The sequence below is a fragment of the Mobula hypostoma genome, chromosome 11, assembly GCF_963921235.1.
Source record: "Mobula hypostoma chromosome 11, sMobHyp1.1, whole genome shotgun sequence".
NCBI lineage: Eukaryota > Metazoa > Chordata > Chondrichthyes > Myliobatiformes > Myliobatidae > Mobula > Mobula hypostoma.
The window spans coordinates 8,650,742-8,794,920 of record NC_086107.1 but is presented as its reverse complement, the minus strand read 5'-3'; the positions used below and the strand labels follow the sequence as shown (position 1 = coordinate 8,794,920).

At 42.2% G+C, this 144,179-nt stretch overlaps 1 long non-coding RNA gene across 1 annotated transcript; it reads right to left on the bottom strand.

Moving 5' to 3' along the window:
* Positions 1-41,891: 41,891 nt before the first annotated feature.
* On the bottom strand, positions 41,892-142,705 carry LOC134354225 (uncharacterized). Its single transcript, XR_010019734.1, has 4 exons — positions 142,673-142,705; positions 85,049-85,128; positions 81,279-81,398; positions 41,892-41,902 (listed from the first exon to the last, which is right to left on the bottom strand). It is a non-coding gene; the product is annotated as an uncharacterized LOC134354225 (long non-coding RNA).
* Positions 142,706-144,179: the final 1,474 nt, after the last annotated feature.

Here is a 144,179-nt window from a genome sequence, read left to right as displayed (position 1 = left end):
GAGAGAGAGCGACTCGTTGAGTACACAGCCTCCGACAGCTGATCTGCTGTTTCCGATGTTCCGTTCTCTCCCATGATGCTTCAGTCAGTAGCGCCAGATTAGAACCAGCCTGTCCACGGGGATGTGAAACCTTGGAACCCCAAAGGCATCTTCCAAGCTGCATCCTTGGGATATCGAAAAGTGGCCAGCCATGAGCCCCGGGAGCAGGTCCCACCACCGCAAAGAACCGAAGTCTGAGTTTAACTCCATGTCAGGGTCTTCAACAGAATCCAATCCACCCTGAAAAGGGAGAAGGTGAGACGTTAAAGTAGAAATTGAGCTGTTTTCATAGATGAACACGAAGGAGTCGCTATTTAGCACCACCGCCGCCTCCGCCTAACCAATTTGCCCATCTACACTAATGCCCCAGAATCAACAATTCAGCAACAGGAGAGCTACCAGCAAAGTTTGCTTTCAAGCTTCTCCTCAGATTATCACTCCACATTCCTCAGGAGTATCCTTCTTTCCTAAAGCATCTACTACAATAAAATTTCCAGGAAAACTTCCCACAAGTTATCCCTTCAACCTTGCCTTATAAGATACATTGTTTAGTGGTATCTGACAGCAGCAGTACATCTTCATTTCTTTTCAAATCTTTTTATTATTATTAACCAAAATTAACAACAGTACATCGAAGTAGGCAACACTTACAATGTCTCAAGAAAGAAGAACATGGTTTGAAAGATTGAAAAAATTTTGGTGACAAAAAAAAGAGAAAGAAAACCCTACTAAAGCAAAGAAAAGTGAAAAAAAAACCATTAAGTGTTCAACCCCGGAGCCATGAGTCATACAAAAAGCTTCTAAAGGTAAACATCAAACTGCCAGCAAGAAAAAAAAATGTACCAAAAATTTTACAATTAGATTGTGGAGGAAATCTATCAATTAATTCAAATGACAGTAATAGCAGTACATCTTTGAGGTGACCTGCAGCCCTTCAAGGTCAACCAGTCACCTTTTCTATGCTGCTGTCTGAAAGTTATTGTTACAAGGATTTACCCTTGGTAGTAATGATCAGTTATGCACAGACAGAATCTGTATTTACTGATAGGTACCATTATTGTCTCAACTAAAAAGCACGTGAACTTACAGAACTGAATACACCTACTATGTTTCCCTGACCCTCCATGAACAGTTAAAGAATAGAAAAGGTAATACCCAGGAAAGGAATCTATGCTCCAGTCTGCCGTCCTCCACGATGGTTGGCCTCTGGAATTAGTGCAGATGGGCAAAAAGGGTTAGCATTAACAAGAGGGGCTGAAGGGCCTGTTTCTGGCTGTTCAATTCTATTATCAGAACAACCAACTTCACATCTGCTTTAACTTTGTCTGGATCTATCCGGAATCCTAAGCCTACAGCACTAAGTCCAGTGAAAGGAACTTCTTGCCTGTAAAGCTTCATTACACCATTCTCACTGAGCACCAAAGAACGCATTTAGAAAAGAAAGAAAGATTAGCTTTATTTGTCACATGTACATTGAAACATCAAACATAGAGTACAGTAAAATGCATCATTTGCATCAATGGCCAATGCAGTCTGAGAACATGCAGAGTGTATCCCACACGTATCACCATCAGAATCAGGTTTATAATAGACAATAGACAACAGGTGCAGGAGTAGGCCATTCGGCCCTTCGAGCTTGTGATCATGGCTGATCATCCACAATCAGGACCCATTAATTGCTACTCTTTGTTTTCTGTCAGCCGATCCATGTCAGTACTCTGCCCCCAATACCATGTGCCCTAATTTTGCCCACTAATCTCCTATGTGGGACTTTATCAAAGGCTTTCTGAAAGTCCAGGTACATTACATCCACTGGCTCTCCCTTGTCCATTTTCATAGTTACATCCTCAAAAAATTCCAGAAGATTAGTCAAGCACGATTTCCCCTTCGTAAATCCATGCTGACTCGGACCGATCCTGTTACTTCTATCCAGATGTGTCGTAATTTCATCTTTTATAATTGACTCCAGTGTCTTTCCCACCACCGACGGCAGGTTAATATTGTGAAATTTGTTGTTTTGTGGCAGCAGTACATTGCAATACATAATTAAAAACTATAAATTGCATTAAGTATTTATAAAAAAGAAAATTAAGTAAGTCGTGCAAAAGGAAAGGAAATAAAAAGTAGTGAGATAGTGTACATGGATTCATTGTCCATTCAGAAATCTGATGGCAGAGGGGAAGAAACAGTTCCTGAATCATTGAGTGTGTGTCTTCAGGCTCCTGTACCTCCTCCCTGATGGTAGCGATGAGAAGAGGGCACGTCCTGGTGACGGGGGTGCTCAACGACGGATGCTGCCTGTTGCAGCATCGCATTTTGAAGGTGTCCTGGATGCTGGACACACTAGTTCCATGATGGAGCTGGCTGAGTTTATAACTGTCTGCAGCTTTTTCTGGTCCTGTGCAGTGGCCCTTCCGTAACAGATGGTGATGTCACCAGTTAGGATGCTCTCCATGGTACATCTGTAGAAATTTGCCAGAGTCTGTGGTGACATATCAATTCTCCTTCAACTCTATTGAAATTCATGCTTCCAGCCCCAACATAGCATGGCCACAACTGTCTAAGGTGCATGCCTTTGGAAAGTAGGAGGAAACCAATATTCAGGCCTTACCACTCAGGGACTTGTGTTAATATTATTTTGTGACTGTAGGTGCTGGATTGTAACTATCTGTGCTGTGTGTGACTATATGTACCATGTTTTTCACCTTGGCCCCAGAGGAAAGATGTTTCATTCAGCTGTACATAGACGTATGGTTAAATGACAATAAACTTGAACTTGAATTTGAAACCAGAACTCCCGGAGGAAATCCACGCGGTCAGGGGGCGTACATTAGGTTAGATTAGATTATGAGGACACACAGTCCTCTTTTATTGTCATTTAGTGATGCATGCATTAAGAAATGATACAATGTTTTTCCAGAATGATATCACAGAAACACATGACAAACCGACTTAAAAACTGACAAAAACCACATAATTATAACATATAGTTACAACAGTACAAAGCAATACCGTAATTTGATAAAGAACAGACCATGACACGGTAAAAGTCTCAAAGTCTCTCGAAAGTCCCATCATCTCACGCAGACGGTGAACCTCCAGTGCCGCAAACTTGCCGATGCAGCATCCCGGAAGCATCCGACCACAGTCCGACTCCGAGTCCGTCCGAAAACTCCGAGCCACCGACCAGCTCTCTGACACCGAGCACCGAGCACCATCTCTGCTGAGCGCTTCGACCCCGGCCCCGGCAACAGGTGGTACGCAAAGCCGAGGATTTGGGACCTTCCCCTCCAGAGATTCTCCATCGCACAGTAGCAGCGGCAGCGAAGCGGGCATTTCAGAAGTTTCTCCAGGTGTTCCTCTGCACTTCTCACGGCTGCCTCCATCAAATCAGGATTATGCACGGCCCCCTAGTTAACACATATCGATATCAATTCGGAACGGCCGCGTGCGCTGCATCGCGCCGCCATCTTCTCCTCCCTCCCAACATAAGAAGCTCCTAACATGAGAGCAGCAGGAGTTGAACCCCGATCACTGAAACTGTACAGCATTACGTTCGCCACTATGCTACTGCTCCGTATTAAGATGTTCATCACAGTCTTCAGTTGTTTCTTCCAATATTTCCGTGAAAACTACCTAATCATCTTCTACGTGCTGTATTTCTTCCACCAACTCTTATATTTTCTTTTGGAAAACTTCTAGTGAAGGGCAAATCCCAAATAGTACTCACTTCCAAGCTCCTGAAAGATTTGTGTGAGAAGGTGAAATACACTCAGTGGCCACTTTATTAGGTATCTCCTGCACCTAATAAAGTGACTACTGAGTGTGTTTTCATGGTCTTCTGCTGCTGTAGCCCTTCCACTTCGAGGTTCTACATGGTGAGCATTCAGAGATGCTCTTCTGCACACCACTGTTGTAACACCTGGTTATTTGAGTTACTTTCACCTTCCTGTCTGCTTGAACCAGTCTGGCCATTCTCCTCTGACCTCTCTCATCAACAGCCACCCACAAAACTGCCACACCATTCTCTGTAAACTCTAGAGACTGTTGTGTGTGAAAATCCCAGGAGATCAGCAGTTCCTGAGATAGTCAAACCATCCTGTTTGGCACCAACAATCATTTCATGGTCAAAGTCACTTAGATCACTTCTCTTCACCATTTTGATGTTTGGTTCGATCAAGGACTGAATCCCTTGACCACGTCTGCATGCTTTTATGCATTGAGTTGCTGCCACGTGAATGACTGATTAGATATTTGCATTAAGAATCAGGTGTATAGGTGTAACTGATAAAGTTACCACTGAGTGTATGATGACCCCTTCACCATACTCAAGTTCCAAAGCATTAATTCACGATAGATACTTAGAGGGGTAAACATTCTCACATATTAACCAATATCATTCCAGGGTCAGCAGAAAATCCTCAGAATGTACCAGAGATTATCCTAGGGGCAGAATGATTAGGCACCAGTGACTGAGCAGGCCACAGCAGATGGTCAACAGCTTTCTCCCAAAGCCACTATTTACACACAGCATCCAGTGTCATTGCCAAGTGTAGTGAGAAATGACATTTTGACATTGAACGTCTTTGGAAGAAAAATTATTAACTGATGGCTGAGGACTGTGGTGAAAATGTGAAAGAATGAAACTTTTGGTTAGCTAGAGTCAAATAGATAAAAGTTTAAGTAATCTTGTAAACCTTTATTGTTAATTTGACTACTTCATAATCTTGTGCAGCTAGCCATACCAAGCACTAGTAATTTAATCTGTTTAAATATAATCTTTTTAACTTAATTAACCCTCAACTATCAGGCTCCTGAACCAGAGGGGATAACTTCATGCAACTTCACTCTCCCCAATACTGATCTGTTCCCACAATCTATGGACACACTCTGAAGGATTCATCATCTGATGTTCTTGATATTAATTGTTTATTTGTTTTTATTGTTATTATTATCATTTTGTGTTTTTTTGTATTTGAACAGTTAGCTGTCTCTTGCACATTAGTTGTTTGTCCATCTTGTGTCTGGTTTTTCACGGATTCTATTGTGTTTCTTTGTATTTACTGTGAATGCCTGCAGGAAAATGAATTGCAGGGTAGTATATGTACTTTAATAATAAATTTGCTTAATTTAAAAATAAATGAAAATATCAGTTTTATTTGTCATAAGTACATCGAAACATCAAAACATACAGTGGAATGTGTTATTTGCATCAGATGTACTGGGAGACAGCCTACAAATGCCATCATGTTTCCGGTGCCAATGTAGCGTGCCCGTATCCCATAACCCATATGTCTTTGGAATGTGGGCAACGAAACAGCTTCTTCCCCCAGGTCGTGAGACTACTGAACTTCCTGCCACCACCCAGGTCTCATCACATATGAAGTGCCAGTAGGGTTATAAATGCTCCTCATCATTCGTTGATTTATTTGTGGTAATATTATTTTATGTGTCGTGTGTGTGTGTGTGTGTGTGTGTGTGTGTGTGTGTGTGTGTGTGTGTGAATTATGTGTACTCTGTTGTGCACCTTGGTCTGGACGAACGTAGTTTCATTTGGTGGTGTACCTGTGTACAGTTGAATGGCAATAACCTGAACTTGAACTTGAAATTCTCCACTGCCGGTGAAGCTCCCTGTGACAACCCGTAAACATGAATGGTGCTATAAAAATGCAGTCTTTTCTTCACAGCTGCTGATAAAGTGGGTAAAGGATGATCCACTGCTTGTCAGTTTATCCTTCAAACAACCTTCAAGTCTTACTTCTTCAGCACAGTAATTATCCAAAGCAGTACACACAAAATGTTGAAGGAACTAGGAAGGTCAGGCAGAATCTGTGGAGATGAATAAATAGTTAACATTTTGGGTTGAGACCTTTCTTCAGGAGATCCTCCAGCATTTCATGTGTGTTGCTTTGGATTTCCGGCATCTGCAGACCTTCTCGTGCTTACAAATATTCATATTGTTGTCTACACTTGTAGTCATTCCTAAGGATTTAGTAAACTGACTGAAATACTAGTCATGGTCATACTTTATTGATCCCAGGGGAAATTGGTTTTCATTACAGTTGCACCATAAATAATTAAATAGTAATATGTAAATTATGCCAGGAAATAAGTCCAGGACCAGCCTATTGGCTCAGGGTGTCTGACCCTCCAAGGGAGGAGTTGTAAAGTTTGATGGCCACAGGCAGGAATGACTTCCTATGACGCTTTGTGTTGCATCTCGGTGGAATGAGTCTCTGGCTGAATGTAATCCTGTGCCCACCCAGTACATTATGTAGTGGATGGGAGACATTGTCCAAGATGGCATGCAACTTGGACAGCATCCTCTTTTCAGACATCACCGTCAGAGAGTCCAGTTCCATCCCCACAACATCACTGGCCTTACGAGTGAGCTTGTTGATTCTGTTGGTGTCTGCTACCCTCAAAGGTAAAGGAATGTTAAATAGCAAACAAAAATGCATATATGGTAGACAATCTTTGTTTTAGTTAACTGTTAAAATTAAAATTTTGACTTCCAAAAATCTATCCTGTTGACTTGTCACGAAGCACTTGGAACTTGGCGTTCTTTCCATCTGCTGAAATTAACATTAATTTACATGAGTCAACGGAGATGAAAAACTGCAACGTCAGTTTCTGTGGGGGGGGGAGAAATATTACCTGACATCGGAGCAGACAACAGCTCCCTCCCCCCCAATCACCTGGTCAAACAGGTGAGCAAAGAAACACAGTACATCTAGTGAATCTTGTGATTGAAGAGAAGCTTTTGGCACTGTCCTAATTAAGCTCACCAAACTTGACCACACAGTACAGCACGGTTGTGCTGACCTTAAATAAATATGCTTGGCACAGGAATCTTCGCAAATTCCTGAACCACCCCAGTGGAGCTTGTTTTGGCAAGCGTACACTGCTCTATAATGAACCTAATGAATCTTCCAGCAGTCAAAAATTGTACACAGGATATATATTTTTTTTATCACAGAAAGGAGTAAAATATGCTTGATAATGTTGCCGTTTTGCAGAACCAACAGGTGACAGAATGGGAAAGATATATTTGTCCCTGTCTTTTGATGACATCCAATGATTCATTCAAGTTGGCAACAGATCATTGATATTTTATCATCCATTATTTCCAATCCATTACCAGCCTTTGGCACTTGGTTAGAAACAACAATGTTTTCTCCCCCTTGCTCGTGTGGCTCGTGTGTCATTCCTCTTGGCCCCCCTTTCCCCTCAATTCTCTGTCTACTCTAGCACTTTGTCCAGGCACTGCGATCTGCTGTATAAACTACATACACACACAATTACAAATTTTGAGCAAATGCCCTGCAAAGATCAGAACAACCCTCAAGGTCCCTTGATTAGGCTTCCATACCCCTGCCTTTGATCTGACTTTCATCACTGCTGGATGGCAATCGATTCCCTATTCACTAGTATTGATCGCTGGAGAAATTCATTGTGTAACCAGGCAATATGTTCAGCATATCCCACAATCAAAACCACACGGACCTTGATTTCTCCTTGGCTGAAGATTTTTAATGTTAGAAGGGAAATACCTGATGAATTTGGACTGTCTCTGTCCTTAGAGAGAATAAAAGGATGATGTTGTAAAATGAGCGAGGAAACTTGCACAGAAAAATCATGTTGTGGCAGTTTAGACCGATGGAAGCTGTTCAGACCTATTTGCCAAATCTTAGCGGTCAGTCTGCACTACAGAAGTGCTTTGCCATTGCCTTCTGCTGGTCAGAGTCTTTACAAGATGGGTGACCCCCAGCCATTATCAATACTCTTCAGAGATTCCAGCATCAGCAGATTCTCTTGTGTCAAAGATTGTCCGCCTGGCGTCAGTGGTCGTATAACCAGGACTTGTGCTTTGTACCAGCTGCTCCTATGGCTTCACGTGACCCTGACTGGGGGGCTAAGCAGATGCTGCACCCTGCCCAAATGTGACCTGCAGGCTAGAGGAGGGAAGGAGCACCTTACACCTCCTTTGGCAGAGGCATAGCTCCACTCTGCTACCCAGCTCTCTATGGCACTGAACCCAAGTCAGAGAACCCATCCACCCCAGATGTTCTCTCTTTTGATCCCTCCCATAGGGAAAAAGGCACAGAAACCTAAAAACTATTACCAACAGGCTCAAGGGCAGCTTCTATCCTGCTGTTATACGACTATTAAATGGCCCCCTAGTACGATAAAATAGACTCACGACCTCACAGTCAACCTTGCTATGGCCTCACATTTTATTGCACTTCCTCTGTAGCTCAAACACTTCACTTTGCATTCTGCCATTGTTTGTGCTACCTCATTGCACTGTTGTGATGAACTGATCAGCTTGGACAGTAGGCAAGGCAAGTTCTTCACTGTGGCTCAGTAGAAGTGACAATAATAAAGATCGTAAGATATAGGAGCAGAATTAGGCCATTTGGCCCATCGAGTCTGCTCTGCCATTTCATCATGGCTGATCCATTTTCCCTCTCGGCCCCAATCTCCTGCCTTCTCCCCGTATCCCTTCCTGCCCTGGCCAATCAGAAATCTATCAACCTGCACTTTAAGTATACCCAAAGACTTGGCCTCCACAGCCGCCTGTGGCAATCAATTCCACAGATTCACCACCTGCTAGCTAAAGAAATTCCTCCTCATCTCCATCCCCTCTATTCTGAGGCTGTGCCCTCTTGTCTTTTTTTTAGATAATGAGGACACACAGTCCTCTTTTATTGTCATTTAGTAATGCATGCATTAAGAAATGATACAATGTTTCTCCAGAATGATATCACAGAAACACATGACAAACCGACTGAAAAACTGACAAAAACCACATAATTATAACATATAGTTACAACAGTGCAAAGCAATACCGTAATTTGATAAAGAACAGACCATGGGCACGGTAAAAAGTCTCAAAGTCTCTCGAAGGTCCCATCATCTCACGCAGACGGTGAACCTCCAGCGCCGCAAACTTGCCGATGCAGCACCCTGGAAGCATCCAACCACAGTCCGACTCCAAGTCCGTCCGAAAACTCCGAGCCTCCGACCAGCTCTCCGACACCGAGCACCGAGCACCATCTCTGCCAAGCACTTCAACCCTGGCCCCGGCAACAGGCAATAAGTAAAGCCGAGGATTTGGGGCCTTCCCCTCCAGAGATTCTCAATCGCACAGTAGCAGCGGCAGCGAAGCGGGCATTTCAGAAGTTTCTCCAAGTGTTCCTCTGTGCTTCTCACGGCAGTCTCCATCAAATCAGGATTGTGCACGGCCCCTAGTTAACACATACGATATCATTCGGAACGGCCGCGTGCGCTACGTCACACCACCATCTTCTCCTCCCTCCTCAGAAATGTCTTAGACTCCCCCACCCTAGGAAACGTCCTCTCCACAGCCAGTGTATCACAGCCTTTCAACATTCGATAGGTTTCAATGAGGTTACCCCTCATCCTTCTGAATTCCAGTGAGTAGAGGCCGAGAGCCATCAGACGCTCTTTATGTGAAACAATTTACCAATTTAATTCACCAACTTAACTGTCAGGGGAGGCTGGCGTAGCCATGCCACTCATTACATCATGACAATTGATGTCAGACTGTGTCGGAGGAGGATACTTGAGCCTTGATGTGGTGCTCTAGAAACACACAATAGGTTCTTCTAGATACTATAGAATGGTAGACTTCCGGAAGGTGATGTCGAGAATATGATCCTCATCAAGGGATTGGAAGTGAGCAATTTCAAGGTGCTGGGTGTCAACATTTCTGATGTCAATATATCATATTGGTGCAATTACTAATAAGACAGGACAGTAGCTATATTTCGTTAGGAGTTTGAGGAGAATTGATATGTCACCAAAGACACTCGCAAATTTCTACAGATTTACAGTGGAGAGCATTCTAACGGGTTGCATCACCCTCTGGTACGGAGGGGTCACTGCTCAGGATTGGAAAGTGGCATGAAGTTGTAAACTCAGCCAGCTCCGTCATGTGTACTGACCTACCCAGCATCCACGGCATCTTCAAAAGGTGAGGCCTCAAAAAGGCCCCATCCATCATCCCACTCCATCACCCAGGACATGCCCTCTTCTCATTACTACCATCAAGGAGCAAATACAGGAGCCTGAAAGCACACACTCAACATTTTAGGAACTGCTTCTTCCTCAATGCCATCAGATTTCTGAATGGACAATGAAACCATGAACGCTATCTCAATATTTTTTCCTCTCCTTTTACACAACTTATTTAATTCTTTTTCATACAATATGTACTTATTGTAATTTATAGTTTTTATTACTATGCATTGCAATTTACCGCTGCCACAAAACAGCAAATTTCATGACCTACGCCAGTGACGATGAATGATCTAGTGTCTGTAAACAAGTTGGGAGGGCAGAAACCTGATTGGATGAGGACTAACCAATCAGGAGGGACGGACTACAGGTGTCTAAATACCACTGGACTAGACATGCCCAGGCATCATCCCTGATGAAGAAGGCAGAGTTTCTCATAGAAACGTTGGTTATAATCAATACCTGTACCCGGCTAGAAGCCTGAGAAGAGTTTTTTCAATATGCCGGTGATATTTATTCTGATTCTGACACCCTCTACCCATAATGTGCAATAGATTAACCAGTGTACCTTCAAAGCTTGCAATGTAGTCTTAACCAGCTGAGAAGATAGGCTGAAAGTGTTCAGATGGAATTTAATGCAGACAAGTGTGAATTTGGAAGGACAAACCAGGGTAAGACTTACACAATGAATGGAAAGGCTCTGAGGTGTGTGGTAGAACAGAGGGATCTGGGAATACAGACCAATAATGCATTGAAAGTGGCGTCACAGGTAGATAGGATCATAAAGAGATCTTTTGGCACATAGGCCTTCATAAATTAGTAAATTGAGACCTGCAGTTGGATTATGAATTATGTGCCTTTCTGGTCACCTACCTACAGGGAAGATATCTTTAACCTTGAAAGGGTGCAGAGAAAATTTATATGTTGCTGGGACTTGAGGACCTGAGTTCTAGGGAAAGACTGAATAGGTGCAGGCTTTATTCACTGGAGTGTAGGAAAACGAGGGGAGATCTTACAGAGGTATACAGAATTATGGGGGATATAGATAAGGGTGAATGCATGCAGGTTGAGTTAGTCCAGAATTAGAGGTCATAGATTTAGGGTGAAAGGTGAAATATTTAAGGGGATTCTGAGGGGATCTTCTTCACTCAAAGGGTGGTGTGAGTGGGGAATGAGCTGCCAGAATATAGAACATAGAACAGTGCAGTCCATTTGTCCCACAAAGTCTGTGCCAAAAACAATGTTGAATTAAACTAAATCTCTTCCGCCTGTTCATGATCGACAGTATACCCCTCCATTCACTGAGTATTCGTGCGTCTGTCTAAAAGCCTCCTTAAAACCCTCTATCGTATCTGTTTCCACCACTACCCCGGGCAACCTGTTCCAGGCACCTACCAGCAAACTGTACGAAACACAACTTGCCCTGTAAAGTTTCTCTCCTCTTCCCCCCTGTCCCATCGGAAATGTGTGTCCCCAAATATATTGCTGCAGTTGCTGTACAGGTGGACAAGTAGACTGCAAGGCTGACGTATGTTGATTGAGATATCTAGAGTTCGTCTTATGCAAAGAAATAAACAATTGGCCTCTTTATCCATTTTGCAGTAGGCAAAATATAAAAGTGGTGTCTCTCCTGACACTGGAAGCGTGCCCTGCTCATTAAAGTTCAAAAGGTCAAAGTACATTTAATTTCAAAGTATGTATGCAATATACAACCCTGAGATTCATGTTCCCACAGACAGCCACAAAACAAAGAGACACCATCGAACCCATTCAAAGAAAACATCAAACACCCAACGTGTAAAAAAAAGAACAAATCACACAAATGGCAAAAAAGTGAAAAAGACAGAATATACACCATTAAACCACAGAGTCATTGAAATAGTCTAGGAGTGTTCAGTTCAGTTGAATTCAATTTAGCTCTGTATCGTTCATTGGCCGCAGAGCCAGTCCACCCCGCACAAAATAGCAATTTAAAAAAGGCGTAACCAGAAACATATATAACACAATTATAGAGTCCAGTCTACAAATTGCATCGATTAAACCTTGCCCAATACCCCAGACTCCGGCAGCATGGGGAGTGAGGGAGAACGAGACCGTTCAAACGCAGGCACCGTTCTCCACTAGCAGCGACCAAGAGGGGGAGAGACTGGTCAAACACAGGCAGATGGCCCTGAATACCCGCTCGCCTTCCACTCTTAGAACCATAGAACATTACAGCACAGAAACAGGCCTTTTGGCCCTTCTTGGCTGTGCCAAACAATTTTCCTGCCTAGTCCCACTGACCTGCACCTGGACCATATCCTTCCATACACCTCCCATCCATGTATCTGTCCAAGTTTCTCTTAAATGCTAAACGTGAGCCTGCATTTACCACTTCATCTGGCAGCTCATTCCACACCCTTGTCCTCATTGATCTCAATCTGGCTTGACACCTTAATCATCAAGATCAGCGAGAAATGGAGCCAATCGCGGGCTCCGAATCAGAATTGGATTTAATATCATCAGCGTATGTCATGAAATTTGTTATCTTTACGGCAGCAGTACAATGAAATAAATGATAAATATACAGAGAGAAAAACTGAATTATATTAAGTATATATAGGTCTATTAAATAGTTAAGTTAAAATAATTAGTACAAAATAACAGAAATGAAAATGTAGTGAGGTAGTGTTCATGGGTTCAGTGTCCATTCAGAAATCAGATGGCAGAGGGGAAGACGCTGTTTCTGAATCACTGAGTGTGTGTCTTCAGGTTTCCCTTCCTCCTTCCCAATGGTAACAGAGTGAAGAGGGCATGTCTTGGGTGGTGGGGGATCCTTAATGAAGGCACCACTCTCCAGGCTCCTGGTCTCCAGGCTACCACACCCTCTGCTCGGAAGCTCACCAAACCCTCTCGGAGACCATAAAGCAGGTTCACATTTGAAAGAAGAAGAAGAAGTGAAAGAAATTGCTTCGTCAACAGTCTGAAGGACATCATCTTTGGCTGCGTCACCTGAGGATGGAGGGATTTTGTCAGGTGAAGTGAGAAAATAAACCTCCAGACAGGTTGAGCGAGCATGGGCTTTTCTCTTTAGAGCAAAGGAGGATGAGAGGAGACTTGATAGAGGCGTAAAAGATGATCAGAGGCATAGATTGAGTGGACAGCCGGAGACTTTTTCCTCAGGGTGGAAATGGCTAATACGAGAGGGCATAATTTTAAGGTGACTGGAGGAAAGCATAGAGGGGATGTCAAGTATTTTTTTACACCGAGAGTGGAGGGCATGTGTAACCCCCTGACCGGGGGAGGGGGGGGGTGGTGGGAGAAGCAGATATATTAGAGATATTTAGATGGGCACATGGATGACAGAAAAATAGAGGGCTATGTAAGAGGAAAGGGTTAGATTGATCTTAAATTTAAAAGATCAGCACAGCATTGTGGGCCAAAGAGCCCGTACTGTGTTGTAATGTTCTATTTTCCATGCTCCATATTGCATGCTCTACGTTCTGTATTCAATGTTAACTCTCCTCTCCTTTCATTTGTAAGTAAGCAGGTTTTACACAGCAGACTGTCGTAGCTACATGTCATCTGAGCACGCTGAGAAGAAACGAGAGAAGGAACTTAAAGGAATAAAGCATGAACGCTGGGTCCGCCCGGGAGATCTCCAGAGGGCTGCTGCTCACAAAGTGGTCAATACACCTCTAAATACCGTGAGGGAGAGAGTGCACACAAAAACACGCCAGGTGAGCAAGGTTGAAGTGTTGTCACTCACCTGAGGGGTTTATTCCTGGGGGATAACATGTCATTTCTTGTACATTTTATACAGTACTTTGAACGGCTTTGATAATGAGAACAACAGCGAGGAAATAGCATCTGCTGTCTAACCAGCAAAGGCACTTAGCAGGCACAGAGGAAATAACAGCATCCTGAATTACAGTTACATTGGTTTCAGGTTGCTTTTGATCATTTTGTACCAGCAGTAATAATGACTGGTTTTAAGTACGTCCTTGCTGCAGGATTGACTCTACCCGTCAAAGCCAAGCAGCAGCCTTTTCTGAATGCTGAACAAATCCCAGGTGAGAATTCCCTCCACCGACCTTGCTGAAACAGATTCAGAATCGTTTAATATCACCAGCATATCTAGTGAAATTCGTTGTCTTTGCAGCCCCAGTACAATGCAATACATAATAATAGAAAAAAACATGAATTACTGTAAGTATATGTATATTAAATAGTTAAATTAAATGAGTAGTGCAAAAATAGAAATTTTTAAGAAGTAGTGAGATAGTGTACAAGGGCTTGATGTTCGTTCAGAAATCAGATGGCAAAGGGGAAGAAGCTGTTCCTGAATCGTTGAGTGTGTGCCTTCAGGCTTCTGTACCTCCTTCCTGATGGTAACAGTGAGAACAAGACATGACCTGGGTGATGGGGGTCCTCAGTGATGGATGCCACCTTTTTGAAACATGGCTCCTTAAAATGTCCTGGACACTACGGAGGCTAATGCCCCAAGTTTACACATCTCTGCAGCTTATTTCGATCCTGTGCCATAGCCCTCACCCCATACCAGATGGTGATGCAGCCGGTTAGAATGCTCTCCATTGTACATCTGTAGAAACTTGTGAGTGTCTTTGGTGATATACTAAATCTCCTCAAAACTCCAAACGAAACATAGCCACTGTCTTGCCTTCTTTATAGCTGCATCAATACGTTGGGTCCACGATAGCTACTCAGAGATATTGACACCCAAGAACTTGAAATTGCTCACTGTTTCCACTCCTCATCCCTCTGTGAAAACTGATGTGCGCTTCTTCATCTTATCCTTTCTGAAGTCCACAGTCAGTTCTTTGGTCTTGCTGACATTGAATGCAAGGTTGTTGCTGTGACTCCACTCAATGAGCTGATACCCTTTCTGAAATCGTACCAACAATAGCTGTGTCATCAGCACATTTATAGATGGTATTTGAGCTGCATTTCGCTAAACACAGTCATGGGTATAGAGAGAGTAGGGCAGTGGGTTAAGCTCACATCCCTGAGGTGCACTACTGTTGATTGTTAGCAATGTGGAGATGTTATTTCTGATCCACACAGATCGTTTTCTTCTGGTTAGGATATCAAGGATCCAGTTGCAGAGAGAAGCACAGAGACCCAGGTTCTGGAACTATTCAATTAGAACTGTAGGAATGATTGTGTTAAATGCTGAGTTGTTGTCAATAAACAGCATCTTGACCTAGGTGTTTGTATTTCCAGGTGAGCCAAAGTGTGTGAAGAACCAATGAGATCCCATCCGCCGTAGACCTATTGTGATCTATTTTCACAATGGGTTTTACTTTCCTTGGGAAACACCTCAGAGAAAGAGTCAGAATTAGAATCAGGTTTATTATCACTGATACGTGGCATGGAATTTGTTGTTTTGTGGCAGCAGTACAGAGCAACACATAAAAATTACTAAAAATTATAATTTTTTAATTTCTTACGTACCATGTCGTATGACATGGGTGATCATGGTCTTTCCAGATTTTTCTTGGCAATTTTTTCCTGCAGAAGCAGTTTGCCACTGCCTTCTCCTGGGCAGCGTCTTTACAAAACGGGTGACCCCAGCCATTATCAATGCTCTTCAGAGATTGTCAGTGGTCATATATCCAGGACCTCTGATCTGCACCAGCTGCTCACACAACCAGCCACCACCTGCTCCCATGGCTCCACGTGACCCTGATTCGGGGAGGGGGAGGGGGGGGGAGGGGGAGGGGGGTAAGAAAGTGCAACACCTTGTCCAAGGGTGACTACAGGCTAGCAGAGGGAAGGGAAAGAGCACCTTACACCTCCTTTGGTAGAGACATAATTCCACCCCGCCCTCCAAAAAAATTACAATAAGAAACCTGTATAAAAGAATTAAATAAGTAGTGCTAAAAGAGAGCAAAACTAGGGAGATAGTGATCATGGATCCATTGACCATTGGGAAATATGAAGATGAAAGGAAGAAGCTGTTCCTAAAATGCTAAATGTGCGTCTTCAGGCTCCTTGTCCTCCTCCTTGATGATAACAATGAGAAGACAGTGATGTCTTATGACGGTAGGTTGAGCGATTTAGGACTTTTCTCTTTGGATTGAAGGATGAGAGGTGATGAGATAGAAGATTATAGGATGATAGTAAGATAATTTGTACAAGATGACAAGAGGCATAGGTCAATCAGATAGCCAGAAACTATCACCTAGGGTGGAAATTGCAAAAATCAGGGGGTTAAGTGATTGGAGTATAGGGGATGACGTCAGATGCAAGTAAGTTTTAGTGGTGAGTGCTTAAAGTCCAGCCAGCAATGATGGTAGAGGCAGAAAAATTAGGGACATGAAAGAATCTGTTAGATAGGCACATGATTGGAAAAAAATGGAGGGCTCTGTAAGGAGAAAGGGTTCAATTGATCTTGGAGTAGGTTAAAAGGTTGCCACATCCTGGGCCAAGGGATCTGTAATGTGGTATCATGTCCTATGGTGTTCAAATTGGAAAATTCGATCAGCAAGTTTGCTGATGACACTATGATTGGAGGCATTGTGGACGGTGAGGAAGGCTTTCAAAGCTTGCAGAGGAATCTGGACCAACTGGAAAAATGGGCTAAAAAATGGCAGATGGAATTTAATGCAGACAAGTGTGAGGTGTTGCATTTTGGAAGGAAAAATCAAGGTAGGACATACACAGTAAATGGTAGGACATTGAGGAGTGTGGAGGAACAAAGGGATCTGGGAGTTCAAATACATAATTCCCTGAAAGTGGTGTCACAGGTGGACAGGGTGGTAAAGGAGGCTTTTGGCATCCTGGCATTCATAAATCAAAGTATTGAGCATAGGAGTTGGGATGTTATGGTGAGGTTGTATAAGACATTAGTGAGGCCAAATTTGGAATATTGTGTGCAGTTCTGGTCACCTAACTATAGGAAGGATATCAGCAAGATTGGAAGTATGCAGAGAAGATTTACTAGGATGTTGCCGGGTCTTCATGAGTTGAGTTACAGGGAAAGATTGAACAGGTTAGGACTTTATTCCTTGGAGCGTAGAAGAATGAGGGGAGATTTGATAGAGGTTTACAAAATAATGAGGGGTATAGACAAAGTAAATGTGAGTAGGCTCTTTCCACTTAGATTAGGAAAGATAAACATGAGAAGACATGGCTTTAGGGTGAAAGGTGAAAGGTTTAGGGGGAACATTAGGTTGAACTTCTTCACTCAGAGAGTGGTGGGAGTGTGGAACGAGCTGCCATCCGATGTGGTAAATGTGGGCTCACTCTTAAGTTTTAAGAACAAATTGGATAGATACATGGATGGGAGAGGTCTGGAGGGTTATGGACTGGGTGCGGGTCAATGGGACTAGCGGAATAAAGTTTCGGCACAGACTAGAAGGGCCGAATGGTCTGTTTTCTGTGCTGTAGTGTTCTATAGTTCAATGGTTCTAAATCCTTCTTTGGTCTCATTCTTGTTGTTTTGTTTTGGAACCTCCTCCAGAACAACCAAATCTCGGATCACTATTGCACTAGCTCTGCCATTTCAAACGTAACAGAGTGAAATAACACAGGGGTTACATCACGAGTCCAGTACTCTGAGACTTGGATTGCTGATCCGCAAATAATTCCCACCAGTGGCAGCTGGAGAATTAAAATTTCCGTAATTAAATTGAAATCTGTTGTAAGAGGTTAGTCTCAGTAATAGTGACCAGGAAGCTATCAGACTGTCATAAAAATATATCTGCTTACTAATATCCCGCAGAGCAAGAAATCTGCCATCCATAACCAGGAAGACCTACTCTCAGTGGCCACTTTATTAGGTACACCAGTACACCTGCTTGTTAATCCAAATATCTAATCAGCCAATCATGTGACGGTAACTCAATGCATAAAGGCATACAGACATGGTCAAGAGGTTCAGTTGCTGTTCAGACAAAACATCAGAATGTGTAAAAAATGTAATCTAAGTGACTTTGACCACAGAATGATTGTTGGTGCCAGACAGAGCGGTTTGAGTATTTCAGAAACTGCTGATCATCTGGGATTTTCACGTGCAACCGTTTCTAGAGTTTTTAGAGAAAGGCATGAAAAACAAAAAAACATCCAGAGAGCAGCAGTTCTGTGGGTGAAAATGCCTTGTTAATGAGAGGTCAGAGGAGAATAACCAGTCTGGTTCAAGCTGACAGGAAGGCAACAGTAACCCAAATAACCGTGCGTTATGACAGTGGCATGCAGAAGAGCTTCTCTGAACACAGAAAACGTAATAACTTGAGGTGGATGGGCTACAGCAGCAGAAGACCACAAACATACAGTCAGTGACCACTTTATTAGGTACCGCCTGTAGATAATACTGAATTGTCCTCTGAAATTGCTCTAATCAGCAGTAGTCCAAGGACCAATTAGAGACTCTTGCTCACCTCTTTGTGGACTGTAGGTCTGCAAAGAAGGTGTGGGAAAAGATGCAAGAGACTGTGTCATGGTTCATCCCATCATCAGTAACCGCCATCAACTAGGCCATGCTCTCTGCTCGCTACCATCCTCAGGAAGGAGGTACAGGACTCTCAGCTTCCACACCACCAGGTTCAGGACTATGTATATAAGACTGAAAATGTATTGTATTGTTTATTCCTGTAAATAAATCTTATCCTGAATAAAGTTTTATTTTGTTCATTTAAAAAATTATAGATGAGCAAGAGTTTGCTTGCTGGTTGTGAGATGGGCTCTCCTTGTCAGAGCCCTAAGACGCAACCAGAGGTCTCCTCTGCCGCACAGTGCCCCCAAGGTTCCTGCAGTGGATAGGAGACCAGCACCCATTTACCAAGATGTTCTCAAACGTGGTGGCACGGCAGCATAACGGTTAGCATAACGTTTTACAGCGCCAGATGAAATTTGGGGTTCAATCCCTGTCACTGTCTGTAAAATGTTTGTACGTTCTCCCGACGACCATGTGGGTTTCCCCAGGTACTCTGGTTTCCTCCCACATTCCTGTAGTTCAATCCCTAACACTGTCTGTAAAATGTTTGTACGTTCTCCCCACGGCTGCGTGGGTTTCCCCGGGTACTCTGGTTTCCTCCCACATTCCTGTAGTTCAATCCCTAACACTGTCTGTAAAATGTTTGTACGTTCTCCCCACGAATGCATGGGTTTCCCCGGGTACTCTGGTTTCCTCCCACATTCCTGTGGTCTGCTGTAATGTTCCATGATCTGTTTTCAGGGAAATGGATGATTATTTTCACCATCATTTGACATTTACACTAGAAATGTATTACCAATGTAGTCATCTTCAAAGAATTCTATACAGAATATTACATTCAAGTATATTTATTATCAAAGAATGCATAAATTATACAACCTCGAGATTTTTACGGGTAGCCAAAAGGCAAGAAATCCAAAAGAACCCAATTAAGTAAAGGAAAGATCAACACCCGATGCGAGGGTCATCCTTTACTATATATATTTTGCAGATCCCTCTTCTAAAGCACTCCCAACATTAATTTCTATTGCTAGCTATAAGCTACTTCACACATATCTAGAAACACTGGTTCTTCCAAGAGGCCCACAACCTCGTCGTGGTTGGGAGACTTGCGTGCCTCAACGACCCCGAGAGCTATGCTGGCTGGAGTCAGGGCTTTAGGCTTTGGCTCTTGGGAGGGTCACCCATGCCAAACAGGTCAAAGGGCAGAGGCCTGACTAAAAGTGGTCCGCCATTCTTCCAGGTTCTGGGGTTCAGCTCAAGTCTAACAGCCCTGACTGGTCAAGCAAATTTGATATGGAAACAACAATAAAGAATGAGGGTGTAAGGGTATTCCTGAGTCCCCACCCAGGACGTACATGACTGACAGTAGTGAAAACCGAGAGAAATCTACTGACACAATGAAAGAAACCCTGAACACTGCCAGAGAGATGGAAGACCTTCATTGCTGCTCTAAACACCAGCGGCATAATGGGCAAAAGAGAAAAGAGAGAGAAATACTCATTGGTCTACATCATTCCAGTGTTCACTAAAGGTTTTTATTCTCCTTTTACAACGTATTCTCAAAAGCATAATCAGCTAAACATTGTCTGGTAGTTAAAAATACACTCAGTGGCCACTTCATTAGGTACACATGTACACCTGCTTGATAATGAAAATATCTGATCAGCCAATCACGTGGTAGCAACTCAATGCATAAGAGCATGCAGACACGGTCAAGAGGTTCAGTTGTTGTTCAGACCGAACATCAGAATGGGGGAAGAACTTTGACTGTGGAATGATTGTTGGTGTCAGATGGGGTGGTTTCAGTATCTCAGAAACTACAGGTCCCCTGGGATTTTCACACACAACAGTCTCTAGAGTTTAGTGTGATAAAAAAAAACCCAGAAAGTGGTAGTTCTGTGGGTGAAAATGCCTTATTAATGAGAGAGGTCAGAGGAGAATGGCCAGATTGGTTCAAGCTGACAGGAAGGCAACAGTAACTCAAATAACCACATGTTACAACAGTGGTGTGCAGAAGAACATCTCTGAACACATCAAACCTTGAAGTGGATGGGCTACAGCAGCAGAAGACAACAAACGTACACTCAGTGGCCACTTTATTAGGTACAGGAGGTACCTAATAAAATGGCCACTGAGCGTAGTTTAAATATAAAGCAGTAGTTTTCCTTTTCTCTCTGAACACTTGCTCACTTAACGAGAACAGACAAGCAGGATTAGGTTTTCTTTTTTAAAAACTCCTCAACTCGGAAAAGAACAAGTATGATTGAAGGACAAGGGCAGAACACATAGTGGGTAAGTATAGGTTGTTGGCATCCTGGAGGCATTTTATTCCAACTCATGTGCGTTCTTGAAAAGGTTAACATGAACCTACCATACACCTAAATAAGCTCTGCATGGATAACTTCAATTTCATCCAGAAAATGATATTGCCGTTTTGAAACAAAGGCTTGCACAAGGCAATGGGGACAAAAAAAATAAAGAGAGCAAGCTCTATACCACTTACCAATGATAGTTTGGAGCCAGGACTCCAATAGATGTGGGAACAACACAAAGACCTTAGGAATCACTAGACAAAGGATGAAGATCACAGGCAACTTAGTTCACTGTTTAGCCTTCAACCACGATCACCATTATTATGTCCAGCATCATATGACGTGGGCGATCCTGGTCTTTCTATGATCATGATTGTTCTTGGCAAATTTTTCTACAAAAGTGGTTTGCCATTGCCTTCTTTTGGGCAGTGTCTTTACAAAACGAGCGACCCCAACCGTTATCAGTACTCTTCAGAGATTGTCTGCCTGGCGTCAGAGGTCGCATAACCAGGACTTGTGATATGCACCATCTGCTCATACAACTTGCTCTCATGGCCTCGCGTGACCCTGATCAGAGGGGCTAAACAGGTGCTACACCTTGCCCAAGGGTGATCTTGCAGGCTAGAGGAGGAAAAGAGCACCTTACACCTCCTTTTGTAGAGACAGATCTCCAACACGCCGCCTGCTAGCATAAACAAAAGAAAATCTGCAGATGCTGGAAATCCAAGCAACACACACACAAAATGCTGGAGAAACTCAGCAGGTCAAGCAGCACCTATGGAAGACAGTACAGTCAACTTTTCAGTCCAAAGGGTCTCGGCCCAAAACGTCAACTGTACTTTTTTCCATAGATGCTGTCAGGCCTGTTGAGCTCCTCCAGCATTTTGTGTGTGTTATCTGCTAGCATTCTACCTTCCGAGTAAACAAGAGTCCATTCCCCTTTAAGGTACTAGAGTATAGAGCACTACAGCACAGAAACAGACCCTTTGGCCCATCTAGGCCATACTGAACTATTGTTCTACCTACAACACATACAAGATGCTAGAGAAACCCAGCAGGCCAGACAGAATATGGAAAAGAGTAAAGAGTTGATGTTCTGTGTTGAGACTGTTCTTCAGGTCTCTTATTTTTGCCCATCCCATTGACATGCACCTGGAGTTTTGCCCTCCATACCCCTCAAATCCGCATCCACCACTTCCACCCTCTCACCGCCCTCCAAGTGAAGAGGTTCCCCTCGTGTCCCCCTTAAATATTTCACCTTGCATCCTTAACCGATGAGCTTGGGTTGGAGAGTAACCCACAAAAAGGTCTGGAGAAACTCAGCAGGTCAGGCAGCATCTATGGAGAGGAATAAAGAGTGAGTGGACGTTTCGGGCTGAGACTCCTATCAGAACTAGAACCTCTTGTTCTCTTCTCACGCAACCTTAGTGGAAAAAGTCTGCTTGTATTTACCCAATCTATACCCCTCAATTTAGTATACCTCTGTCAAATCTTCCTTCAATCTCCTGTGCTCCAGGAAATAAAATCCTAACCTATTCTGCCTTTCCCTATAACTCAGGTCCTCAAGTCCATTAAGATTGTCACTTTGACCAAGCTTTTGGTCATCTAATATTAGTTTATGTAGGTCGGAGGCAAATTTTCTGGAGTAAATCCTTGAATATTTTCACGTGCTGGACAAACTTTATTGGCTGTTATTGGCAATAGTCTAATAAACTGTGTGTTTACTGCTGTTGATCATTCAGAGAAGATTACTTCATACTGGGAATTAGATTCAAGAATGTTTATTGTCATTCTTCAGTAAAGGAGAAGGAAATCATTGTTACTCAGGACCTGATGCAGATAAAAAAAAACACAGTAACCATAAAGAAACACAATAAATATAAATATAAAAGCAATTTTATAAAACAGAATGTGCAAGTATCTGTTGTATGCATAGTACAGTATGTACGCTCTGTGATGTGTATGTAGGGGTGGTGAAGGGTGGTAGGGGGTGGTTAGTGGGTAGAAGTGCTGAACAGCTTTACTGCTTGGGGAAAGTAACCGTTTTTGAGTCTGGTGGTCCTGGCGTGGATGTTACGTAGCCTCATCCCTGTCGGGAGTGAGACAAGCAGTCCATGAGCAGGGTGGATGGGATCCTTAATGATACTGCTGGCCTTTTCCAGCAACTTTCTGTATATCTGTCCTTGATGGCAGGTAGGCTGGTGCTGGTGATGTGGTGGGCAGTTTTATTGTAGAGCCTTCCTGTCTGCCACAGTGCAGTTTTCATACTATACAGTGATGCAGCTTGTTCAGATGCTCTCTTCTGCCCATCTGTAGAAAGTCATAGGAATTGTTGTGCATAGATTATGAATCAGGATAAATTAAATTCAGATTAAACATGGTGAGGTTGAAATGGTAGAGCACATTGAAGAGAACAAATGGCCTTGGCTTGCTCTTGCGGTAGTCACAAAACATAATGATGGCATTGTCATGATGACATTCAAGGGAGTCCCTCACCATCAGGCAGACCATTCTCCAGACCTTGGATCCATCCAGTAACATTGACAAGGAGCTTGTATGAGAAACCATGAAACGAAACTTGATTACTTGTCACGTGTAGTCCTTGTTAGAAGTTTATTCTGAAGAAGGAGGTGGTATGGCAGTGTTGCGGATAGTATAACGTTGTTACTGCACAAGCAACCTGGGTTCAATTTCGCCACTGTCTGTAATGTGTTTGTACCTTCTCCCCATAACTGCTTGGGTTTCCCTCCCACATCCCACAGTCTTTCAGATTGGTAGGTTGATTGGTCACGTGGGTGTAATTTGATGGTGCAGGCTCATTGGGCAGGGACGGCCTGTTACCGTATCGTATCTCTAATTGGACAGTGTGGGCTCGTTGGGCCGAGAGGGTCTGTTACTGTATTGTATCTCTAATTGGACAGTGTGGGCTCGTTGGGCCGGGAGGGCCTGTTACAGTATTGTATCTCGTTGGGCCGGGTGGGCCTGTTACAGTATTGTATCTCGTTGGGCCGGGTGGGCCTGTTACAGTGCTGTATCTCGTTGGGCCGGGTGGGCCTGTTACAGTATTGTATCTCGTTGGGCCGGGAGGGCCTGTTACAGTATTGTATCTCGTTGGGCCGGGTGGGCCTGTTACAGTATTGTATCTCGTTGGGCCGGGTGGGCCTGTTACAGTATTGTATCTCGTTGGGCCGGGAGGGCCTATTACAGTATTGTATCTCGTTGGGCCGGGAGGGCCTGTTACAGTATTGTATCTCGTTGGGCCGGGTGGGCCTGTTACAGTATTGTATCTCGTTGGGCCGGGAGGGCCTGTTACAGTATTGTATCTCGTTGGGCCGGGAGGGCCTGTTACAGTATTGTATCTCGTTGGGCCGGGTGGGCCTGTTACAGTATTGTATCTCGTTGGGCCGGGTGGGCCTGTTACAGTATTGTATCTCGTTGGGCCGGGAGGGCCTGTTACAGTATTGTATCTCGTTGGGCCGGGTGGGCCTGTTACAGTATTGTATCTCGTTGGGCCGGGAGGGCCTGTTACAGTATTGTATCTCGTTGGGCCGGGTGGGCCTGTTACAGTATTGTATCTCGTTGGGCCGGGTGGGCCTGTTACAGTTTTGTATCTCGTTGGGCCGGGTGGGCCTGTTACAGTATTGTATCTCGTTGGGCTGGGTGGGCCTGTTACAGTATTGTATCTCGTTGGGCCGGGTGGGCCTGTTACCGTATTTTATCTCGTTGGGCCGGGTGGGCCTGTTACAGTATTGTATCTCGTTGGGCCGGGTGGGCCTGTTACAGTATTGTATCTCGTTGGGCCGGGTGGGCCTGTTACAGTATTGTATCTCGTTGGGCCGGGTGGGCCTGTTACAGTATTGTATCTCGTTGGGCCGGGAGGGCCTGTTACTGTATTGTATCTCGTTGGGCCGGGAGGGCCTGTTACAGTATTGTATCTCGTTGGGCCGGGTGGGCCTGTTACAGTATTGTATCTCGTTGGGCCGGGTGGGCCTGTTACAGTGCTGTATCTCGTTGGGCCGGGAGGGCCTGTTACAGTATTGTATCTCGTTGGGCCGGGAGGGCCTGTTACTGTATTGTATCTCGTTGGGCCGGGAGGGCCTGTTACAGTATTGTATCTCGTTGGGCCGGGTGGGCCTGTTACAGTATTGTATCTCGTTGGGCCGGGTGGGCCTGTTACAGTGTTGTATCTCGTTGGGCCGGGAGGGCCTGTTACAGTATTGTATCTCGTTGGGCTGGGTGGGCCTGTTACAGTATTGTATCTCGTTGGGCCGGGAGGGCCTGTTACAGTATTGTATCTCGTTGGGCCGGGTGGGCCTGTTACAGTATTGTATCTCGTTGGGCTGGGTGGGCCTGTTACAGTGCTGTATCTCGTTGGGCCGGGAGGGCCTGTTACAGTATTGTATCTCGTTGGGCCGGGAGGGCCTGTTACTGTATTGTATCTCTAATTGGACAGTGTGGGCTTGTTGGGCCGGGAGGGCCTGTTACCGTATTTTATCTCGTTGGGCCGGGAGGGCCTGTTACAGTATTGTATCTCGTTGGGCCGGGTGGGCCTGTTACAGTGCTGTATCTCGTTGGGCCGGGTGGGCCTGTTACAGTATTGTATCTCGTTGGGCCGGGAGGGCCTGTTACAGTATTGTATCTCGTTGGGCCGGGAGGGCCTGTTACAGTGCTGTATCTCTTGTTTGTGGCCTCTGCTGGTCAAGGGTGAACATAGATATTGCGTTCTAACTGTCTAGATACACAAGCCAGGGCAGTACAATATGGTGAGCAAGCTGTTGCCATGCAACAAGCTCCCCCTCTCCACACAGCTGATGAATCCAAAGGAATGGCGGAGACCGATACAGTTTGTTACCAGCAGGATTTGCAATCAGCACTAAACTCAATGCAGGGCTGCCTGAGGGAGTCCAACTCCAGATTTTTCCCACAGGGTTTACTCCCGAAGCCTTCCCCATGAGTTGATATAGCTGCAAGGCAGTGGAGGTTTGAGATCAGAGTTTTCCTTCTAGATGAGCTGCCAACCACGGCTGACAAAGCCCATCTGCCCAAAGTTTTAAGGCACCTTTTTCCCATTCTCCTGTCAGTAGTAATAGTTCCACCAGGCATAGTAGCTAAGTAGCTAAGCCACATGTAAAAGCCAAGAGCTGGACTTGGTTGTCAGAGGCTTTCTGAGGCACATGCCATTAGGAGCATTTAATATATAGTGGCGGTCTAGTCCCATTACCATCCCAACAGAACAACCATAAAGAACCTGTATCTCTAAATAAAAATAAACAAAAGGTTACAGTAAATAACCTCAGGCTATTGGGAAGAAACCTCTGAATGTGGGGAGAAAAATTCAAAAATCAGAGGTACAAAGGGATTTGGGACTCCTCATGCAGATTTCTCTAAATCTTAACTTGCAGATTGAGTTGGTGTTAAGGAAGGCAAGTGTAATGTCAGCATTCATTTTGAGAGGACTAGAATATAAAAGCAAGGATGTATGCTGAGGCTTTATAAGACATTGGTCAGACCACATTTGGAGTGTTGTGAGTGTTGTTGGGCTCCTTATCTAAGATATGCTGCCAATGGAGAGAGTCCAGAGGGTCACAAGACTGATGGCCAGAGTGAAAGGTTAACATATGAGGAGCACTTGATGGCTCTGGGCTTGAATTTAGAAGGATGAGGGAAGATCTCATTAAAACCTATCAAATATTGAAAGCCTAGATAGAGTGGGTGTGGAGAGGATGTTTCCTATCATGGGGGAGTCTAGGACCAGAGGGCACAGCCTCAGAAAAGAGGGACCTCCATTTAGAACAGAGATGAAGAAAAATTTCTGTAGCCAGATGGTTATGGATTTGTGGAGTTCAATGTCACGGATGGCCGTGCAGGATGAGGCCGAAAGGTTCTTGATTAATCAAGGTGTCAAAGGTTACAGGGAGAAAGCCGGACAGTGGGATCGAGAGGATGGAATGGTGGAGCAAACACTATGGACCAAACGGCCTAATTCTGCTCCTATGTATAACGGTCTAAGTACCAAAAATTGTATGAACAAGGCTATTACAAATTAAATTTTGGAACCTTCACATGAAGTTAAATGTTCTTGAACATGGCTCCAAAAGCCATAAAAGAAGCAATATCACTTTTAATTCCAATAAGTCTTGGATGAAAAATGGGGCAAGGCACAGACTGAGGATTCTGATCTGAATGGTTTTAATATACACACTTCACATGTTGGTTGACCTTCTAAAATGGGCAAAAAGCAGCTACTTGCTGGTAGCCTGCATGTGGAACCAGAGGCTGATGTGTGGAAAGCCTAAATCACGTGTCTGTTTCACACTTATCCTGCCTCCCGAGATCCTATTCCCAAATACGCGGGAGAGAAAGTTTATCGCCAAAAGCAACACACACAATGTGTTGGAATAATGCACTGATTTGTCCTGACCACAGGTCTTGGCATGAAATGCCAGCCATTTATTCCTCTTGTATAGATGCTGCCTGGCCTGCTGAGTTCCTCCAGCACTGTGTGTGTGTTGCTCTGGATTTCTAGCATCTGCAGAATCCCTTGTATCTATTATCACCAAAAGGATGAGTTCCCCAGGAGATCGTTTCTAAGTTTGACATCTGGGATGGAGGAAATTATGGTTTTCCTTGAGGAACCCAGTGAAGCAAAAAGTGATGTTTCCTTGAAAACAAATTTCCATTATCTTCTGATAACTGCTCAACCATCAAGACATGTTGAACCAGAAAAGGCCCTGTTCTCATTGACTACCATCTGGGAGGAGGTATAGGAGCCTAAAGGAGCACACACTGAATGATTCCCAAACAGCTTCCTTCCTTCTGCCATCAGATTGATGAATGGACATTGAACCCCTGAAAATTACCTCATTACTTTTTTTTCTTTTCTTCCTCTTTATATATATACACAGTGCCTATAAAAGTATTCACACCAACCCCCCGGAAGTTTTCATGTTTTAATGTTTTGCAACATTGATTAACAGTGATTTAATTTGGCTTTTTTGACACTGAACAATAGAAAAAGGCTCTTTCGTGTCAAAGTGAAAACAAATCTCTACAAAGGTATCTAAATGAATTACAAATATAAAACACAAAATAATTGATTGCATAAGTATTCAAATGAAACAGCAAAGCATCAATGCTGCAGCTAATTGGTTTTAGGTGTCACGTAACTAGTTAAATGGAGATCTGTTTTTGGAGAGTTGCATACATTAAGGTGTTTCAATTAATTGTTGTAAAAATACACCTGTATCTGGAAGGTCCAGCTCCTGGTGAGTCAGTATCCTGGCAAAAACTACACCATGAAAACTAAAGAACACTCCAAGCAACTCCGCGAAAAGGGTATGGCAAAGCACAAGTCAGGAGATGGATACAAGAAAATGTCCAAGTCACTGAATATCCCTTGGAGTACAGTTAAGTCAATCATCAAGAAATGGAAAGAATATGGCACAGCTGTAAATCTGCCTCGATCAGGCTGTCCTCAAACACTGAGTGACCATGCAAGAAGGGGACTAGTGAGGGAGGCCACCAAGAGACCTGTGACAACGCTGGAGGACTTACAAGTTTCAGTGGCTGAGATGGGAGATACTGCTCATACAACAACTGTTGCCTGGGTGTTTCACCAGTCACAGCTTTATGGGAGAGTTGCAAAGAGAAAGCTACTGTTGAAAAAAACTCACATGAAATCTCACCTAGAGTTTGCCAGAAGGCATGTGGGAGACTCTGAAGTCAGCTGGAAGAAGATTCTATGGCCTGATGAAACCAAAATTGAGCTTTTTGGCCATCAGGCTAAACGCTGTGTTTGGCGTAAGCCAAATACCACACACCATCAAAAATACACCATCTCTACCGTGAATCACGGTGGTGACTACATCATGCTGTGGAGTGTTTCACTGCAGCAGGCCCTGAAAGGCCTGTGAAGGTAGAGAGTAAAATGAATGCAGTAAAATACAGGGAATTCCTGGTGGAAAACCTGATGAAGTCTCCAAAAGAGCTGTGACTTGGGAGAAGATTTGTTTTCCAGCAAGACAATGACCACGAGCATAAAGCCAAAGCTACACAGGAATGGTTTAAAAACAACAAAGTTAGTGTCCAAAGATGCATCTATTAAATACTGACCTGATGGGGGTGAATACTTATGCAATTGATTATTTTGTGTTTCATATTTGTTATTAAATTAGATCACTTTGTAGAGATCTATTTTCACTTTGACACGAGTCTTTTTCAGTTGACTGTGTCAAAACAGCCAAATTAAATCCACTGTGATTCTATTAAGTATTGCAATGAGCTGCCACGTAACAACAAATTTCACGACATATGCCAGTGATATTAAACCTAATTCTGCTTGTGAAAATAGGAGAGAGCTCCAGGTTTCTGATCCAGAGATTATGAATGATCAGATCTTCTGTGTTTACATGATCATTCTTGAGAGGCAGCTTTTAGCCAGATGTAATAACTTATGAGACACACTCCACACGCGCGCGCGCACACATACACACACACACACACACACACACACACACACACACACACGCACACAGATACATAGACATTCATATATACACACACACACACACACACACACACACACACAATGGGTCGAGCAGCATCCGTGGAGGCAGGTGGGGTTGGAAGGAAGTATCAACGTTCAGGTCAAACACTGCACTATGACGTCTGGCTGTAGTAACAAGTCTTGGTAAGAACATGGTCATGGAGCTGGGGTATTTGCGAATTTTAGGACCAGGAGCAAACCTCTCAGTCCCTCAAATGTGCTCTGTCACCTAATTAGATAGTGTTGTGTATTTAATATTTCAGTAATATTTGAGTAATCTTATAAATATGTTGTTGATTAAGCATTCTTGTTCATTTAAATAATCACTACATGGTATATATAAAAATACGTGATTTGCATACATCATGACGCTCCATGTGATATATGTGTGCCTCACTTAAAGTAAACAACAAAGTTAGACTCTTATTTCCAACTCCTGCATCTTCCTTTTAATCAGTTTAATGTTTTGAAGTTACAAAATATAACAGATAGTAGCCAATCTGACTGAAATTAGTCTTCCACATTCCCACCTGGTAATCATTTCAGCTCCTCGTTAGGCAAGAATCTACTTACCTCGGCCTTTAAACAGGCAAAGACTGCTCCCACTACCCTTTGAGGAAAAGCGTTCCAAAGACAGCGAGAAAATCAAATCGATTCATCTCTGTGTTATATGGGAAACCCATGTTTATAACTATCACCCTACTATCTAGATTTTCCCAGAAAAGGTAACATCTTTTTAACTTCCCTGTTAAAACCTGCCAGAATCTCATATGTTTCAATGGTGTCTGATGGGTTGGGTGGAGAAGACATGAACATTCAAATTAATGGAACGATAGGGACCTATTTACTATTTAATAAGATTATGGCAATTCAAAGGTACTGAGAAAAGAATCCCGTCCACCTTGCTTATGGACTGCTTGTCCCACTCTCGTCAAGGCTGATGCTACGCAGCATCCACGCCAGGATCACTAGGCATCAAAAAAGTTACTTCCCACAAGCTGTAAAGCTGATCAACACCTCCACCCAATACCCCACCCCTCTAAATCCCCACTATCACTTTATATACTGTACTTGCAATCAGTCTATATATATAAGCTAATCTTGTGTTCAACAGTACCTTGTGTTTTATAGGATTGCTTTTATATTTATGTTTTTGTGTTTTATATTGCATCAGATCTGGAGTAACAAACATTCCATTCTCCTTTACGGTTGTGTACTGAAGAATGACAATAAACAATCCTGAATTCTGAATCTTGAATCTGACTACAAACTCCACTCCACATTCTTGTCTACCCAAGAAGCAGAGAATCAATGAGAGCTCTTCTAGACTTGAAGTAGAGCTGTGGAATTTCTCCTATCTAAGTGAAAGGAAATGAGAGCTCCTCTAGACTTCAAAGTAGAGCTGTGGAATCTGTGAAGGAAGGACTGCTCCAAGGTGGACCCCCAACCATCTAGGCTACGCTCTCATCTCACTGATACCATCGGGCAGGAATTACAGAAGTTTAGGATCTACACCACCTGGTTCAGGAACAGTTATTACCCTTCAACCATCAAGCTCCTGAACTGGTGTGGATAACTTCACTCACCTCAACACTGAACTGATTCCGCAACCTACAGACTTACTGTCAATGACTTTACAATACATTGATTCTATTGCATTTCTTTTTTCTACTGTGAATGCCTGCAAGAAAATGAATCTCAAGGTAGCATATGGTGACATATACGTCCTTTGACAATAGATTTACTTTGAACTTTGAGCATCCACAGTACAAGGTTTTGTGCTTGGAGCTCTGGAGCAAACTATCTTTTAACTGAAAGGACAAAATGCAAATTGTCCTTGGATCATGGAAATTGGAGATAGGCCCCCACACTTTAGTTCCATTTATTAACGGAGCGAGTTTGGCAAATTAAGATATTCATATTAAACTTTTTAAAATATCCCTGGTTACATGTGATTAATTCAGCTGGCCTTTTTCATCCTGGGAAGAAAGTGACAGATCCACTGTTTTGTCTCGATTGCTAAGTTCCAGCTGGGTGGATTCTGGAGAATAACACACCTCCGTTAATGCCACTCGTTGATTAATTCTGCCTTCTTTTCATAGATGAAAGAATTCCAAAAGAATTGAATTGAGGGTAGAACGAGTTTGTATTTTGCCACCCTTGGTGTCTGAAAGCACAATCATCATTAACGTGAGGACTCTTCCAGAGGTACTTTAATCAATACACCCTGAAAATTGTTTTAGGTTTCTCTAATGTATTTCACGAGAACAAGATCATTAATGAAAAAAAAATAATGATTAACCTTTAAAATCAGAATGGCATTTCTTTTTTTACTGTAAATGTAGAATTAATAAGCATTTTTTAATCATTAGTTTAATTTTCAGGATGGTACTTTTGTTCTTTTGGGGGTTGAACTGTTACAGTTGGCAGTAACCCTTCAAATCATTTGCTTCATTCAAGCATTCTTTTCTGAATAATTCATCAGGCATTATTATCCATGCGTGGAACACCTCATTTAGCAGTGGTGATCTTCTCTTATGTGTAGCTGACAGGCAATCAAAGTTTTTATCAGTGCAGAAAATTTGCAATTCAGAAATGTATTTGCAGCAATTAGTAGCTATCAGGTGGCACAGGGTGCCCACTTTCATAAAGAAAGATTTCACTTAGCTCAACTGATATCAGAGAATAAAGTATAGGAACAAAAACTAACCAGCTGTCTCCAAATTTGCCCAACAGAACATCCTTTGCTCAGAGAGAGAGAAAAGAACTTTAATTAGCTATGTGATCCATGTGACTACACCCAAAAGGACAGGGAATGATACAGGTACTGTGTTTACACAGCGTCCTGGAGAAGGCTTCTCGATGCGTATCAAATTCATTTTGCTCTCTGCTATAGCTAAACCACTGCCTTATCACAATGTTTTCAAGTCTGTGCTACTCAAATAGGCCCTTGCAATCTGTCCTTTATATCGGATACATTAACAGGACAAGGACACAATAGTACGACAACTGCAATCTAATCAAAAGGCACGCGAAGGCAAATCTTTTTCAAAATAGGGCTATGACTTGCAATTACCTCAAGGAAGCCCAAAGTCATTCTTAGATGCCAATATATATATAGAGCCATTTTTTTCCTGAAATGATATGAACATCTTAATGGAGTGAACATTAATATAATGTAACTATCGTGCTTTAGATATGTACTTGACATTTAGCCCAGAATGGCATAAATAAGATCCTTTTAAATGCCTGAGTACTTCTGCACCAGGCAATATTATTTTATATCTCTGTTAAAATGAGATTGTAGCTATCATAATCTCACATATATCATATCAGAATATGTTTCCCAGAACAGTGTGAACAACATTAATTGTGCTCTAAAGCCTCATTGCACGTCTCTGAATTAAAATTCAATTTCTTCCTGATGCTTATTACAGGCTTACTTAATGCAACCAAAAATTGCAAATTTGTTCAACAGAGATGCTTTTTCCCAAGCTAAAAGCCCCACTTACCTTTGAGGAAAACAGTAAGTTACTTAAAATCAGAAGCAAAGTTGCTCAGGAAAACAATTATTAATTGCTCTGTTCAGCTTGTTGAGAAACGTAATTAGGTCCCATACCATCAGGTTCAGGAACAGTTATTACCTCTCAGCCATCAGGTTCCTGATGACTTCACTCACCTCAACACAGAACCTGATTCCACAACCTATGGACTCACTTTCATGGACTCTATAACTCATGTGCCCAGTGTCATTTATTTATCAAAATCACAATCACAATTAGGTTTAAGATCCCTGATGGAAGTTATGAGAAGAGAGCATGTCCTGGGTGTGGATGGCCAGTCTGTGGTGGCCAGTGCTACCACATTTGCTGTTGTGTGCTGGGGCAGCAGGCTGAGGGTAGCAGACACGAACAGAGTCAACAAACTCATTCGTAAGGCCAGTAATGTTGTGGGGATGGAACTGGACTCTCTCACGGTGGTGTCTGAAAAGATGATGCTGTCCAAGTTGCATGCCATCTTGGACAATGTCTCCCATCCACTACATAATGTACTGGGTGGGCACAGGAGTACATTCAGCCAGAGACTCATTCCACCGAGATGCAGCACAGAGCGTCATAGGAAGTCATTCCTGCCTGTGGCCATCAAACTTTACAACTTCTCCCTTGGAGGGTCAGACACCCTGAGCCGATAGGCTGGTCCTGGACTTATTTCATAATTTACTGGCATAATTTACATATTACTATTTAACTATTTATTACTATTTTTCTATTACTATTCTATTACTAGTTATTATTTCCATGACTATTACTATTTACTATTTACTAATAGTAGTATTACTATTACTATTTCTATTACTGTTTATTATTTATGGTGCAACTGTAACGAAAACCAATTTCCCCCGGGATCAATAAAGTATGACTATGACTATAGAATTATTATGGATGCCACCTTTATGAATCAGAATCAGGTTTATTATCACAAGCATGTGCCATGGAATTTGTCATTTTGTGGCAGCTGTATATTACAATACATGATAATAAAAGAACTATCAGTTACAATAAGTATATATTTAATAAAATAAAATTAAAGAAGTAGTGCAAAAAGAGAGGAGAAAAAAGTAAGGTAGTGTTCATACATTCAGAAATCTGATGGCAGAGGGTATGAAGTTGCTACTGAAATGTTAAGCGTATGTCTTCTGTACGCCTCCTTAACGGTAGCAACGTAATGCGAGAATTATGGATGCTGGTGATCCGAAGCGCAGAGTAACTCAGACTCAGAATAAACAAAACAACGCAAACAAAATCCAAAGGCAAAATCACAAAGAGTGGTATTAGAAATAAAACTCCTATGATTGAGCACTGAGTGCTCAGTACAAGGCCTTTAAGTACAGACTTTCCATGAAGGAATGTGGCAGGCAGCAATTGGCAGTCTGAGTCTTAAAGGGACAGTGGCAGCTAACCATAATCTGGGGAACTGGAGTGCTGAAACTTTGGATGCCTTCCGCTGTTCAGTTGGGACCATGACAAGCAATGAGAAGAGGGCATGTCCTGGGTGATGGAGGTCCTTAATGATGGATGCCACCTTTTTGAGGCATTGCCTTTATCATTATTATTATTTTCATTTATATTTTCACAGTGTATCTTCTTTTGCATATTGGTTGCTTGTCAGTCTTCATCTGTGTGCAGCTTTTCATTGGTTCTATTGTATTTCTTTGTCCTACTGTGAATGCCTGTAAGAAAATGAATCTCAGGGTAGTATATGGTGACATATACATAGTTCAATAGTAAATTTACTTAAAACTTTAAGCTTTACAAAGTTTCAAAATGGAACTTGATAGTCTTTAAGTCAATGATTACTAACATGAAGATACTAATTTCAATATAACAACAAGGTAGCTAGATACTGGTGTACCCAGCCTTGGCGTTCAAGCACTCTGAATTCCAACATTGTAAGATTTTGACATTTGCAACTCCCGTCTATCATGAATGCATAAACTTTATTGCAACCAGCTGAGGAGATCTCGAATAAATGCTTTTTCCTTAAGAGAGGAAAGCAATACACACTGGGCTTTTTCCTAGTTGTGTTCCACTGATTAATCATAGAGCCACCATGACATAGTTGAATCAGAATCAGAATCAGGTTTTTTATCATTGATAAGTGTCTCTATAATGTTGTTTTGCAGCAGCAGTACAGTGCAATACATTAAAAATTACTTCATTACAATAAGAAATATAAAAAATAAAAAAGTATAAATCAATCACTATATATGACCCTGAGATTCATTTTCTTGCAGGCATACACAGTACATTCAAGAAACACAATGGAATCAATGAAACACTGCACACAACAGATGAACTCTTGACCTCATGATCTATCTCATTATGATCTTGCACCTTATTGTCTACCTGCATTGCATTTTCTCCGTAGCTGATAACGTTTTATTCTGCATTCTGTTATTGATTACCTTGTTCTACTTCAATCCACTGTGCAATAATTTCATCACTTTGAACAGTTTGCAAGGTGTAAGGCAAACTCTTCACTGTCCCTCAGTGCATGTGACAATAATAAACCAATTCCATGATTGGCAATTATCGAAGAAGAATTGACTGTTCAATTCAATTTAAAATTGTTCACCATTATTATTTAACAAAGGAGAGACTATCCAAAATATTTCCTAACATAGACTACTATTGTGATTGGTGTAAAACTGAAGTAGCCATTTTGTCACATACGTTCTGGTCATGTTCTTCATTAAAATCTTTTTGGAAATCTTTATTTTCTACAATTTCTAAAGCTCTGAAAATTAATTTACAACCTAATACATTGACTGTTCTATTTGGAACAGTTCCGCATCATATTCAGAGTATTTCATTTTTGGGCCAACATGTAACTGCATTTGTTACATTGTTGGCAAGAAGGGCTATTTTATTGAAATGGAAAGGTACCTCTGTCCCCACATTAATTCGATGGTTTTCTCAAGTAATGTTATGTCTTAGTTTAAAAATTAGAAGTAGAACTTTTGATCCTTGATTCAATTTTGAGAGAAGATGGGGCTCTTTTGCCAAATATTATCATTTAATTTAAATTAATTTGTATGGTTTCCTTCCAGTCTTATTTTATATAAATGTGAATTGGTGGTGGATGATTTTTCTTCTTTATATATATAGATGATAGTAAGACATATTGCTCCGGGAATCGGTTCCTAATGGTTTTTTTTTCTTTTATCTCTTTTTTCTTCTTTTTCCTTCTCTTGTAGTTAGTGGGTTTTTTTTCTTTTAGTTAGTTGGGGTTCTCTTTTTTCCTTGATTTCTTTATAAAAATATTTTTTCATTATCATATATTATTCTTTTTTGGTAAGTTTTTTTCAGCTTTAGTAACTGTATATATATCAATTTGTTGAAGTCTTGCATAATTTTATAGCTGTAGAAGATTATGTATCAAAAAAAGATTTTAAAAATGAAAATAAACCAATTCTGATTCCAGTTACAACACAAGTATATTGATAACCCCACTCCTTCATGCAGAGAAAAGTGAATCCCCCTTTCTTTAAAAGAAGTTTAGCCCTTCTACTTTTGATGATGGGTGATGGGGTGGAGATATGTCTCTACCAAAGGAAGGGTAAGGAGCTCCTTCCCTCTGTTAGATTGTAGGTCACCCATGGGCAAGGTGAAGCACCTGCTTTGCACCCCCCCCCCCCGGATCATGGTATCAAAATCACGTGAAGCTATGGGAGCAGGTGGTGGATGGTCGTACGAGCAGCTGGTGCACATCACAAGTCCTGGTTATGCAACCACTGACACCAGGCAGACAATCTCTGAAGAGTCTTGATAATGGCTAGGGTCACCTGTCTTGTAAAGACACTGCCCAGAAACAGGCAATGGCAAATGAGTTCTGCAGAAAAATTTACCAAGAACAATCATAGTCATGGAAAGACCATGATCGTCCACATCATACAACACGGCACGTAATGAACAAACAAACTTCCAAGTCTCTTTGCAGGTCATCTCTCAATCTCTTAAACTTCTTACTTTCAAGCCTCTGAGCATAAGGACAAGTAACCCAGGGACTGAAGCATATTAAAAGGCAGAACACCTGATCTGGGTGTTTGATGGCAGGAATGGAACCTCAGTTTCTGAATTAATGTCAGGCTACAGCACCTCTTCTCACATAGTATTTACAGCATTAAAATAGATCTGTCAGCTCAATTGCTTTATGATGACATGTCACACAAACCTTCCTCCACACTGTTTAGCAAATCTGGTCAGCGAAGGGTCTCGGCCCGAAGCGTTGACTGTACCTCTTCCTAGAGATGCTGCCTGGCCTGCTGCGTTCACCAGCAACTTTGATGTGTGTTGCCAGCACTTCCTCCTATTTTTTATCCTATTTTAATTACTACATAGTTTCCCATTGAATGCTTCTAATACAATTTTCAACCGCCATTCCTTGTGGTAGCAAATTCCACGTGCTTACCGCTCTCTAGCGAGGGATCTTTCTCTTGAATGCTTTGCTGGATATGTTACTGTTTTTGTTACTGACCATCCTGAGGTGAAGTTTCCACTTTGGATATATTCACTGAATCCAACATAATGCACGCTATACACGCAATGACCACACAATTAGGTACCTCCTGTATTGAGTGTATGCTCGTAGTCTTCTGCTGCTGTAGCCCAACGATTCAAGCTTCGATGTGTTGTGTGTTCAGGGATGTTCTTCTGCACACCACCTTTGTAACACGTGGTTATTTGAGTTACTGTTATTTTCCGGTCAGCTAGAACCAGTCTGGCCATTCTCCTCTGATCTCTCTCATTAACCAGGCATTTTCATCAATAGAACTGCTGCTCATGTGGTGCTTTTCTGTTTTTCACACCATTCTCCGTAAACTCTAGAGTAAGAGTTCCCAACTTGGGGTCCATGGATCTCTTACTTAATGGTATTGGTCAGTGGCATTATAAAAGGTTGGGAACCCCAGCTCTGTGAAAATCCCAGGAGATCAGAAGATTTCGAGGTACTCAAACCACACCATCTGGCATCAACAATCATTCCACAGTCAACATCATTTAGATTACACTTCTTCCCTCATTCTGGTGCTTGGTCTAGACAACAACTGAACCTCTTGACCACGTCTGCATGCTTTTATGCATTGAGTTGCTGCCACATGATTGGCTGATTAGATATTTGCATTAATGAGCAGGTGTACAGGTGTAGCTAATAAAGTGGCCACTGGATGTAAAATGACAAACTCATAGAAGTTTTATGATGGAGACCATTCCATCATAAAACACTCAACACTGGGCCTTCCCCAGCAAACTCTGTTTAACTCAGACACTCAGACATTGGACCCTCCCCAGCGAACTCGGTTTTGACTCAGATGTTGGGCCTTCCCCAGCGAACTCGGTTTAACTCAGACACTCAGATATTAGGCCTTCCTCTGCGAACTTGGTTTTGATTCAGACATTGGGCCTTCCCTCAGCGAACTCTGTTTAACTCAGACACTCAGACGTTGAACCTTCCCTGCGAACTCGGTTTTGATTCAGATGTTGGGCCTTGCCCAGCAAACTCTGTTTAACTGAGACACTCAGACGCTGGGCCTTCCTCTGCGAAGTCGGTTTTGATTCAGACATTGGGCCTTCCCCGGCAAACTCGATTTTGACTCAGACACTCAGACGTTGGACCTTCCCTGCGAACTCAGTTTAACTCAGACACTCAGATGTTGGGCCTTCCCCGGCAAACTCGGTTTAACTCAGACACTCAGATATTGGGCCTTCCTCTGCAATCTCGGTTTTGATTCAGACATTGGGCTTTCCCCGGGAAACTCACATAGATTCACCAACCCCGGGTTCCAGCCAACAGGACTCGAATTCCGGACTTCCGATTTGATCCTCGCCATCGCCCCAGAACTCGCCAAACACCAGGCCTTGACTTCCGGACCCACTGATGGCAGGACCCCGAACATTAGGTTTCAAGCTCTGGTCTGACCAATTTGCGAACACAGCGGGCCATTAGATCTCATTTCATCTGCTTGCACGGAACAACTTCCTGCACATCGTTGATGCGGGTTTCTCCTATATCCCAGATGGTGAGTTGGGCACTGTAAATTGTGCCTCATATGAAGGTATGTGATAGTTTCTGGGTGGAGTTGATGGGGAGGTTATAAGAATAAACTGGGATTAGTGGATGCTTTCATCAAGAGGACCACAACCTTGGCATAGGGTTTGGAGGCTTGTGTGCCTCAATGACCCAGACAGCTATGTTGGCTGGAGTCAGGGCTTCATGCTTTGGCTCTTGGTAGGATCACTCATTCCAAAAAAGTCGAAGAGTAGAGGCTAGACTAAAGGTGGTCCACCTTCATAGTCATAGTCATACTTTATTGATCCCGGGGGAAATTGGTTTTCGTTACAGTTGCACCATAAATGATTAAATAGTAATAAAGCGATAAATAGTTAAATAGTAATATGTAAATTATGCCAGGAAATAAGTCCAGGACCAGCCTATTGGCTCAGGGTGTCTGACCCTCCAAGGGAGGAGTTGTAAAGTTTGATGGCCACAGGCAGGAATGACTTCCTATGACGCTCTGTGTTGTATCTCGGTGGAATGAGTCTCTGGCTGAATGTACTCCTGTGCCCAACCAGTACATTATGTAGTGGATGGGAGACATTGTCCAAGATGGCATGCAACTTGGACAGCATCCTCTTTTCAGACACCACCGTCAGAGAGTCTAGTTCCATCCCCACAACATCGCTGGCCTTACGAATGAGTTTGTTGATTCTGTTGGTGTCTGCTACCCTCAGCCTGCTGCCCCAGCACACAACAGCAAACATGATCGCACTGGCCACCACAGACTCGAAGAACATCCTCAGCATCGTCCGGCAGATGTTAAAGGACCTCAGTCTCCTCAGGAAATGGAGACAGCTCTGACCCTTCTTGTAGACAGCCTCAGTGTTCTTTGACCAGTCCAGTTTATTGTCAATTCGTATCCCCAGGTATTTGTAAATCTCCACCATGTCCACATTGACCCCCTGGATGGAAACAGCGTTCGCCGGTACCTTAGCTCTCCTCAGGTCCACCACTAGCTCCTTAGTTTTACAGGAGATACTTATCAGGAGTGCCGCATATGTGGGGCCTTTAACATTGTCAACGACCCCTCCCATCCATCCAACAAACGTTTTGGCCCCTACCATCAGGCAGGAGGTATCATAGCATTAGGACAAGGACTGTTAGGAGGGGAAACAGCTTCATCACCTGGGTTGTAAAACGATTGAACTCCCTGCTGCTAGGTATGAATCTTATAGTATGGTCTCATCACATATGCAGCTCCAGTAATGTTATACAGTTTAGTTTTTAAACTTGTATTGTATATGCCCCTTATGATTTGTTACTTTCTTTGTGGTTATATTACTGCATGTGTTGTGTGTGAGTTATATGTACTGTGTTGTGCACGTTGGTCTAGAGAGGAACATTGTTTCGTTTGGTGGTATACATGTGACAATAAGGTGAGAGGGTGTAAGTTGAAAGGAGATGTGGGGGGCAAGATTTTTGCACAGAGTGGGAGGTGCCTGATATGCGCTTCCTGGGGAAGTGGGCAGAGACAGAAACATTAGAGACTTTTAAGAGACGTTTAGAGAGGCAGATGAATATGAGGAAATTAGCAGGAGGTGGACATTGTGTGGGCAGAAGAGATTAGCTTAGTTGGATTGCTAATTTAATTGGTTTGCACAACATTGTGGGCCAAAAGGTCTGTTCTTGTGCTGTACTGTTCTATGCTCTATAGTCAACGAAAAGCTACACAAAGACTGACAGTGTGCCAATACAATAATAAGTTTAAAATAAAAAAATAGTGCTGAGAACATGAGTTGTAGACTCCTTTAGAGTGAGTCGAAACATTGTGGAACCAGTTCAGAGCCTTTGTACATCCCAGGATTAAGATAAAAACCTGTTAGATTACCTGTATTTTTCTTGCAATTTAACTTTTCCTATGTTTGCTGCTTTTTTTTGCATATTTACCTATATACACGTAATAGCTCAGTGAAGTTTTCAGTAACTCAGTAGCCAATTCTGTGTTTTTCTACGAGTTTCTGCAGCAGGTGTCATGCCAGTGAATCTGGCTGTTTCTCATCACTACAATGTCTTGCTACTTGTCTAGTCTGAAGTAGTGTTTAGTAGAAGACGAACACAACCGTCTTTTTCTTTATTCATTCTTCGTTTTTATAACATTTTATAAACAGCTGCAACAAAAAAGTTTTATGCCTCATTCTCGACATCCGAAAAACCTTTTGATTGCAAAAACAGCAAAATAAATACAAGTATATTTTTATCAATATGAAACAGTCTTTCCATTATAGAACATTCATACCAGAGCTAGACAGTACATGCAGACTGATTGCCTTGTTTTTTTTTACTTCTCAGGTCACAGAAGCTACAAAAACGTGGAGTTATTTAAGCAATGTTGTTTTAAGGCTAAGTCATTGGTACCAGCATAAAATCAACACAATTTGGAACATTAAGATTCGGATTTAGAATTACTTATTACATGTACATCACAACATACAGTGAAATGTGTTGTTCGCGTTAATAACCAACACACCAGTGGGTGTGCCTGGGGCAGCCTGCAAGTGTCGCCACACATTCCAGCGCCAGCATTGCATACCCACAATGCTCAGAACAACACGGAACACAACAAGCAACAGCAAAACAAACCCCGTTCCTCCCTCCCAGACATATACAGTCCTCCAACCCCAAGATGGGCCATCTTCAGCCTCCAGCCTCCAAAAGATTCATGGATTCACAGACACTGGGCCTTTGACTTCCCCAGCGACTTGTGGATCCACAAACATTGGTCTTCGACTTCCCCAGTGAAATCGCAAAGATTCGCAGTCTCTGGCTTTCTCACCTTGGATTCTGAACTTCCGAATGATCTTCAACCTTTGTTCTGGACTGCTGATAGACTTTTGGACTTCCAATAGACCTTTGAGCTTCATTCTGGCCTTCTGATCAACCTTCAGGTTTCGATCTTCAAACGTATTGCTGAAAATGAAAAATGTTTCATTCTGTAGTACCAACTGACAAGTAAGAGCATTTCCAGGAGCACAAAACTCAAGTAATAAAGCTTTAGCTGATTCAGCATACAAAATGCTTGAGAAACTCAACGGGCCAAGCAGCATCCTTGAAGGGAAATAGACATTCGACATCTTGGTTTGAGACCCTTCATCTGGACTGTAAAGAAAGAGGAGAGAAAGCCAACATAAAAGGGAGGGAGGAGAGTGCGGTGCAAGGGTTGGCAGGTAGTAGGCGGATCCAGGTGAGAGACGTGGTGAGAGTGGGGGTGATGTAAAAAGCAGGGAGATGATAGATTAAAGTAACAAAGGGCTGAAGAAGATGGAGTCATAGAGGAGAAGACAGTGGACCATGGAATAAAGGGAAGGAGATGAAGAGGCAAAACAGAGGGAAGAATGCATGGATGCTGGGGAGTTCGAGAAGGCAGAGGAGGGGAAAGAGAAGGGGTGATGGGCCAGTGGGACAAGGGAAAACTACTGGTGGACAGATGTGAGAAGACTCATCCTCAAAGTTCAAAGTTCAAAGTACATTAATTATTGAAGTATGTATGCAATATACAATCCAGAGATTCTTCTACCTGCAGACAGCCACAAAACAAAGAAACACCATGGAATCCATTCAAAGAAAATATCAAGCACCCAGGACACAAAAAAAAAGAACAAATCATGCAAACGGCAAAAAAAAACAAGCAGGTAAACACTCAGAATGTAAAACATCAAACCACAGAGTCCTTGACTGGGAATGTTCAGTTTAGTTCAGATCATTTCAATTTAGCGCTGTGTTGTTTATTGACTGCAGGCAACAGATACAGTCCAATCCTGATCAAAACTGCACAAAATAGCATTTAAAAAAAAGGAATACTAGAAATCAGAAAAACATCATAACATAAACTATAGTGTCCATTCCACACACTGCATAAATTAAACTTTGCCCAAGACTCAAGCCGCTGGCAGCAGCAAGCGAGAGGGAGCGAGAGAGAGACCAGTCAAATGCAGGCAGACTGCGCTGAGCACCCGCTCGCTGATTTCCAGCTGCACACTCTGCTCCTAACCTCACTGAAGCTCCTCAGAGGCAGCAAAGTACAAGGTCTCTCAATTAGCTCAATTAGCCCAAAAACATATCATCAAAATATTAATCACAGGTTCCACTCGCACGCAGCTTAGCAGTTTTGTGAACTGTCTGAAGGACATCGCCATTGGTCACATTATTCACTGACGCCATCTCAATGATTTAGAAATAGCATCATCCCCTCCACCATCTGATTTCTAAATGGTCCATGAACCCATCAACACTACCTCACTATTACACTTCTAACTATTTATTTATTCTGTAATTTAGAGTAACTTTATGTCTTTAAACTGCACTGTTGCCACAAATTTCACATCATATAAGTCTGTGGTGATAAACCTGATTCTGATTGTGACACCCAAAGCGGAATATAGGATTACAGGGGAAAGATAAACGAGAATGATTTTCAGATTGTGTAATTGACAAAAGACATGCCAAACTACAGGGAGGGCAACAGCTTACTATGAGGAAATAATTAGTTTGGAAGTTTAAGTGTCCCTTTCAGAAATGTTTCATGCAAGTCAATAAACAAAGGAATTAAAGGGTTTTCTGTATGTCTTCATGCTGATATTTCAACAGGCTAAACTAATTTACTTTCCACTACAGAGTATAGTGGTACATTTGATGTTGTGACGCTCGCCGAGCTTGGCAATTAGCTTGTAGACGTTTCATCACCAACCGAGGTGACATCCTCAGTGCGCAGTTGTTGTTTAGTAGTGGTTAATACAACACTTTATAGTACCAGCGACCCAGGTTCATTTCCTGCCACTGTCTGAATGGAGGTTGTACGTTCTCATCGAGACCCTGTGGGTTTCCTCTGGGTGCTCTGGTTTCCTCCCACAGTCCAAAGACATTCTGGTCGGTAGGTTAATTGGTCATTGAAAATTGTCCCACGATTAGGCGAGAGTTAAATTGGGGGTTGTTGGGCAACAAGTTCAAAGGGCCGGGAGGGTCTATTCTGCAAAGTTGCTCAATAAAAACATTGAACATATGCTCAATGATTTCAACTCTGTAGAGCAGTGACATTAGCAAGACTGAGGGAATAAAAAGGCCCTCAACTTATGACTTAGGGCCTTTAAGGAATGGTTTGATCTGCCCCTCCTAGGGGAAACTGGCTAGGCAAGTCAAGCATATACTCAGTGGCCCCTGAGTGTATGTTTGTGGTCTTCTGCTGCTGTAGCCCATCCACTTCAAGGTTCGATGTGTTGTGCATTCAGAGATGTTCTTCGGCCCGCCACTGTTGTAACAAGTGAGTTACCATCGCCTTCCTGTTTGCTTGAACCAGTCTGGCCATTCTTCTCTGACCTCTCTCATCGGCAAAGCATTTTTGCCCACTGGATGTTTCTTTGATTTTCATTCTCTGTAAACTCTGGAGGCTGGTGTGTGTGAAAATCACAGGAGATCAGCAGTTTCTGAGATAATCAAACCACCCCATCTGGCACCAACAGTCACTTCACGGTCAAAATCACTTACATCCCAATTCTTCCCCATTCTGATGTTTGGTCTAAACAACAACACAAACCCTTGACCATGTCTGCATGATTTTATGCATTGAGTTGCTGCCACATGATTGACTGATTTGATATTTGCAATAACAAAGCAAGACTACAGGTGTACCTAATAAAGTGCCCATTGAGGACAGAATTTTCTGAGGTCCTGTTTCCATCCAACGGGCTCTGATTTTAACCTTTGAGGGCTTACTCCTGGAATATTCAGACCTAAGATGGATGATGTAATTGAGACAATTGCTAAGATCTATGCAGGGAAGTGCCGATGAGTTTTTCTAGACTGGTTTAATGGAAAGAGACTTCAGCAAATTCTTGTTCCACCAACCATCCTGAGACAGCTGACTTTACTAACAATCCTCAGAACCACAGTCAGCTTTGTTGTGACTGCCATATTAATGGTGAAAGGGTTGATGGCATCTATCTTCCTGTCATGTCAAATATCCTCCATCTCACAATGCCTGCAGGCTCCAGTACACAAACAAACCGAACATAATCATCCTTTGAAATCAGGGACATTTTCAAAGACATTTGTTCTTATTTCAACAATGCCTGCCTGAAAATCATTTTCCAAAGAGTTAACAGAGCAATCTTCAATTGAAGTGAGTGTGTGTGTGCGTGTGTGTGTGTGTGTGTGTAGTTATGCATGCTGTGTGGCTGTATAAATGTTTCTGTGTGGGAGAGTGTGTGCATGTGTGCGTCTATAACATGAGCTATGTACGTGTGTTTGTCTCTGTATGTGTGACTGTATACCATTTTTTGTGTCTCAGCATGTATGCATGCACGTGGGTGATGTGTGTGTGTGTGTGTGTGTGTGTGTGTGTGTGTATGTGCGTAGTGCCTATATATATGCTTGTTGTGCATTTGTGTACTTGTGTAACTGCCAAGATGATCACTGAGGCCTCCCTCCACCACATTTGTGACATTTGCCAGGAGTGTTGTATTTAAAGGGCCTGAAGCATTATTGAAAATCCCTACCATCCATCCCACAGTCTCTTTGACCGTCTACTGTCAAGAAGGAGATACAGGAGCATCAGGACTCAGACTGCCAGACTGGGTAACAGCTTCTTCCCCCAAGCCGTAGGACTAGTGAATACCCTGCCACCACTGAGGTCTCGTCACTTGGTCAGCGAGCTGCTTACCTGTGCTACACATTACATGCATTTTAGTTATATTTTACTAACTTATTTCTGGAAATATTTTGTTTTATGTGCTGTGTGTGATATATGTTTTTGGGTGCACTGTCGTCTGGAGAAATGTTGTTTCATTTGGTTGTATATATATATACACAGTCAGATAATAATAATCTTGAACTTGTGTCTGCTGTGTGTATGTATTTGTCTCTGCATATGTGTTTATATACCGGTTTTTTGTGTCTGAGCATCTGTGCATGTACGGGCACACACATGCATGTGTGAAGTGCGTATATGTGTGTTTGTGTGTGTGTGTGTGTGTGTGAGTGTGTGTCTGTGTTAAAGAGAGAGAGCTTCTGTGTATGTTTGTACATCTCCAAATTTCAGTGCATGTGTCAGCTTCCATGCCAACATAGGTATAGCATAAAGGAGATGTGTATAATCCATATTCCTGTCTCAGCCCTCACAACAGTATTTTAAGTAAAGTTCCTGTTCTATACAACACTGTTTCTACAATTCTTACACCAACTTGCTCACTACCATTCAGGGACCCAAACAGTCCTTCCAAGTGAGGCGACACTTCACCTGTGAGTCTGTTGGGGTCATATACTGCGCCGGTGCACCGGGTGTGGCCTCCTGTATATCGGTGAGACCCGACGTAGATTGGGAGACCGCTTTGCTGAGCATCTACACTCTGTCTGCCAGAACAAGCGGGATCTCCCAGTGGCCACCCATTTTAATTCTAGTTCCCATTCCCATTCCAATAAGTCAATCCATGGCCTCCTCTACTGTCACGATGAGGCCAAACTCAGGTTGGAGGAATGCCACCTTATATTCTGTCTGGGTAGTCTCCAACCTGATGGCATGAAGATCGATTTCTCCAACTTCCAGTAACAGCCCGCCCTCTCCTTCACCATTCCCCATCCCCTTTTCCTTCTCTCAGCTTATCTCCTTGCCTGCCCACTGCCTCCCTCTGGTGCTCCTCCCCACTTTCTTCCATGGCCTTCTGTCCTCACCTGTAAAACTCCCCCTTCTCCAGCCCTGTATCTCTTCACCAGTCAATGCCCCAGCTCTTTACCTCACCCCTCCCACCTCCCGGTTTCACCTCTCACCTTGTATTTCTCTCTCCCCTCCCACCTTTTAAATCTCCTCAATTTTTTCTCCGGTCCTGCCAAAGAGTCTCGACTCGAAACATCGACTGTACTTTTTCCCATAGATGCTGCCTGGCCTGCTGAGTTCCTCCAGCATTTTGTGTGTGTTGTCTATGATTCATGGGATTGGCCAAGTGTTCCTTTATGGAGGACTGCACTGCACCAACTTGACAGAAAGCAGTAAAGCAAAATATTTAATCATTTTCAAGTTGATGATGTTACACACACTCAGTCTATGTACAGTACAAAAGATAATCTTAGGTATATTCGGCCACACTCAGTTGTATATGGTGTTTTATGAGATTGTTTATATTTATATTTATTGTGGTTTTTGTGCTTATTTTTATGCTGCATCGGATTCATTTGTTCTCCTTTACACTTGTGTTCAGATGAGTGACAATAAATCATCTTGAATCCTGAGTGCAGTGTGGGAGAAGTTGGAGATTTTTCAGTTGGATTTGTGCAGTAATGGGATTGCTTGACATGAGAAATTTATCATTTGGAATCCGTCTGCAATTTGCTCCTCATGCCATCTCTTTACTCAATCAAAAGCATCGGATGTGTAATGCTTTATAACCTCGTAACTCCACGAGTCTCCGAATCAGAAGTTTCTGTGCTCAGACCTCACAGCTGAGTGCCGAGCAAAAATTGCAGGGTAATTAAAGGCGTGCTGCATGGATAGGTACGCTGTTCGGAACGACAGGATGACCCATCTCATCGATGTTAAAACACAGTATAGACTCTCCAGCCCACCCTTTTAACCTACTCTGAGATCAGTCTAACTCTTGTACAGAATGGACAACAGGCAGTTCAACCTCAACTGGTTCAAGGCCAAAAACAAGCTCAGCACCACCACTATCACAGGGCTTCAGTATGCAGATGACAACACCAGCCCAGCACGCTCTGAACAAGAACTCCAAGCTATCCTGAATGCTTTTACCAAGGCATAAAGAGCTCTGGGTGTTGCTTTGAATGTAAAAAAGACACAGGTCCAAAATCAGCCATTTATTCATTATCATAACTATCATTATATGCTGTGTTGTATAACACAGGCGATCATGGTCTATGACCATGATTGTTCTGGGCAATTTTTTCTACAGAAGTGGTTTGCCATTGTCTTCATCTTGGCAGTGTCTTTAAAAGTTGGTTGACCCCAGCCATTATCAACACTCTTCAGAGATTGTCTGCCTGGCATCAGGGGTCGCATAACCAGGACTTGTGATATGCACCAGCTGCTCATACGACCATCCACCACCTGCTCCCATGGCATCACATGACCCTGATCAGTGGGGTACGTAGGTACTACACCTTGCCCAAGGGATACCTGCAGGCTAGCGGAGGGAAGGAGCGCCTTACATTTCTTCTGGTAGAGAGGTATCTCCACCCCACTAGCCATTTATCTAGCCCTCTGTAAAAGTTGATGATATCGCCCTTCAAGGTGCAGACCACATGGCAGCAATCTCTCCTCACAATCAGACATCGAGTCAGAGATCAAGCACCATCTGAGTACAACTAGTGAAGCCTATGTAAGATTGAGGAAAAGAGTCTCTGAAGACCATGACCTACAGGTCCAAACAAAACTTTTGGACAATAGAGCAGCATCCTTCCTACGTTACCGTATTGAGCTGAATTATGGACCACCTCCAGCAGACACTTGAAAGCCCTGGAACAATACCATCCAAGAACCTTACGAAAGGTTTTGAGGACCAGGGGGAAGAACAGATGCACTAACACCAGCGTGTCGGGGAGACCAACATGAACAGAATCGCAACCACAATAAACCAACACCAACTCCAACGGTCATGACATTCGGAAGATTAACTCACAACTCCCCTTCTATCTTCATGTTTGAAAATGCATATTCAATTGGCACAAACTGAAATAATTAAGTATTAAGTTCAGAACAAGCACCTGGACCAGGTGTCCTCAACTTTTTTTTATGCCATGGACCCCTACCTTTAACTGAGTGTTTCGGTGATCCCAAGTTGAGAACCCCTAATCTCGACTGAGAAATGGCCATAAGACCAGAAGAGATAGGATCATAATTAGTCCATTCAGCCCATTGGATCTACTCTGCCATTACATCATGGCATCATGGCTGATTTATTTTCCCTCTCAGCCCCATTCTCCTGCCTCACCCCATGATCTTTGACCCCTTTACTAATCAAGAACCTATCAACCTTCATTTTAAATATACCCAATGACTCGGCCTCCACAGCCGTCTGTGACAATGAATTCCACAGATTCACCACCCTCTGGCTGAAGAAATTCCTCCTCATCTCTGTTATAAAGGAACATCCTTTTATTTGGCATCTGTGCCATCTGGTCCTAGTCTCTCCCACTGCAGGAAACATCCTCTCCACATCCAGCCCATCTAGGCCATTCAATATCTGATAGGTTTCGATGAGATCCCACCTTATTCTTCTGAACTCCACTGAGTACACGCCCAGAGCCATCAAATGTTCCTCATACATTCATCCTGAAATTCCCAGAATCATTCTTGTGAACCTCCTCTGGCACCCCTCCAATGCCAACGCATCCTTTCTCAGACAAAGGGCCCAAAACTGTTTACAATACTACAGGTGCGGTCTGACCAATGCTTTATAAAGCCCAAGCATTCCATCCTTGCTTTTATATTCTAGTCCTCTCGAAATGAATGTTAACATTGCCTTTGCCTTCCTTACCAGGGACTCACCCTGCAAGTTAACCTTCAGGGAATCCTACACGAGCATTCCAAAGTCCCTTTGCACCTCTGATTTCTGAATTTGATATCTGTTTAAAAAATAGTCTACACCTTTATTCCTTCTGACAAAGTGCATGACCATACACTTCCCTTCACTGTGTCTAAAAAAATGCCAACTGTTCCCTGTGGAACTGCTTACACCACACACGAAGATCTGGGCCAAAGTAGCCCTATGGACACAAGAGAGTCTGCAGATGCTGGAAATGCAGGGTAACACACACAAAACGCTGGAAGAACTCAGCAGGCCAGGCAGCATCTATAGAGGGGAATAAACAGTTGACGTTTCAGGCCGAGACCCTTCATCAGAACTGACGGTCGGTCAATGCTTCGGGCTAGGGTCCTTCATCAGGGCCTCAACTCTGTTGTGATGATGTGTTTTATTTCACTACATCGAAATTAATAAATAAAGCACATCGTGTAAATTATATATTCCAAAGAATAAGAAAATACATAAAATAATTTGCAACGTATTACACTACTGTTTCAGTTAGTCTAACCTTCCTAATAAAGTTGTATGCCCTCCACATAAACAGTATTTCTGACTTCTGGTGAGGATTTTGCTTATTTCTCTTCTGCCACTCAAAATTAACAGCCTGTCCCCATCTCTGCAACCCGCCTGTGCTAAAGAGCTGCCCGTCCCCGCGATTCACATCTCAAGCCACACTGAGACGTTCTGTTCAATGATTCCAGCCTGCAACTTCATCAGGAGCTGACAGGAGTGCGCTGCCGAGCGGCAGGGCGCTGATTCGCACCTCCGATTCCCCCTCGTGTCGAGGTGCTCAGACCCAGTCGGGTCACCGGCAGGAAGCTCGGGGCTCTCGCTAGACCCAGCCTCCTTCGGGGAGGGATAATCGAGGGCAAGTCAGCCTGGGTTCTCCCAGCGCTCTCGTTACAGGGTAGCCTCGACTTAGTTCCTTAACGTTGGTCATTTCCTTGCTGCCTCTTCTTGGAAAGGATTCAGTGGGATGTAGGTGCTCCTAAGATTTAAAATACAGTACGGGTAAATAAAATGTCAAAGATCGCAAGACAAAATATGAATTTCTAACTAAAACATTTTCTCTGATACTGTATCTCTCTCTCTTTCCTGCTCTTTGAACCTCACAGATAGTCTGGGCTTTACGGGTTACGTAGAAGATTCAGAAGATGAAGGTAATATACCTACTACGATGTAAAAAGATATTGAAAGAATGAAAAACTTGATATTTATCTGGAAAACTCTTCAGCAGATGAGACAAAGCTTTGCAGCACATCTCAGCAGTGAAAATATTCCGGACAACCATTCCAATGACTCGAAAATAACTCTGCAGCTCCCTCTAGTTGGGGTTGCCTAGTAACCACAGAAGGCCATCCATATTAACTCTTCCCTTCCCATGGTAATTTGAGTGCCAAAGAATTCTTCCATTTTCTCCCCAAATCCCTGCAGGTACCTTTCTCTACTGGTGAATTATGTAAATTAGATTAGTTGAACTTTATTTGCCACGTGCACATCGAAATATACAGTGAAATATGTCAAAACGAGGAAATCTGCAGATGCTGGAAATTCAAGCAACACACATCGAGGTTGCTGGTGAACGCAGCAGGCCAGGCAGCATCTATAGGAAGAGGTACAGTCGACGTTTCAGGCAGCAAATCAAAGCAGCGACAATTGTGCCTGCAAGTGTCACCATGCTTCCGATGCTAAGATAGCATGTCCACAACTCACTAAAGCTTAACCATTATGTCTTTGGAATGTGTGTGGAAACCGGAGCACCCGGAAGAAACCCACACTGTTACAGGCAGAACGTACAAACTCCTTACAGACTGCTGTGGAATTCGAACTCCGATCTTACAGCTGGCTTCTGTAAAGCATTACACTACCCACTACACTATTTACAGTGAACAATTATCTATTGAAAATTAATGGGAGGAATAAGATTGGTTTGATTTGTTAGCCTGGACTCAATAAATTGAATTGGTCTTGCTTGGGGTGATAAGAAAATGCAGAAATATGGGAGTGAGTAGATTAATTTTTTAACAAACTTATAAATAACATTTTTTGGATTTATTTTTCAGGATTTGGGCATCCGGCATTTATCACCCATCCCTAATTGGCCTTGTACTGAATGGCACATTGGCCCATTTCAAAGGGTTCAATGTTATTAACTTCAAAACAACAAGGCTTTAAGCACGCAAACACGAGGAAATCTGCAGATGCTGGAAATTCAAGCAACACACATCAAAGTTGCTGGTGAACGCAGCAGGCCAGGCAGCATCTCTAGGAAGAGGTACAGTCGATGTTTTGGGGGGTCTCGGCCCGAAACGTCGACAGTACCTCTTCCTAGAGATGCTGCCTGGCCTGCTGTGTTCACCAGCAACTTTAATGTGTAAGGCTTTAAGCAGAAGCACAGGAGATTCGGTAGATGCTGGAAATCTACAGTAACACACACAAAATTCTGGAGGTACTCAACAGGTCAGGCAGCATCTATGGAGCGGAATAAACAATTGATTTTTCGGGCTGAGACCCTTCATCAGTTTCAAGCAGTGTGAATATGCACTCAGTGGCCACTTTATTAGGTGTACCTGCTCGTTAATACAAATATCTAATCAACTAACAGCTTGCTTTCTGTATCGTACTGCCCTAGCTTGTGTATCACGTAGGGAGCTGGGACACAACATCCATGGTCGACCCCGAACAATGAAGAGCCTCAGATAATCAGCCAATCATGTGGCAGCAACTCAGTGCATAAAAACATGCAGACATGGTCAAGAAGTTTTGGTTGTTGTTGAGACCAAACATCAGAATGAGGAAGAAGGGTGATCTAATTAATTTTACCTGTGGTTGGATTGTTGGTGCCAGATAGGGTGGTTTGAGTATCTCAGGAACTGTTGAGTTTACAGAGAATGATACAAAAAAAAACAAGAATCATCCAGTGAGCAGCAGTTCTGTGGGCAAAAACATCTTGTTAATGAGAGAGGTCAGAGGAGAATGGCCAGACTGGTTCAAGCTGACAGGAAGGTGACAGTAACTCAAATAACCACACGTTACTACAGTGGTGTGCAGAAGAGCATCTCTGAACTCACAAAGTGTTGAACCTTGAAGTGGATGGGCTACAGTAACAGAAGACCACAAACATACACTCAGTGGCTACTTTATATTAAATAAAGAGATACCTAATAAAGGGGCCACTGAATCTGAAAATGAAAACCCTGCAGTGAAGGACTCTTTTGATAAATCCAGGCTTAAACAACTCTCAGCATAACCAGTATGAGAGGTTGCCTTGCTGGATATGGTACAAGACGATACAGAAAGACAAGCAAGTGACCTGGACATGAAATAACACTTGGGGAAATAGAGACTGATATAATTAGGTTCATGTTTTAACTGACTAAAGACAGCGTGGAGTCAATATTGAGGATGTTGGACTGGAAATGAGTTAATTGCTTTCGGATGAAAGGGGATCTGACGCAAATTAATTGATTGGAAAAAAAGGCAGATAAAACAAAGGTTAGAGTTGCTGATATTTAAATAAGTCACAGGTGAATAATATCATTTTCCCCAAGCAGTAAGGCTGATCAACTCCTCCACCTACTAACCCACCCCTCCACATCCCCAACCACCACTACTTTATAATTTCCTGTCAGAGTCACCTTATGTAAATTCAGACACTCCTGTGCCCAGCGTCACTTTATTGACATACAATCAATATATGTATATAAGCAATCTTATTTATTTATATTTATTGGGTTTTTTTAATATTGGGTAATTGATTTTATTGTGTTTATTTCTGTGCTGCATCAGATCCAGTGTGACAATTATTTCAATCTCTTTTACACTTGTGTACTGGAAATGACATTAAACAGTCTTAAATCTTTAGGTATGGGATGATCAAAACCTTGAACAATGGATAGAAAGATTGCAGATGGATTTTTGTTTAAGATTGACTCAATAAGTGTGAAGTTGCTGACAATATAAAAATAAAATACTGAAACACAATATGGAACATAGAACACCATAGCACAATACAGATCCTTCAGCCCACAATGTTGTGCTGACCCTTTAACCTACACTAAGACCAATCTAACCCTTCCCTCCTACATAGTCCTCCAATTTACTATCATCCATGTGCCTATCTAGGAGTCTTTTCAATGCTTCTAATGTAATAAAAATTAAGATTAAGGTTAAGACAGAGGTGAATCAATCCCAAGGAAAAAGACGGATGGGATGTTTATCCATAAAATAAATTGGAGATCAAACGAGGGGAAAGACCATTCAGCCACAAAGGTCTTGAACTTGAGAGGAAAGGGATTACAGAGATCCTTAACAAGGGTTTTCTCTGTTTATGTATTATTTTAAGAAGGTGAAAGTATTGATCACCAGCTGAGAGGTTTTAAAAAGTTAATGGGAGTAAAATCAAAATAGTCGCGAGGCTTGGCATATCAATCGAGTTTGTGGACAAAAATAGGAGCTAGTCTAACAAAGGGATCCAAATAAGAAGTTTCCAAAAAAGCTAGATAGGTGGCAAATATTCATTTCCTTTTTGAGAGAGAGAAATTGATTCTCCAAGAAGTTCCAGCTTAACCCTGCTTTTTCATTGCTACACTGTGCAATTTTGATTGGGGTGAACTGGCTCTTGTTGCCTGCATTCAATGAATGACACCATGTTAAGCTGAACTGAACTGAACATTCATAGACTCTTACAATGAACCTGTGGTTTGATGTCTTATATTCTGTGTTTTTCGCTCGTTTTTTGCCATTTCATGATTTGTTTCTTTTCTGTGTGTTTGGGTGTTCGATGTTTTATCTGAACAGGTTCCATGGAGTTTCTAAGTTTCATGGTTGTCTGTGGGAGGATGAATGTCAGGGTTGTACTCTGCATATATACAATGCCCAAATATAAAACACAAAATAGTTGATTGTATAAGTATTCACCCCTTTAATAATGACACACCAAATCAACACTGGTGCAGCCAATTGTTTCTAGAAGTGACATAATTAGTTAAATGGAGATCACCCGTGTGCAGTCAAGGTGTTTCAATTGATTGTAGTAAAAATCTACCTACATCTGGAAGGTTCAACTGCTGAACTTGGGAGGAGGTGGTTGGAGTGAGGAGGAGGAGGAGGAGGAGGAGGTGGTGGTGGTTGGAGTGAGGAGGAGGAGGAGGTGGTTGTTGGAGTGAGGAGGAGGAGGTGGTTGGAGTGAGGAGGAGGAGGAGGAGGCGGCGGCGGCTCGACTGGAAGCTGGCTGTGTTTTGCTTGATGCGTGAATGTGGTTTGGAACCTGTTGAGGGAAAGAGAGTGGGGAAGGAACGGAAATTGCTGGGAGGGGGTCGTGTGGGTCTGGTAATGGCGGACAAGATAAGAGGTGGGGTTGAGGGCAAGAAAGTGGAGAAGGAGAGGGATAGATACTTGGGACCAGAGGTAGGCAGCTGGGGAGAGGTGGATTATTGTGAAGGGAGAAATAAAGGGAATGAGGAGGTAGTGAGGGGTTGGATGAATAAAAACCAAGACAAAGGGAATAAAAGAATAAGAAATGATAGTGGAGAAAGCTCTGAAAGTGAGGAAGATGAACAAGCTCAGAGAGGAGGTGTTGTCATAATTAGGTTTAATGAGAAGGCTCAGGGACGTATGAAGAAAATTAACCCGTTTGTGCTAACAACAACTCTGACAAATAAGGTAGGGGAAATAGTATTTGCAAAAGTCCTTAATGATGGCAACTTATTGGTAAGATGTGCGAATGAGGAACAACTTGAGAAAGTACTCAAGCTAAAAGAGATAGGAAAATGCAAGGTGGAATACACTGGAGGGTGGGAGCACAAAACAGTGGTTGTAAAGGAGTGATCACGGGGATACCAATGAGTATAAATATGGAGGAGATAAAGAGGAATATTAAAGGAGGGAAAGTAATGAATGTTCAAAGACTGAAAACAACAAAGGAGGGAGTGAAAAAGGAAAGTGAATCAGTATTGATTGAATTTGAAGAAGAAAGAGTGCCAAGGAAGGTGTTCCTGGGTTTCATGAATTACCCAGTAAGGGTGTATGTGCCAAAACCATTGAGGTGCTATAATTGTCAAAAGTTTGGACACGTGGCTAAAAACTGTAAAAGGCAGAGGAGATGTGCTAGATGTGGGGGTGATCATGAATATGGAAAGTGCGGAACAGGAGTTCAACCAAAATGCTGCAATTGTGGAGGAGCTCATAATGTTGCATATAGTGGGTGTGAGGTTGTCAGATGGGAGACTAAAACTCAAGAAATAAGAGTGAAAAGAAAGATCACTCATGCAGAAGCTGTAAGAATGTCAAGAGAACAGAATAATGCTCCTAATGAACAGGGAGCAATAGGGATACGAGAGATGCAACAAAGAACAAATGACAGGATTTATGTAGACAAAAAGGCCCTAGTAACATTCATTGCAGGAGTGATTAATAGTACGGCTGAGGTAAAGTCAAAAAGTGACAAAATTCAGCTGGTGGTAAAAGCAGTAGTAAACCATTTAGGGTTAGTAGGACTGACATGGGAGGAAGTGAGGGAGAACCTCAGTAATCAGTCAAGCCAGAAAGTGTCATGTGTTGGTTAATACTAATTATGGTGATTCTTTTACAATGGAATGCAAGGAGCTTACTGGCCAATAGCCAGGAATTCAATCACTTTATTAAAGAAATGGTTGTAAAACCGGATGTAGTGTGTATTCAGGAAACTTGGTTAAAACCAACTTTAGACTTTGTGGTATATGGGTATACAATGATAAGGAAAGATAGAAATCTAGGGGGAGGAGGGGGTTGTGCTATGTTAATCAAGCAAGGTATACCATATAGGGTAACTGGAAAAAGGAGATGATCAGGAATACATAGTGGTGGAAGTGTGGGAGAGAGGGGAGGGAGTGGTTATAATTAACTACTACAATCCATGTAAAAGCTTGGAGTTGGACAGCCTATTAAAGATACAAGGACAAAACAGACATAAAGTAGTGTGGTGTGCAGATTTCAATGCTCATAGCACAATATGGGGGGGATCAGATTACAGATCCAAATGGAAAGGTAATTGAAGATTTGGTGGAAGAAAGGGATTTGGTGTGTATGAATGATGGTAGCGGCACAAGGATAGATATAACAACAGGAACTGAGTCAGTGTTAGATATTACGTTAGTGTCTAATACCTTGGCTGGCATTAGTAACTGGGGAGTTTGGACTGCTTCAACAGTAGGCAGTGATCACTACCCAGTTTTGTGTTCAGTGGGTGAAAGAGTTGAAGTAAGACCAGGTGGCGGAACCCCAAAGTGGGTGTTTGAAAAAGCTGATTGGGGTAAGTTCCAGAAGTTGAGTGAAGAAGGGTTGACAAAGATTGATATTTCTGGAAATGTAGATGAATTAAACAGTCAGGTGACTTCAGCAATTATCATGGCAGCAGAAGGATCTATACCTAGGAGTAAAAATGGGATGAATAGAAAACTGGTACCATGGTGGACAGAGGAATGTTGTCAGGCTGTAAAAAACAGAAATAGAGCATTCAGGCTAGTTAAAAGAACCCATAATATGCAGCATTTGGTTCAATATAAGAAAGCACAGGCAGTGGTGAGAAGAACTATACGTCAAGCTAAAAGGGCAAGTTGGAAGAGTTTTTGTGACAAGGTAGGAAGAACAACACCTGTGGGAGAGATATGGGGAATGATTAAGAGGATGGGAGGAGATAGAAGGGAATGGGAATATCCAGTAATAATATCTGAGGAGGAAACTGCAGTCTCCAGTAGGGATAAGGCTGAGGTCATGGCCAAGTCATTTGTACTGATACACAGTTCAGAAAATTTGTCTGAAGAAGGGAGAAGAAGAAGGGAAAGAATAATGAGCCAACACCCAGGTGTGTTAAGCAAGAGGGAAGGAACAGATGATATAATTGATGATCCATTTACATTAGCAGAAATGGTGAGAGCAATAAAGAGATCGAGACCAATCTCCCCAGGGAAAGATCTGATGTGCTCTGTGATGCTAAAAAATATAGGAGAAGGAGCGCTCTTGAAGTTGCTGCATTTTTATAACAGAGTGTGGGAGGAGGGAAGATTACCAAGTGCATGGAAAGAAGCAGTAGTAATTCCAATAAGGAAGCCTGGCAAGGATCTGTCAAAACTCACTAACTACAGACCAATTGCATTAACATCAAGTATATGTATGATAATGGAAAGGATGATAACAGAAAGGTTATCATATGAGCTTGAGAAAAGGGGAATGCTGGCAAGTTATCAGAGTGGTTTTAGAAAGGGAAGGAATTCCATGGACTCAGTGATTATGTTAGAGACTGAAATAAGGAAGGCCCAGGCAAATAGAGAGTCAGTAGTGGCAGTGTTCTTTGACATTGGAAAAGCCTATGATATGATGTGGAAGGAAGGATTATTAATTAAACTGCACAAGATGGGGGTTGGTGGGAGAGTTTTTAATTGGATTAAAGATTTTTTGTTTGGTAGAAAAATTCAAGTTCGGATTGGATCAGAATTATCAAAACAGTACATAGTGGAAAATGGCACACCTCAAGGTAGTGTGATTAGCCCGTTACTTTTCATCATTATGATCAATGATGTCTTCACAAAGGTACCAGTGGATATAGGTAGGTCACTGTTTACGGATGATGGGGCCTTGTGGAAAAGAGGCAGGAACATGGACCATATAATCAGGAAACTACAGGAAGCAATTGATGAAGTGGTGGAGTGGGGTTATGATTGGGGATGTAGATTTTCAGTAGACAAAACTCAAACTGTATTTTTTACCAGGAAAAGGGTTGAGGTAGGGAAGAAGTTAAGGATGTATGGGGTTGAATTAGAAAGGGTTGCATCATTTAAAAATCTGGGAGTTGTATTTGATTCACGATTAACATGGGCAGACCATATCAGGAAAGTTGAGGAGAAATGTAAAAAAGTAATAAATGTGATGAGATGTTTGACTGGTAGGGAATGGGGAGCAAGTTGTTCAACTTTGAAGAGAATGTATGTGGCCTTAGTAAGATCTGTATTGGATTATGGAAATATAGTATATGGATCAGCAGCTAGGTCTCTTATAAGGAAACTGGATGTGATTCAGGCTCAGGCCTTGAGAGTGTGCAGTGGGGCTTTTAAAACGTCACCAGTGTCAGCCCTACAGGTAGAAATGGGAATAATGCCTTTGGAACTAAGAAGGATGCAACTGATGGCAAACTACTGGGCTAACTTGCAGGGGCACAATGATTCTCACCCTACTAAAGGAGTGTTGCAGGAGTGCTGGGAAAATGGGAGGTTTCAGAGGGATACCTTTAGTCGGGTAGGGAATGATATCGCGAAAGAATGTGGAGTATTTGATCTGAGGATAAGTCCTTCAGTAGTTTATCCAGTTGTAGCTCCATGGAAGCTTGTATGGCCTGACATAGACTGGCATTTGTTAGAGGTAAAAAGGAAAGAAAGATATAAAACAGATTTGGTAAATGCATTTAACTGTCATGTGATGGAAAAGTATAGTGATTATACTCACATTTATACGGATGGTGCGAAGGAACCTGAAACAGGAATGACAGGGTTTGGGGTGGTAATACCAGCAAAAGAAATTGGAATCAGCAGAACATCTAATAAGTTAGGGGTGTTTACAGTGGAGATGCTGGCAGTGTTGGTTGCGTTGCAATGGGTGCAGAAAGCCAGACAAGCCAAAGCATTGATATGTTCAGATTCATCCTCAGTTCTAGCAAGTTTAAGGTCTTTTCACACAAACAGTCAGCAAGATATACTTTATGAAGTCCTTCAGTTAGTTACAAGAATTGCAAATCAGGGAGGTCAGGTAAAATTTCTATGGGTTCCAGCACATGTGGGGGTGAAGAGGAATGAGAGGGTGGATGAGTTGGCAAAGAGGGCGTTAAAGAAAGAAAATGTGGAAATGCACATTAGTATCAGTAAAGTAGAGGTTAAGTGTGTAATCTGGGAAAAAGTCAACCGAATGTGGCAAGAAAGATGGGACAGGAGGGGAAAGGGAGGCATTTATATCAAATACAAAAGAGTGTTGCAGTTACTAGGGTAGGTAATGGAAACAGAAGAGAGGAAATTGTGTGGACTAGGTTAAGGCTGGGGCATTGTACATTAAACAAAACATTGAAAATGATAGGGAAACACCAGACAGGATTGTGTGAGGAATATCAGGAAGAGGAGTCAGTAGAACATGTAGTTTTGTGTTGCAGGAAGTATGGGATACAGAGAGAGATGATGAGAAATAAATTAAGGGAGTTGGGGGCAGGAATTCACATTAAAAGGGTTGCTGGGCACGGGTGAGAGAGCACAAGTCCGGGTATTTTTAGCATTTTTAAGGGGTACAGGGGTTTTTTTTATAGAATATGACAAATAAACAGGAATAGGATACTAGGATGGTCAAAGATGGGAGGGTGAAGTGTAGGTTTGTATATATATATGTGTGTGTGTGTGTGTGTGTGTGTGTGTGTGTGCGCGCGCGCGCACGCTATTGTGTGAAGGGATTTAGAATGTATGTCTAGTGCACATTCTGGAGCAGAGGGTGGTGGTAATGCACCATTAAGCTGGATGCCAACTGCCGTAAACAAGATACAGACAGACAGGTTCAACTGCTGGTTAGTTGGTAACCTGGCAAAAACTACACCATGAAAGCAAAAGAACACTCCAAACAACTCTGCGAAAAGGTCACTGAAAAGCACAAGTCAGGAGATTGACACAAGAAAATTTCCAAGTCACTGAATATCTCTTGGAGTATAGTTGTCAATTGTCAAGAAATGGAAAGAATATGGAGAAGAATGCAGTGTCCAGATGTGTAAAGCTGATAGAGACCTATCCACACAGACTCGAAGCTGTAATTGCTGTCAAAGTTGCATTACTAAATACTGACATGAAGAGGTGAGTAATTATGCAATCAATTATTTCGTGTTTAATAATTGTAATAATTTAGACTAATTTGCAGAAATTTGTTTTCACTTGGACATGGAGTCTTTTCCATTGATCAGTGTCAAAAAAAGTCAAATTAAATCTATTGTAATTCAACGTTGTAAAATGATAAAACACGAAACCTTCCAAGGGGATTGAATACCTCTTTTAAAGGCAGTGTACTTTGATAATAAATGAACTTTGAATGTTTTGAAACTTTGAATCTTCAATGTAAGTAATAATAGATGAAGTTATTGAATGTAATTATGGTTAAGCGGGGATATTCGGGACAGATGGCTAACTTCTTGATGGCAGAATGATTAATCTAATTTTTCAAGGCAGTTTTGGTAAGGTGTTTATTGTTGTCGTGTGTGCTGAGATACGATGAAAAACTTTATTTTGCATGCGTTCCATACAGATCATTTCATTACATCCGTGCATTGAGGTAGAACAAAGGAAATGCAACAACAGAATGCAGAATAAAGCATTACAGTTACAGAGAAAGGCGGACAGGTAATATGACCATATGACATAGGAGCAGAATTAGTCCATTCAGCCCATCGAGTCTGCTCTGCCATTCCATCATGGCTGAATTATTATCCCTCTCAGCCCCATTCTCCTGTGGATTTAGAGACCTAGAGCCCTTGAGATGGAAAGATAGTATCAATATAGAGTTACAGAAGCTATTCACTAACATCATATGAAAAATACCATAGAGCAATAAAGCTCCAAGTAACAAGATATTTTCTGAGGGATGAAGAAGAATGAAGAAGAGAGAGGTTGGTGGTTCTGGATTACAAGATGTTGGCATCAGTGTGTCCAAAAAAATCAGTGCACCATTTTCTATATAACCGGAAACAAGAGGAAATGAGATGGTCAATGGCTACATATCAAAATGGAGCAGAAATCGAGAAAGTATGTTAAATGTTTTTCTTTATAATGCCTTGGGTTCTGGTAATGATAAGTGTGGCACAAAACTAACCCTTCGCCAAACTAAATGTCTTCTTAAAATTTCAGATATTCAGTTGAATATTTCCCATTCATTATAATCTTCAACAGATGACTGTGAAGAGTAAGAATTTCAGGTTGTATTCTGTATACACTCTCTGATATTAAATTGAACCATTTGAGTAGAATGCATAAATGTTCCTTCATGTTTGGTTCAGTCCCCGTTTTAAATATTCTGCTCTACTATATCCTCATGTCCTGCATTTACAACTGACCAGGTGACATCTATGGAAATTGAAAGGAAAGATAAATCTGAATTTCTGGAAATAAATGTCATCTATTAATGTATATTGGAAATAAATGTGATCTTAAATTATTTTGGTTACTACACTTTTTCTGACAAAGTGAGTAATTTTCAAATTAAAAAGAATGTATGCACCAAACATATTGAATAGATAAGATCCAATTTAATTCTATTTTTGTAGAATGATCATTTTTGATTAATTTACACACAATTGTCCAATTAATTGGTAAAATCAATATATTTTAAAGTAAAACAGATACAAATGTTTAATATATCCCTTAACCTCTTCCCATTGCATTGTTGAAAATATTTAGTCAGATTTTATTTGGAACAGAAGTAGTTTTCATTTAAGATAGTGTCAAACAATTTCTGATTGAAATAACAAAATCAATGACTTAATGGATTTTCAACAAAGGGTAACAAAGACAGATTAATCCTTCCATGGCCATCACAATGAGTATCTTTCACCAGTCTGCAGCGTATTACATATTTTTTCTTGCTACTTGCTCGTGTTTGTATGTTTTGATTTTCTCATCATGTAGTGCATACAATGCAGGGACAAAAATGAGACTGTGGCTCAGTTCATATTCAGCACAAACTTCCCAACCCCTCCCCCCTCTGCCCCCTCCTAAACGTCACTTCACCCCAAACAACGTCTGTCTTTCTCTTTTTGCACTACTTATCTAATTTAACTTTTTTTTTTCTCACCCCTTATGTGTATTTTCCCTCAATCTCAGAGCCTCTACCAGAGGCCTGGGAGCTTGACGTTTTGGAGTACAGTAGTATCCTTGCTCTTCTGGACCGAGGTCTCAGATGTTGTTCCTGGGATTTGTTAAAGCCACTCTCCCAGTTCACATGTCACAGCCCCAAGTGCTCCTATTACCACTGAGATCACTCTGGCCTTAACGTTCCATGTTCTTTCTATCTGCTCTTCCAAGCCCTGGTATTTCTCCAGTTTCTCATATGCTTTCTTCCTGATGTTACTGTCATTCAGGATTGCTACATCTATTACTATTGCTTTCTTCTGTTCCTTGTCCAGTATTACTATATCTGGTTGGTGGGCCAGTACCCGATTATCAGTCTGTATTTGGAAGTCCCACAGGAACTTAGCTCTGTCATTCTCCACTGCCTTCTCAGGTATTTCCCATTTGGAGTTGGGAGCGTCCAATCCATACTCAGCACAGATGTTCCTGAACATCCTGTTGGCGTGTGGCCAAGTGGTTAAGGCGTTGGACTAGTGATCTGAAGGTCGCGAGTTCGAGCCCCAGCCGAGGCAGTGTGTTGTGTCCTTGAGCAAGGCACTTAGCCACACATTGTTCCTGCACGTTTATAGCCCAGCGGTGGCGGTTGGTGCAGTATGGACGAGACAAGACGAGACACAACTCCTGCAGTTTGGTTGTACCATTCAGTGCTTGCTAAACCTGCTACCTTCAGTGCCTTCAGTGGATTCCTTGCACAGTCTGCCCCTTGGGTCTTGTCTGGTGTGATTGACCCTGTTGCTCTTGCGCTCAGCACCTTTCCTTGTGCAGCCACGAGAGGCGTCTCTGTGCTGTCTCTCAGCCTTGCTATTTCCAGCCATTGGTAGGACCACTGGTAAAAACTGTAATTCAGTTTTTATTCAATGTACTGCTGCCGCCTAACAATAAATTTCATGACATATGCCAGTGATATTAAACCTAATTCTGATTCTGATTCGAAAGTTCAAAGTATATTTTGTTATCAAAGTACATACATCAACCCTGAGATTCATTTTCTTGTGGGCATACTCATTAAATTATAGAATAATAACCATAACAGAATCAATGAAAGACTGCCCAACTGGACATTCAACCAGAGTGTAGAAGACAACAAACTGTGCAAATACAAAAAGAAAGATTTCATTTAAATAAATAATAGAGAACATGAAATGAAGAGATGAACTATGCCTTAACTTTACTGTACTATGTTCTATAGAGCCCATACTGTGGTGATCAGTGGTACAGAATTAAATTGAGCGTTTAGTTTAATATTTTATTTATAGATTTGCTTGCCTACCTGACTGAGCTAAGGTGAAAATGTGGACAACAATTCTGAAAAGTTCTGCACACTTTTACTAAAAGCAAGTTCCTGGGTTGATATTTTTGTGCCTAATTATATGATAAATCAGTATGTGATTTCATCTATTACATACTGTTGCCGTGCTTACAGTATGTGATAGATGAAATATTTAGTGAGATACAGAGCGGAAAAGACCCTTTCAGCCCTTCGAACTGCATTGCTCAGCAATTCCACGATTTAACTCCAGCCTAATCACGGGACGATTTACAACAACCCATTAACCTACCAACTGGTACATCTTTGGACAGTGGGAGGAAACCAGAGCACCCAGAGGAAACTCACACTGTCATGGGGGGAACGTACCAACACCTAATAGGCAGTGGTGGGAATTGAACTAGGGTCGCCTGTACTGTAAGGCGTTGTGCTAAACCTATGCTACCAGGCCGCCCTATATTTGTGTTTTATTAGATTATATATACTTCAATATCTCCTTCGAAATCCAATGACGATGTCCACCCCTTTAACGGTGAGAAATATACAGATAGAATAACACAATCAATTTGATAAACACAAGAGATTGTGTAGATGCTGGAAATCCAGAGCAACACACACAAAATGCTGTAGGAACTCCGCAGGTCAGGCAACGTCTATGGAAATTAATCTATTCAGCATATATGAATAAATAGTTGACTTTTCAAGCAAGACCCTTCATCTGCACTGGAAAGGAAGGAGGGAAAATCAAACAATCTGCTTGATTCCCCTATTAGGCATTGACACGAAACCTCCTTGTCTTCACACATCAACATTTGCAATCCCCCCCCCCATCCCTCTAATTATTCTTGGGGTTGAGTCAAGAAGAACATGTTTCACATTGAACCGTTCTGTCAGTGGCAAATGTCGGAGCAGCTCTTGCAATGGGAACATTTGAGGCTGTGAAAACAGTAATGGACATCAATGAATTTTCAACTCGGTCTGGCATTCAAGGAAGCACGCACCTGCTATATTAGACTCAACTTAACGGATTGAGCTACTGAGCTGGAAGATGGTCACAAGTTCCATAATAATAGAAATGTTCCATTTCAACATTGCCATGATTAGAAGCATTGTAAACAATTGCACACCTAGATTAAAATGGTTGTTGAATATTAATAATTTTAGGCCATAAATTTCATGTGCATGATACAGCACTGAACTAAGTCATGCAATTAGATGATCAGGTCACATTTTTAAAAATAAACTTGTTTGCTGTAACATAATTTAAAGCTGCAGAAACATTTGCATTTAATGATAGTTTCTAACCTACAAGAAGAAAATTTTAGAGAGATTTTGTTTAATTTTATTTATTTAAAGATACAGTGCAGATCAAGCCCTTCTGCCCCTATGAGCCACACCACCCAGGAACCCACCCACTTACTGCCCGTTATGCTACGGTGCTTAGGGCAGCAATGAAGGTCCTCCATCTCTGTCTGTCCTTGGCCATCATACCATCACACACAGAAATAGAAGGATTTTTCATTGCTGTTTCCATAACATTTTATTTAAACCAGTCAGGGTTGTGAGCCCTGAGCTGAACCCCAAGCCTAGAGGACCAGTGGACCACTCTTAGTCTGGCCTTTTCCTTTGACCTGTTTGGCATGGGTGGTCCTACCAAGCGCCAAAGCCAACATAGATTTCCGGGTCACTGAGGCACCCAAGCCTCCAAACCCAAAGACAAGATTGTGTTCCGCCCATTTTACCCTAGTCAAATCACAGGAAAACCTGTTATGACCAATTAACCTACTAACTGGTACGTCTTTGGACTGTGGGATGAAACCGGAGCCTCCGGAGGAAACCCACACCGTCAAGGGGAGAACGTACAAACTCCTTACAGACCGCGGCGGGAAGTGAACTCCAAACTTCGATCCCCAAGCTGTAATAGTGTCGCACTAGCAATTACATACCATGGAAATATTATGAATGGGATCAGCTTTATTGATACCTAAATGGATGAGGTATAGAATGAACCCACAATCTTGCTGAATGAGAGGGCAGATTCAATGGATCATAATGCGTCCTCTTGCTTCAATCGCTGATATTTTTTTTCAGTCAATTTGTTGATGTCCGGGGTGCTTTTGAATAAGATCTCTGAAGCATTCAAAGAAACTGAACACTTGGTTGTTCACTCTGTTCATGCACATGAAAGTGTTACACATAAAACTAAGTGTTTGAGCATGCAGTCAGATTTTCTATAAAAGCAGATTAAATCTGTATATGTGTTTTTGAAGTTAGCACCAATTGAGAAACAATTGACTATCAGAATCAACATTAGTAGCACCAGTCTTCATCTCATGATCTATTTTGCTACTAAATGAGCACCTGCCTTTTTAAGACCATAAGATATGGGTGCAGAATTAGACCATTCAGCACTTCAAGTCAGCTCTGACATTCCATCATGGCTGATTTATTTTGCTTTGACATCGTTACTAATCAAGAACCTTTGACACCCTACTAACTGGTATGTCTTTGGACTGTGGGAGGAAACCAGAGCACCCGGAGGAAAGCCACGTAGTTCACAGGGAGAACATACAAACTCCACACAGGCAGATCCAGAAATGAACTCCGGAATGCCCCAAGTAGTAAAAGCATTGTGCTAATTGCTACACTTCTATGGTGCTGAATAATAGTCTTTTAGTAATCAAAGTTTTCTTAGATGCTTTTAAATATTTTAGGTGTTCCTAAATGTTTAAATGTTTTATTTTCCTTATTACTTTAAAAATGTTAATACTTCCATTTTTTAAAATAGTTTTAAAGTCTTTGCAACAGCTGGATAACCCATGAGACTGTGTTACACCCTGTCCTTTATTTTCCCTGTGGACTTGCAGGTGGAAAGGCATCAATAGACCATTGAATGGCAGAAAATGTTGATCTATTATACCTTAAAGCTGGTTCATTCAACTGAGTCGTCTCTCAGGCCACATATTGAGACCGATAATAGCAGCTGTCAAGAAAATTGTTGCAGCCTTTTGGACACCGCAAAGAATTCAACAGTTTCAAATCATAAAATCATCACTACCAGTTTATGGACAGCCGTTGGTGGTAACAGTTGTCCTGTAATCTCTTGCACTTTCTCTACATCCATCTTTTCTCCCTTTTATTCTATTCACATCCCCCCTTGAATGGTGTTATCACCCTTCTTTCCATTTAATCACTCTTCCCTTCCAACCATCAGAGATATTCCATTTGTTCTCATCTTCTCCCAACTTTCTTCATAATTTTTACCCATTGAAAGGTCATCACCAAGTAGCCTTTGTTGCTTTCATAACCCTCTACAGTTTAATGACGTTTTTCCTGGGCAAACTGTTGTACCTAATTAAGTGGCCACTGAGCTTGTGGTCTTCTGTAGCCCGTCCACTTCAAGGTTCGATGTATTATGCATTCAGAGATGCTCTTCTGCACATCACTGTTGTAATACGTGGTTAGCTGAGTTACTGTCACCTTCCTGTCAGTTTGAACCAATCTGGGCATTCTCCTCTGATCTCTCTCGTTAACAAGGTGTTTGCACCAACAGAATTGCTGCTCACTTCATGTTCTTTTGACTTTCACATCATTCTCTGCAAACTCTAGAGACTGCTGTGTATGAAAATCCCCAGGGGATCAGCAGTTCCTGAGATACTCAAACAACCCCATCTGGCACCAACAATCTTCCATTGTCAAAGTCACTTAGATCACATTTCTTCCCCATTCTGATGTTTGGTCTGAATAACAGCTGAACCACTTGACCATGTCTGCATGCTTTTATGCATTGAGTTGCTGCCACATGACTGGCTGATTAGATATTTGCATTAACAAGTGGGTATACAGGTCTATCTACTAAAGCGGCCACTGAGTGTACACGTGGCTTTACCAATGACCTGAAAACGATAATGGATGTCCCAACTGCTGTATTTGATATACTGGCTGACAAAGCCAAGTTTCTTCATCAGACTACTTCCATCAGCACTTTCCAGCAACAATGTACCTAGACCATCAGGTCTCTGTGTTCTACCACAGTCTCCATTGCCCTACCATTTACTGTGCAAATCTTGCCCTGGTTTTTCTTCCATAATGCCACACCTCACAGTTATCTGAATTAAACTCCATCTGCCATTTCTTGGCCCCGTTGCTCAAGGTTTCATTGTAATCCTTTCTCTGTCTCTAAGTGCTGGTATTTAAAGTAATGGTTGACGGCACCCCGTCACAAACATTCTCCCCACTCTTCCCCTTTCTGCAATATAAAATGCTTTGGTTTATTTTGATTTTCTCATTCTGATGAAGGGCCATTTGAAACATTCAGGCTGTTTCTCTCCCCATGGACACTGCCTGAACTTCTGAGTCTTTCTGTCACTTTTGGTTTGGATTTCCAGCATCTGTGATTTTGTGACTCTGAGGAATCTTCAAGGTAAACTCCAAAGCTGACAAACAGCATCTCAAGGGTTATTGCCATAACAACTAATTCTGTATATCACTGCTTTCATTTGGTTTAATTTAGAGAAGCTTGTCTATTTAATTACTCTCAGAGGAAGGTAATATGGAATATCCTTGTAATTAGCTTTTCAAAGTCTTCATTGTGTCAGCTATTAATGGCGCTTTTCAAATCTTAATTTAGCAATAAACACGTCTAATTTCCATACCAGCTAACGTTTTTATATATTATTTATTTATGTTTCAAGAATGTTCTTGGCATTGCTGACCAGGATCATTTATTGCTAGTCTCTACAAGATGGAAGTGAGTAGCTGCCTTGAATGATTAGAATTTCTTCTACATCGGGCACGAGGTACAGGAGCCCGAGCCACCAGATTCAGGAACAGTTATTACCCTACAACCATCAAGCTCCTTGAACAACTGTGGATAATTTCACTCACCTCAATTCTGAACTGACTCCACAACATATATTTGCTTCACTACATATTTTTTATATATATGTGTGTGTGTGTGTGAGTGTGTGTATATATTATAGTGAAGTATTGTTCACGCATTCGATGTCCATTCAGAAATCAGATGGCAGAGGGGAAGAAGCTGTTCCTGAATTGCTGAATGGTTGCCTTCAGGCTTCTGTACCTCCTTCCTGATGGCAGCAAAGAGAACAAGATGTGACCTGGGTGATGGGGGTCCTGAATGATGAACGCTGCCTTTTTGAGGCATCGCTCCTGGAAAATGTCCTGGGTACTACGGAGGCTAGTGCCCATGATGGAGCTGACTAAGCTTACAACTCTCTGCAGCTTATTTCGATCCTGTGCGATAGCTCGCCCCCCCCCCCCACCTCCATACCAGACTGTGATGAAGATAGAATGCTTTGCATGGTACATCTGTAGAAATTTGTAAGTGTCTTTGGTGACAACCTCCTCAATCTCTTAATGAAATAGAGCTACTGTTGTGCCTTCTTTGTAACTGCATTGATTTGTTGGGTATCATTATTATTTACTTGCTTGCACAATTTGTCATCTTTTGCGCGTTTGTCATTATAAATACTATTGTATTTCTTTTCCATAAATACCTGAAAGAAAATGACTCTCGAGGTAGTACACAGTGGCAATAATGTACTTTAATAATAAACTGAATTTGGCTGTGACTTCCAGTGATGGTGCTGTCACAATGCTGTTGGGGGAGGGGTTCCAGGGTTTATATCCGGTAATCATTGGTTGTTATGTTTAGACCACAACACCCTTCCTCAGATGGCAACGGAAACTTGTTCATGTTTCCAATAACACTCACTTACTGCAGGTGTACCATGGAAAGCACCCAATCCAGATGCACCATGGCTTGGTATGGTGGCCACTCTGTTATACTTGTAAGAACCCAATCCCGGTCATTACCATATCCTTGCGTATCGGAATGGCAGAGGGTGAGTTCAGATAGGCCGTGATCTATCTTCATGCAGCATTGTCCTTTTGTCCACTGGGTTGAAACCCTAACTTCCCTGTGGGATTCCAAACTTAAGGTGATGTCAGAGGCAAGTTCTTTACACAGAGGGGAGGGTGTGTGGAACATGCAGCCAGGGTTGGTGGTGGAGCCAGGTGCAGTCGGGACATTTAAAAGACTCTCAGATTGGCAAGTGGATAATAGAAAAATGGAGGGCTCTGTAGGATAAAATGTTGGCACAACACCATGAACCAAAGGGTCTATACTGTGCTGTAATGTTGTATTTAGATATACAATGCGGAAGAGGCACTCTTGGCCCAAAGAGCCGCGCTGCCCGGCAACCCACCTGTTTAATCCTAGCTTAATCACAGGACAATATACAATGTCCAACTAACCTACTAATTAGTACACCTTTGGACCATAGGAGGGAACTAGAGCACCTGATGGAAATTCACAGGAAGAACATGCAAACTTTCTGGGTTCCATGGGACAGCACTGGGTGGGGAAACCTCTACCCGTGGGGTTGCAGTGGACCATGAAGTTGGCTTGCTGCCATCTCGTCACGTTGGGAATAGGAACGGCCAGTAAGTGGCTGCGATGTCAGTAACACCACAAACATTCACACTACGTAACCACTAACTGAAATCCAAAGCAAGCAAGCAAATTAATTTCCCACCCAATGGAGATGCAAGATGTATAGACATTATCAATGACATTTACCTTGTGTGCATACTTTAACTCAGTAGGAAGAAACATTTGGAAGTAAAGAAGCAAAATCTTATTGCACTTAACTCAATGCAGTTTGGAATGAAGAATGCAACACTTGAGATCAAGCAAAACTCAAAGGAAATTTATTATCAAAGTACACATACTATGTGTCACTGTATACAACCCTCCTTTTCTTGCTGGCATACACAGTAATCCATGAATCATAATAAAATCAATGAAAGACCACACACAATATGACAGACAAACAACCAATGTGCAGAAGATGACAAACTGCAAATACAAAAGAAAGAAAGATAAATAATAATAAATAAATAAGCAATAAATATTGAGAACCTGAGAGCAGTAATCCTTGAAAGTGAGTCCATTGATTGTGGGATTATTTCAATGATGGGGTGAGTGAAGTTATCCCCTCTGGTTCGAGAGCCTGATATTTGAGGAGTAATAACAGTTCCAGAACCTGGTGGTGTGGGTCCTGGGGCTTCTGTAACTTCTCCTGGATGGCAGCAGTGAGAAGAGAGCAGATGGTGGGGCTTCCTGATGATGGGTGCTGCTTTCCTGTGACGGTACTCCATGTAGATGTGTTCAATGGTTGGGTGGACAGCTAATAATGTCAGTCCTCTAAACAGTGTTGCCCATTATCTGGTGTCAATTGGGTCTGGAGTCACACCTTCCCAGTTCTGTGGCAGCAATCTCATCAAATGGTTCAAGAAGACGGCCCATAAATACCAGCCCTATCAGGTGGCTATACCCAAAAACCAGAATGAACTTGTTTAACCATTTCACTATAAGCATCCTTTTATGCTGTCACTTTAGAAAGTTAATGCAACAAACTGCAATAATTTGCTATTTACAAAAATTCAAGATTCAAGTTTGACCCGGATCTGGACCGTACCCTCCAAATATCCGGACCCGCCTCTCGGTTTTTTTGCACTACCTTACTTTCCCTTTTCTATTTTCTATTTATGATTTATAATTTTTTGTTATATTTACTATCGATTTGTACTTCAGGAAGCACGCAGCGTAGAATCAAATATCGCTGTGATGATTGTACGCTCTAGTATCAATTGTTTGGCGACAAGTAATAATAATATCACATGTACATCAAAACATACAGTGAAATAAGTCGTTTGCGTCACTACGTGGGTGTGCTGGAGGCAGCCCTCAAGTGTCTCCACACATTCCGGCGCCAACATAACATGCCCACAATGTATCATAAAAATATATAAAACATAAAATCTATATATAATAAGACCATGTTATAGTCTATAATAAGTCTAAAAAGAGCAGAATTAGGCCATTTGGCCCATTGAGTCTGCTCCACCATTTCATCATGGCTGATCCAATTTTCCTCTCAGCCCCAGTCTCCTGCCTTCTCCCCATATCCCTTCATGCCCTGCCCAATCAAGAATCTATCAATCTCTGCCTTAAATATACGTAAACACTTGGCCTCCACGGCTGTCTGTGACAAAAAATTCCATAGACTCACCACCCTCTAAAGAAATTTCTCCCCATCTCCGTTCTAAAAGGATGCCCCTCTATTCTGAGGCTGTGTCCTCTGGTCTTAGACTTTCCTGCCAAAGGAAACATCCTCTCCACACCCACTCTATCAAGGCCTTTTACCATTCAATAGGTTTCAATAAGGTCTCATTCTTCTGAATTTGAATGAATACAGGCCCAGAGCCATCAAATGCTCTTCATGTGATAAGTCATTCAATCCTGGAATCATTTTCATGAACTTCCTTTGAACCCTCTCCAGTTTCAGCACATCCTTTCTAAGATAAGGGACCAAAACTGCTCACAATACTCCAAGTGAGGCCTCACCAGTGCTTTATAAAGTTTCAACATTACATCCTTGCCTTTGTATTCTAGTCCTCTTGAAATGAAAACTAACATTGCATTTGCCTTCCTCACAACAGATTCAACATGCAAATTAATTTTTAGGGTATCCTACACAAGGACTCCCAAATCCCTTTGCAACTCAGTTTTTTGCATTTAGAAAATCGTCAACCCTTTCATTTCTTCTATCAAAGTGCAGGACCATACAATTCCTGACACCGTATTCCATCTGCCATTTCTTTGCTCATTCTTCTAATCTGTCTAAGTCCTCCTGTAGCCTCTCTACTTCCTCAAAACTACCTGCCCCTCCAGCACTTTTCATATCATCTGCAAACTTTACAACAAAGCCATTAATTCCATCGTGCAAATCATTGGCGTATAATGTAAAATGAATCGGTCCTAACACAGATTCCTGTGGAACACCACTATTCACCAGTAGCCAGCCAGAAAAGACTCCCTTTATTCCCACTCTTTGCCTCCTGCCAATCAGCCACTGCTTCATCCATGCTAGAATCCTTCCTGTAATACCATGGGCTGGTAAGCAGCTTCAAGTGGGGCACTTTGTCAAAGGCCTTCTGAAAATCCAAGTACACAACATCAACTGATTCTCATTTGTCTATCCTGCTTGTTATTTCTTCAAAGAATTCCAATAGATCTGTCAGGCAAGATTTTCTCTTGAGGAACCCATGCTGACTATGGCCTATTTTATCATGTGACTCTGAGTTCCCGGAGACCTCATATTAATAATTGACTCCAACATCTTCCCAACTACTAAGGTCAGACTAACGGGCCTATAGTTTCCTTCCTTCTGCCTCTCTCCTTTCTTAAAGAGAAGAGTGACACTTGCAATTTTCCAGTCTTCTGGAACCATTCCAGAATCTAGTAATTCTTGAAAGATCATTTACTAATGCCTCCATGATCTCTTCAGCCACCTCTTTCAGAACTCTGGGGTGTACACTGACTGGTCCAGGTAACTTATCTACCTTCAGATTTGTCAGTTTTCCAAGAACCTTCTCTCTAGTATGATAAACTTAAACTTAACAAACTTCATGCCCCCTGACACCTGGAACTTCCACCATACTGTTAGTGTCCACAGTAAAGATGCATGCAAGATACTTATCCAGTTCATCTGCCATTTTGTTGTCCCCCATTACTACTTCTCCAGTATTGTTTTCCAGTGGTCCAATAGCTACTCTCACCTCTTGTTTAAACTTTATTTATCTGAAGAAAGGTTTGTTATCCTTTTTAATGTTATTGGCTAGCTTACTTTCATACTTAGCTTCTTAATGACTTTTTCATTGCTTTCTGTTGGTTTTTAAAAGCTTCCCAATCTTCTAACTTCCCACTAATTTTTGCTCTATTATATGTCCTGTCTCTGACTTTTATATTGGCTTGATTTCTTTTGTTAGCCACGATTGTGTCATCTTTCCTATAGAATACTTCTTCCTCTTTGGGATGTATATATCCTGTACCTTCTGAATCACTTCCAGAAACTCCAGTCTTTGCTGCTCTGCCATCATCCCTGCCAGTGTTCTTTTTCCAATTAATTTTGGCCAACTCCTCTCTCTGCCTCTGTAATTCCCTTTACTCCATTGTAATACTGATACATCTGACTTTAGCTTCTCCTTAAATTCTAGGGTGAATTCGATCATATTATGATCACTTTCCCCTGAGGGTTCTTTTACCTTAAGCTCTCTCATCAATTCTGGTTCAGTGCAAAACACCCAATCCAGAATAGCCGATCCTCTAGTGGGCTCAACCACGAGCTGCTCTAAAAAGTCATCTCAAAGGCACTCTAGAAATTCCCCCTCCTGTAATCTGGCACCAACCTGATTTTCCTAATCTGCCTGCATTTTGAAGTCCCCCATGACTGTTGTAACATTGCCCTTTTGGCATGCATTTTCTATCTCCCACTGTAATATGTAGATCACACCCTTACGACTTTTGGGGGGTCTGTATATAACTCCCATCAGGGCATTTTTAACCTTGCAGTTCCTTAGCTCTATTCACAATGATTCAATATCCTCCCACCATATGTCACTTCTTCCTAATGTATACAGATGTATACATAAAACCTTAAAACTGTGAAGCAAACTTCACTGAACAACAATTTTCACTATTGGAGTTTAGGAATGTTGACACTAGAATCGCGTGGGCCTTAAAAACATCTTTCTCGCCTTGTCTGGGGTTAAATCTGCTGTTCCCACATTTTGGAGAGCTGTACTTTTTTTAAGGACTGTGCAGCGGCCGGTGGTTGAGTCACGGTCTGTGAACTTGAGGTGTAGGGTGGAGAGGAAGAGGAGAGGGAAAGGGAATTTGTCCTCCCTCGTTGATCTAGGGCGGGAGTTGGTAGGGTATAGGATGCCCTAAATAATGCAGCCGCAGCACAGCCCGCCTCGACCATGGGCGAAAATGAACTGCTGATCCGGCAGCTTCATCTAAATAGCGACCGGGCTTTTTACTGTATCACTTCTACAAGAATGGCCAAAAAATAAATGAGGAACCAGTTCTGGAACCTGACATATCTCAATTAACTGCCAATGTCAGGATTAATTTGCTCTTGGGAACGGGCAAAATTTATGGGACCTTCAGTAATCTCCCGGTGGCTGAGTTTTATATGGTAGAGCAATTTAAAATCAATTGCACCTTGCACCATTTCTATGTAATCCTGACAAACGTTCATAATTAATCATTGCCCCAGTCGTTTGGTCTCTTATTTTTAATTGCTCGCGGATCCCACAATGCTCCATGGATCGTCTTGTGTCCATTATTAAGACGCGGCGCGGCCTAATGCCCCGTTCATGAACATTAATAAATGTTTCGTCAGCCATTACGCTAAAAATTGAAAGCTTTTCCACACATGTTTCGCTCAGACGTGCAATATTTTAACAGCTGTCCACTTCCTTTGCCTTTTTTTTCTCTCTGAGGAAAGGTAACGAAAGCTGATCGTGATACAGGCCAGAACTTCCGCCAAGTCACAGACCCCACCGCTTGGAAACAGAGGACAAATGCTATCGTGCCTATTTTGTAAACTCTGAACTGGAGCGGTGTAAATAAACAAAGGTTGGCGGGTTCGACGCTGTTGGTTAGTTAATGAGCTGGCCCGACCTCGATGGAGTCAATAATGCAGCAGAGATATTTGTTCGGGGAGTCCGCTGAGAACGTTTCTCGAGTTTAACGAGATTGTCCCAATTACACAGATTTTGCTATCTCCGTAATAGTATGAGAATAAAGTTCCACGAATCATAGAACACCACACCACACCACAGAAACAGGCCCTTTGGCCCATCTAGTCCGTGCTGAACTATTAATCTGCCTAGTCTCATCGATCTGCACCCAGCCCATATCCCTCCATACCCGGCCCATACATGTACTTACCCAAACTTCTCTTAAATATTTAAATTGAACCCACATCCACCACTTCCGTTGGCTGGTCGTTCCTCACCAACATCACCCTCTGAGTGAAGAAATTCTCCCTCATGTTCCCCATTGTCACCATCGAGACAAGTTGCGTCTCCATCTGGTATGGGAGCAGCTGAGCGTCGGACCTGGAGTGGATCATAGGGGTCTCCCTACCATCCATCGGGGACGTTTATCGGAAGTGCTGCATATGCACGGCCCTTAGTATTAATAGGGATCCCACCCATCATTCAGCATCCTCTTTGACTTTCTGCCATCAGGCAGGAGAAAATCAAGAACAGTCGGGATGGGGAACATTTTCTTCCCCCAGTTCATTAGGCTTCTGAACTCCCGGCCGCATCGTATGCGAATTGCCACTGGTCAATCTGTTCCATATCTTACAATATTTAATATGAATGCACTTTCGTTTGTTATTGTTTCGTTATATACACGTATGTAGTTAAATGACAATAAACCTTTAACCCATGACCTATAGTTCTAGTCTCACCCTGCAGTAAGTGGCGTTGAACTCATCACTGGACCAGAACGCTATCTGATTTAACTGAACAAGTCTGGATCAAGAGCGCTAACGACAACTTGGGTGTCTTCAAATGACGAAGTACATTATTTTTAAAAAGTCGAATGCGTTAGAATTTCGCTTATTTGTTAACTTATTGAAAGCCACTTAGTTCATATGCTTTTCAATATGCTTGTCGACATCCCAGTTTATCTGTGGGGTACTATGCGAAATCCGCTAACTTTTTAATATGCTAATTACGATTTATTTGCGTGTATGCTAAGAAGGTGATGGGCCGCCAGAGGGCGTCTCGACCATTCCTAGCCAAACAGCGTTGACAACCCCCTCGGCCACAAGAGTGATAGGGTTGAGTTACAGATTGTCAAAAAAAAACGTAATAGTGTAAATTGTGCTAATCGTTTGACCTGGCTTTTAGCAGGAGGAGTCTGCCCAAGCCCCAAAAGAGTTCAATAACAGGTGTATTTCAATGAGCGTGTCTTTAACTAAACGGGCTTGAAGTATACCAAAAACCTTGACCCGCACATTGTTAGAACTACTTGTATGAATTAAAAGCAGAGTGAAAAAGAGTTTGAAGATGCAAATACCAAACTACAACTCTCTTCAGATTCAATTAGCGTTCAGGCTGCAGCTGTGGAATTGGGCCTGACTGCACTAATAAAGACAGTGTTAAAAGAACTATAAATTGCATGTGGCCGGGTTAAACAATGCTATCCTTGGCTTTGAAATCACATAAAACGGGGTGATGTCTTTTACAGGATACCAATTAAATTGTCTTATTATAATCTGCTTGGAGTTGTTATCTATGAACTATAGCTGGTTGGCAAAAAGAAAATTCTCAGTGTGACAGACAAAATGGTTTCATTTGGTCTTGTTCAATGTCAGGGATGAATTAAGGATTAACCTATTAAGGGTGTTCATTAACAAACTGGCGGCTTTTTTAGTATTGGGTGGTTGTTAAATATGCAAATGGCTTTATTTATTTCCAGTTACATTTTTTTCAGATATAGCAGAGTCTGCAAGTGCAACAATTTCACATTCTAACGACACGCAGCAGAGCTGGGCTGCAGTTTGGAAATCATTTGTTCAATTTTTCTAGTTGAAATCTTGCAAAACAAAATATGTGGGTTCAATGCACACGAAATGCCGGAGGAACTGAGCAGATCAGGCGGCATCTAGAGAAAAAGCGATAAACTTCCCCCTTCCTTTCCAGCCCTGATGAAGGATCTTGGCCCGAAACGTCGACTATTTCAATAAGACCATAAGATATAGGAGCAGAATTAGGCCATTTGGCCCATCGAATCTGCTCCGCCATTTCATCATGGCTGATCCATTTTTGCTCTCAGCCCCAATCTTCTGCCATCTCCCCATATCACTTCATGCCCTGAACAATCAAGACAATCCCCATTGACGCTCCCTGACCTGATGAATTCCTACAGAAATGTGTGTATTTGTTGCTCTGTATTTCCAGCATCTGCAGAATCTCTTGTGTTCATATGGGTTCAATAATCTTTTTATAATTTTTTTAAACTGTGATCCGGCTGATCCGAATATCTGAGCTGGCGGCCAGTGTACACTTGCCTTATTGGCTATGACGTTCCCTAGGGGCGTTGAACTTTTAACTATGTGCGAATTCTTATCACTATTAAAAAGTTAAAGGAAAGGTTAAGTCAGTCCAGTGATTATATCGGACGCTTTAAGGCCCTGTTTGTAATAGTCGCGCCTGTCGGCAACCGTACTGCTGAAATTTTCTATAACAGGCAACTTGGTTTGTTTACGTTAAGGGTCGGAAGAGGGACACTGAAAAAAATGCTATGGGGACTTGCAGTTTTAATTTTTAAAAACACTGCAAAATATTTTGCTTTGGGCTCCTTCTATCCAAGAAGGACTCTCCCCTCCCTCCCTCCCTCCCTCTCTCCCCCTCTCCCTTTCCCTGTTCTTTCCCTCTCCCTCCCTCTGTCCCCCTCCCTCTGTCCCACCCCCTCTGTCCGACCCCCTCTGTCTCTCCCTCTCTTTCCCTACCCAAGCAAAGCTGTTGTATGTAAACCCACATTCACCGCTTGACAATGGGGCTATTTTTTTTTATCCAGAAGCTATTTATTTTCCAATCAGAGGTATTGACTGTGGAGTTCTTTAGTATACTGGTAGCTTTGGGGCAGCTTTGAAGAATCACAAGTGGGGCTTTTTGTCTGGGCGAGATTTCTTAGCAGCGAAATCCTTTATCCGCGCGTTTTATTGGCTTTCCTTTACATATGTATAGTGGGAAGAAAAAAAAACTGTTGTTAGTCAAGCATAGAGTCTATTTCCTTGTGGCTTTCAGACAGAGGGAGAGGGAGGGAGAGAAATAACGCGGCTGCATCCCGTTCTATAGTGGCTCACCAAATCAACGCGGCGAGGTTTAGAAAAACCCTCAGCCCTTGCGACAGAACTCGGTAACAAATTCGCCAGTCAGGTCGCCGACAAGTGTGTTCACAGGGAGCGGCGTGAAAATACCTCCAACCCCTCTTCTCTTGAGGGCTATGGACTCGGGATTTCTGGTTCGCTTCTACTCGCCCTTCAAAATCCACATTATAATAATAGTAATAAAAGAAAGAAAATCTAGCAGCGGCGGCAGCAGCGAAATAAAAGGGGAGGCGAGTGTTCTCCCGGTTGGCTTTCGTTCAAATGGCAAGTTGGACAGATGTTTAGGAGTCCTATCATGTTTTTTTTGTACGCGTGAGAGAAAGGGGGCATTGTTTGCATCGATTTACAAAGGGCAGAATGGCCCTCTTTTTACCAGCGGAGTATCATCCCATCTTTAAATGCTGATTTATTGAGCGAAAGTTGAATGAAAACGTAATTAGTATTACCGAAGCATTAGAGTCTATTTAATTTAAATGCCACTGAATATTTCACTCTCGGTTGTAAGTCACAATGTGTTTAGGATTGTCGATGACTGACTTTGCCATCTGTTACCTACCCTCAGAACAGAAGACATGAGAGAGCGAGGATGTGGCTTGTAGCCTAACGTGCGTAACTTAGGTAGTCCCCTCTCCCCGCAAGGAGCATTCTTACGCCCTAAGATTGTCCCGGCGAAAGGATTGTATGTGGTCAACAACGGCAAAAAAACTTTGGTGACATTTATTACAGGGAAGAGAAAGTGAGGCGTTAAGTAGATTCTTCAGAATGCATTTATTGTTAAAAAGTGGTGCAGTTTTCTTAAAATTGCAGTATCCAGCTCCATCTACCAGGATTACACTATGATTCAGCCATGTAAACAAATACTCTCCGAATGCCCAGCGCACAGTATCCAAGGCAGACTCGGTGTACAGAGTCCTCATGGCAAAACAACATGTTGCCAATCCCAGGATCAGCCTCCTGCGGGATGGCGGGGCGGGGGAATTAACTATGATCTGTACATTCCAACGGGGTGTCCAGTTTCAGAGGTGTCAAGTGGTGAAAAGAATGAATGTTGAGACGAAAGTCATCGGTGGTGATGTTGAGAGACGCCCCGCGCGTTCACTGATATTTGGGCTCACTTGTTATACACTTCGCTCCCCTTCCCCTTCGCCCCAGCCCTAGAGACTCCTTCCCAACCCCTCCCATAGCATCAACCTGAGGCTATGGCTCAGCAAAGCGTACCTTGCCACCGCACTTCGCCGAGGCGCGCAAATTTCTCCATTGAACCTCAGCGCCATGCTACATACATACATAACGTTTTTTTCAAACACGACTGTTTTTTTTATTTGAAGAGCTGTGTGATTGCACATCTCAACGCTGCATGGTGGTTAGAATTTAATAGACCGTTTTTAAAAATTAAATAAAACATAAGAATCCTCCTTTTGGCAGGGGAAACAACTGTCACATCCTCGCTGATAAAATTAAGAAAGCTTCGATATTATTTAAAAGTCACTTAATTTCCTTGCAAATCTTTCCAAACGAGTGAACAGTCGCCCTTGTAAGGTGGATACTCTCGATAATTTAGAATTAGAATCAGAATCAGATTTAATATGTCGTGAAATTTGTTAACTTTGCGGCAGCAGTGCAATGCAATACACAATATTAGAAAAAACACTGTGAATTACAGTAAGTATATAGGTATTAAATATTCAAATTAAATAAAAAGAGCAGAAATAGGAAATAAAAGAGTAGTGAGGTAGCGTTCGTGGGTTCAATACCCATTCAGGAATCGGATGCCGGGGTGGCGGGGGGTGTGGTTTACTGAGCCCGGATATCGTAGTTGTTCTCGAACATGAAAATACACATTCCACACAAAACGGACGAGAGAATATGACAAGTGCTTTATTTTACAAACCCCAATTCAAGTTACTTTGGCAATTGTTTTAAATAGTAATCTGAGTTCATATCCATTTCCCTGTATAACCTACGGCTGGTTTAATAATACGTGGATAGTACTGTGAACACATTACTGGATTAATGTCTGGAATTACGCAAATCCCCGTGAACCGTAACCACTGTAAGGTCGAACTAATTCACTGCTAACTTAGCATCCACGGTATTTATAATGGTTAAATAGTGGCAGTTTACTTGGCGCAGCAACAGTTTACATCTCGGAAGCTTATGTTCCCACTTGTTATTAATTGAAAAGCGGCCGAATTTAAATAAATGCCGTTGAACGTGGGGCATTGTGTGTTAAAATCGTCTTCATGATTACTAAAAAGATGGTAAGCTTAGCGTGCACCAGCAAACAAGATCTCTGTGTTCTCTGCATAAGTTTAATACCCTTTGTAATTGACGCACATTCAACGTTTGATGAACAGCTTCTTCCCCTCCGCCTTCAGATTTCTGAAAGGATATTGAACCCTACTTCTCTATATGTGGATAGGTATAAATGTGTGTGTGTGTGCGTTTCTTACTGTAATTTATAGATTCATTATTTTACATTGCAATGTACTGCTACCACAAAACAACTAATTTCACGACATATGCCAGTGATGGTAAACCTGATTCTGATTCTGAATTGCACGCAAATCAGCGCATTAAAAACACTAAAGTATTTTGCTGGACAATCAGGTTTGTATTTTTATCGGTGTTTCTGCCCCCCCCCCCACTGCTTATTTCAACTCCAAAGCTAAGAGTGGTATTTGCTCCTTTTGAAGGCAATGCGACACATAAAGGAGTCGTTTTCCTCCTGTAAAGTGAGCCAATTACAGATGGCTCGTCATCTTGATGTTTTGTCGCCGTTTGTATTTGAGGGAATTTAGCAGTTACCTTGACTGACGACGGGAAATGGCAGATTAATCGCCAAGAAGGCTGCCTAACGGCCCCGCCACGCCAAGAGTGATGTTGAACCACCTTGAAGGGTTGTAATAGGTGGCGTTTTCAACGTGCCTATCACGGAAGAAAGGGAAATGTGATACATATTGTAGTTTGCGCGAGTAAAAGAAAATCTCAAACTGCATTTACCTTCCTCCAATTCAGATTGGAGAGTTCTAGCTGCAAATGAATGTTGTACTAAAGATAAAACCTCCAGGGTAGAAGGGGAATCACTGGATTAAGATTTCACAGATTCTTTAGAAATATCTATAGCGTATACACACGAAATATAAAATCTCGGTATTAGCAAACAGACCCCTCCCCCCTTTCCATTAGCTGTTAGTTCCGAGACTTTAATTCTTCCCAGTTTCTGCTCGCAGTATTAAGAGGCAGTGCTGGGGTTAGCCTAAGTACGTCCTGACAATTCAATGTTTTTTTCGCTAATGGGCACTCACCTTTCATTGAAATTAACAACAGAATGTTAACACTAGATACTTTATCAATTTGGATTCGACAATGCTAGTAGGGTTGCAAGAGTGGACGTGTTCTCATCTTGCAAGTCAGGCAGAACGGTATTTCTTTCATTTTGATTGCTAACAATAATTCGATTTGCACATGTCATTTGTCGTCTAACTGCCCAATCGAAATGTTTCCAAACGAATTCTAATGCCCTCACATAGCAAATGCCTTCTCGTTCAAATCGTAATGAATGTTTAGATTTGATTCTGATGTATGAAATTTTAACAAGTCAACCTTTATATAGGCATAAGATAACAGACCCGAAAGTCTCAGATCCGCATCAGGAAAGGTAAAAGGATGGATTAAAGTTTCTGACTGCGCTTTCTTCAAGTGGGGACAACGCGGGGCTAAGATTAGTTTTGTGCTTCCGAGACCGGATTGTTTTAGATGTTAAATTATGTTCAAGACAATCACTCTGAAACTCCATTCCTTGTTAGACCGCGCACTATTGTATCCGCTTGAATCTCGAACAAAACAGCCCCCTGGAAGAAAGCTACCTTCTCATTACGTCCAGTACTTTCCAGAAAGCGAGCACGAAATAAAACGAATGCTCATATTATGGGAGCACTTCAGATTTCTTTGGCTTGCTATTGTTTTTTTTATATGTGATGGTCACGGCAATTTCAACATAAGATTGACATTTAATACAAGAAACGAACTACTGACTCCTAACAATTGTGAGATGGGCGAAAGGTGTATCGCCGTGGGTGGCTAAAATTGTTCAGGTCTCACTTTCTGGGGGGGGGGGGTACTGGTGTTCTTAGCTTTCCATGCGCTAGTTGAAAATCATTTCGGTGCACTGGGCTTGGTCAGATGTTTGTACAAATAACTGCGGTGTAAACGCCATGGACAGTGTTATATATCACATTGCCATGTGCAACACATTTAGAATACATCCTATGTAATGTGTAGGATGTAGATCAGAAAATCCGTAATTAACTAAAACAGTTTGCTTAGGGTGTAACTGACAATATCTGTTGTGTGGATTATTTGGGTGAACTAATAACCTGGATTTCAAATTTGCTTGTATCGGAATGGGGACACACGTCTTGGCATCGGTTTTCCGAATGGGTAATTGGGTACACTGACACATTTTCGTTATCATCTCTTTGCGCCCATTTTTTCCCTCACTTTTATTCGGATAGCCTTTGTTTCTCTCTTCCCATCTGTTGGTTTGGGTAACGTAATTTGCAATTATTGCTCTTCCCGTTGTCTTGTGCCAAACTGGCCCGCTTTGGCAAAGGTTTCCCTCGCGTTGCTCAGTGAAGGGTTTTGTAAAAAATGTTCTTCCTTCAGAGGGAGAGAGGGAGGGAGGGAGAGACAGAGACAGAGAGACAGACTGACAGAGGGAGAGAGGGAGGGAGAGAGAGAGAGAGAGAGAGAGAGACTGACAGAGGGAGAGAAGCATCGACCAACTATATCAAAATTTATAAGTTCTATTTGAAGGGTTCGAGGGAAAGGAAGTATCTTAAGGTTAGCGAGATGGTTTGACAGAGTGGGATTAATGTGATGATCTAACAAGGCGCTGGCATTTCCTTCTGTTAGATATAATTATGTGATTTTAACATCACGGGTACTTGGAAATGCAAAGAAAATTCAAGTCTTCCCACCAGAGAAGATTACATCGATACGATAATATCAGAGCGCAGAAGTATATGCACTTTTTTTTAACCAAAGGAGAAACACAATGTGGTGCTCCAGAGGTACAAAGAAAAGGGATTTGCTTTTCCAATTCTTTGCTTCTTTTAGGATGGCCAGAAGTTGGTCATGTGTTTGACTGTCATATTTCTGGCTTCAGTATTCCTATTCAAGTTATGCCATCAAGCTAATATATTTTGACTGCCCTTCTCTCTTGCGACAAAGCCTCCCAGCTGCCTCCGAATCAATATATGTCAAAGAAATATGAAAACAATCATGACGGAAGAGTTAAAGTCTCCGTACACTGCGCATAATGAAATGTCCCCTGAATTCTCAGGGTACTTGGGCACGCTGACTCATTTATCGTCAACTTTCTTTCCTGCTTGACTTTTATTCAGATACCTCTATCAGCAGATACTGGCTACATCTGCTAGCTTTGTAATGTAATTTGCAATTATTGCCCTTCATGTGGTATAGTGCCTTAACTTGGCTTTAATTAAAAGCATAATTAAGGGAAGGTCTTAAGCTAGTCAATTATCGGATGTTTTTTTATAGACAAACATGATCTAGTTTAAGATTTTATTATTCGATGTGTTTTTTAATATATTTAGTACACCGGTCTTTGTTACGTCAGGAAGAGGTCAAGATCTAATTTTCCCACCGCATTGTTTATAAAGTCGAATGAATTGCTACATCTGAAACCATTTGTGTCAACTATCCGGTCTTTTACACGACCCATTACTACTGAGCAATACCTAGGATGAATAATGTAATAAGTTCAACCTTCTAAAATCGTTGCGGCGGTATATTTTTGAAAACGCTATGACTGAGAGAGGAGAAAACAGCGATTCAACAAGATCATGTAAATTTAAATTATATACAACTAGGGATTTGCGCGATTGCTGTCGCTCTGTTTACATCTCCTCACTTTTAAAGATGCGAGAAGTAATCATTTCAATTATCTTCACGATATTTACGTGTGATTGTCACGCAGTTGAAATAATAAATTGCGTCTTCTTCCTGGATTCTTTTTCCGGACGGTTTGTTGCTGTTATTGGCCCGATTTACTCCGTGCTATTTCCCTTTCTTGAATTATTTCAAATATTCCGTCAATTATTTATATAAAAAATCCCTTTTGTGCCGATAAATCTCTGCTGCCAAGCCAGGCATGGCGCATTCTTGCTTCCTACGCCCGTCTTTATAGCACGATATGTATTATCTAGTCACCGAAACGTTCACTCCTCGTATTATCTCATTCTATTTGTTTGTTTTATGACATGACGCTTTATTAGTTATTATTGACTATCAGAGGCATTCAAATATCATCTTAAATGAAAATAATGCATTTCCGAAAAGTCATGCAGCATAAGTAATGCGGTTTTTGTTTCGGATATCTTGCAAATACGTGCAGCCGTCGCTGGCTGTTTTTAGACCTTTCGACCTACAGTGAAGGGTCTTTTTAAAAATATATATATTTATATATAATTGTATGGATACATCGCCGTGTTTAAGATCGCTATTCTTTCTATTCATTTTTTTAATGTAGAGCTTATACCACCCCTACTCACCTGGGATGGTGCGGCTTCACGCGAAGTTGTCGAACCCCACTCTCCATGCTTAAAAGAACAGCAATACTTTCTAATTCCCTCTGGAGAGAGACAGAGAGAGAGAGGAAAAAAATAATAGAGAACAAATGTAGAATCGTGGCTTGGATCCAGGCGCACAAGGAGCCATTTTAATTCAGACATTTGTGGAAAAAAATGAATAGAAACAGTCTTTAGATATTATATTCGTGAACTATCGAGGCATTAGGGCATTTCACACCTTCAGTGATTCCATTATTTGCGATTGTCATTAACGATTAGCCATTAAACATTGAGCAGGGACAGAATATGAAGAGATTTGGGGGAGAAATCTTTTGTATAATGTTAATTCAGCATGCGTGCTTTTGTTGTCCTTTGCATTATACGAACCTATTTTGTGGAAAAATATGTGTAATTTTTGTTTTGAGGGGACATCATTTCCCTTGCTTCGATACACAGCAAGCCTCTTTCGTTTCTAAAGCAGGCTGTTGGACAAGTGCGGTATCTCCTAGTGGCTAGCACCTGGAGTCTTGTAAAATTAGCATTGATATAGATTTAGTTGAAATGTAATCTCTTAAATCTATCCCAAGTTACACGGAGATAATTACACTCTCTCTGAATTGCCATGGGTCAGTGTCTCTGTAGACTCTGAGGAGTTGATTTAGTGACAATAGCGTATACATGAAAAACAGTGTTTGAGATTATAATGTTAATAGATGTACTCACTGGGGAGTACAGGCGGGCTAAAACTAATTCGGCGCACCGTAACTTGGCTGCCTCGCCACAGCGCTGGAAATTACTTCTGAAGCTTAATTTGAAGGTAGGAAGGTCCCGCTGTAATTAAAGACAAGGCGGAGATTTAACATCACCGGGGTACTGGGACGCTGGTGAGGATTTTAATATTGTTTTACAGAAAAGCACGTTAACCCATGCCTATTTGGTAACAGAGGGCTGAGAGGAAGAGTATGCAATTGAGCAAAAGACTGCTCGAATATGGTTCGGGTTAATGGAGTTCCTCATAATTTACCGAATGTGACAATCTATTAGAATATTTAATATTCGCGAGCTAAAAGCAGGTGGATAAAATAACTCAGAAACCCAGCGGTTGCTAAATGCGAAGCACCTCGTGATAAAGCACAGTCCAATGGATAGAAACACAAGTAAATAAAAGCCAAAGCCAAACAAGAGCATCCGCAGGAAATGTTTGATCCCACAAGTTCTTTCGGGCAGGTCAGAGCAGATGATATTTATGTCCCTCAAGACGTTGGTTCATCGTGTTGGGGGAGTCAAGGTGGGAGAGGGTATTTCTACATCAAGGAAGGACATTGCAGTTGAGTTCCGCCATAAATACTTAGCTAAGACTACAATCTAATTGTTGATCATTTCTTTAAAACTATGATCATGCTCTAGAATATCCCTCTTAACCCTCTCCTTTATTTAAAATGTTCATCAAAACCTACATTTTTTGTCCATTCATTCTAATATCACATCCCTAATTCATTGTCGACTTCACTTATCTAAGAATGAATTGATTCAGCAATTTTGGATGATTTGTTATAATTGTGAAGCTACATAAATGAAATTTGTTGTTCTTGTCCCCATTCTGATCTTTGCATGACCAATGACTAAATACAGTTTACACTGTAGCTCACAGATAGAGAATTCTAGTTTATTCCTTTTCCCGCCAGGTGTTTTCAGGAGACTAACAAAACTGTACTCAATACTATGTCCTAAAACAAAACTGATAATCGCCACCGTAGAGGAATTTTTGGAAGTTCACTTCTCAAGAAGGGCTGATGTATTGGCATAAAATGAAGGAAAATCATGCAAATATAGGATATTTTAATTTATTTTGTGTTTTTATTTAGAGATACAGCACAGTGACAGGCCATTCTGGCCTAACAAGTCTATGCTACCCAATTAGACCCACGTGATCAATTAACCAGCATCGTTAGATATGTGGGAAGAACACAGAGCATCCAGGAGGAACCCACACAGTCGAGGGGAGAACGTACAGGCTCCTTACAGACAACAGTGTGAATTGATCCTGGGTCGCAGGTACTCTAATAGCTACACTACCCTGCTGCCTGAATACCTGACACAAAGCAGAACAATGTTGGAAACACCTGACAGGACAGGCAATATCTGTGAATGAGAAGTAAGCGTTTACTCTTCGCGTTCCTTGTCAGAACTGAGTGAGAGGGAAAGCAAATTATTCATCAATAGGTGAGGAAATAAGCTGTTTACAATATACATTAATGATTTAGATGAAGGGATTAAAAGTAACATTAGTAAATTTGCAGATGACACAAAGCTGGGTGGAAGTGTGAAATGTGAGGAGGATGTTATGAGAATGCAGGGTGACTTGGACAGGTTGAGTGAGTGGGCAGATGCATGACAGATGCAGTTTAATGTGGAAAGCAAGCATGCAGGTACAGCAGGCAGTGAAGAAAGCTAATGGCATGCTGGCCTTCTTAACAAGGGGAGTTGAGTATAGAAGAAAAGAGGTCCTTCTGCAGCTGTACAGGGCCCTGGTGAAACCACACCTGGAGTATTGCATGCAGTTTTGGACTCCAAATTTGAGGAAGGACATTCTTGCTATTGAGGGAGTGCAGCATAGGTTCATGAGGTTAATTCCCAGGATGGTAGGACTGTCATATGTTGAAAGATTGGAGCGACTGGGCTTGTATACACTGGAATTTAGAAGGATGAGAGGGGATCTGATTGAAACATTTAAGATTATTAAAGGATTGGAGACGCTAGAGGCAGGAAGCGTGTTCCCGATTTTGGGGGAGTCCAGAACCAGAAGCCACAGTTTAAGAATAAGGGGAAGAAAATTTAGAACTGAGTTGAGGAAAAACTTTTTCACCCAGAGAGTTGTGGATCTGTGGAATGCTCTGCCTCAGAAGGCAGTGGAGGCCAATTCTCTGGATGCTTTCAAGAGAGAGTTAGATAGAGCTCTTAAAGATAGCGGATTCAAGGGATATGGGGAGAAGGCAGGAACGGGGTACTGATTGTGGATGATCAGCCATGATCACAGTGAATGGTGGTGCTGGCTCAAAGGGCCAAATGGCCTACTCCTGCACCTATTATCTACTGTCTATTGAAATAGGTTCGGGGCCGGTATAACAGGGAAATATCTCTGATATGACAAGACCAATGAGTTAACATAGCACTTAGAATCAGATTATGTATTTCTATCAGAATCAGGTTTATTGTCAGTGATATATGTTGTGAAATTTTTTATTTTGCAGTAGTATCTGTGTTAGGTCTGGCTAAAGAGCAGTGTTGTGAGATACACTTTGCAAGCTAGTCTACACTAATAGAGAGAAGAATGCATTAGTGTACCAAGTTGAGCAAACAAGCTGAATTTCTCCACAAATTTTAAGTGGCTTATAATATCTGGTGTCAGACTCTGCTAGGGATAATTTTAAAATATTGTTAAATATATAATTTAATTATAGAAACCAAAAGCATCAATGCCTAAACTTTACCATACTAGATAAAATCCTGCCACTGACTGTAAGGAGTTTGTATGTTCTCCCTGTAACCATGTGGGTTTTCCCAGGGTGCTCCAATTTCCTCCCACAGACCAAAATCAGACTGGTTGGTAGGTTAATTGGTCATTGTAAATTCTCCTAAGTTAGGGTTAAAGCAGGGGTTGCTGGGTGGTGTGACTCGAAGAGCCAAAAGGGACTTTTCTGCACTGTATCTCAATAAATAAACGAACTGCAGATGCCAGAACCTGAAACAAAAAGCAGAACACTGGAAGAACACAGTGGGTTGAGCAGTATCTGTGGAAGCACATGTTATTAGTTGATGGTTCAAGTGCAAAGCCTGTATCGGGACAGAGAGAAGAAGGGAGCTCGCCATCATATGAGGTTACCAAGGGGACGGGGATTGAGACTAGAGGTAAGAAGTGAGACCAGATGGGGATGGTATGATGAGGTCAAGGGATGGGAAAAAGGCTGGAAGGTGATAGTTGGAACCAGATAGGGAGGAGATGACGGGCAGGTGGAAGCAGGTGGAAGAGATGTACAAGGGGAGAAGCGAGCTCGGTGGACAGGTGAGTGTGTGCAGATGAACACCAGGGATGGCTAGCTACCCAAGCAGACTATGAGAAGTTGCTCTTCTGTTTTGTGTTTGGCCTCTCCATTGCTGTGGACAAGGCTAAGAACAGTCAGGTGGGCTCTGAAGTGGGAGGGAGAGTTAAAATGACATGCAACTAGAAGCTGAAGGTGACCACAAGGGTGCTTCACAAAATGGTTGCTGAGTCAGAGAGCAAGAGAGCACTACTGCACAGAAACAGGTCCTTTGGCCCATTTGGTCTGTGCTGAACTGTTATTCTTGCCTAGTCCCATCAGCACACACATAAACCTTAGCCCTCCATACCTCTCCCATCCATGTACTTATCTAATCTTCTCTCAGCTGTTGCAATCGAACCTGTATCCACCACCTCCGCTAACAGCTTGCTCTACACTCACTCTTCACCCTCTGAGAGAAGAGGATCCCCCTTAAAATTTTCATCTTTCACCCTTAACCTATGACCTCCAGTTCTAGTCTCACCCAACCTCAGTGGAAAAAGTCTGTCTGCAATTATGCTATCTATGCCCCTCATAATTTTATATACCTCTATCAAATCTCCCTTCAGTTTCCAATGCTCCAGGGAATAAAGTCCTAACTTATTTAGCCTTTACCTATAACTCAGGTCTTCAAGTCCCGTCAACATCCTTGTAATTTGATGAAACAAGGTCTATTCGTTGTTTCACCTCTGTGGCACAAAGCACATCATCAGCACCAGATGCAATAGAGCGTGTTGGAAAAAGTTCAGGTGAACTTCTCCATCTCTTGGAACTTCCTTCATTATCTCACTTTACACATTTGCTTTATTCTACATCATCTCAATATTCAAGATTCAAGTTTATTTGTCATATGTACTACACTGGAAAATACAGTGAGACATGTCATTTGCTTTAACAACCAACAGACCCAAGGATGGACTGGGGGCAGCCCACAAGTGCTGCCACACAATCCTGCGCCAACAAAGCATGCCCGCAATCCTTGGTAGAACAACAGAGAACACAACGAGCAGCAAAAACAAGCCCCATTCCTTCTCCCACTCACACACGTGCGCTCTAGTCCTTGCCTGTTAATCCCTGGAGAAAAAAGAGTGATAGTCTATCTCCATCAACAAGTACACCTGAAAAACTGAGCAGGCTGGCTTTACAATTTCTTGGTCACATTTGACCATAAGCTGAACATCTTAACACAAATTCTCTTGATCATAAAGGTTGTCAAATTCCACCTTAGTGTCATTATTTCAAACCATTCCATTATCCTCTTGGCTGGTTTTCCATACTCCACCTTCCATAATCCAGGGTTCATTGAAACTCTCTGAGTCCTGTTTACAATTCCTTCTATCCTTGCTTCCCAATCTGTCAATGTCTTTATTTCTTTCTTTATTTAGTTAGGTGTAGCTCCCCGGCCACCTTCAGGGTTGCTCAGCTTGCTGTCGTCTAGGGAAACAGCCTCGGCCCCGCCAAACTGGGTAATTAGTTTGTGTGGATGCTGTGTGATGTACCCCACCCCACCCAAATAACAGACAATACACCAGATACAATTATGTGATTTACAGTTTGTAGATATTACTGGAACTATATAATTAATAGAGAATAAAATATAAAAGGAAAATAAAAGTCGCCACACTTATCAAAGTTCAGTCTCTTCATGCACAAAACAGTTGGAGCTCAAGAACCTTCTTCTTCACCCTGCAACCCCTCGGACCACCTCGACCGGCCGCCTGGGACCAACAATGGTGGTCGACCAGACGCTCCACATGAGTCCGTCTCCGTCTCCTCGCCGAACGCCCTCCTCGGGGTCCGACCCCGTTAGCGGACATCACAGCACTTAGTCCATCCTCTGTCTCGCTCTCCCGCCTTCTGCCCCAAAACCCCGCGCATACAAATCTCCCAGATACACCAAAATCATAACAACTATCCCAATGGGTTAATAGCACCTGCTATCTGTACTAATCCAAGCAAATGTCTAGCTAGAGACTTCCTCAGCATTTAACATAACAAAGAAGCATTCCCAAGTATAACATAACAAAGAAGCCATTTTTATTAGCCTACGCAGTAAAAGACAAAACCCCGGACACAGAAATACAGCACCGAATAAGTCCGTCGAGCCCTTCGAGCCACACCACCCCAGCAACCCACAACAACCCCCAACAAATCCGATGAACCCCAAACCTAATCACGGGACAATTTAAAACAACCAATTAGCCTACCTGGTATATCTTTAGTTTGTGATAGCAAACTGGAGCACCTGGGGGAAACCCAGGCATTCCATCAGGAGAACATACAGACAGCATGCTTGCAAACAGCGCCAGAATTGAACTCTGAACTCTTGAACTGTAATAACATTGCTACCACTATGCTACCGTGGAGGCCAATTTAAAATCACATGTTCTGCTAACTCCTCCTGCCTGCTCTCTGAGAACACCACATTCCTAACACTTCAATTTTCTTTTGCATCTACAATGCCCTTTGCTGGACTCTGGGCATGAGAATTTACTCTTTTTAAGTAGTGTCATGGTAATATTTAATTCTTCAACCACCATCATCGTCAACAGATTACCTGATCGTTAATACATTGCTACTCGTGGGAGAATATGTTGTGAAAATTTCTACATTAAAAGGATGGTTACACTTTAAAAAGTCTTGAATTGCTTTAAAGCATTTTATTTAAAGATACAGCATTGTAACAAACTCTTCTAGTCCAATGAGACCATGCTGCCCGATTACACCCTTGTGACCAATAGGCCTTTGGAACATGGGAAGAAACCAGAGCACCCAGAGGTATGAGGAGAATGTTCCAACTCCACATAGACAGCTGCAGGAATTGAGTGCTGGTCTCTCATGTTGTAACGCATTACATTACCCATTATGCCCCACCCCTAGGGACTGGTGCATTCTGGGATTGTGAAAGGTGTTATCAAATTTATATTTATGTTCTATAAACACCTCCGCCTTTCATTCTTTCAATCTCTTCAGATCCTACTTCTTCGATCAAGCTTTTAATCAAATATCTCTGGATGTCCTTATATAGTAATGTTAAAACTAATTATATTTCTCCGATTTTGCAACATTAGCAGCATTGTATAAATAAAGAATCCCCTTTTGAGCTCAGTAGACATAAACAGCAATAAATTATACCGTAAGGAGGAAATTTACCATATATATCAAATGTAAAATATGATATATCTGATAAAGTATATCTTCCTCGAAAGTAACTTAAAAATAAGCAACACACATCAAAGTTGCTGGTGAACGCAGCATCTCTAGGAAGAGGTACAGTCGACGTTTCGGGCCGAGACCCTTCGTCAGGACTAACTGAAGGAAGAGCTAGTAAGAGATTTGAAAGTAGGAGGGGGAGGGGGAGATCCAAAATGATAGGAGAAGATAGGAGGGGGAGGGATGGAGCCAAGAATTCAGAATATCCAACTATCAACTGATTTGCAAATTTCTCATTATAAATTTGTATGTATCACTTGTAAACAGATTGGAGTTTCCCTTTAAATTAATTACTCAGGAAGAATTGCAGCTGCACAGTAAATGATGCCTGGAAATTTCAGGTCAGTAACTTCAGCACCATTATAAGAAAATTATCATCATAATTTTTTTATATTACATGGCACAGAATCTCCCCGTGTTTTATAGGATAAAGTGCAAGTTCAGTTGCTGCAAACGCAGTTTACCTGATGCACATCTGCTCAAGAGGAATGAGATGTATAAATTGTTGTCTACTAACATTGTTTTTTCAGCCTTGGCTGCACTTGTGGAAATACTCTGAAATGTAATACTTTAAAATGCACTCATTGAGGCCACTTTATTAGGAACAGGAAGTACCTAATAAAGTGGCCACTGAATATACTTCTACATGTTCATGGTCTTCTGCTACTGTAGCTTCAGTGTGAAGTGCATTCAGAGGTGCTCTTCTCCACACCAATGGTTTTTTGAGTTACTGTCGCCTTCCCATCACCTCGTACCAGTGTGGCCATTCCACTCTGTCCTCTCTCATTAACAAGGTGCTTTCGCTCACAGAAATGCACTCACCAGGATGTTTTTTTATTTGTTTTTCCACACCATTCTCTGTAAACTCTAGGGACAGTTGTGCATGAAAATCCCAGGAAATCAGCAGCTTCTGAGATACTCAATCCACCCCATCTAGCACCAACAATCATTTCAGAGTCAAAGTCATTTAGATCACATTTCTTCCTATTTCTGATGTTTGATCTGAACAACAACTGAACTACTTGAGCATAACTCCAAGCCTTTATGCATTTAGTTGCTGTTACATGATTGTCTGATTAGATATTTGCATTAACGAGCAGGTGCACTGGTGTACCTGTGACCTCTGAGTGTATTTATCTTTAAAACCCCAGTGGTGTTATGCACGGTAGTATATCGAATTAGAAACTCAGTGGGTCAATTGCTACTCTTGTGGGCTGTGAAATTAAATGTAAGAGATTCTGTAAATTATGTGCCACCATTTTTCACATCTGCAAGGTGTACTGCCCACAAGGAAGCTGCATCCATCATCAAGGACCCCCACCATCCAGGCCAGGCTCTCTTCTTGCTGCTGCCATCGGGAAGGAGGTACAGGGGTTTTAGGTCCCACACCACCAGATTCAGGAACAGTTATTACCCTATAATCACCATGCTCCTGAACCAGCAGAGATAACTTCACTCAGCTCAACACAGAACTGATTCCACAACCTATGGACTCAGTTTCAGAGACTCCACAACTTACGTTCTCAATATTATTTACTTACTTATTATTGTATTTAATTTTCCTCAGCTCAAGCTGGTAAAACCTGGGGTACAGGCATAGCCAAGCATGCTCATTTGTCAAATGCTAGGAGCTTTTGGACTATTCTAGTTAGTCCTGACGAAGGGTCTCGGCCCGAAACGTCAACTGTGCCTCTTCCTACAGATGCTGCCTGGCCTGCTGAGTTCCACCAGCATTTTGTGTGTGTTGCCTGAATTTCCAGCATCTGCAGATTTCCTCATGTTGGTGTTTAGTATTGTGGTTTTCTGAAGATTTACGCAGATATTGCTGAGTAGGCCTAATTGTTTAATTCTGTTGTTTAGTGACGTGGGTGATACCAGTTGTCAATATTACTACTGGGACAATGTATACCCTGTTCATCTTCCATGTTCTTTCAGTTTCCTCTTCTAATTCAGCATATTTCCAGTGCTCTTCACTTACTGATTTATGTCTGCTACGTGTGCTTGAAATGTGTTTATTATTATTATTATTATTATTATTATTATTAGTTTTTTTTGTATTTGCACAGTTTGTCTTCTATACGTTGGTTGTTTGTCAGTCTTTGTGTGTAGTTTTTCATTGATTTTATTGTATTTCTTTGTTCTACTGTGAATGCCTGCAAGAAAGTGAATCTCAGGGTAGTATATGATGACTTTGATAATACATTTACTTTGAACTTTGAACTTTTGAAGTAGCGAGATCCAAAAGATGCAGATGTCAAGAGGCTGCAGACGCTGCAATCTGGAGCACCAAACAATCTGTGAGCGAAGGACCCAAAAGGTGCAGATGAATCTTGAAAATGAACCCGGCCCAGCAAAGTCTACTGATTAAGGACAAAAGCTAAATGAAACCTTTGTCCCAGTGTGGTGCGATGTCACTAAAAATATCACCAACAACAGGTCAAATTCAAATTCAAGTTTAATTGTCATTCAGCAATACACGTGTGTACAGCCAAACGAAACATTGTTCCTCTAGTGCCAAGAAGGGGATCACACAGTCACACGCAGCACATATAGTTACGATAGCACATACAGTCACAAATTATTAATAACTTACATTTATAAATTATAAAAATGTAATATACTGGAAACACTCAGTAGGACAGGCAGCATCCATAGAAGAGGGATATTTCAGATTGAGGTGCATTTTTCTGTTCTCTGTTTACTCTGTTTCCTCTTCCAGAGATGCTGTCTGGATTGCTGAGTGTTTCCAGCACTTTTAGTTTTTATTTCAGATTTTTAGCATCTGCAGTTTTGTTGATTTCCCTTTTTTAAAAAGCAAGATATTTTAAAGCAGCTCATTGGAGCATATCAAACAAAATCTGAAAAAGTGCCGTCAAAACAAATATTATGAGTTGGCATAAGGAGTATCTTAAAAAAGGGCAATAATGCAGAAAGACTCAAGAAGGCAGCTTCTGAGCTTAGAGTCTAGGCAGTTGAAGACATAGCAAACAAGTTCAAGTTGAAGATCATGCTTAATTGTCATTCAATCATACATGAATACCCATGAATACGGTCAAACAGAACAGGGTCTCTCTGGAGCCAAGGTGCAAAACGCAGTGCCACCAGTTGTACACAGCACAAGGCACATATAGGATAGCAGTAAAATAACTGTCCAAGTCCCTGAGGCCAAGAATGTTGCAGCAGTCTACAGTCAAACGCAATACAGCTTGTATTCTGCCAAGCAAACACTGGGGGGCAGCACCAACTCCAGCTTGGATGCTGTGCCACTCCGCCTCTGGCACTCTGGTGGAGTGCACCGACAGGGTGAAGAAAATTGTGGATTATGTACAAGAACTGAAATGGAAAAGATGTAAAGAGTTCCCCTCTGGGAGGGGGGTTACAGAGGTAGGGAAGGGTGAGCTGATTTAGGGATTTGAATCTGAAGATTAATATTTTAAAATCAACATGTTGCCTGACCAGTAGGGATGCCATGTTTAGATTGAAAAAGATGCTGTCATTTCACTTTGAAAAGCTTAAGTCATTTTAGTTTTAGTGGTGCTAATGACTTAAGATGGAAATTATAATTAGTTTTGTGATTGCAGCAAAAATAATTCAGGTAATTTATTCATCTAATCATTTAACCCAAATCCTCACATGATCATTTAGACTACAAAGGGGACTTTGTACTTACAATAGTTCTCAACTCTGAAAAGACAAAATGTTCTATGCATATATTACACAAGCAGTACTTGTGGATTGTTATAGCATGAGAATAGCATTCAAAACTCTTGCGTCTTCATTAATGATGGGTTGAATGGTTTTCTACAGTATTGTGAAAAATAATAAATAATGCTGAATTTAAAAAAGACATCTAGTGCACAGATGCAAAATGATACACTAGATGTGCTGCTAAATTCTGCTGAAATATCATGGGCCACAGCAGTTGTAATGGGATAAGAAATGGACGAGAGTGGTAAATATAAAATGATTAAGTTATTCTTTTGACTAGATGTACCACAATGAGGAGCAAAAATGGTATTTAATGTCAATTGTCTTATATCAAAAATGTATTAAACTCAGTTTGGAGTTATATCACAGTTTATCTTCCACTTAAGCATGCAGTATTTGGGATTTTTATGACTATCAGAATCAGTTTTAATATCACCCCCATATGTCGTGAAATTTGTTAACTTTGCGGCAGCAGTACAATACATGATAATAGTTATATTAAATAAGTAGTGCAAAAAAATAAAAAAATTAACTGTAGTGAGGTAGTGTTCATGGGTTCAATTATGGCTATTAAGGCATTATCAGACTAACGTTCACCATTTATTGTTTATTGGCATTCATCAGGCCAGTGAAATGTTTGTTACTCCAGGTTTCATGCAGCTCAAAAAAGAACCGCAAAAAGCACAAAGAGCACAATAAAAACACAATAAATATAAATATATAAGATTAGATTGATTGTATGTACATAAAGTGATGCTAGTCAGAGGAATATCTGTACAGAATTACCTCTGACAGGAAATGATAAAGTAGTGCTGGTGGGTTGTGGTAAAGTGGTTAGTGGGTGGAGATTTTGATCAGCCTGACAGTTTGGGGGAAAACATTCGCCTGTAATTGGTTGGAGCAATGCTTGGAGGAAAATGAATCTCAAGGTAGAATATGGTGACACATATGTACTTTGATAATAAATTAACTTTGAACTTTGAGCCACAAATACATTCACCAGGATCTCACAGAACCCTTGCATATGCGGAGAAGGACCATTTGCGCATCCACTCACTTTCAGCCATCTTCTACCCAGCTGTGGAATAAACCATGATCCTCATTTTGGTCTCATCAGCTACCTTACAAAAACACAGAAAAAGTGCAATGGATGCAGCCTCAGTACAAAGTGTACTCACTTTCCTCATCCTCAATTTCAGGATACTCTATATATAGAGAATAGACACACAAAAAAAATGTATATAAACTAAACTATAATTTAAAACAGAAAAATTCTGCAGATACTGGAAATCCAAAGCAACACACACAAAATGGGTCCAAGTCCCTTCTTCAGGACTCAAATCATTATTTTTTTATTTTCTTCCTTTCTTTTTCTCTCTCCCTCCCTCTCCCTCTCTCTCCCTCCAACAATAACATCAACTTAAATTTATACAAACGTATATGTATATATATGCTTCAGAAGTACATGGAACACTGTAAAACAAAACACACAATTATGTGTTAGGCATAAGATCAAAACCTTGTCAAAGAAGTCATTACTAAAGAGCATATTTTGGAAGAAAGAAAGACAAAAATTCAAAAAAGACAAAAAAGGCATTACCGCTACAATGGAACAACTAAACACAAAGACAGGTAAAAGGTCTGAATTAGAGTTACTGGTTTGGAGAACATTACAGATTAAGGGGTAGAGAGATGGCAAGGAGGAATTTGAAAGCATGGACAAAAAAATTTAGAACGTCTACTTTTCACTTTGAAGAAATGAAACTTTAGAGTTTACAAGAACAATTTACCTTTATTCAGCAAATTTGCTGCTGCACACTTTCTCAAGCCAGTACGCAGAGCATTATCAAACTATATTCTGCTATTATTAGACTGTATTCTGCTCTTGGACTGTATTCCTTGGAGTTTAGAAGAATGAGGGGGGACCTCATAGAAATATTTCGAATGTTGAAAGGCATGGACAGAGTGGATGTGGCAAAGTTGTTTCCCATGATGGGGGAGTCTAGTACGAGAGGGCATGACTTAAGGATTGAAGGTCACCCATTCAGAACAGAGATGCGAGGGAATTTTTTAGCCGGAGGGCGGTGAATCTGTGGAATTTGTTGCCACGGGCAGCAGTGGAGGCCAAGTCATTGGGTGTATTTAAGGCAGAGATTGATAGGTATCTAAGTAGCCAGGGCATCAAAGGTTATGGTGAGAAGGCGGGGGAGTGGGACTAAGTGGGAGAATGGATCAGCTCACGATAAAATGGGCCGAATGACCGCTTTCTGCTCCTTTGTCTTATGGTCTAAATTTAATGTCTAGCTACATAGGGGCACATTTGGTCAGAGCTGGGGATCTGATGCCTCCACGGATTCAGTACAACTCTTCTATTTCTAATCATTTTAGAGACCCACAGCTCATTTGGATCTTCATGCCTCTTTACCATTTTGTTGCTGTGTAATTTTGAAAATCCAAATTGAAATGTTAGCAGTAGGTGAAACCGAACAGATGCAAAATTCCCTTTCCTTTTGGTAGAAAAACCTTTCAAAATACAGTACTGTGCAAAAGTCTTAGGCACAGAAGCTACAGTATATATATACGTATGTGTGTCTAAGACTTGCACAGTACTGCAATAATTCTACATTTTGCAACTGTGTCACAGTTCTTCAGGTACTGGTTATCCAAATCAGATACAAAAGCAATAAGGGTAAAGGTCTTCTGTTACACTGCACTTTTGAATATCAAGTGGTCAGTTACAAAGGAATGACACAGTGAATAGATATTATAGATATGGCTATGATGGTGTGATTGGGAATGCATCGATCATGTAGCATCAACAATTATATGTAGAGATAAGAGAACAGCTACAGTACTTTGGGTTATGGATTTTAGTTATATCTCAGAGTTACTCTCACTTAATCTAAGCTCTCAAATGGCTTTTCTAGATCTTCTGACGTACACTCAGTGGCCACTTTATTAGGTACACCTGAATACCAGCTCATTAATGCAAATATCTAATCAGCCAATCATGTGGCTGCAATTCAATGCATAAAAGCATGCAGACATGGTCAAGAGGTTCATTTATTGTTCAGACCAAACAGAATGGGGAAGAAATGTGATCTAAGTGACTTTGACCACGGAATGATTGTTGGTACCAGACAGAGTCGTTTGACTATCACAGAAATTGCTAATCTGGGATTTTCATGCACAAATCTCCATGGAGTTTACAAAGAATGGTGCGAAAAACAGAAAAAAAACATCCAGAGTGACATTTCTGTGGGCAAAAATGCCTTGTTAATGAGAGAGGTCAGAGAAGAATGGCCAGACTGGTTTAAGCTGACAGGAAGACGACAGTAGCTCAAATTACCATGCGCTATAACCGAGGTATGCAGCTGAGCATCTCTGAATGAACAACATATCAAATCTTGAAGTGGATGGGCTACAGCAGCAGAAGACCATGAACATACACTCAGTGGCCACTTTATTAGGTACAGGAGGTATCAGATAAAGTAACGACTGAGCATATTCCATGCAACACATAGAGAAGACAGATACTTCGCTCTTCTGGCCCTTGAGAATTGGAGGAAGTATGCCCTAAACTGTATTAATCTCGGAAACAATCTTCCTCTTCATGTGCCTTGCGCGTTGCACGCTTGGGCGATCATGGCTTTCCAAGTCGAATAATCCCACGCAACGTTAATGATATCTCGCATACTTAGATCTGTTAGTTCTTTCACAGTGTCCATATATTTTCTTCTTTGCCTTCCTCTTCCGCGTTTCCCAGGCTTACGGCCTTGTAATGTAAGGCATTCCATTTCTCCCTTTCTGATGACATGGCCTAGGAATTTAAGTTTCCTCTCATTTAATGTTCTCATTAAAGATCTTTTTGTATGGGTACATTGGAATACTATCTCATTTGTTACCCTATCTCTATATGATATTTTCAGCATTCTTCTAAGAAACCGCATTTCTGTTGCTTCTAAATTTCTTTGGAGTTCTGGTGTTATAGTCCATGTTTCGGAAGCATACAGCAAGATTGACCAGCTGTAACATTTTAGTAGCCTAAGCCTTGTTGTTATAGAAATGTGTCCATTGGTAAAAATGAGTTTCATTTTTTGGAAGCTGGTTTTGGCAATGGAAATTCTTCATTTTATTTCTACTTCTAGCATCTTGTGACATAAAGCTACCAAGGTAATTAAAGCTGGTCTTTTGTTCAATCTCTTGGTTACCGATGTATAACTGGCAGTTGAGAGTATCCTGCTGTTTAGGAAACAATAGAAAAATGAAATCTAATAATATATGTTACTAACTTTACTATCAAATGGAAAATCAGACTAATATCCTATTGATAGTATATAAGTTAATCTTACATTTATGCAGTCACATTCAACAGTTACTTGTACATTGTGTATCATAGGATTGTTTTTACATAAATATTTATTGCATTTTTTGTCTTTTATTGCATTTTTTATGCTGCATCAGATCCAGAATACCAATAATTCTGTCCTCCTTTACTCTTGTGTATTGAAGAACTACAATAAACAATCTTGAATCTTGAATTGCAAATATACTGTATGATAGCACATATGATATATGATTTTATATATCTATATTATCTGAGTATTTCCCACCCACCTAGCTTCACCTATCACCTTCCAGCTAGCTTCATTCTCCTCCCCCACCTATTTAGTCAGGCATCTGACCCCTTCCTTCTGGGTCCTGAAGAAGTGTCTCGGCCCAATACATCGACTGTTTATTCCCCTTCCTAGATGCTGCTTGACCTGCTGAGTTTCTCCAGCATTTTGTGTGTGTGTTGCTCTAAATTTCCAGCATCGGCAGATTTTCTCGTGTTTCTGATCTTATATATCTATATTGTCTGAGTATTTCCATTTGCAAAATTTATTTTTTAATATTTACAAAGACATCCAACCATAAATTTGCTATCTTCTTTTGATATATTTTCTTTACTATGGAGATTAAAAATATACGGGGCAGAAGAAATAATGAGTTAAAGAGTTCCAGTTGATGTTGGGTAATGCTTTATCCAACTGTATAAATTGGTTATATTGCCTGGCTGAACATCAATTAGAGTAATACGATCATATTACTTAAAAAATCTTGTATCTATTATAAATGCAGATCTTCTACAGATGCGCAGTGGCGAGCATCCTAACATGCTGAGTCACTGTGTGGTACAGATACTGCACCACAGCAGACAGGAGACAGGAGAGCTCTACAATGGGGAGATAAAACTGCCCAGCACGTCACCAGCACCAGCCTACCTGCCATCAGAGGCCATATATATAGAAAGGGACCAGGCAAAGGCCAGCAATATCGTGAAGGATCCCACCCACCCTGCTCATGGACTGCTTGTCCCACTCCCAACAGGGAGGAGGCTACGTAACATCCACACCGGGAATGCTAGACTCAGCTACAGTTACTTCATCCAGGCTGTCAGGCTGATCAACAGCTCCACCTATTAACCCACACACCACTATCTTATCATTTCCTGTCAGAGTCACCTTGTGTACAGACACTCCTGTACCTAGCATCTCGTTATGGAGATACAATCAGTCTATGCATATAAGCTATCTTACGTGTTTATATTTTTGTGTTTTTATTGTGTTCTTTATGCTTACTGTGTTTTTATGGTGCAGTGAATCCAGAGTAATAACCATTTGATTCTCCTTTACACTTGTGTACAATAAACAATCTTGAAAGAAATAAGCCAAACAAGTCCTATCCTTGTCTGTGTAATAAGCCCAACCCAAAAACTTCGCTGCTGCCTTTGTCTTTTATTCAACCCAAACCCCCATTCCCTGGCTTTGATCAGCTCCTGACTTCCCGTTCAGTGTCCTTCTACCGAGGTCCATCTGTTTGATGAATCAATCCAATTCCCCTCTGAAGGCATCAACCGACTCATTATAATTGCACTAGGTGGCAGTCTATTCCATAAGTCAGCAATTATCAGCAAAGTTTATTTAAAAGTTTGGTTTAGCTGTTGATTACTTTGTGTCATTCTTCTCCCCTGTGTCTCTTCTGTGCTTTACGACTGCCCCTGGAATTTTCTTCATTATATGAAAGACCTGGCTCTCATCCCACATATTTTTTCCACAGTTGGTTCAGTTTCTTTAATCTCGCTGTTTCACGATGATCTAAACCTAAAATTATCTGAGTTTCCCAATAGCTCAGTGGGTAATGTATCACATGACGTGCAGTTGACTACAAAGATAAGAAGCCTTCAGAAATGACTCCTGCTTTGAGCTAAACTGTCTCATCCGAGCCAGGTCAGATGTTGTGTAATTACAATTATCTTTGGTGACTCTGAGATAGAAAGGAGAAAATAATTCAATATTCAGCCCCCAAACATCCAGACAGATAGATTTTATATGAGTACAGAGCTGGAGGGAGCTCAGAGAGGTCTTTGAAACTAAAACTCCCATGGCCTTCATGAAGATGCTTGGGTACAATATTATGGACTGTGGATCCGCTGATGGAATTGTAACCATCGTAAATCACTGCCTTCAGAGGAAAAAGGAACAGAATTGAAGGGTAGTAAAGAACATAATAATACAGCTGCAGATTAGACAAAAGCAGCAAAAATCATCACATCTGCATTCTGTTTGTGAAGGCAGACTTTGATTACACATTTCACATTGCAGCTCAATTAGGCAACAATATGATATGGTTATTACGTAATAAGAAAGTTTATTTTACACTACTTAGTATTGCTGTTTATAAAATGTTACATCTGATGCATACTCAGTGCGCCTCTCTTTTAGCACCCCTGCTTCAGGAAGTGCCTCGAGGTCACCATGTCAGGGGTATATTATAATAATAACTTATTTATAGAGCAAACAACAGGAATTCTGCAGATGCTGGAAATTCAAGCAACATACATCAAAGTTGCTGGTGAACGCAGCAGGCCAAGCAGCATCTCTAGGAAGAGATGCAGTCGACATTTCAGGCCGAGACCCTTCGTCAGGACTAACTGAAGGAAGAGTGAGTAAGGGATTTGAAAGTTGGAGGGGGAGGGGGAGATCCAAAATGATAGGAGAAGACAGGAGGGGGAGGGATAGAGCCGAGAGCTGGACAGGTGATAGGCAAAAGGGGATACGAGAGGATCATGGGACAGGAGGTCCGGGAAGAAAGACAAGGGGGGGGGGATCCAGAGGATGGGCAAGAGGTATATTCAGAGGGACAGAGGGAGAAAAAGGAGAGTGAGAGAAAGAATGTGTGCATAAAATTTATTTATAGAGCACCTTTCATACACTAAGATGCAGATTCAAAGTCATTTACATAGATTGTAAAGATAAATCAATATAGTTATAGAAGACTATATAGGAGACAAAATTAAAAATTAAATGTAAAGACAAACATTATACAGTATAGAGTAAAATGTAATTGAATATACCAAATTATATAAATGCAATCAATGTCAACAGGCATTAAGTAATCCTGTAAGTAGGCAAATGTAAAAAACAGGTTTTTAGAAGTGGTTTGAAATGTTCCAGAGTACTAGCCTGGCATATCTCAGTTGGTTCCGACGTTCCGGCCCAAAACGTCGACTGATCTTTTCCACGGATGCTGCCCGACCTGCTGAGTTCCTCCAGCATGTTGTGAGTGTTGCTTTGACCCCAGCATCTGCAGAGTATTTTGTGTTCCAGATTTTTAGTGCATAAGTGCAAAGCTCTTATCTGCTCGGATAGAGGAACACAAAGCAAGCCAGTATTCGAGGATCTAAGATTATGGTTATGGATATGAGGGGATAGACACTCCAAAATATATGAAGGAGCTAGATCATTCAGAGCCTCATATCCAATTTAAAAAATGATCCTAAAGGACAGGGGCAGCCAGTGTAAAGATATATATTGTATGTTGTAAATATGTCTATTTTTTATAGTCCAGTCTTTCCAAACAAAATGTTATGACTGTGCAAGCCATGGAAGTATTGTCCATAGTTCTGGTCACCCAGCTATAGGAAAGATTTCATGCAGCTGGAAAGGACGCAGGGAAGACTCACGGACTGGTTGAGTTATAAAGAGGGGCTAGATATGCTGAGGCGCTTTCCTTGGAGTATAGGAGGCTAAAGGAAGACCTTATAGAGATGTATAAAAACATGAGGGACATAAATAAAGTGAATGGAAACAACATTTCCCCAGTGTAGGAAAACCTAAAAACGAAAGGGTGTAGATTTTATCAAAGTAATAACTTACTTATAGAGCACCTTTCATCCAATGTAGTTCAAGGTGCTTTACAATGGCATAAAGCACAAACATGAAAATAAAATAAAAAATAAAATGAAAATAAAAGGTAAAATGATGTTAGTTAAAAGCAGGGTTAAATAAATAGATTTTGAGCTGGTGTTTAAAAGTGTCAACCGAGTCTGCCTCCCTTATAGTTTTAGGTATTGAATTCCACAGTGTAGGAGTGTCCTGACAATTAAGCTGACCTGCCAATTATCATTTGAGGGAGTTGTTTAAATGTAAGAGACTGGCAGAAGAAGACCTGGGAGCTCAAGCAGGATTATAAAACAAAATGATTCTCTGCTGTACTCAAGGGCTTTAAAAACAAGATGATTTTAAAATCAATTCTAAAAGAAACAGCAAGTCAATTCCGAGTAGCTAGGATGTGAGTGATATGCTCCTCATCCCAAAGTCCAGCAGCGGCTTTCTAAATGGATTGAAGTTAGTCAATAGATTGTTCTGGAGGGCCAATTTAATGTGAGAGGGGACCTTGGGGCAACTGTTCCACACAGAGGGCAGTGGATATGTAGAATGAGCTGCCAGAGGAAGCTGTAGAGGCTCTGTTAAAACAGAACATTTAGACCGGCACCTGGTCAGGAAAGGTTTGGAGAGACATAGGCCAAATGCAGGCAGGTGGGACTGGCTGAAGTATGAATCTTGGTTGCCATGGATGAGGTAGGCCAAAAAGCCTGTTTCTGAGTGGTTTATCTTTATGACTATTATCAAGCTGTGCTGATCAATATGTAGAAGATGTGATGGGGAATATGTAGAGCTATGTTGTATTTGCAAGTATATTTATCTGCAGCAAAACTTCAGTGATGTTGTTTTCAATATCACACATAATTCTTACCATTGATCTATCTTCAAAATGGAGATACTGAGCACGCAACAACATCCAAGTTTTTTTAGTGACTGGGAGACCAAGTAAGTCTGCAGGAGCTTAATCAATTCAGAATTTGCTGGGAGCGTTGAAGGCCCAATGTCTGCAAATCCATGATCCCGTTGACGGCTGGAGGCCGAAGATAGCCTATCCTGAAGTTAGGGGATTGGATATGTGTGTGGATGGTAGTTCTTTACGGTTGTCATGTAGCCATTGACAACCAAATCCAGCTCCTGGTCTTCGGGTGCGGCTTAGCTGCTAAGCCCAGCAGATCCATTTCTACTGACAGGAGAAGGGACAAAGGAGGGTGACTGGCACCTTAAAACCAGTCGCTTTGGGCAGATGGGACTCATCAGCTGCAATTCGCAGTTCATCTAGGAGAAGGAAATCTCTGACCTCAGAGCTCTGCTGCTTTGCGGCAACACCCACTCATGGGGAAGGCTTCGAGTGTAAATCCCGAGGGAAAAGTCCAGGGCTGGGCTCCTTAAGGCCATCCTACGTTGAGTTCAACTGACTGGCAACTTCAGGGCCACTGCAAGTGCCAAACTGTGTCAGTCTCTGCTGTTTGTTTGGAACCATCAGCTGCATGGAGGGGGTGAGCCTGCTGCATGGGCATCAGCATGCTCTCCATACCGTACTGCCCTGGCCTGCGTATCAGCTTCGACAGCCAGGATGCAGCACCCTCGGTCGACCCCAACCAACACAGGGCCTCAAGGTGGGTAGGAGGGAGAAACGGGGTTTGTTTCACTGTTGTTGCTTTGCCGCTTGGTATGTTCTGCTTTGTTGTGTTCTACATTGTTCTAACCAGCATGGCACTACAAGGGATGGCAACACTTGCAGGCTGCCCCCAACACGTCCTCAGGTTGTGTTGGTTGTTAACACGAATGACGCATCTCTCTGTATGACTGCGTGATAAATAAATGAATCTAAATCTGAACCTAAATCAGAATCACCTGGAAATTGTCCTGGACACGGCTGGAAGTGACTCACCTGAACATAGCTGGCGTTTGCTCACAACAATGTCATAGGTTGAGCCACACACATTTCCTCCATCGCCAATGGAAACTGGCGGCTCTGGAGGTAAGCTAAGACCTTTGCAGTTCACTGACTCAGAAATGAGAGAAAGCGAAGGCAAGTAAAGGATCTGCATGATCACATCGACATCGACACATCGACACAGAAGGGGGAGAAGATGGCGGTGCGACACAGCGCGCGCAACCGTTCCGAATGAATATCGATTATGTGTAACTAGGGGGCCGTGCACAATCCAGATTTGATGGAGACAGCCATGAGAAGCACGGAGGAACATCTGGAGAAACTTCTGAAATGCCCGCTTCGCTGCCGCTGCTACTGTGCGATCGAGAATCTCCGGAGACGAAGGCCCCAAATCCTCGGCTTTGCCGATCGCCTGTTGCCGGGGTCGGGGTCGAAGCACTTGGCAGGGATGGTACTCGGTGCTCGGAGTCGGAGAGGTGGTCGGTGGCTCGGAGTTTTCAGACGGACTCGGAGTCGGACTGTGGTCGGATACTTCCGGGATGCTGCATCGGCAAGTTGGCGGCGCTGGAGGTTCACCGTCTGCGTGAGATGATGGGACTTTCTAGAGACTTTGAGACTTTTACCATGCCATGGTCTGTTCTTATCAAATTACGGTATTGCTTTGCACTGTTGTAACTATATGTTATAATTATGTGGGTTTTGTCAGTTTTTAAGTTGGTTTGTCATGTGTTTTTGTGATATCATTCTGGAAAAACGTATCATTTCTTAATGCATGCATTACTAAATGACAATAAAAGGGGACTGCGTGTCCTCATAATCATCATAATAATAATAATCTCTTGCTCCCTGCATTCTCTGCTTGGCATTACGGAGAACCAAGCGTAATTTCAAGAGATGCTCCAGATGTAACACACACACAAAATGCTGGAAGAACACAGCAGGACAGGCAGCATCTACGGAGAGGAATAAAGAGTCAACATTTCAGGCCAAGACCTTTCATCAGGATTGGAAAGGAAAGGGAAAGATGCCAGAGTAAGGAGATGGAGGGAGGGACGGAGGACATGCTAGAAGGCGATGAGCGAAGCCAGGGGTGGGGAATGGGGATGAAGTGAAACTCTGGGTAGTGATGGGTGGAGAAGTTAAAGGGCTGGAGTAGAAGGAATCTGATAGGAGAGGAGAGTGGACCATAGGAGAAAGGGAAGGAGGAGAAATACAGAGGAACCAGTCAGTGATGTTTACTTCATCAGTCAGGGCCTTCCTTTTAACCTCAGATGTGATCTGTTTTCTGTGATCAGCTTCACACCTCACAATAGTTTGGGGACACAGTGCAAACAAAACAGTCCCAAAGGAGTCAGTCACAAACAAGTGAACCATATCCCGGCTCCTCAGAATGTTCCTCACCACCTTGTTATCATTACATTCCCATTATGTTTTCAAATTTTGTAAATATTTTTGGAAGGTCTAAAGAAATTTGGCCTGTCCCTAAAACCCTCACTAATTTTTATAGATGCACCGTAGAAAGCATTCTTCTAGGGTGCATCACAACCTGGTATGGAAGTTGTCCTGTCCAAGACCGGAAGAAGCTGCAGAAGATCGTGAACACGGCGCAGCACAACACACAAACCAATCTTCCGTCCCTGGACTCACTTTACACCGCACGCTGTCGGAACAGTGCTGCCAGGATAATCAAGGACATGACCCACCCAGCCAACAGACTTTTTGTCCCTCTTCCCTCCGGGAGAAGGTTCAGGAGCTTGAAGACTCGTATGGCCGGATTTGGGAACAGCTTCTTTCCAACTGTGATAAGACTGCTGAACGGATCCTGACCCGGATCTGGGCCGTACCCTCCAAATATCCAGACCTGCCTCTCGACTTTTTTGCACTACCTTACTTCCCATTTTTCTATTTTCTATTTATGATTTATAATTTAAATTTTTAATATTTACTAATTTAAACTATTTTTAATATCTTTAATACTTAATATTTGTACTCCAGGGAGTGTGAAGCGCAGAATCAAATATCGCTGTGATGATTGTACGTTCTAGTACCAATTGTTTGGCGACAATAAAGTATTTATTATTATTATTGTGCAATGTAAACAAAAAAAGAGCACTATAATGCACCAGGCCTGTAGAGCACTGAAACAACTTTCTCCGTCCTGCTTTAAATTAAGAGATAAGGTCATCTGTATTTGTTACATGGACATTGAAACATAGAGTGAAATGCATCATTTGCATCACCAATTGCGATGTGCTAGAGGTAGCCCCCCAGTGTTGCCACACTGCCAGTATCAACGTGGCATGCCCACAACTCATTAACCCTAACCTATATGTCTTTTTTCTTTGAATGTGGGAGGAAACGGAAGCACCCAGAGGAAACCCGCACGATTACAGGGAGAACGTGTAAACTCCTTCCAGACCACGATGGGAATTGGACCCTGATCAACTGCACTTGTGTTAACCACTACACTCGCAATACCAAGAGGACACCTCCGCCTGGAGTATCCCCGCCATCCAGAACTGGAAATGTGTCATCAGTCCTTCACAATCCCTGGGTCAAAACGCAGGAGCTCCTGGTGTGCCAGCGCTGTTGTGCATTTACATACACAAGGAGAACTTCATGGTTCAAGGTGGCTCGGTGAAAGATCATCAGGAGATCTCGAGGGAGATTCGAGAGAGGGATTAGCTTTATTTGTCACATGTACATTGAAGCATACAATGAAATGTGTCATTTGGATCAAATCAAACCAGCAAGGATTGAGCTGGGCAGCACACACAAAATGCTGGAGGAACTCAGCAGGCCAGGTAGCATCTGTGGGGAAAAAAGTACAGCTGATGTTTCGGGCCGAGACCCTTCAGCAGGACTGGAGAAAAAAAGATGAGGAGTAGATTTAAAGGGGGGGGGAGAGAAACACAAGATGATAGATGAAACTGGGAGGGGGAGGGATGAGGTAAATAGCTGGGAAGTTGATTGGTGAAAGAGATACAGGGCTGGAGAAGGGGGAAGTCTGATAGGTGGAAGTAAAAGACCATGGACGAAACTCAGCAGGTCAGGAGGCAGCAATGGAGAAGAATAAACAGTCAATGTTTCAGGCCAAGATGCTTCATCAGGACTGGAAAGGAATTGGACAGAAGCTAGAAAAAGAAAATTGGGAAGGAGAAGGAGTACGAGCTGGCAGGTGCTAAGGACACCACAGTTGTGCAGTGGTGTGGTGTGACACTGTTACAGCTCAGAGCATCGGAGTTCAGAGTTCAATTCTGGTGTCCTTGTTTGTACATCCTCCCCAGAAATAGATAGGTTCCCTCCTGGTGCTCTAGTTTCCTCCCATAGTCCAAAGATGTACCAGTTAGTAGGTTAGTTGATCATTGTAAATTGTCCTGTGATTAGACTAGGGTTAAATAGGTGGGTTGCTCAATGGGCCAAAAGAGCCTGTTCCACATTGCAGGTCTAAATTAAAAGTAAAATTAAAATTAAAATCCAGGTGAAGGGGAGGGTAAGTGGGTGGGGGAGAGCGGATGAAGTGGGAGATGATAGGTGCAAGAAGAAGGAATCAGATAGGAGACAAGAGTGAACTATGGGAGAAAGGAGGAGGGGCACCAGAAGAAGGTGAAACCCTTCCACTCACCCACTCACACGCACAAAGAACAGGCTTCCAGTCCCAGAACAGGCCTCCAATCCCAGAACAGGCCTCCAGTCCCAGAACAGCCTCCAATCCCAGAACAGGCCTCCAATCCCAGAACAGGCCTCCAATCCCAGAACAGGCCTCCAATCCCAGAACAGCCTCCAATCCCAGAACAGGCCTCCAATCCCAGAACAGGCTGTCTTTGGCTCTCCTGTCCACTAAGACAAGTGCAAGCTCACCACAAGTGATCTCAGCAAGTCAGGCAGTATCTTTGGAGACGAATAAGCAGTCAGCTTTTTCAGACCTTCTGAGTTCCTCCAGCATTTTGTGTGTTTTGCTTTGGATTTCCAGCATCTGCAGGATTTCTTGTGTTTATGTGGTTAGAGAGCTGTTTCTGAGCGTGGGTGGGAGGGAGGAACAGGGCTTGTTTTGTTTGGTTGTTGTGTTCTGTGTTGTTCTGCTGAGCACGGTAAACATGCTATGTTGACGCCGGAACGTGTGGCAACACTTGTGGGCTCCCCCACCCCCGGCACATCCTCAGGAGTGTTGGTTGTTTATTCAAATGACTCATTTCTCTGGATGTTTCAAATTCATCAACAACATCACCAGTATCATCAGTACGAACCGTGTTGTGTAACATGAACGATCATGCTCCCATGACCATGATCATTCTGGGCAGATCTCTCTGCATGGCCTTCTCCTGGCCTGTATCTTTACAAGATGGGTGATCCCAGCCATTATCAATACTCTTTAGAGATTGTCTCCCTGGCGTCAGAGGTCACATAACCAGCTGCTCATGCAACTATCCACCACCTGCTCCCATGGTTTCACGTGACTCTCATCGAAAGGCTAAGCAGGTGCTACACCTTGGCCAAGGGTGACCTGCAGGTTAGCGGAGGGAAGGAGCCCCTCACACCTCCTGTGGTCGATATGTATCTCCATCCCGCCGTGCACATGGTAAATAAACTTGAATCTTGAAACTTGGCCACAGGTGATCTTCTGGTACAATAGCTGATACCTGAAACCCACAACCCAATTCTGTCATCTGCTACACTCGGCTTTGGCTTCAGTTAACTGCCTCTTCTGTGATGATCTGAAGCAATGTTGAGTGCTTCTTCATATGAGACTGTCAACATACCTTCTGTGTGAGAATGACAAGCTGTTTTGCAAGGACACCAAGTGTGTAGTTATGGTGTCAGTTTTGCATCATTATCAAGCGGCTTCGTTTTCACTGCAGCTAAGAGTGACGGTATAACTCAGGTCAGACCAGAGTCATGCTCTAATCTGGCTTCAACATGCTGTGATCTGTTATTCCATCGGAGAATCTATGAGGGTGTGCTTCGGCTTGCTACTGGCTAGAATATACATCCTCACTGTTCAAAGAGCTTTGCAAGAAGACTAGAATATATAAGCCAGGATGTGATGCTGAGTCTTTGTAAGGCATTGGTCAGACCACATTTGGAGTATTGTGAGCAGTTTTTGGCCCCTTCTCTAAGAAAGCATATCCTGGCGTCGGAGAGGGTCCAGAGGAGGTTCACAACAATGATCCTGGGAATGAAAAGGTTAACGTATGAGGAGTGTATGATGGCTCTGGGCCAGTACTCACTGGAGTTTAGAAAAATGAAGAGGGAACTCATTGAAACCTACCCAATACTGAAAGGCCTAGATAGAATGGATAGGGAGAAGATGTTTCCGATAGTGAGGGAGTCTAGGACAAGAGGGCACAGCTTCAGAATAGAAGGGCGTCTCAAAGAAGAGGAAATCGGTAGATGCTGGAAATCACAGCCACACACACAAAATGCTGGAGGAACTCAGCAGGCCAGGCAGCAGCCATGCAAAAGAGTATAGTTGATGTTTTTGGTCAAGACCAAATGTTGAATGTTGAAAGGCGTGGACAGAGTGGATGTGGCAAAGTTGTTTCCCATGGTGGGGGAGTCTAGTACGAGAGGGCATGACTTAGGGATTGAAGGGCGCCCATTCAGAACAGAGATGTGAAGAAATTTTTTTAGCCAGAGGGTGGTGAATCTATGGTATTTGTTGCCACAGGCGGCAGTGGAGGCCAAGTCATTGGGTGTATTTAAGGCAGAGATTGATAGGTATCTGAGTAGCCAGGGCATCAAAGGTTATGGTGAGAAGGCGGGGGAGTGGGAATAAATGGGAGAATGGATCAGCTCATGATAAAATGGCGGAGCAGACTCAATGGACCGAATGGCCGACTTCTGTTCCTTTGTGTTATGGACCCTTCATCATGCTGCCTGGCCTGCTGATTTCATCCAGCGTTTTGTGTGTGTTGCCTAGAAAGACGTCTGTTTGGAGCAGAGATGAGAAGGAATTTCTTTAGCTAGAGGGTGGTGAATCTGTGGAATTCATTGCCTCTGACGGCTATGGCCAAGCCACTGTGTAGACTTGAAGCAGAGTTTGATGAATAAGGGTTACAGAGAGCAGGCGGGAGAAGGGGGTTGAGAGGGAAAGTAAATCAGCCATGATAGAGCGTACTCAAAGGGTGAATGGCTGAATTCTCCTCACGTGTCTTCTGGTCTGATGGTCTAATGTGTTTTAAAACAGGCATTTTTCCTTTAAACGTACCCTAGTTGTATAAGTGCAAGAAGATATCCCAGTTCCAGAATATTCCAAATCTACGGAATGGGAGCAGAACTCTCTGAAAGCGTGACAGTTCCTGACACCAGCAAAGGATCAGATTCAGATTTATTTATCACATGTACATCGAAACATACAGTGAAACATGTTGTAAGTTAACGACCAACATACCTGTGGATGTGATGGGCACAGCCCTACGGTGTTGCCACGCATTCCTGCGCCAACATAGCGTGTCAACGGTGCTCAGCAGAACAGCACAGAGCACAACAAAACAGAACGAGCCAAGCAACAAAGTAACCACGGCAACATAAACCCGGTTCTTCCCTTCCATCCATCCCCCACGCACATAGACAGTCCTCTAACGCCAGGACAGATCATCTTAGGCCCCCAGCCTCTGGTGAGCTCATGGGTTCACAGACACTGGGCCCAGACTTCCCCAGCGGAATTGCAGAAATCCGGATCTCTGACCATCAGGGCTTGACTTCTGGACCTCCAATCAGCCATTCGACTTTGACCCGGTCCTCCGATCAACCTTTGGGTCTTGATCCAGTCCTCCGATATATCTGCAGGCTTCGATTCGAACCTCTAATCAGCCTTCGGGTTTTGATCCAGACCTCCGATCGACCTTCACTGTACAAAATGGATGTTTGACTCTAGTTTGCTTCAGACCAGTACCACCAATTAGCAGTGGGTAGCATTCCACCTCAGATCCGTTAGGATGTGGGTTCAAGTCCCATGCCAGATCATTGGACATGACTCTCCTGGGCAGCATGAGAAGGTGTCATCTTTTGGAAATGGGAGCCCAAGTAATTTAATATTATTGCCAATGTGCTCTCTCATATCAAACGCCTTCTTCTTCAACCCTCTACGTCTTCCACCTATCACCTCCTTCATCCACCCTCCCTCCCTCAAACACTCCTCATGGGTAACGTCAGAACTGAGCTCTGAACAACATCCTGAGTTGTAATAGTGTTGCACTAACGTGCCAACTAATACAGGTATACATATAGATAGATAGATAGATAGATATATAAATCCAAGCAAGCTTTTTCCACTTAGTTGGGTGAGATTAGAAAGTTGAAATATTTAAGGGGAACCAGAGGTGGAGCTTCTTCAGTCAGGGGGTGGCAAGGTTTACAATGGCACAGGTGAAGCCCAGTAACTACTTACTGGTGACAAGCAAAACAAAGAATACAGCCAAATACTTCATTAACAACACTACCTCTGATAAAATGTATGGTGCGTGGTCACCGCAAACAATGGAGAGGTGAGGCTGAGTTGAGGGTTGAAGCATCTGGGTGCCAGGCGATTCGAGGTAAAGTCGAGGCATATCCAAGGCCCGTCCACCTAAACCGAGAGGCCGATTTGCAAAGGCCTCGAAGCACTAGGCCAATTTGGGAAAGTTGGGGATGGGCCCAGAGCATATTGATGCGACAGGCCCCAGGTCCTAGTGCAAAGAAACAGCCCAATGTATGGATGATTTAAACAGTGAGTCAGAAGCAATGGTCAGCCAGTTCGGCTCGCTGCTCTGCAACCTTTACTCGGCTCTGCGCTGAACTGAGGCTGAGGCTGAGGCCTACTCGGCTGCTCTGGGTTTCGTGTCGATGGACTGGCTTTTGTTATGAATGCTGTGTGCTTACTTTTATTATTTGCATGATTTGTTTCTTTTTATCTCTGCATATTGGGTGTTTGACAGTCCTCTTTTTTAATGGGTTCTTTTGGATTTTTTTTGTTTTGTGGCTGCCTGTTAGGGGATGAATCTCAAGGTTGAATAATGTATTTGTACTTTGATAATGTACTTTGAACTTTGATATCAGGGTGGTACATGCAGGTAAAGTGGGTGCACTCATTTCTAGGGACTGAATTATTTGATCATAGGTGTGGCACCGTAGCGTATCGGTTAGTGTAACACTTCAGCACGTTATAACGATCGGGGTTCACTTCCCACTGCTGTCGGTGAGGAGTTTGTACGTTCTCCCCATGACGGAGGGTATTTCCTCCGAGTGCCCCAGTTTCCTCCCACAGTCCGAAGGCGTACCTTGTGGGCCCGCTGTGTGGCATCGGAAACATGGCAACACTTGTGGGCTGTCCCCAGCACGTATTCAGACTGTCGACGCATTTCACTGTACGTGTGACAAATAAAACGAATCTCTTTATTTAAAATGAACTAATAATCTTGAGTTACACCAAGTGCAGGATTCACGAATGGTTACTGTTTCCGTTCTGTATGAAAATTGCTTTTTTTGTAAGGAATAAGGACCTGACATTTTCAACCTTCGTAAAAAGGCAGCTGTTGTTCATATCACATGGAAACAGACCCTTCGGCCCAACTCATCCATGCTAACCAAGTTGCTTGCATCAGCTACTCCCATTTGCCTGAATTTTATCCATATTCATGTGGGTCTTTCCTGCCTGTGGTTTAGGGAGTTCTGTACAACAATCCATTCTAATATTATTAATGTGTTGACTATGAAACAGAATCAGGTTTATTATCACTGATATAGATCATGAAATTTGTGTTTAAAGGCAGCAGCACAATACAATAAATCGAAAAATTACTCTAAGTATCGGTAGACCTGCAGTGATGGAGGTACACAAAACTATAAGGGATATAGATAGAGTAAATGCAAGCAGGCTTTCTCCACTGACCTCTACAACTAGAGGTCATGGGTTAAGGGTGAAAGGGGAACACGAGGAGGAACTTCTTTACTGAACAGGTGCTGGATTCAATATTTAAGAGAAATTTGGATAAGTAGATGGATGGAAGGGGTTCGTTGGGATATGGTCTGGGTGCAGGTCGATGGAACACGGCAGATTTATGGTTTTGCATGGACTAGATGGGCCAGAAGGCATTTTTCTGTGCTGTAGTGTAATATGACTCTATGATGGTAGACTGCAGCCAATGATATGACCTACTCAGCTGACCTGACAGTTCACTGTGGTTTTTGTACATTGTGAGAGGCTGCTCGCCAAACCAGATTGTAAGGGCTGATGTGAGGATGCTGTCTATGAAGGCAGTGTAGAATTGCACCAGTATGCTCTGGGAAAGATGACTTCAAGGGACTATGGACAAGCTAGGTGGAACACAATGTGAGGCCTTACACTCTGGATGTTCAGAGTATTTGTTAAGTGATCAGGGATTGGGTAGTATGGATGTTCAGAGTATTTGTTAAGTGATCAGGGATTGGGTAGTATGGATGTTCAGAGTATTTGTTAAGTGATCAGGGATTGGATAGTATGGATGTTCAAAGTATTTGTTAAGTGATCAGGGATTGGGTAGTATAGATGTTCAAAGGGATGTGGGTGTCTTGTATACCAGTCACAGAAGGCCAGCATGCAAGTGCAGCGGGTGAATAGGAAGGCAACTGGCCCAAATGGCTCCTAGAGGCTTGACTACAAGAGCAAGGAAGCCTTGTTGATATTAGTGGGGTCTTGGTGAGACCACAGTAGTACTATATCTAATTCTAGTTTCTCCATCTTGAAAAAGATACGTTTACTATGGAGGAAACACAGCAAAGATGGCTCCCGGGATGGTGGGTTTGCCATGTGAGTAGATACTGAATAGACCATGACCGTGCTCTCAGAGTTTGGAAAAAATGTGAGAAAATCCCATTAAAACACAAAGTTGTTAAAGAGCTTGACGGGCCAGATACAGAGAGGATCTTTACCCATGGCCGAGGAGTCTAAGGGGTAGGACCTGAAAGGAAGAGGTTTGCCAGATAAAACTGTGATTATTGTTCATCCATCCGTTAACACAGAGATGGCGAACCTTGGAATTCTCTGAGCTTGAAGGTTGTGGAGATTCAGTTACTGAATTCCATCACTGATGCCACGCCATCGCAGGGAAAGCTCTCCCCACCACTGAGTACACTTAGATGGAGCATTGCCACAACAAAGCAGCATCCATCATAAAGGACCTCAATAACCAAGCCATGTTCTCTTCGCTCTACTAAATTCAGGCAGGAGGTACAGAAGTTTTAGGTCCCACACCACCAGGTTCAGGGACAGCTATTAGCCTAAAGCCATCATGGACATCGTTCACTCACCTCAACACTGAACTGATTCCACAACCTACAGACTTACTTTCAAGGACTCCACAACTCATGTTCTCAGTTCTCTTTTTATTTGCATAATTTGTCTTCTTAGTTGTTTGTCAGTCTTTGTTTATGTATAGTTTTTCATAAATTCTGTTGTACTTCTTTATTTTCCTGGAAATGCCGACAGGAAAATGAATCTCAAGGTAGTCTATGGTGACATATTGTATATAATTTACTTTGAATTCCACATGGGTTTCCTCCAGGTGCTCTGGTTTCCTCCCACAGTCCAAAGACATACCAGTTGGTAGGTTAATTGGTCATTGTAAATTGTTATGTGGTTATCCTAGGATTAACTCGGGGGTTGCTGGGTGGCGTAGCTCAAAGGGCTACAAGGGTCTATTCTGCACTGTATCTCAATAAATAAATAATAATTTCAAAGTTCAAAGTATATTTATCATCAAAGTGGATATATGTCACCATATACGACCCTGAGATTCACTTTCTTGCAGGGATCAACAGTAGAACAAAGAAATACAATAGAATCAATGAAAAGCACACTGTTTCTTTATTGGATATGAAGGGAATCAAGTGATATCAAGGTAGTCCTGGGAAACGACATTGAACTAGACCAGCTCAGTGCTGACGAATACCAGATTAAGCTGCGCTAAAGTCTGCAAAGAGGGCGTCATTACACAGGAAAGCCAAACTTGAAGAGGTTGCTCTCTTCCTCTTATACATCTCTAACTGCTTCTCGATCTGATGAAAAGTCATTGACGTAAAGCCTTAACTCTTTTTTTATCTTCACAGATGGTGCCTGACAGTGAATGTTTCCAGAATTTCCTCATTTTATTTATTTCATTGTACAGATGCCTGTCTGAAGCTGGTATCTATAGCACAGCACCAGCCCAGTATTATCACCGACTACGGCACATCTGCCAGTAGCAGAGAGGAAATGTCTATCACTCCACAAACAACTAACCAGAGTAAATAAAGCATTAATTAATGCTACAAAGAATAGCGGAGAGGGGGAGAAAAACCTCTGGTAACAATATGAAGTGTGTGCTTTTATTTGGACTACAAACAGTTGTAATCTTTATTCAATTACCTCATGACACTTACTTTTGGGGGGGGGGAGTCTGAATTCTGTCAATTTTGCTTAACTTATACAGTACCTATTTCTGACTGGACAACTATAGACTCACTGTTAAGGACTCTACAACACGTTCTCAGAATTATTTATTTATGATTTTATTTTTGTATTTGCACAGTTTCTCTCTCCACGTTGGTTGTTTGTCTGTTTGTGTGTATAATTTCATTAACTCTGTTGTATTTCTTTGTTCTGCTGTGAATGCCTGCAAGAAAATGAATCTCACAGTAGTTTGCTGAAGCCCTCCATTGGTCAGCGACAGCCATAGATGATGCATCCTAGCTGACCATGTGATACATGAGCCGGGGCAGTGTGATATGGAGAGTAAGCTGTTGCCCATGTAGCAGGCTCCCCCTCTCCATGCAGCTGAGCAATCCAAAGGAACAGCACTCTTACTTAAACCCATAACCCTTGCTGGAGTAGTTGCCAGCGTCCTCTTTCCTGGGCCAGGCTTTCAAATTGTCCCCAGGTGTAGCTTATGTTCTTAGATCCTTCCTCTCCCAGGGACGAGGGCTCTGAAGCTTCTGCTGGTGTTACTGTAGCTGTGGGTTTTTACGGGATTAGATTAGATTAGATTATGAGGACACTCAGTCCTCGTTTATTGTCATTTAGAAATGCATGCATTAAGAAATGATACAATGTTCCTCCAGAGTGATATCACAAAAAAAAGGACAAACCAAAGACTAACACTGACAAGACCACATAATTACAACATATAGTTACAGCGGTGCAAAGCAATACCGTAATTTGATAAAGAGCAGACCATGGGTACGGTAAAAAAAAAAGTCTCAAAGTTCCAATTGACTCCCGATAGTCCCCGATAGCAGGAGGCAAAAGGGAGAAACTCTCCCTGCCATAAACCTCCAGGCGCAGACAACTGTCGATGCTGCACCCCGGAAGCACCCCACCACAGCCAACTCTGAGTCCGTCCAAAAACTTCGAGCCTCTGCCCAGCCCTCCGACACCGAGCACCGAACACCATCTCTGCCGAGCTCCTCAATCCGGCCCCGGCCGCTGAGCAACAAGCAAAGCCGAGGACTCGGGGCCTTCCCCTCCGGAGACTCTGGATCACACAGTAGCAGCGGCAGCGAGAAAGGCATTTCAGAAGCTTCTCAAGATGTTCTTCCGTGCTTCTCACGTCTATCTCCATCAAATCAGAATTGTGTGCGGTACCCTACTTGACAGATTACAGATATCATTCACCGGAGAGGCAGCGCACGCTGCGTCGCGCCGCCATCTTCTCCTCCTCCTTCCACAACCCGGCCATGGGACGGCCCATGGTGGAGTTTTTCTCCACTCCGCTCCCTGTTTAATGTTCATGTGTGATAGCACATCAATAATTTCATAGCCTAGAATCTATGAGAAATTATGTAAAGAGCCCATGCCAAATGCTTCGTCAGACAAGTATTTGTTACCTATTAAACAGGCCCAGGTGTTGTCCCTCTACTATAAAATAACAAAATGTCAAGGAGGGAATAAATGGGGCCACAGTTATGTTGCCAGCCAGGGCTGTCATTGTCTTGAAGTGACTTGAAGCTACTTACACTCAGTGGCCACTTTGCTGTGTCCAGGTGTAGAACCCAGTGTGGTCCTCTGCTGCTGATTGACACGTTGTGCATTCAGAGGTGATCTCCTCCACACCACTGTTGTTAAAAACTGGTTATTTAGGTTATTGTTGCCTTCCTGTTAGATGAACCAGACTAGCCACTCTCCTCTGACTCTCTCGTTAACAAGGCAGTTTCACCTACAGAACGGCCGCTCGCTGGATGGATTTTTGTTTTTCGCACTGTTCTCTGTAAACTCCAGAGACTGTCATGCATGACAATCGCAAGAGACCAGCATTTTCTGAGATACTCAAACCACTCCGTTTGGCACCAACAATCATTCCACGGTCAAAGTCACTTAGATCACATTTCTCCCCCTTTCTGATGTTAGGTCTGAACAACAACGCAATCTCTTGACCACATCTGCATGCTTTTACATGCGGAGTTGCTGCCACGTGATTGGCTGATTCGATATTTGCCATATTTTCGTGAACAAGCAGGCGTCTGCTGTATCTAACAAAATGGCCACTGGGTGTACTGTTATGCGGAGTGTGTAAATGCAACAGAGCCGCACCACAGTTTTTCTGCACCTCTCCTGCACTTGTCCTCAGGCAGCTATGTGATAGAGGTAGCTGCTGGAGGAACTCAGTGAGGAAAGGAATTGGCAACGTTCTGGGTCAGAACGCTGACACTTTCCTCCCACAGATGCTGCTTGACCTGCTGAGTTCTTCCAGTCAATTGCTTGTTGTTCCAGATTCAACAAATGGTGATTTGTTCTATGCACTGACATAAGACCATAAGACATTGACGCAGACTTAGGCCATTCAGCCTATCGAGTCTGTTCTGCCATTCTTTAGTGGCTGATTTTTTTTATCCCTCTCAGTCCATTCTCCTGCCTTCTCTCCATAACTTTTGACATTCTTACTAACTAAAAACCTAACAACCTCAACAATATTACAAAAAATAGGAGACATCTTGGGAATCAAAGTTGGTGGTGAAAACATCAATAATTTCAGATATGCAGATGACACTGTGTTAATTGCAAGTACAGAGGAAGAACTACAAAACTTAATTGATATAGTTGTTGAATAAAGTGCAAAAATGGGTCTATCTATCAATTGCAAAAAGACAGAATGTATGGTGATATCCAAAAAGAAGGAGAATCTTATCTGCAGGCTGAGAATAAATGGGGAAGACTTAAAACAAGTATAGAACTTTTGCTACTTAGGAAGCTGGGTGAGATCAGATGGCAGGTGCGACTTGGACATCAAAAGAAAAATAGGGATGGCAAAAGACACCTTTACAAGAATGAAGAGTATACTGACCAATACTAAACTAGGCATGACAACCCACCTCAGAGTACTGAAATGTTCCGTTTATCCAGTTATGTTATATGGATCAGAATGTTGGACAATATCCAGTAACATGAGGAAACGAGTTGTAGCAGCAAAGATGTGGTTTTTGAGGAGGATGCAAAGAATATCATGGACGAAATGAATATCTAACGAGGATGTTATGAACAGAGCAAGCACAAAAAGAGAAATAATGTATGAGATCATGAAAAGGCAACGTAACTTCATTGAACATGTGATTAGGAAAGAGGAGTTACAATGCACAGTAATTATGGGAAAGATTGAAGGGAAGAAAGCAAAAGGAAGGCAAAGACAAATGATGGAGACAGCAGCCAGAGAACTGGAAATGAATACCAATGAATTGATCCACTTGACCTGAAACAGGAGTGTGTGGGCCATGGCAGTCAAAGCTCAAACCGGGCATGGCACCTGATTATGTTCAACCTCAGCTTCAACTACGCCCAATGACTTGGCCTCCACAGCTACCTGTGGCAATAAATTCCACAGATTTGGCACCCTCTGGCTCAAGAAATTTTTACTCATCCCTGTTCTAAAGGGATGCCTCTCTATTCTGAGGTTGTGCCCTCTAGTCCAAGACCCATTCCCCACTACAGGAAACATCCTCTCCAAATCCACTCTATCTGAGCCTTACAATATTCAATAGGTTTCAATAAAATCCCCCTTATTCTTCTAAGCTCCAGTGAGCACAGGCAAAGAGCCATCAAAAGCTGATTATACGTTAACTCTTTCATTCCTGGGATCATACTGGTGAGCCTTCTCTGGACCCTCTCCAGTGCCAGCACATCCTTTCTTAGATAATTGATCCCAAGCTGCTCACCATATCTAGTCATAGTCATAGTCATAGTCATATTTTATTGATCCCAGGGGAAATTGGTTTTCGTTACAGTTGCACCATAAATAATAAATAGTAATAGAACCATAAATAGTTACATAGTAATATGTAAATTATGCCAGTAAATTATGAAATAAGTCCAGGACCAGCCTATCGGCTCAGGGTGTCTGACCCTCCAAGGGAGGAGTTGTAAAGTTTGATGGCCACAGGCAGGAATGACTTCCTATGACGCTCTGTGTTGCATCTCAGTGGAATGAGTCTCTGGCTGAATGTACTCCTGTGCCCACCCAGTACATTATGTAGTGGATGGGAGACATTGACCAAGATGGCATGCAACTTGGACAGCATCCTCTCTTCAGACACCACCGTGAGAGAGTCCAGTTCCATCCCCACAACATCACTGGCCTTACAAATGAGCTTTTGATTCTGTTGGTGTCTGCTACTCTCAGCCTGCTGACCAAAGGCTCTGACAAAAGCCTCATATGCCCTCAGCATTACATCCTTGCTTTTATATTCTAGTCCTCTCGAAATGAATGCCAACATTGCCTTTGCCTTCCTCACCAACAACTCAATCTGTATTTTAACCTTTAGTGAATCCTGCACTAGGACTCCCAAGTCCCTCTGCACCTCTGATTTCTGAATTTTCTCCCCATTCAGAACAAAGGTGATTTCTTCTATATTCTGACATATTAAGACATGTGAGTTGAATTACGCGTTAGAAAAATATACCGTTGCTCCACAGCCTACCAATCTGCACCCTATGCCTCAGGAAGGATCCATTCCTAGAGACATGTTGTAAAGTTAGACCAATCATCAGCCATCGTAACTCCATTGGATGATGTTGTATGTGATCCCCCCCTCCCCCATTGGCCAATTTCTTTTCTTTGTTATAAGTACGTTAACCTGGCATAGAATGTGGGCACATGCACCTACTGGCCTCTTTATGAGGTACAGGAGTCGAACCCAGTCTGGTTTTTGGTTGCTGTAAGCGTTCCACTCCAGGTTTTGTTGTGTCGTGCATTCAGAGATGCAGTTCTGCACACCACTGTTGTAATGTATGATCATTTGAATTATGTCGCTTTCCTGCCCACTTGATCCGGTCTAGCCATTCTCCTCTGACCCCTTTCGTTAGCAACATTTTTCACCCACAGAAATACCGCTTGCTGGATTTTTTTTTAAAGTTTTTTGCACTATATTGTGTAAACTCTAGAGACTGTTGTGCATGAAATCCCAGGATATCAGCAGTTTCTGAGATACTCAAATCACCCTGTGGATATTCAACAATCATTCCACAGTCGAAGCCACTTAGATCACATTTCTTCCCCATTCAGATCTTTGGTCTGAACAACTGGACCTTTTGACCATGTCTGCATGCTTTTCGACATTGAGTTGCTGCCACATGATTGGCTGATTCGATATTTGCATTAACGAGCAGGTGTGCAGGTGTACATAATGAAGTTTTCACTGTGTGTGCGCATATCTGATTTACAGGCATAAACCAATATCAGTTGCAGCTGTCATATCCAGCACTCACTGAACAGGATGCCTTACAACTGAGTGGCACTAGGAACACATGAAGTATCGCCAAAATGATTCAAAAATTTGATAATATTTATTAGTCTCTGCAAATCATTTCTTTGCTGTATTATCTTTCTGACTGATACTTTCATCTCCCCCTGCATTATGTAATCTTACCACTTAATGTGTTGTTATGTCATGAGTGGATGGGATAATTCATCAACAAAAAAGCACAGAATAGCTAGAAGTCAGACAGCAAGTGGAAAGAGAAACAGAGATAGCATTTCTCTGTCAAATCTTCAACCCAAAGCATTAATTCCGTCTCATTCCCTCTCTATCCCTCTTTTATCTCTCTCCCTCCTGTCTTCCTCTCTCCCTCCTATCTCTCCCTCCTCTCTCTCTCTCCCCTCTCTCTCTCCCTCTTTTTCTCTCCCCACTCTTGTTCTCTCTTTCCCTCTTCTTTCTCTTTCTCTCTCATTCTCCCCTTCTCTCTCTCCCTCCTTCTCCCCCTTCTTTTTCTCTCTCATTCTATCTCCCCTTTCTCTCTCTCTTCCTCACATGGCCCCCCACATACCACTTGACCTGCTGAGTGATTCCAGAACACAAAAAATTCCGCAGTTGCTGCTAGTTATTTTTAGTTTCTAATCGAATTGATCACCCACCCAAGGCATTTTTATTTCAGATAAAAATATAGATCTTTAGAGTATCATTTGAAATATAAAATTCAATTAAACTATAAATAGAAAATCAAGATCTAATTTAATGAATTTTATTCTGAAGCTTTTTTTATCCAATCACTTCTTGCTCGTTTCATCACACCCAGCTTAGTTAACACCAGTTCGCTGCTGTTGTTACTGCGTGATTGGGAATCTTTCGGAGGGAAGGCCTCAAAATCTCCAGCTTTGCCTGCTGTTGGCGACCGAGATGGAGGTCGAATCGTTCGGACAGAGATGGCGCTCAGTACTCGGTGTCGGAGAGCTGATCAGAGCTCGAAGTTTTCGGATGACTCAGAGTCAGACCGTGGTCGGGTATGGCAGGGAGAGTTTTTCTTCCTTCTCCCGTCTGCACGAGATGTGGGACATTTGAGAGACTTTGAACTTTTTACTGTGCTCATGGACTTCTTCATCAAGTTATGGTATTGTTACACTGTTGTAACTACATGTTATAATTATGTGGTTTTGTTAGTTTTTTTTTTCAGTCTTGGTCTGTCCTGTGTTTCTGTGATATCACACCGGAGGAAATATTGTATCATTTCTTAATGCATGCATTACTAAATGACAATAAAAGAGGACTACATGTCTTCATAATCTAAATGATACAATGCTTCCTGTTTGCAAATTGCTTCAAATTACACAGAATTCAAAGCACATTGTGTTGTGTTGTAGCCTATTGTCCACTTCCCACTCTTCTGATCTTGTCCTGTTCAACCTCCCAAAACTCAAATTCATTTTCTTAGGCACAACAATCCATTTCCCTCAATATCTCCATGTGAGAGTGATCGATATTCTAGCCTTTCTCTATGTAAGTGGGTCTCCTAAGTTCCATGTTGCATGTATTGGTCTCCCCAGAAAGTGCAGCCTTCCTTTCAACATTTACCTTACAGAATGGTGCCTAATCACGGATACCTCCACTAGATCATTTCTGAAACTTCTCCAGAATAAAGAAACCTCGCCTCTTTGCTTTTTTTTACTTGTTATACCGTTTAGATTATGGATTCATTCTCTGATTATATTTTTGTTTTATCTTCTGTAATGCTTTAACACTCCATATAGTGCATGTCTTTATCGGTGGTATAAATATATCGGTGATGTGGTTTTGGGGTCTCTACTTGGTCTAGGATCGAAAAGCAAATGCAAATCCTGCAGCTGCTGGAAATGTTGGAATTAAAAGAAAAAAGTGCTCAAAGAAAATCAGAATTAATGTTTCTGGTCAATGAAATTTTAACCTGAAGTATTAACTCTGCTTCTCGCTCCACAGATGCTGACTGGCCTGCTGAATATTTCCTCTATTTTCTGCTTGCACTATATTCCAACTAGTAACTTCTGCCAAGGGTAGTCTTGTGGTTTTTTTTTTTGCTTTATTTAATTTATTTATCAGTGTAAAAGTAATGTTTGCCCACATCAGTCCCCTGTGCTCATGTATGGAAGCAGGGATGTTGAGGTAATGTAGTCACGAAGCTTGTCTGAGGTACTATCTGAGGTACTGAAGTTCCAAATACTGTATTAGCATTATCAGAAAAAATATTGCAACTTTTTTTTCTTAAATCCAACTGGCCATGAGAAGGCTCAAGACTCTGTAAAAAAAGACTTTCAGGATACATAATATACACATATATAACAGTGCAAAAGGACAGCATACGTACTGAGAATGTTCATGGGTTTATGGTCTATTCAGAAATCTGATGACGGAGGGGAAGAAGTTATTTCTGAAAGGTTGAGTGTGTGTCTTCAGGCTCCTGTACCTCCTCTTCTCATTATTGCCATCAGGAAGGAGGTACAGGAGCTTGGACACACATTCGATGTTTTAGGAACAGCTTCTGCCATCAGATTTCTGAACAGTCCATGAACTCACGAACACTAGCTCACTATTTTTGTTGAGGCTAAAGTCAGGTTGGAGGAGCAACACCTCGTATACCGTCTAGGTAATCTCCAGTCCCTTGGTATGAACATAGAATAGATAGATAGATAGATAGATAGATATACTTTATTGATCCCGAGGGAAATTGGGTTTCGTTACAGCCGCACTAACCAAGAATAGAGCATAAATTCTCCAACTTCCGGTAATTCCCTCCCCCTATCCCTTTTTCACTCTGCCCCCTCACCCAGCTGCCTATCACCTCCCTCATGGTTCCGCCTCCTTCTACTACCCATTGTGTTTTCCCCTATTCTTTCTTCACCTTTCCTGCCTATCTCCTCCCTGCTTCCCCTCCCCCACCCCTTTATCTTTCCCCTTACTGGTTTTTCACCTGAAACCTACCAGCCTTCTCCTTCCCACCCTCCCCCACCTTCTTTATAGGGCCTCTGCCCCTTCCCCCTACAGTCCTGATGAAGGGTTCCGGCCCGAAACATTGACTGATCATTTCCACGGATGCTGCCTGACCTGCTGAGTTCCTCCAGCGTGTTGTGAGTGTCACTATTTTTGTTCTCGTTTCACACTACTTCATTATTTATTTAATTTATTATATTTATTACATATATACTATAATTGTAACTTATAGTATATTTCACATGTTGCTGCCGCAAACAATGAACTTCATGACATATGTCAGTAATAATCAGTCAGATTCTGATACTGAGCCTTGAGGATCAAGTCCAATGGCTTCTTTCATTGAAGTCATTTTTCATTGATTATATTGTGTCTCTTTGTAATCAATGTGAAAATGAATCACAGGGTAGTGTACGGTAACATATATAGATATATATATGTGTGTGTGTGTGTGTGTGTGTACTTAAACAATAAATTTACTTTGAACATTGAACCTTGCTCTTGAGGTTGGTGATTATGGATAAATATGGCAAATTAAAGGCTCTGAAACAATACTGTAACTTTTTGGGCATTAGCGCCCAAGATATAGGGCTATTTAGTCTCTATTTTACCTAAATTCTTCAATGGGATGCTTAAGTAGAACCCGGTCAATGATGAGATGGCTTTGCTAGTAGCTGTGGTAACCTCAAAAACTGAGTTCAATTGTCATTCTCTGTAAGGGTGAAGCCAATAAATTAGGTAATTTGTACACTAGTCTTATTTGGCCATGGTGATCTGAAGGTAAGGCACCAACTGGCCGGTTATTTTTTATATTCTTTGCCCTAGTTTTTGGAACAGTTGGTGAAGTATCTATTGGAAAGAGTTAACGTCACTGTTCCCTCTAAACTGTGTCGGTGCATGGCTGCACAGTAACTAAAATGCTTCCATGCACATAGCCTTTCTTGCCATGCAGTTGGAATAAAGACAGATGGGGAAAAGTTTATGAAACATGAAAGTTTTTCTTTGTTGAACTGTTTCATCATACCCTTCAATTAATAGGAAAGAAACACGGATGGTAGTTTGCCTCCCAGATGCCAGGGTCCGGGATGTTTCTGATTGCATCCACGATATTCTGAAGTGGGAAGGTGAACAGCCAGATGTTGTGGTACATATCAGTACGAACAACATACGTAGGAAAAGGGAGGAGTCCTGAAAACAGACTACAGGGAGTTATGAAGAAAGTTGAAAAGCTGGACCTCAAAGGTAGTAATCTCGGGATTACTGCCTGTGCCACGCAACAGTGAGTATAGGAATAGTATGAGGTGGCTGAGGGATTGGAGCAGGTGGCAGGGATTCAGATTTCTGGATCATTAGGACCTCTTTTGGGGCAGGCATGACCTGTACAAAAAGGATGGGTTGCACTTAAATCCAAGGGGGACCAATATCCTGGCAGGGAGGTTTGCTAAGGCAATTGGGGAGAGTTTAAACTAGAATTGCTGGGGATGGGAATCAAACTGAAGAGACGGAGGAAGGGGCGGTTGGCTCACTCAAGAAAGCTTGTAGACAGTGTGAGAGGGAGCATAGGCAGGTGATAGAGAAGAGATGCGCTCAGACTGATGGTTTGAGATGTGTCTATTTTGATGCAAGGAGTATCATGAACAAAGCGGATGAGCTTAGGGCGTGGATCAGTACTTGGAGCTATGATGTTGTGGCCATTACAGAGACTTAGATGGCTCAGGGGTAGGAATGACTACTTAGAGTGCCAGGCTTTAGATGTTTCAGAAAAGACAGGGAGGGAGGCAAAAGAGGTGGGGGAATGGCATTGCTGATCAGAGATAGTGTCACAGCTGCAGGAAAGGAGGAAGTCTTGGAGGGATTGTCTACTGAGTCTCTGTGGGTGGAAGTTACACACAGGAAGGGGTCAATAACTCTATTGGGTGTTTTTTATAGATCACCCAATAGTAACAGGGACATCGAGGAGCAGATAGGGAGACAGATTCTGGAAAGGAGTAATAATAACAGGGTTGTCATGGTAGAAGATCTTAATTCCCTAATATTGAATAACATCTCCCTAGAGCAAGGGGTTTAGATGGGGTGGAGTTTGTCAGGTTTGTTCAGGAAGGTTTCCTGACACAATATGTAGATAAGCCTACAAGAGGAGAGGCTGTACTTGATTTGGTATTGGGAAATGAACCTGCTCAGGTGTCAGGACTCTCAGTGGGAGAGCATTTTGGAGATAGTGATCAGAATTCTATCTCCTTTACCATAGCATTGGAGAGGGATAGGAACAGACAAGTTAGGAAAGCATTTAATTGGAGTTAGGGGAAATATGAAGGCAAGAACTTGGAAGCATAAATTGGGAAAAGATGTTCTCAAGAAAATGTACGGCAGAAATGTGGCAAGTGTTCAGGGGATATATGTGTGGCATTCTGCATAGGTACATTCCAATGAGACAGGGAAAGGATGGTAGAGTACAGGAACTGTGGTGTACAAAGGCTGTTGAAAACGTAGTCAAGAAGAAAAGAAAAGCTTATGAAAGATTCAAAAAAGTAGGTAATGATAAAGATCTAGAAAATTATAAGGCTAGCAGGAAGGAGCTTAGGAATGAAATTAGGAGAGACAGAAGGGGCTATGAGAAGTCCTTGGCGAGTAGGATTAAGGAAAACCCCAAGGCATTCTACAAGTATGTGAAGAGCAAGAGGATAAGACATGAGAGAATAGGACCAATCAAATGTGACAGTGGAAAAGTGTGTATGGAACTGGAGAAGATAGCGGAAGTACTTAATGAATACTTTGCTTCAGGATTCACTATGGAAAAGGACCTTGACGATTGTAGGGATGACTTACAGCGGACTGAAAAGCTTAAGCATATAGACATTATGAAAGAGGATGGGCTGGAGCTTTTGGAAAGCATCAAGTTGGGTAAGTCACCAGGCTCTAGAACTTAGAACATAGAACATAGAATAGTACAGCACAGTACAGGCCCTTCGGCCCACAATGTTGTGCCGACCCTCAAACCCTGCCTCCCATATAAGTCCCCACCTTAAATTCCTCCATATACCTGTCTAGTAGTCTCTTAAACTTCACTAGTGTATCTGCCTCCACCACTGACTCAAGCAGTGCATTCCACGCACCAACCACTCTCTGAGTAAAAAACCTTCCTCTAATATCCCCCTTGAACTTCCCATCCCTTACCTTAAAGCCACGTCCTCTTGTATTGAGCAGTGGTGCCCTGGGGAAGAGGTGCTGGCTATCCACTCTATCTATTCCTCTTATTATCTTGTACACCTCTATCATGTCTCCTCTCATCCTCCTTCTCTCCAAAAAGTAAAGCGCTAGCTCCCTTAATCTCTGATCATAATGCATACTCTCTAAACCAGGCAGCATCCTGGTAAGTCTCCTCTGTACCCTTTCCAATGCTTCCACATCCTTCCTATAGTGAGGTGACCAGAACTGGACACAGTACTCCAAGTGTGGCCTAACCAGAGTTTTATAGAGCTGCATCATTACATCACGACTCTTAAATTCTATCCCTCGACTTATGAAATCTAACACCCCATAAGCTTTCTTAACTACCCTATCCACCTGTGAGGCAACTTTCAGGGATCTGTGGACATGTACCCCGAGATCCCTCTGCTCCTCCACACTACCAAGTATCCTGCCATTTACTTTGTACTCTGCCTTGGAGTTTGCCCTTCCAAAGGGTACCACCTCACACTTCTCTGGGTTGAATTCCATCTGCCACTTCTCAGCCCACTTCTGCATCCTATCAATGTCTCTCTGCAATCTTTGACAATCCTCTATGCTATCTACAACACCACCAACCTTTGTGTCATCTGCAAACTTGCCAACCCACCCTTCTACCCCCACATCCAGGTCATTAGTAAAAATCACGTTAATAAAAATCTGACGAGATATAACCAGGACCAGATGAGATATACCCCACGCTACTGTGGAAGGTGAGGGAGGAGATTGCTGAGCCTCTGGCAATGATTTTTGCATTGTCAATGGGGACAGGAGTGATTCCAGAGGATTGGAGGGTTGCGGATGTTGTTCCCTTATTCAAGAAAGGGAGTAGAGATAGCTCAGGAAATTGTAGATCAGTGAGTCTTACTTCAGTGGTTGGTAAGTTGATAGAGAAGATCCTGAGAGGCAGGATTTATGAACATTTGAAGAGGCATAATATGATTAGGAATAGTCAGCATGGCTTTGTCAAAGGCAGGTCTTGCCTTACGAGCCTAATTGAATTTTTTAAGGACATGACTAAACACATTGATGAAGGTAGAGCAGTAGATGTAGCGTATATGGATTTCAGCAATGCATTTGATAAGGTACCTCATGCAAGGCTTATTGAGAAAGTAAGGAGGCATGGGATCCAAGGGGACATTGCTTTGTGGATCCAGAAATGGCTTTCCCACAGAAGGCAGAGTGGTTGTAGATGGGTCATATTCTGCATGGAGGTTGGACCAGTGGTGTGCCTCAGGGATCTGTTCTGGGACCCCTTCTCTTCACAATTTTTATAAATGACCTGGATGAGGAAGTGGAGAGATGGGTTAGTAAATTTCTTGATGACACAAAGGCTGGGGGTGTTATGGATAGTGCAGAGGGCTGTCAGAGGTTACAGTGGGACATTGATAGGATGCAAAACTGGGCTGAGAAGCGGCAGATGGAGTTCAACCCAGTTAAGCGTGAGGTGGTTCATTTTGGTAGGTGAAATATGATGGCAGAACATAGTATTAATGGTAAAACTCTTGGCAGTGTGGCAGATCAGAGGGACCTTAAGGTCCAAGTCCACGGGATACTCACAGGTTGACTGTGTGGTTAAGAAGGCATACAGTGCATTGGCCTTCACCAACTGTGTGATTGAGTTCAAGAGCTGAGAGGTAAAGTGGCAGCTATATAGGACCCTGGTCAGACCTTACTTGGAGTACTGTGCTCATTTCTAGTCACCTCACTACAGGAAGAATGTGGAAACTATAGAAAGGGTGCAGAGGAGATTTACGAGGATCTTGCCTGGATTGGGGAGCATGTCTTATTAGAATAGGTTAAGTGAACTTGGTCTTTTCTCCTTGGAGTGACAGAGGATGAGAGGTGACCTGATAGAGGTGTACAAGATGATGAGAGGCATTGATCGCGTGGATAGTCAGTGGCTTTTTCCCAGGGCAGAAATGGCTAACACAAGAAGGCACAGTTTTAAGGTGCTTGGAGGTAGGTACACAGGAGATGTCAGGGGTAAGGTTTTATATGCAGAGAGTGGTGAGTGTGTGGAATGGGCTGCTGGCGACAGTGGTGGAGAGGATACAATAGGGTCTTTTAGGACACTCCTGAAGAGGTACATGGAGCTTCAAAAAATAGAGGGCTATGAAAAACCCAAGGTAATTTCTAAAGTAAGTACATGATCAGCACCGCATTGTGGGCCAAAGGGTCTGTATTGTGTTTCTATGTTTCTCTAATAAATAAAATCAAAAGTATGTAATTTTTCAATTTTCATTCTAAATATTCATAGAATGCATATTATGAAAAAAGATATTAAAAGTGCTACACAATTTTCAGGCCATGTAAAAATTTCCTGCTCAGAGCAATGGTTGGTCCATACAGATAAAAAACCAAATTAGAGGGAATGTTACTTAACTTATGAGGAGTGTTTGATGGCCCTGGACCCAACTCTAGAATAATGGGGGGTGGGGGGGATTGTCATTGAAACCTACCAAATATCGAAAGGTCTAGATAGAGTGGGCATGCAGAGGATGTTCCCAGTAGAGGGAGATTCTAAGATCACAGGGCACAGCTTCAGAATAGAGGGATGTCTACTTAGAATGGAGATGAGGAGCAATTTCTTTCGTCAGACAGTGGTGAATCTTGTGAATAATTGGCATAGGGCAATTATTTGCCTCAATTCTGTGTATTTCTCCGATGCGTTCGTTTGTAAAGTTTACTCAAGGATGGGATAACACACCAACGTCCCGGTCACTTTACTTCACAATTACATGTGCACCAAAGTTTATTTTAACGTTGGCAAATTTGTAATTGTAGGGTTAGTGAGTATCGATGCAAACGATAGGTCTGCGATTTGCGAACGGTTTGGATGCATATCGGATTGAAATGGAAAAAAATCGGATTCGTACAGCAGTAGAAGTATTAAAACTGAAGTTGTTCACATCTATAGTGTCAAGAGGGCTACGCCTTGTTTAGCAGCGGCGGGTGGGAAGAGGTAACGGGTCAGTGCAGAGAGCACGAAGGAGCAAACAGCCCTACAGCAAAAAAAGACCAGGGCTAAATTTAGCCTGTTTCAGATATTTCCCATTCACGGAGGAGCGTCACTTAACCATTTCTGGCGGGTACTGCATGGGGCAAGGAGAGAAGGAGTAGGGGAAGATTGCGATTTTATTAGCTACCTAATTAGTTGGTAGGTTAGAATATGCCAAGGTATTTCCCGTGATGTGTAATGAACAGGAATGCTTGTTTCTGAGTCGCCTTCTGAAAAGTTCTTCTTTAAATGTTTTGCTCGCATTCACTTAATTTCTCGTCATCAGCTACCAAGCATGCTAACTCGCTCTCTCTCTCTCCTTTCTCTCTCTTTCCCTTCCTCTCCCACCAGCTCCCTCCACTCTCTCTCTCACACACACACACTCTTTCTCTCCCTCCATTGTCTCAGTCTCCCTCCTCATTCTCTCCTTTCCTCTCCCATTCTTTCTGCCTTGCTCCATTCTTCCTCTCTGTATCCTTCTATCTCTCTCTCCCTCCTCTTTCTCCCCCTTTCTCTTGTTTTCTCTCCCAACACCTCCCCATTCTCTCTCTCTATCACTCTACTCTCCCTCCTCCTTCTGTCCCTTATGCTCCCACTGTCTCTCTCCTTTCTTTCTTTCTTTCTTTCTTTCTTTCTTTCTTTCTTTCTTTCTCTCTCTCTCTCTATCTCTCGCTCTCTATCTCTTTCGCCTTCCTCCTCCTCTCGCTTCCTCTCTTACTACCCCATTATTTCTATCTCTCGATTTCTCTCGCTTCCTCTCCCCACTACCTCCCCATTCTCTCTCTCTCTCGATTTATCTCCCCCCTCCTTCTCTCCCTGCCTCTCACTCCACCTCCCCCGTTCCCTCTCTCGGCAGAGAAATGACAAATGCGTTGTTTTATCCGTGCAATTTATTTCATTATTGTTTCCTACACCAAGAATCATAATCAATCACAAGAAAGTTCAGTTGGCAGGTGTCAATCTTAGTAGATATATATTTTGTGTCTCCATCTATATTTAATCCAATTATAAGGGTCAAGGACTGAGTGCAAGTTCCCTTGTTACAGCTCACTTGTCATTCCCGATATATGGTAAAAGTTACATCTGATCAAACTCGAGTTAGGAAGCAAAAACATTCTGGAGAACGTCGCCATGGCTTTCATTAAACAGGTGTCCTCCGGTTGTTAATGGAATATTTATGAGTGTTTACGTGTAAATGAATCATCGTGTTATTTCCTAAAGGAGGGGGAGGTTTTAATGATGGAGGCTGTGTCTCGGCTCACTGCGCTTTCGACTACAATTGTAGATCGAACTCAGCTCTTGTCACGTCGGGAAACAGTGAATCTATAACATACAGGACGTGGCTGTCGACATACAGCAAATTGCATTCAATCAGCCCCGGGGAATTGGCTAATGCTTCGGCCCAAATCCGGCATGGGATGAGGGGGGCGGTCGGGGGAGAACAAATCAGAGACTGTGGTCAGACTTTCTTAAAAATATGCAAACAGTACAGTGGGGCACGTGAAGCGAAGTTTGGGGAGAAACTAATTGCGCGTCTCGTCACTCGGAGCAGGAAAAATGTTTACAAATTGTGTATACATTTGACAAGACTAGACAATCTTGTACACAGAACTGTTTTCAAGAGTTGTCATTCGGATTGTAGGACTTTATATATGATGTGAGTGTGTGTGAGTGGGTGGGGGTTACTGGCCTGAGTGTGGGTGTCTCAGTGTGCCGAGCGTGTCTGTGTGTTTGTCTGTTTGTCTCTGAGTCTGTGCGTCTGCCTGCCTGCCTGCGTGAGCTTGTTTATGCGTTTGGCAATGTGTGTCTGTGTCCCCTGTCTGTACTGTCTCTGTCTGAATGGAGTCTGAGTCCGTATGCTCAAGTGTGTTTGCCTCCATGCGTGTTTGTGTGCGTGGTCTCTGCGTCTGTATGTGTGTGTTCTAGTATCTGCGTATGTGTTTGTCTGTATATATGTGTGTGTGTATTAATATGAGCTTGTGTTTGAACCAGAATGGATGTTCAAATTCAGAATAACACCGCACGCTGCAAAGCACCTCGATCTCAACTTGATCACAGACATTTATTTCCCGCGAGTCGGTGTTTGTTCCGAATTCACTTGCTATTTGGATTGATGCATGCCGGCTATGCACAATTATATTTCAGTGTCAGCTTAGTTTGGATGAGCTCCGTACAATAAAGCAACAGTTCGCGGGGAGCACAGCCAAGAACGTGGCTATATTGCCGCCCAGCACTTCCAAGTCTAAAGTCAGAACTGACTGGGTGTTTCACTGACGCTAACCGGGTTCTCGTGGTCCTTCCGAAGTACGAATCAGGTTTGTATTCGGCTGACGAGCACAAAACATGAAATGCAATTTTTTAAAGTGCTAACACATAGTGCTTATTTTATTAAAATAAAAGGACATATTAAATGACAAAAAAAAACTTGCTTAGAAGCCATAATACTTCGAACGAATTATTCAAACAAGACGGCGATTATCAAAGTTAGCTCCAGAGCTGTAAAATCTGAACGGTAATTCGGAACAGCAATTTGTAACCGGACACGCTTCACACACACTGTCACTAATCCTAGCCTGCGCTTTCAGGTTAATATAAATTTCCTGCAAACACAAGCTGGCTGCTAATATTAAAATGGCCAATCCCCGGATCGGCGTTGAAAACGTTGAGGAATTGACATATAATAATCGTTTTGTGAAACTCTTGGGAGGGATGAGGGCCTCATATATAGACGTCAAAATCTTTACAAATGACAGGTTCGAGCCAATTCAAGTTTCAAACTGAAATCCGGTATTGAGATTAACTGTGAGTGGTGGGGGATGCCTTGCCGCAAGCATTGTCCCCCATCCAAATTAACCCTAACCAGCCAATCGCAGCGACTCGGGCCAGCATCCTTTGAAATTCACGGTACCGCATATTTCGTTACCGTTATTGGGGTTTATAATGGCAGAACCCGTGCAGAAAGTGCCCCGACTCTCATTGTATTCTCTAACACGAACTCCACCCCGTCTGTTTGAAATACCTACCGCGAATTACCGGAACATTCTAATGCAAACGGGCGTCCTCCTAGACCGAAACAAACAGTAATTGTTTTCAATCCGCTTTGTTTTTAAAAGTCAAGATTAAACAAATCGGCATTTAAAAAAAAAGATAACTTATTTCAGAAACCCTTCGCATTCTATTGCAGAGTCCAAAGATTTTGCAGTCCGTGGTGCATTAATAGTATCTGCTGGACTACATATTCAAAATATACTTCTATTTAACAGAATTGTTACAAAATTAGATTTTTTTTTGCAAGGATGGTGTGTATGGGGGGGGCGGTTAGATGTACTTGTTTATTTAACTGGCGGGATTTCAAAACTGCCCCACCCAGTAAGGAACAGTCCAGTCAGATTCATGGACGGGGATGTTGATGGCGGATTTTGGGGTCTCTTATAGGGAAGGGGGGGGTGTCATGCGGGTTACTCTGCTAATGGAGTTAATTGTTCTTTCAGTACTTTACACCGGCTCTTTCATTTATCTCAGACGCTGCCTGCAGTGCTGAAGAGAGGTGCAGTGGCAAGAGATCTCAAAATGGTTCACTTTAAGTTGTCTCACCTGTCAGTGATAAGACTCCCATTTTTTTCGTTGCAACCCGTCACGCCTTTTCGTTCAATTTCAGTTTTCATAATCACTCCGGCAAATTGATTTTTTTTTAAATCCTCCTGTGCTTGGGGTCAACCCGCCCGCATCTCTCGCACTTTTGCGATCGATTTTAGCTCGCGCGGACACTAGGTTTGTGGTGTTGTTCAAACTGCGGGGATAGGCTGGTTAATTATTTAAATGTCTGCAGCGATCGCTGCACCTCATGTTATGAGTGCCATAATTAAAGAGACGGCAGCTCTCTTCTGTTGGCCTGACTGCAAAAGCACAAACATGGTCACATAACATGCTTTCAGACTTCCTATGGAGCTCTCCATATCTAGACGTTCTAGGCTTTCCTGAAGTTTAGAAGTACGAGGGGGACCTCATCGAAACCTATCGAATATTGAAAAGCCGAGATAGAGTGAACGTGGAGAGGATGTTTCCTCTCGTGGAGGAGTCTAGGACCAGAGCGCACGGACTCAGAATACATGGACGTCCATTTAGAACAGAGGTCAGGAGAAACTTGTTTAGCCAGATCGCGGTGAATCTATGGAATTCATTGCCACGGACAAGTCACTGGGCATATTTGAAACGGAGGATACTGGGTTCTTGATTAGTAAGGGTTACAGGGTGAAGGCAGGAGAACGGAGCTGCCAGGAAAAATAAATCAGCAGCCATGATAGAGTGGCAGAAGAGACACGATGGGCCGAATGGCTTAATTCTGTTCCTGTGTCTAATGGTCTGATGGCCTAAATCGCCCAGGGAGTCAGTGATCTGGCAGAGATCCTGTCGACATTTGAATTTATTATCGGGAGTAATAATGAATAATATTTAACATTCAAAACTGTAAACGAAAATAAATCCTTATGCGAAGGATGCACACAGCAGTGTGGACATGTAATTGCAAATCGTATTCTTGTCGGTGAAATTATATTTAAACAATTATGAAGAGTGTCACGCATTCTTACTGTAGTCCTTTGGTCTTTTTCTGTCGCCTAAATGAATCAGATTCAGAAATAGGCTGAATATCACCGGCATATGTCGTGAAAATTGTTATTTTGCGGCAGCAGTACATTGCAATAGATAATAATGAAAACTTATATATTACAATAAGAAATGTGCATAAAATAACTTAAACAAGTAGTGTAAAAAGAGAGCAAAAATGAAAGATATATTGTGAACTAATATACATGGGTTTGCAACCCTCGGCAGCTTTTTCCAATCCTAGGCAGTGGCCGTGGTATTAATGGTAACCGTAGACCAACTCGGCAGTTTGTGTATTAGGAAAATATTTTAACTAGCAGGTTACAGAGCACATTTCTGTAGAAGTGGTAATTGTGTTCAATTATTTTATATTGTTGATGCTACCTAAAATTCTCAACAAGTAAAGAGAGTCAAATTCCACTCGACACAGCTGCATTGCATCGTTGGGGACAAAACACTGGACATCTTCTACTTCCACTGCAGAGAGAAGTTTCATTCTTCGTGGCCGGGGCATGCCAATATTTAAATATTATCTTAATCAAAGCTGAAAGCTCGTCTTAGAAATTGTGCTTAGGTCTCAGAGTAGCAACCATGTTAGTTATATGAATACGTGTCAAAATGACCAAAGATATCTATATATTTCCAAGTGATAGCTTAACCAGCCCCATCGTGGGCGCTAGTCTCCCAAGCATCGAGGACATCTTCAAAAGGCAGTGCCTCAATAAAGCTGCATCCATCATTAAGGACCCCATCACCCAGGACGTGCCCTCTTCTCATTGCTACCAACAAGGAGGAAGTACAGGAGCCTGAAGATACACACTCAACATTTTAGGAACAGTTTCTTCCCCTCTGCCATCGGATTTCTAATGGACAATGAATCTCACCATGTTTTTCTTTCTTCTTGCAATATATATACTGCAAACACAGATATAGTGTCTATATTTGTATATATACGTATTAATATGTATATATACTGTGTGTATATGTATATATATATAGTAATTTGTAGTTTCATTATTATTATGTATTGCAGTATACCGCTGCCGCAAAACCACAAATTTCACGACGTATGCCTGTGATCTTAGCCCTGATTCTGAATCTGATTCTGATTTCACTGCGACGCGTCTGAAGAAACTTTGAGGTCAAGAAGAGCGCAACCTAAATGCAAACATTTCTTTTTCATTGAAGGCAAAATCGCCACAATAAATTACCTAGTTGCAACTTTCCTACCAGGGACACGTGGGCTAATCTTGCATATGTCTCTGATGCTCTCGTATTTTTTTTATCACCTCATATAGCGAGGCTCTAAATAAAGACGTTGGTATCAACCTGTCTTAAGTATCCCCAGATCACACCTTCCTCCGTGCGTGTCACGACACCAAAGTAGCCCAGGTGAAGCTCCCTCTGTTTGGAAGAGCACATTAACTGTAAGTCACCATCCGCTCCCTCTTACACCCAACAACAAACACAAGAAAAAAATACACTCATCAAATGCTCATGATGTAACCCAGCGCTTCGGCGGCGGGTCAGGCTGCACAGATTGTTTCACGGATGAGCTCGTTCTGAAGAGTTGTGTAGTTTGGAAAGGAAAAGGCAACACCTGGCTATTTTAACTCCGTTTACCTTTGCCGAGAGACGGATAAGGGGACAGTGCACCGTTTCCAGCCCCTCCTTCGAGAACCCTGGTCGGTTGCACGGTTTCAGGGCGCGCCTAATAGCAACGGGTCGCATCATTAGCGAAGCACCTTACCCCGACAGTTCCTCATTTGAAAAAAAAACTATTGAAACATTATCCAGCGACTTCCTGCCCATACTAGCCAACATATTGTTCCATTATATCCAGAGAAGGAGTAAACACTGTTTGCTCTTATGTCCTTCCTGACACAGTAAAACACACACATTTATTTGAAAATCCATTACTGCACTTAGCCCGACTCAAAGCAAAACCAAGCCGTGACAAAATATCTTACCTTTAATAAGACTAGTAGACACACAATAAGCAAAAGCTTTTCAATAGCCGAAATTAGAAAGTACATATTCTCTTGTAACTGAAAGGCTAAACACTAACTGGTTGCATGTCCTATCTGAATTATATACATATACGTATGTGTGTATATTATATATATATATATATGTGTGTGTGTGTGTGTGTGTGTGTGTGTGTGTGTGTGTGTGTGTGTATAATTTATATAAAATGTTAAAATGCATTACATATTTAATATATAAATAACACACACATATGTAAATATGTAAGAATAAAATATACACACTTTATATATATGCACATGTATACGTGTATATATTTTATTATACATATACATGCACACACATATATATTTCTACTGTGTATATATCCATATGTATCTATAAATATTGTATATTTTGGATGCATATATGTGCGTGGTGTGTGTGTATATTTATGTATAATAAAATATACACATATGTATATATATGTATAGTATGTATTTTATTCCTATATATTTACATATGTGTATATACTTTATTTATATATTAAATATACATGTAATGCATTTAACGTTTTATATAAATTACATAAATGCAAGTACATAGAAGCAGAAAAATGGCTTATTTCACGGTAACATACCCTAATGGGTCATTTTTGTCCATCCAATCTTTCAGTATAACTTTCGGGTTGATGATCGAACTCTCCCTCGGAATGGAAGGGAAGAGCGAAGCGGTGCAGGCGTGCCGATTATTTTCGTGCAGTGTTTAGTTACGAGCGGTATACCGTGGCTTTGTGAGGACAGATCCTAATCAATTATTTACTCTGCGAAATATGTGTAAATAATGGCCGATCTGGAAGTCAGTCAAACTCTACTGGCATTGAACGAGATGCCTGAACGATTAAATGTTGGGTCAGACCGATGGAAATCGTTAGAGATGTACAAAAGCACCCACACATACCCATTAGACCAGTCACCGACGGGGCACACACACGCACACAGACACTTAGTTATTCAATTGTACCTATTGTATAAAAGCGCGTGTATCTATTTGCAAGAATACACATATATATGAAATATGTATGCATATGTGAATGGTGTATGTGTGAATTCACACATCATAGGACAAACAGGCCACGCGCTTTGGATCGGTATAGACACGTGTGCCTATGTTTTCAAATGTTCAAACCGAAAGACCTCAGATATTCCTTCAATGAGACCCAACTGCATAATCCTAAATGTCCAGGTCTGGGGCGAGAAGGGAACCAACAATTCTCGGAACCCTTTCCAGAATTCCTACATTTCGTGATGTTCTACAGAAGAGAACCTGAATCACCAGTCATTTAGCAGCGTATTATATCAGACAGGAAGTCCGAGCCTTGACTTCATTACTTTTGACAAGTATTTAAGACATTTTCAAGGACTGTGTGGAAACGGTGTTTTGGTGAAGAAGGGCCAGGTAAGTGTCTGAGAGCGTACACGTTCGATCTATTTCCACTGGGCTGAGTAAGGTTAGTTACCGTTTTAATGAAGGTATCCAGGCAGACGCAGAAAGTTGATTTTTCTACCTGACTGAACCCTTTCAATAAACAGAACCGAGCGTCAATAGATCAATGTTTACTTTATTGGTGACTTCGAGCTAAATCACGGAGAAACCGGCCGTAGAAGCCGAGGCGAGTGATAAATTATAAAAAGCAATTATTAGCCCTGCCGAATTATTCCCCACTTAACGTCAGGCAGTGGGACTTAATTGCGTGAATAATTGTTATATGAAGGCTGGTGTCTGATACTTCACACCAGATAAACATCACTTTCTTTAACCTGTAGTATGTTTGTACCACAAAATAAACTGGATGCATTATATGGAGAATAAGGAATTGGCTGCTCGACACCTGCAGTGGTGATCGGTTCCTATATGGTAATTGCAATATTGCAGTATTCAACTGTATTAACATTTAATGTATGTATTCTAGCGTTAGCTGTTTATATTTATATATCAGATGTAAAAGTTCAAAGTTCAAAGTAAATTCATTATCAAAGTTCATATATGTCACCTCAGCACTGATTAATTTTCTTGCGGGCATTCACAGTAAATATAAAGAAGCAAATACTAATAATAATAATAATAATGAATAAATTGGCAATAAGTATTGAGAACATGAGATGAAGAGCCCTTGGAAGTGAGTCCAGAGGCTGTGGGAACATTTCATTGCTGGGGTGAGTGAAGTTGAGAGATATGGAGCTTGGGTCAGACGTTCATAATAGTATATTTATTAAATTAATCCATTTATCTTTCTCCCCATCTATCAACACTGATCTGACTCCGAAGTTTATAAAGTCATTACTTGCTTTAGGATAAATAACCATGCAAGGGAAACAGCACGAGGCCGCTCTTATCTTAAAGGGGGGGCATTATAAGTTTGGCACAGAAGAGTAAATCTGCGTTCCTTGAGTGCTTCCGGTCTTTTCCATATTTCACCCACAGGAGGGTGGGGTGGCTGAGGGTGGGGCAATCCCTAAACCGAGAGGCATTTCCACTTAAAACGAGCACGGCGTAAGTGCAGTCCTTGTGTTTGCACAGGGTGTCATTACGTCACGCAGGCGCCTGGTCCAATCAGCGCTAAGCTGACACTGATATTAAGGGGGAAAGTTTGTGTTGAACGATAAGGCGACCCATGGTCCCGTTGACATTTAAACTCTGAGCGAGAGCCCGATGTGAAAAATAAGGCGACCTGATTCTTCCTGATTCTTCCCGACTCATCCCAGCGGAAGGTGATGAAAACGTTTTGATCATCGCTCTTGCATCAGTGAGTACCGTTGATTCAGGTATTGTGACCCTTGCTTCTGTCTCACCTCACCGCTCCTCTCGGTCCTGTGCTTCTTATAAGTTTCCCCTCCCCTCTCTGCTTTCCTGTCTATGTGCGCTAGAAAGCAAATGTGCGTCCGTATCTTTTCCCTGTCTCTGTGTGTTTTAGATAACCCCCCTAACATAGTTCGTGGTCAGATCTGCATGGGGTTTAATTTTGTCAATTTTAACTTTTCTACTGAGTCGGATTTTTGCATTTGTGTGTGTGTGTGTGTGTGTGTGTGTGTGTGTGTGTGTATTTCGATAGATTGCACTAGTTCGCCTTTTACAGGACCTATTGCGAGGGGCAGCGTGCCAGTTTTAATCACACGAGGCGGATATAATTAAAATATGTAATGCTACAGGAAGCCACGGCCGTTCTGTTCTGGGAGGGGTTGGGTGGGAGGGAGGGAAGAGAGTGCTTGTGCGGTTATCTCGAAGTTGCACTCAACATCTGTTAACAGGTGGCGCGAGGACGGGATGAATCTCTAATCTTGCAGCTCTTGCGTTTCCTCTTTCCCACACCCTCTCACTCTCCCTGAAAAGCCGAGGATGTGTGAACGGGCACCGGTCTTCTTTTAAGGATCAGCTTCCGATAACCTGTCTCTAAATTAAAGTAACGAAAGCGAGATAACGCGCTTCACTCGCCTACCAGAAATTTAATTCTTAAAGGGAGAGGGAGGGAAGCAGAGAGAGAGAGGAAAGAGAGAGTGAGTAAGAGAGAGAGAGAGAGAAAGAGGGAGAGAGAGAGGGAGAGGAAAGAGAGAGTGAGTAAGAGAGAGAGAGAGAAAGAGGGAGAGAGAGAGGGAGAGGAAAGAGAGAGTGAGTAAGAGAGAGAGAGAGAAAGAAGGAGAGAGAGAATTGTTTGATCCCTTCGAACCGCGTATAATTAACGGCATTCGGGAATCGGGTTTACGTTTCACGAATCTCTGACACACCTTCGTGCGTGATACTGGTTCCATAAACCGGGTGGTGTTAAGCAGACTAGCAGTGTAACATCAATAGTGGGCGCGTATCAAAATTACATTCGAAAATGTAAAGGAGACTTACTGGAAGGTAAATCATTTTGTGCAGATTAAGGGGAAGTTGTTAATTAGAGATAATTGCCGTGTGGTCACCCGTTATGGCAATCAAAATTATTACACTTTACCCATTCTTGAGTGTAATATACTTCGGGTTTTATTTTTTTTAAAAAGACCAACTTACCTTAAATGGCTCCACTTTCCTTGCCGAGTTGATCTCACTTTTCTCCTTGTAAGGATCATAAATCATTGAGAGGGATTCCCGAGGTTGTTCTTCTGGACACGGCTGGAACTAGATGTTAGAATGAAAGTGCTACTGTACATGGGACTCACCGGTAGTGGACCATACCTCGGTAATAAATCAGGCGTCCTGCACTACAGACCCTCCTCCTTAATTAGAGATGTTTATCTGAGATACTGTTCATCCAGCTGCCATTTCCAGATAGGCCTGTAACATAATTGCCCTTCGTGGAAGCCCTTTGCCTCAATAACCAAAAGACTAATGTACATTTAAACCTAATATGTTTCTTCGGGAATGTGCTCTGAGAGAGACTCTCTCGTTGACCTTTTGGGTGAATTTCTGATCCACCGTCCTTCCCTGGGTATTAATAAAATGCGCAGATCCTCCATGTGTGATAAGATTTGCAGACAGATTACACATGAACAGACTTTCCTCCCCCAGTTGGATTACACAAGATCCTTTTTTTTCCTCAATATTTGCGAAGTCTAGTATGAATGACACCGGAAAATTAACGAGCACAGAGAGACGGCGGACTCTCCTGAGTGCGGGCAGAGAGAATCAGACTTCATCTCAGTTCGTGTCGGTATTATAGCCGGAAATGCATTTTGTGCTCAGTACACGGACAGGCATAAGGTATCCGCGAGGCACGGGTATCGGGATAAGTTGTCAGAATCGAGCATCTCCACAATTTATCGAGTGGAACAGACAAGAGGACTTTTAAGTATTCGGTGGATTGCGAGGGGAATTTGGTAGATTGGTTTGCTTATACAACGAGTCGAGGTCAGTTTTTGCAATAGCACGATTAAGTGATTTAGACTTCTCGAGGCTGAATAGGATCGCGGATCGGAGAGGTAGCGTTAGTTAAAACGTTACTTCAGCAACTTATTAGCCCTTCTGAAATCACATATTGTCAGCACGACCTGGGGGTGGTATCTTCTCAATCTCCCGACTTTATAATAGACCCCAAAATTACAGAATTCTAGAAAGACTCAAAGTCGGATTGCCAACAGAGCTGCTCGAACGAATTGCACAGATGGTTTAATATACTTTTCGACAAGGTAATTTTGGGGGGTTTTGTATAGTCCTTGGGCTGACACCACCTTAGCCATTATGTCTACACAGATAAACGAAGCATGTTTTATTATAATTAGTTTAATTGGGCGATTTTGTATATTATTTTCCAGCCAAAAGGTATTTAATTGTACACCAACCTGCGTTAATGGTGACGATTAGTTTCATTAAACCGCGGGAGGAGTTTCCTGTCGTGGAGCCCTGTTTCTGTGATCTAATCCCTCTTCGACTTAAAAAAAATCCCAACCACTTTAATAAAGCAAATCGTATTTTGATTAATTCTAAACAAGTGACTGGAGCGACAAACTTTAAAAAAGGGGACACGTTTGAAATTAAGACCTTTTTTTTTACAACGGACAGAGAAGAAATCTTCTAGTCC